Source organism: Prinia subflava, chromosome 4 (assembly GCF_021018805.1).
Source record: "Prinia subflava isolate CZ2003 ecotype Zambia chromosome 4, Cam_Psub_1.2, whole genome shotgun sequence".
Taxonomy (NCBI): Eukaryota; Metazoa; Chordata; class Aves; order Passeriformes; family Cisticolidae; genus Prinia; species Prinia subflava.
In genome coordinates, this window is record NC_086250.1 from 26,336,629 (window position 1) to 26,480,807 (window position 144,179).

The following is a 144,179-nucleotide window of genomic DNA, read 5'->3' on the forward strand; positions in this document are numbered from 1 at the left end:
GGGCAAGGTGCCCTAACCTGACTTGATTCCTTCAGACACTAAACACTCCTATAGCTGAAAAGGCACTGTTCAAAACTTTAACATATATTACCAACTTTTCACAGTGTCATTTCCAAATAAATGACCCTACAGCTAGATACCTCTGGCCACATTTAGATGCTTAGCTGTCTGCACTTCTGATGCCTACATTTTCCAGCATTGTTAGACCAGTTGATCAGACTCATGATCATGCATCTCCTTCTAGATATTACTTCAGTATTGTTGAGTAATGGAAATGGTCCACCTACATGACCTTAACTGGTGGCAAATGCAAACTAACACCTTTGGGTCCACTGTGGAAGAGAGCCAGGCTGCCATGCACGTGCTGCAGGTGCTGGCCAGACGTACGGACAAACACTGCCACATTGCCAAGCTGCAGTCACTGCTTAGGAAGTAGCAGCTTCATGAGAATGACGTAAGATCACCAAGTTCTGTAAAGCACTGTAAATTGGATAACTGCTTTGAAATTCAGGGCCTCGAATTTCAGTCAGGGCCTGGGAGCTTCCTGGCCAGAGTGCAGTATTGGTCCAATGTGCTCATATTGACATCAGCTTTGGAGAATACTAAGTCTTGGAAACGCCTCTAATTTCAAAAAGCTTATGACAAAATCCACCCTGTTGAACAGGGCCACATGTGCTAAGTGCACACAACATTACTGACTATTCCTTTCAGTGCACTTTCTGCTGTAGAAAACCAGGAATTTTTATAAACAGGAGTTCTTATCTTCTTTTAAGCAGTTTCTTCCTCATCTCATCATGGCCACTCATTGTGATAAGATTTTCCATTCTTTTTTCTTTCCTTCCGCTCTTTTTGCAAACGTTCTAGTTCAGCTTCATACATCATTTCCTGAATCAGGTACTTTTCTCTCCTCATTCGATCTCTCAGATCTTTTGGAAGATCTGGAATTAAGTAGGAGATCAGATGCTTTATGCAAAAGACAAGGTGCTGTGAACACAGAAAAAGGAATGAAAAATTTAAAACCTCAGGAAGAAAACAAGTATTTCTCATATCTCCTGAAAACCTTCTCTTCCCAATTTGCAGACAGATGCTGTGTTTAAACTGAATCCATTACTAAATTTTAAGAAAACAAACCATGAAGTTTTTTTCCCCACCAGAACTCCAGAATCAGTGGAGTATGGGTCACAGCATAAATTATGAGCAGGTGGGTTCAAATAAGGCCTCAAAACTGTTCTGTGACCTGTGTGTTCAAAGCCTGGATTTTGCTGAAGTGTTTGGGCTTCTGCTGAGCCATGAAGAATAGAAATAATATTCTAGAAAATTATTCTTCTCCACCTTTGCTCTAAATGCTTCTGCTGTGTTATCCAAAGAGGTGCGTTGAAAGCTCAGTTCAGAATTTACACTGTCCTGTGAGCTGGAATGCAATATGTGCACCTGAACATTATGCCATATGCCAGTATGGTGACTATAGTTTCCATATCTGTGTTGAATGCCCTATTGCTATGATTTCAGAGCAGAGGATTGGGTAAGGTGCTTTCTAAAATCATGTGTTCCTTCTTTTGCTTCTTCACAGTGTAAAAGTCATTTGAAACTTCTTGCGCTGCAGAGATACTGAGCTCCTGGATTCTGGTGGGGATATTCAGACACTTGAAAGTAGGCCTTAAGAGCTGCATTTTCTTTTTTGGTAAACATCTCATTCTATTTTTCTACTATTCCAGCTCTCTTTTTCAAAATCAGCATGGGAATACCAGTCATGTGAAGCTGGTATTATCTCCTTTGGTTTGCCTTAAAGACATCTGAGATACTGACAGTAAATACTAATATTATGAACATAGACAAAGATATTGAATCCTTTTAATTGTCATCATCTCTTTGATGCCAATCATTCTGGAGGAATGAAGGGCATTAAAAAAAAAAAACCAACAAAAAAAGCTAGATGTGTAAATACTGTAACTTTAACTATTATTGGTTTTCACTTGCTCAGTTTTAATATTTTCTTCTCATGTTCCTTCACCCCTATTCTCACACAATATTCAGCATATGGCTTCCCAATCTAGATAAGTTACTCAAAAAGTAAATAAAATCTTCATTTTTTTCCCCCTCTTTGCAACTCACTTTTAGAGTTCTCAGTGTTATATTCCCTTTTCTCTAAGAACTTACATGCCTGTGACTGTTCAGAAGACAAAGCTGAGAGTACAAAGCACAATATGAGCAGAAGAAACTAAGACCAAAAATCTCAACAGCTGCCATCACAGACCAGCCCAATGCAAAGCTTCAGAGGGAAATCTGTTTTCTTTTTGGTTTTGTTCTGCCACTTGGATGGCCACTGACCTCAAACACAATAATGAAAGCCAAGCGCGCTGCTAAGACGTGCCAGAACTGCAGCGTGTAACCGTAGGGCACGGGGGAGTGAGGAGGGTCTCGGTAGTCCCTGTACCTGAAAGACAAACACAGGATGGTAGTTAGCAAGCTCTGCACTGCTGCCTGGGTGAAGGCAAGACCAAAACTCACCTTCTCTTGATCATTACATTTTCTGCACCAAAAATGAGCACAGTTCAAACTGTACAGGTTACGCTAATACAGCTTGCTCCTAAGGCTGGGCCTGTGCTAGTGTTTGATTTCAGGTCAGGTGCCTTCTTTTGAAGCAAGTGTCCTGATAACCTCTGCTTATCACACTTTTCTTCATGCAAATGGATTTATTTCTGCTGAAACCTATCAGTAAGTAGGTAACACTCCAGGAGTACTAATGGAAATTGGGTACAAAGGACCGAAGCCAGTGTCTGTCTGAAGAAAACCCCTGAAGCAAATACACTGGATGGTAGGCGTTTTGACTCGGCAGCATCTCCCTTGGCAGCACAACATGTACCTTTCTAGCATCTCCTCAGAACTTGGAGAGGGGTGGGATGCTCTACTCTTTTAAGGGACAATTTATTCTCACTTCAAGGACATTCTAAACCTTTAAATGTCTCCAGCTTTGTCAGCCTGATAGTTCTCCCAAAATCCATATAAAAATGCCCAGTGGATTCCACCCGGCCCTTGATCAATTTGTTGGCCCTCCCTGGTGCAAAACATGACTCACTCTGACTTCAGCAGAGCCAGCATTGCACCTCTTGGTATATCAACAGCATGAGGACCACGTGAGAAAATGGTCTAGTGTCTTTTCTCACTGAGTGTTTCTTGGAAGACTTTAGGTCTCCAAAATTCAGCTGTAGATACCTGTTGGGAAAGTTGGATCCAGGAATACTTCAAGATTGTATTTACAAACCATGAATCTGTTTAAGTCACACTTTCTGGAGTCCATTTTTACTAGCAGTTTATTAATTCTAAAATAGTACTGTGGAAACCTTATTTAGAAGTAGTGTAAAAATTGTTTGCTTCTTAATCTGTTTCCTAGATGGGAGAGAAAACGCACTGCAAAAAAATGTTGAAAATACCGTAGTAAATAATACAGGTTGATCACTAAGTTAGTTTTAAGAAAGTAATGAAAATGCAGATGAATAAAAGAAATAAACAGTTATTTCATCTCTATGATAATCTGTATTTCTCCATGAAGCTTCATCTTCTTCGATTGCAGAGGGTGTTATACAAACTGAAATAAACTGTTTTGACATCTTAATCAGCATCAAATCTCTCAGAAATTGCAGTATTTCTAGAATAAGTTCTTAAAACTGAGATGATCTTTCCCTGTGCAAGTAGCATTCTGACTTCTTAGTCTGGGATGTTTTACAACATCCTAAGCATCCTGAAAAGAGAAAATAAATCTCTGGACCAAGTCCCAGTAGAGTATACTTTTTTTTTTTTTTAAACTCGCTAGGAATCCATTGTTACACATGAACAAATGGGAACAAATGGGGAAACCTTTTATAAACAACCAGAATAGCACAGCACCATCTGTATTCCTGGCAACCAGACGTTAACTGGGATTTTTTTTTCAGACAAACTGCCTTCCTGGTAAAATGTGTACACTATTACACAGTAGAACATAATATTTCCTTACCTCCCTATCAATATCTGCCTTGAAGTGCAACTAAAATGACTGATGTTTTAGCAGAATGCAGGTGGGTAAGAAGCTGATAAACTCAGCTAAAGAAAGATGTTAATTTTCTTTCAGTGGTAGATATACATAACAATTCAGTGTCTCCCAAAGGAATAGATGTATCTTTTGGAGATTTATCACACCAATTTTAATAGTGTTCTGTTTAGGGGATATTGAGGAGACAATTTTTTTTTTTTAATTGTGGGATTCCCATAATCAGATTTATGGAGCAGCAACTTCATACTAGAAGTTGAGGAAGAAAGGAGTTAAAGGAGGAGAAGAGAATGATCAGAATGACAAAAAACAAAAAAAAGCCATTGCAAACAATATGGAATAGAATATTCTCACTGTCGTTCTGCTCCACAGGTGATTTCAGCACTGGAATACTCTTTCTGCCAAATAAGTTGCAACAGTCTTAAATATCAGTTTGTTAAATGAAAGCATTAATGCCACCTCTCCCCCCATTTATTATGCTATACCGCTCAAAATTCTTCCTAGTCATAAAAACATCACAGTATTGCAAATATTGCTGACTTTTGCTGTATCACAGATCTTTGTTGCATCACAGAGTATCTTGTGTTCTTTAGGCACTCATAAAGGGTATTTTAGTTCTTCATAGTGAAAAATACTGGGACTAAGCATATCTGCTAAAGGGCTTCCAGGTCTCATGCTTGTAGTGTGATATGGCAATTAAAAAATGGTAGCTGTATCTGTTAGGTATTTTTGGGACACCATTTAAGACCTTGAGGTTTCTGGCCATTAAAGTCACTGAGGTGCAAATCTGCCATTACAGACTCTTCTCAGACTGCAGTTTCTCCAATCTGTTGTTGAGGACAAAGACATACAGATAACTAACTGCTCATCTTCTTTTGATTCCGCAAGTATATGATTATTACTAATAATTACACCAGTAAGCAACAACATAAACATACTAACAATTCAACAATTCGGAAATGCTGGGTTTGAGGTTTCGAAAAGCCAGCTTATGACAGAGCCTGTTTATGTCTGTCAGGCCTGTGAAACACCTCAGTGTGGCTGCTCCTGTGCAACCTTGACTTCCCTGTGCATGTCCTGTGATGTAATCTCTTCACAGTTGGATCTCACTGGCACCTAAGTAATCAGGTACCTTTACCAGCCCTTTGATACCATATTTATGCATGATGATTGTGTCTGAGTCAAGATATGACACCATAAAAATCCTGCATTAGGAGCACCCACCAGATACCAGCTTCTTGGCTTCTCTTTTACCTGAGGAAGGAATCATGCAGCTAACAGCCAAGTAGTACCAAGAAGAGCATGACCCCGAACAGCACAGTTAAAACTTCCCATTCTTAACTTATAAAAATTAGTTTCAACTCCAGATTTATTATGATGTGTCTCCATTTCAATGTCCTAAAGCAGAAAAGTATGTTGACCAGAAACTTACCTGCAATATTTTAATGGTGAACCAGAGAATTCACTTCCATTTGATGTTGGCTCTGAACGATTTTCAAAGTCAGACACCAGAAATACTGATAAACTGGCATTAACATAGCCAACCATACACCTAGAGGGGACAAAAGGCTGTCAGCAGGATTTTTCCATTAACTGTTGTACCCAGGAGGATGTCCTTTGAGTTTCATAAAATCCAAAATACAATTTTAGTGCTTATTAATATTTGAAAGGGATGTTGAGGCAATACAAAAGAAATGCTAAAGTAGGTCAGATGAACAATAAAAGTGAAGCAATGGTAGATTTCTGTGGGAGAAGGAATGGTGAAGATTTGGACTGGTTACTTTTGAGAAGTCACTTAAATGGTGGCACAGTAGGGGCAGAGAAAATAATGAGGAAGATAATCAAAATATTCCCACTGTTACACTCATGGTACTAGCACAAAGGGAGACTAAATCAGATGGAAAGCTAATACACTTAAAACAGCTTTTTAAAAAATGTCCAGTTAATCAGAGGAACTCCTTTCTGGAAGATCCCAGGATGACTGAGCATTGTGAGAGTGAGGCAAAATTTAGAGAACAGTGAGTGGGAGAAGTTATGTCTGCTGTTGAAGGGCTTTGGGTGTCAATAGAAGGCTCAAGTTTGGTGTTAGTAAAGCTGAGGAGATCTGTCCAAAATGTGTTGTGCTGCTCATGCTGCACTACCCAAACAGTGAGTGTAGGCACACTACTCAGCTTGGTGCAGAGTACAATGCACCAAAAGGATTAGGGGATTTTGGTTTTTCTAAATATGAACTTTACAGTCTTTGAGAAATTATATTCAAACACCATCTGGCTCGGTCTCCATACTGATTAGATTTGGAACGTAATTTAATTCCAGTATTTTTCTAGTATCATTGTGTGTCATATGGATCTAATACTTACAGATGTTTTTTGAAAGAAAAGGGTACTTCTCTATTTTAAGCTATTCAATAACAGATGATCTTCACACCTTAATTTGAGAAAATTCACTATTCCTGTGGATTTTTGAATACCTTCCTGCTTTTGTAACAGTACTTACTAGTAACATTATTCAGAATGCTGATATAAACAGTTGTAATATAGGTTAGGTCCTTCAAAGTATTACTACCTGATGTTTTCAGCTAGAAATTGCTCAAAAAAGCAGCAGAAGTGTGAAAACATTGCACTAGAGGTTTGTGAATAGAAGATGAGCCAAACTGTGATCCAAACTACTTCCCAAATGCAGAATTAGTTTCAAAGCTGCTGAGTCATATTTGAGTCTTAAGAGAAATATTTCTAAAGGTGTTGTTTTTTCAGGCACAGTGGTCATGGGAAAATCCTTCCTTATGGTTTCCTTAGCAATGAGAGTTGCTTACAGTGCCACAATATCCTGTAGATCTTTATAATGGAACAAGCAGAAGCACATACTCAGAAACAACTGGCACCAGACCACCCCTGAAGGGACTTTAAATCTTCATGAGAATAAACACAACATCTTCCCTAGCCCCAGCTACAATGCCCAACTCCTTGCAGGACAGCAAGTTTCAGATCTGCTAATTGAGAGCTGCCACGCCAGATGCCCTTCTTCCATCAGTATGATTAAGTGTATTAACAGCTAAAAGATGTCAAAAAAGCAGCAACAGATGAACTCATTTTCTGCAGCAGGGAGTAAAAAGAAAAAAAAAATCTGCCATATGTCCAATAGCAGAATACAATCTCTCTGTCACTGTCTACTGTTTAGCCTGGGTTTCTTTGAACAGCAGGTTTGCTTGCTAATGGCACTGCTAGAGTATTTGCAAACTGTGTCTGTGTTTGGCTGGATTCAGTGACCTTCCCGGAGCCCAGCAGCTGGGATTTTGCAAGTGGCCATGCAGCAACTATCTCATACTTGCTGGTAGCGTGCACATGCTAATAAAATCTCAGTGTTTAGCAACACCGAAAGAAAATCCACTTAGGCAGAAGGGATTCAGATCACAAATGTCTCCTGGAAGGTTTAATCTAAGAACTCTAGTTTTAGAAGAAAAACAAATTACTTTTCTCTGTAAGTACATCTTGATGTATTAGTTGGAAATTGCTTCCTCTCACTAGACACAACTTTTTTGAGTAATACACGCTGAATATTACATTGGGAAAAAACCCCAGTGTACACATTTCAAATGCTCAAAATTTTTTTTATTGATTAGTATCAGCATTGCTTCAGGAAAAAAATGAGGATTATATCCATGTACTACCAGCTGGGGAAGCACAGCTTGGGCAGCATCCTGTCACACACACTAGATCTCTGAAATAGCTCTGCCATGTTTGCCTTGAATTCACATCATGAATCAGTCACTCAGCAACCCATTCTGTAAATATGCAGAGCATCAGTACCTGGTATCTGTCACCTAGACACAAACAATACATTTGGTTTAGTGGAATCAGAACATTCACAGACAGTTATACTACATCTACTCAAGTAGCAAGTTTTTGTGTGCATCTGTTTCCCCCCATCCCCAAAAAAGCCTTACTTTTGTCCTGCTTCTCCTTGGCCAGCACAAGGTCCATATTTGTAAGCATAAACAAGGCGAGGGATGAAATCCGATGTCACTGCTATAACAAATGCATTTGTGATAACTGAAAGAATTCCAATGCCTTCCAGGATCCCGTACCAGATGCCTGTTCAATAAGGACAGTATGTTTGCTCCAGGAAAAACAAGAACCAAAGTGCCTGAAATACTTCATGATTTGAAGTAGTTTTCCCCACTGCACAAGGTGTTTTTATGTAGTTTTTATCCAAGAGTCACTGAGTAAAAATAAATTTTCTTATTGAACAGTGAATCACACCAAAGGAGGGTTCCACATACCCATTGATTTAATGATGCATCAAACTGCCCTTGAAAATTTTGCTGAATGCAATTTATTTTGAGAAATCACGTCTGAATCAACGTGAAAAAAAAGTATCTTTCCATGCTTCTGTTAATTACGTTATATAAATGGTGTTTTTAGAAATTATATCTGCAGTGTAGGCCATGGCTGTTGTCCAGGCTTGTGCCAAAACCCACAGATTCACACTGTTTGCATTCAAACTTTAATCAGACACAGTTTAGACACATGGTAGAATGTTCTAAGAGCACAAAGCCTAAGCTTCTGCTGTTTCTTGGTGTGGGCTATGGATTTTGGCAATGCAGCTGGTTAGTGAAGTTTCCTATTTACCCCTCTGAAAACACCAGGGATTCAGCATTGGGCAAAATGACTTTGTTTTAGAGCTCTTCCTAAAGGTGTTCTGCTTTTGCATACTGCAAGGATGGAAGAGATTTATCATCAAAATAAGTTCAGAGATCCTTTGAAATAGTGCGTGGCTGGGATTACCTCAGGGTTGTGTGGACCTTGTCTTTAGCAACGGAGGTGTGACTCATTGAGAGCAAGCTGTCTGCTGGGATCCAGACCCACCCTGTCTAACCCTCCAGGGACCTGGTGGGCATGGCCCCTGAGTCACAGGGGAGCTTGGTCTCAGCCAAATATAAAATTGGTAAATATAAAACCTACAGGTGCCTTACAATATGGTGGCCACTTCGACTTGACTTTCCTGTTTCATCTGATCTGTCTGGTTATTATGTTCAAGTTGAGCAGCAGCATGTGTTTGTACAGTGTGTCTGCCACAACAAAGCACCTGCAGAGAGCACTGATCACTTTACACCTTGGCTGTTAAGTCCCCCAGAAAATCATCAAAAGACATTCTCCAATATAGACTATTGATTGCATAAGTAGATTGGCATCAGATACTTGGAGGTTTTTTGAACAATCAAGGGCTGCATTATTAATTGGGAAGATGACAGAAAATACCCTAATCTGCTCTTACTTGAAGTGCTCAAAGCTTTAACAAATAACACATATATATAACAAGCACCATACAAAGAGCTCACCTATATCTTTGGCTCTTGAAGCTAAAGGTCTTCTCCACTGAGTAACAAATTTGTAAGCATCAAGCCGAATTTCAATAATATTGTTTAGTAAGGCCAGAAGTGGTGCCAGTGGAAAAGCTGCCACAAAAATGGTTGTGAACCCAAACTGAAGAACTGGGGGAAAAAAGGAAATATCACAATATAATTGTTAGGATCTAATCCCGAGGTCCAAGATACCAAACAGTGTATGCAAATGTATGTACAAAGTATAGAGACACTTCTTATTATGTCATACTATATAATGGTCTAGTGGCAGTTGTACAGAAAGTCCTTGCCAAAAATTAGAAGAAAGAATGAAAAGAGCAAATGCACATCTAACCCTGGAACGGACAGCACCATCTAAATTTTGTAATTTGGAATGAAGTTCAGAAGTGGACAAACTGTGCTTTTAGAAAGGAACATTTTTATTCCATCTTCAACTAGGATCTCTCAATACTTGCAAAGATTAGGAATTAATACATTCCTTTTAATAGTTCAGATGGGAAGAAGTTTGAAATTCTGCTTAAGTTTCTAGAGGCAGGTTTTCAGATTATCAGATTTCACATTAATTTGAAAAGAGCTGTGTGAGGGAGAAAAGAAAAAAACAATCCTGACGTATGCAGTTCAGTCACATAGGGCAAAAGTTCATGTTTTTTTAGTATTTTTTTGAGCAGTTATTCTCCTCTCTCCATAGGATAGAGCAAGTGCCTTTTGGAAGTAAGTTACTTTGTAAGTATGAGGCAGTAAATGAGGGAGGATTTTAAATATAAACAAGCATGCAGGTCTGTACCATGCACTTCAAAGTGAAAGCACTAGGCACCTTTCTTTAGAAAATAACAGCAAAGTTCTTCAGAAATATATGCAGATAAAAAGCTGGGCTCTGGCTTGGAAAAACAAACCAGAATGGGAAGTATTACATAGATGGGAGGTTAGCAAACCATCAGCCGTGTGCTTAACTACATTAGTATGATTCTTAAAAACTTACTCCTGTTCCTCACCTGACCTGTGAGAATGAAAACCTTTTTGCACCCTCCTTAGCTTCATATAGTGATAATTAAAAGAATTCACAAGCCCACATCAACAAAAAGGCAACAACATTAAAGTCTAGCAAAAGAGAGAGTGAAGGTTAGAGCCGTACTCATTTCTAGGTATTCATCAAAGAGTCCATAAGCATTCATAGGCTGCAGATTATAGTCCTTTTCCCACTGTGGGAAGCTTGTTTTTCCCTGTGTGCCATACTCTTGCCGTAGTTTTCTTCTGGTCCACCAGTTTTGAATTAGCCTACATTTTAAATTAAATTAAAGAAAAAAAGTAAAGGATATTAATGGCTATATACCACAAAACTGGAAGAGTTAAGTGGGCACAACATATCTTGCAAAATTCATTTCCCAATGTACAAGAAAATAGAGCATTAGTAATACATGTGGCTGATGACATAGCATAATAAGTATGAAAACAGATACAGCTGATGAGCTGTAATCCCAGCCTAGATTTGTTAAAATGGTAAGAGGATTTTGACATATTTTCATTATTTATTTACTTCTTTTTCTCTGCACAGAATGCCAAATCACTTCAGGGCCTGTTTATATGGCAGAATGCAATGCTGTATGGAGATAGCTGAGCTCAGTAAATACGAGTGCTAATGCTGCTTGACTCTTTCCTCTGTGTGTGACCTGGCATCTCTGCATGGCTCTACAGTGTGCAGGGTAGCAGTCTCTGGGCAATCCTGGAAGGGAAAAGGCAAGCCTGAATGGTGTCTGCAGGCAAACATTCAGAGGAGAAAGAGTCAGAAAGAGGTGTCTGAACTACAGAAAATACATAGTGGCTGAGAGATGGATGGCTGACACATGAGCTACCTCCATCTCAAGAAATGGGGGACCTGTACTGGACATCAGGGGAACATACTGTTCCCAAAGAAGTGCATGTGTAAGACCACTGCAAAAGGCAGTGAGCCAAAAGTGAAATGAATTCTCATATCTGAAATAAACACCTTTTCAGGGAGTTGCACTGGTTTGGCCAACAAAGGACACTAGTTAAGAGTTAGTATAGAGAGCAAAAGAAACCCAAGCCACAATGACAGAGATTTTCTCTGAAATTGTGGTTGGCCACTTTGTCTCAGTAAGAAAAAACATTATAGTTCATCCAAATAATACAGTCCTTTTCCTGACAATGTTTCACTTCTTGCTCTCACAGGGCCCTGGTCTGGTCCATGAATGGTGCAAAGTGATAGCAAATAGTAATTGGGTTTGGACAGCTGCTTGTTTTCTTGAATCTTAGAGATTATTTTTTCATTTACATAATTTATCAGAAAGGTTACAGCTTTTCCTGTCTTCCTTAAAGAAGTGTATGTGCAATTGAGTGCAGTTCAGCTGAATTCAGCTACAGATTGCAGGGTTGCCCCCAAGTCCTCTGGCCATTCACATTGTGTTGGCTGCCATCAAGCTCTTAGCAGAAAAGTGTGTTTCATACAAAAAGGAAATGCACCTGCTTGCAGCATTTCAGGGCTAGAAGGTGGACTGAAGGGTCTGGAGACTAAACACCTCTCTCATCAGAATAAGTTAAAGAATTTCACAGTGTTGTGACTGTGTCTTTTATCTTGTGATTTTCCTTGTGACTCTGAAGATTCACTTCACCTGAAGCAGTTTATTCCTATTAAATCACTTGTTCTTAAACAGTCTCCTCCTATCTCTATCAATCACCTTCTTTTATTTCTTTTCTGTGCTCTTTGTTAAGTTTCAAAATCTGTATTAATAGAAAGCAGAGAGTTCTAATGACAATTGACAAAAGAGGTAGGGAATGGAAAGAGAAGGATCAGTACTGCTGCTCCTGTTCCCTCCTGCCCATCCCAACTAATCCTTGCAGCCCTAACATCTGCAAAATACTGGCAAGGAGTGCTGGGCCCAGTAAAGATGGAGAAATAGCAAAGCCCCCTGAACTTTGCAAGGGCAAACTTTCTGACAGTGTCAGCTCTCAGATTTTCACACTTGCTAATTTCCCTTGATGACCATCCACACTGTCTCTAGCATCAACTACACAGATCATATTAAACTTCTGTTAATCATATTAAACATGCTCATTAAATACTAATCAATAAGGAATGAACCAACATGAAATGAATAATTGCAGCTGTTTTAGCTTGGGCACAGGTTCATGTTACCTTGAAGATCACAAGGGAACTTGTCACATACCAGTCAGTACATTTTTCTATCTTTTAGAGTGCATGTCCCAGTAGTGCATTTTTTCCAGCTCATACCTGCTCTTTCAGGCATCTTTCATCACCCAACAAGAAATACAATTTAGAACTTACTAGTATAGCTAAGAAATGATACATATAATATTTTTCATGTAAGCAACGCAGTGATGCCACAGTTATTTTTAAGGACTTTTAGAACACAATACAATTTAACAAAATCAAGTACTTCCCCTGTATTACTTATTTGTTAATATTTGTATTACACTTTCACTTCTGCAAACTGTGTCCAATGTGGAAAAAACCACAAACATCATCTATATATCTGGAGTTCTGTATCCTGGCGGGGAGTGGGGGGCGAGGGTGGATTTTCTGTTGTAATGACTACAGCATCTTGCTTTTATTAGGGTCTTATTAAGGCTATGTGGAAAGCATAAACTTAGTATTCTGTGACCTACAGAAGCATAGGTATTGTATTTACTTACGGATATCCCAACTCCATAAAATTATTCCATGTCTGCTTTAACACCATTATAATACCCATTTGCATACAGAGATCAATAAGACATCCACTAGGGTGGCACTACAGAAAAAAATAAAGAAACAAAAAGTTAAACAGGAATTATACTGAGTTTTAAAGCATTTCTTGAAGGCTATAAATGATACTGAATCATTTAATAAATAGAAATAAAATACATTCTCCTTGCTTTTTAAAGAAGCATAAACTCATGGGAACAGATGACACTATATCATCATACTGTCATAATTTTAAGCTTATCACCTAATTCTCTGCAGAGGTCAGAGTCAGCTGAAACCAATGCAGTTTTCACATTAGTACTTCTAATGTGCTGTGCAATTGTGGGCAGGGCAGAGGCAAAGGCCACCAAGTTTTTCCATTGATTTCCATAGTTTTTGGAGAAGGTGACTGCATCAAGTCAAAGAATAAAGAGAAAATTCTGCCTGGCTCCACATAAATGAAACAGTTTATGCCTAGAAGATAGATCTAGAACTATTAACTGAGTACTGTTTAACATCTGGCATGGGGTTTTTTTGTGGTTGTTGGGGTTTTTTTTTGTGTGTGTGTTTGGTGTTGTGGTTTTTTGTTTGTTTTTGTTTGTTTGTTTGTTACTTCTATGTCATTATTCCTCAATCATCATCCTCCCGTTTTTCAGGAATCGGTCACAGGAGTGAATATAACCTCAGAGAGGCAGGTGCAGTGTTAATGAAATAGCAGCAGTGTTACAACCATAACATCAATAATATGTAAACTGTGGTCTGAGCATGTCCATGTCCATAGTAACACTGGACTAGTGTTACTAATTGTCTCAGACTTGGTTAAATTCAACAGGTAAAGAGAGGGGTATCTGAAGCAGGGTATGGTATTCTAAAGCAGGTTAGTTCTAATAAGACCTAGCACAGATACAGTCAATAAAGTCAAGACTTTTTTTTATTAGATTTTTTTATTATTAGACCCTTTTTTTCTCTGAGAAAAGCAAAACAGGGACTACTAAGAGTAACTTCCACCAGCAACTGACCCAACCTGTAACACCTCATTGTTGCACTTCCCTCTCAAACTTGGTTCTCTTTTCCTTCCATCTCTGCTCCTGCAGGGAGATGTACTTTCCCTGTTCTCTGATCCCTCTGAGGAATGAATCAGCCCACTGAATCATCAGAAGACTAATTCAGCCAGAAAAAGGAAGTTTACTGCTGATACAAGGAGCTGAATAGGCTCCTCACAGGACTGGACAAGTGAGAGCCAATGCTGAAGAAGGAGCAAACCTCAAGGGGAGGACTCAAAGGAAGAGCAGAACTGTTTTCCTTTGACCACAGCAAGATCAGATCAGCCCTAGCCTGATTTTGGAGGGATATTAGGCAAAATTCTGTCTGCCCATTTATCAAGTATTCTTTCCTTGAATTAACAGAATGCTCTACAAAATTAAGATGGTTTTATTAAAATTCAAAATTTTTGTTTGTTTGTTTTTCTAATATTTGAGTGGCCTTTATTAACCAAAATATTTATGTATCCAGAAGTGTTTGAAAATTCAAGTTGGCAGGCATTTTCCACTTACCATTTGTCATTTATCTGCAAAGTTGTTTCAATTATTCATCTGTGAAGCAGGAAAGAAACCATGGGATTTCAGTGTGCACATAGCAGCACTGAAAAGTAAATGACTGGTCCAGAAACTGCTGCTGTTCACCTCCAATAACTGTCAAATGGGCTTTGAATTCCGAATGTATTTATTAAAAAAAGTAAATAAAATGGGATTGGTCCTTGATTAATTTTCAAAACCAAACTCTCATTGCTTTTCATAGTAATTTAATTTTAAATACATGGGGCATTATGCCAGTAGCTTGTTTGGGAAATTTGTTTTGGTCAAATTTCACACACATTTTATGTGTCTGGATTTTTAATTCATTACTTTATTATTTTAGCTCTCTGGTCCACAAGGCTAGAAGAGCTGAGAAGAAAGGATTTTTTTTGGAAGCAAAAAGTTGTCAGATTTGTATTTGACTTTGATTCATTCCAAGGATCAAATATTTCCAATGTAAATATGTGAGTAATCTTTAAACCATCTGATACCACTGTTTGAATGTGATGCGAACACTAGAACTGCTAGCTTTGAAAAGAGAATATATTTATCAATATGTAGATGCTTTTGGTAGCAGATGATAGCGTGGAGTTAGACAGCAACTGAAAACCCAATAACACACTCAAAAACGCCTAGGCAGATTTATGTGTCTGCCTCTGCTTGCATTCATGGCATCTGTGGGCAGCAGATAAATCAGCGTGCAGTTATCAAACACTCACCTCTTCCAGCCTCCACCGGTTTATCAGCCTTAAGTAGGCACCAGGGTGTCCTGTAAATCTTTAACACAGGAATATATATCAACTAGGTTGTGTAAGCAGTCTGTTCACAGTAGTAAAGGAAAGCTCACACTCTTATTTTAATCTGGTGTAATCTTAATGTGGTTGGTATAGCTATAAAAGATGTTATGCTGTAAAAAGTTTTATGGGTATTCCTGGAATAATGCCCATGAAGGACTACGGATATTTTTACTTTCAGTTTTATTTCAATACCAATACTCTGCTGTTGCATATTCAACATATGCAGAGCAGAGAGAAAAATCTGAAACTGCTCATGTCAGTTTGGAAAATGCCTTTCAACTGCCAGTCAATGTCCTTACACGATAAAATGCTCTGTGATGCCTGTGTTCCTTTGAAATCAGTAAAAATTTTAGTTTTCATTAAAACCATAATTTTTTAACTATTCTCCCACATTTTCCCTCAAAATTATTCGTATATGCAAATAATCCATACTAATGGATTCTTCTATTCAAACCTTCTCTACTAAAAAGGTCTTTTTTAGGAGACTAACAGAAAGAGGCATACAAATATATAGATAGATACATAGATACACAAAAATACATGTATATAAAATATACAATAAACATATATATAATAAATATATATGTGGAAACCCCCCCAAATGATAGCTCATAACTCACTCTTAACAGTTCAGATCATGCAATTGGAGCAGATCCCTTCCAACTGAGCTATCCTATCCTATCCTATCCTATCCTATCCTATCCTATCCTATCCTATCCTATCCTATCCTATCCTGTCCTGTCCTGTCCTGTCCTATCCTATGCTATCCATCATCATCTTTTATTTATCTGTACAAATAACACACATAGAGACAGAGGGAAATGACCTGCAACAATAGTACTGGGAGATGCATCTGTTTCCAATAGTGAATTTGTTAAGTTAATATTGAGACCTTGTGGTGACAGGAAATGAAAACTGCATCTGTTTCTGGGCTTTTTAAAGGAGTATAAGACTGCAATCTGTTCTGCTTTGCTAGCATGGAATTTGCATTTTGACATGTGTGATAATATGGCCCATTTTGTTTCATTACAATTTTACTTCTTCTCTCTACTTCATTTTGCACATGCATATGAGTGTGCAGTGTACAGACATCAATCCTACCTTCCAAGGAAGAATGCTATATAAAAGGTAGAGCTGTTCAGATTGACAAACTGAAAAAGAAACATTTTCAGAGTGAAGCTGTTCTCCCACTCCGATTCGGTGCGAGGCTGCTCTGTGAAGAAAATTATCAGAGTTTAAGAGGCTTATTCAGATTATCAATTTCCCTTGGCACAAAGGCTGCACACACCTGTAAGAGCTGGCAATGTATTTGTAAATTAGCCTGCTGTTTTCAAAATATACCCTGGCAGAAGAAATTGTATCCAGAAGCAGCACTCAGCAAATGAGCTTGTAGAGACTTGGAAATCTATTCAGGTGTCTGTGTATGTATGTGCCCATAGGACTGTAAGAAAGTGGTTGAGGTAATGCATATATTAAACATCCCACCTGTATTTAAGTGGTCTTTACAGACTTGGGCTCTTCTCTTATTTCCTTTTCTGTATTCTACCATAATGACATTGCCACTCTGCCAAAGCAATTTAAGTGCCTTTTTCTTAGAGATGCCACATTGAACTGAAGGAAATCCTCCTGGTAATTCTGTTTCATGGATTTGTCCACATGTATCAGTGGAGTGCCACTGCATGACTCCCCTTACTTATCCCAGGGAACTCATCCCAGAAAATCAAGAAAAAATATTTTGCAGTGGATGGGCTAAGGCAAACAGGAAAGGGGATGACATATTCTTGTCTTTGGGTATTGTTCCTGTATTCTCCATCCCAAGAAATATCAAGACAGAAGTTAACAAAACAATGTCAAAATCAATACGCCAGTACCATATTCTGGAATTCCTTTCCAGCTGGCAGGGGCTTGTTGTCAGCTGTGGACACGAGTAACCAGAAAAGTGAAGCTATCAATGGTGATTCTGAGTATCATAATGATAGTACTCATATACTGCTTCTAAAGCAGCCTCCAGTAAAGTACTGTAAGTACAGAAAAAGCAATAAACTTGGTTCACTTAGAGCTGCTCTTTCATTAGGTGCCAGTCTGCAGGAAGAACAAGTTTGACTACAACAAGGCTGCTGCGGCTAAAGCTTTGCTCGCACGCCCGTCAGTGACAATGGTGATGCTTTGGAGGGGCACAGATATGAGTTCTGAAGAAGATAATGTAAAAGCTGAAGAAGGGCATCCTCAATATCCTCAGTGTAGTTTTGCTGCCAATTCTACTTTGAGCTTATTACACCGATAAAGATAATTCAGATCAAATCAGTTCCTTAGGCCATCAGAATAAAAATCACAAAACTGTCTGAATAGGATCAAGAAAACTTGACCCGCTGAATCTTTATACAAGTGTGTTCTGCAAAAAGCAAACCTACCTTGATGACAACCTAACAGAAAATAATCAAGCTTCAAGGTCTCTAGAATATCTTACTTTCCCCAGGCTGTCAGGACATAGCTTACAGAATTCACAAACTTGAAAGTCATATTTCAACTGCAGCTAGCATATACATTCTCCATAGATATAGGATAGCAAAAATATTTTAAAACTACATCATACAAATGAGGATTCTCAGTTTACTAAGAAACAAAAGAACAAAATTCTATTGTACACAGATATGTTTTTAACACATTATCAATGACTTCTGTGATGTAGAAAAGCCCTGAGAGTAGCTAAAATCAGTTGTTTCCTTTGAGCATTAAAACATAAAAATCTATCCATTTGGTCCAAAAAAATTTACTGAACATCATCAATGCATACAGGTTTCCAGAAGCTCAAAATAATCTTCTCAAACCACTTGTATATGTGCAATAATTTAGTTTGCTTATACAGGCCTTCAGCCATAGTCTCATTTCAGGCTTCTTGACACTGAGGAGCCTTAGGCAATTGCCACCAGCTATGGCAATCTTCCAAATATATAAGGATTTCCACAGATCCTGTCTGAGCCATGGATATATGAATGATAGCCTATTGCTACCCCATTGACAGTGGATGCTCTCCTTAGAAAACAGGTTAACTTGCTCTAGCATAAAGACTGCCTTTGTGAGTGAGCTGAAAGGATTCCTGAAATTAAGAACATCATATAGTTCAGGTGTAGGTAGAGTTGATGATTCACCTAGTCATTTTTGCTCCTTACTGCCCTTCTTAAAGACAAATGTTTGATAGTCAATCAGCACCTTAGTTTCAAGCTATGAATTTGTTTTCCAGAAGTGACTCTCGTTTCCATGTTTACAAACCTGGAGGTTGTGAGTGCTAAGTCTATCTGAAAACTCATGCCTTTTCCTCCAAGGTAAAAATTTTATGTTTCTTTATAGTAAACAATTTGTTTACATTCTTAGATGGTAGGGGGTTGAAGCAAGAACAAAGGTGGATTATTGTTGTCATCACTGGTTGAATGGCATAGTATTTTAGTTTATATACTTTCTTATTAGAAATTTAAGAAAAACATTCATTCCTATGGATTGCAAATTAGTTTGAATTTTTCATATTTGTGCAGACATTTTGAATTTTATTATGGTGTATGGACCAATAAATCAGTACAATGTTATTCAATTTTATATTTAATATTACTTACCTAAATTAGTCAGGAAAAGAGCAACCTTTTCATACAGCTGTAACAGAGAAGAAACAGCCTCTTAGTTACATGGCTGGCTCAAAAACATAGAACTGCTTTCTAGGGAGAGAATATGTTAAATCTGACATGCAGATGATTCTGTGATGTTCTGATAATGGCAATAAAACCACATCGTAATATAGCAATGATATAATCAAACAAGGAAAAGTAAAGATTTTATATATCTAATGCTCATCCATAATATATGGAGAAGAAATGCTGTTATTGCCCTTATTTTACATACAAAGTGAAAAAGGGTGAGAGAACTTTTCCAAAAAGAAAAGCAGAAACACTAGCACAACTGAAATTTTTGTTTTAGTTACTTATGGAACATTCACCTCACAAGCAAAAAATCACCCTAGAAGAGCATGCTATGCTATGTTGGATATATTGATTATTTAGGGCTTGTTGGTTTTGTTTGGCCTTTGGTGCTGAAAGGAAAGACACAGGAGGGACAAGAATAATTCAGAGAAAATCTTTAGTAATCCCCACCACAAGAGACATTTCTTATTCTGAGACAGTATCATTTTTCTAAATCCTAAGTGGTACTTTCTGCACTTTCAGGTACCATGCTCTCAAACTCTCCAGGAGAGTCTAAACTTCAAAGATTTCAAAACTAACTTGGAGAGTTTTCACAACCAGTATTTGCAAGGGAGTTTTGAACCTATTAACTACAGGACCAACACCATTAGTATTAGAGTAAATTAATGCAGTGATTTCCATTTGCTTTTAATGAGTCTGAAACCATTCCTACAAATTGCTAAATGTCCTTAACTCTCACTGATGCCTACAGGAATACAAAGCTTCTCATATTTCAGGCTCAAGTATTTACTCACTCCTACAGTGCATATCAGCAATGTTTCTTTTTATTTGCAGTTATCCTTAGAATCTCTTGCTTAAATTGAGTTATGTATTGTTTACAGATCAACTTGCCTGCTTAAGAACTGAAGTCATCCTGAAATCTCTCATCCATGGTAACAACCACTTCATGCTTAGAATAGCTTTCCACTGCCTTTGGAATAAATAGTTTTGTTTCAAGTTATAAAAAAGGTAGTTTCTTCTGGGTTTAAAAGCATCTCTTAAGGGCAACTGTAAATATGCTAAATGTCTGGGTCATTTATATCCTGATCCCAGCAGGAAGTGTGGTTTTTTTACAAATGTTCACTGCTGTACAGAAGGGTTTATCAAAACTTCAATTTAATGCTATTCCATTTGGAACAGTAAGGCTATGTTAGAGATCCTGTTAACAATGTTTGGATCTAATTATCTGCTACTGTAGTTTATCACTACTACCCTCAAGAGGCCCTGTTCAGGATCATATTCTGTTCTCTGTATTTTCCATGGGCAATATTACTGGAATTAACAGTTTTACATACCCTGGGTAAAGCTAGTGATTGTCTTCGGGTCAGGCTGGAAGATTATCTGGGAGACATTATGCTTGAGGGTCATTTTGTTTCGTTGTGATGGATGTGTCAGAATAGGTACTTAATGCTCAGAAAGTCTGGTCTGGAATTGTGGTCTAGACCTTCCCCCTGATGCTTTGAGAGGCTATCAACTTGTATCAGAATCATCGCTGGTTTTCAAGGCTTCTAGCAGTGAATTCTCTACTGCTATGCACATCTTGGTCCCTTCCGATTTTATTACTGTGTCTCTTCTTGCTCTTCTGACACTTTCTTGAGTCACAGTTCATGCAGACTTCAACTACCTGAGTTGCTTCTGGGGATTTTTCTTCTCCCAAAAGAAATTCCACCATTGTCCTTCAGTAAACTACATTAATCCATCATGGGAAGCAAGGGATTCTGTTACTTAAACCTTCCTTTGAAAAACTCCTGCAGTTTCTTATTTTGTGGATCTTTTTCTTCCATGAGCTATATCCAGGTCTAAGGATGTGGTGTTAATTGAGTGGTGAGGAGTATGAGGCTTAAGAATCCATCTTTGCAGTTCTCCACTTATTTGATTATTTTAGGAAATAAAACAAAGTTTCTCAAAAGGCACCTTCAAGCAATCTTACATTATTTAAAAGATAACTCTCCGCACTGTAAAACTCTTTGAGAATGAAAAAATTTCAAGTGTTCAGTGTTTCTTTGTTGCTGCTTCACTGCATATACGACTTACACTGAGAGCTTGAAGATGGATGTTGTACTGGCATAGGTATTATATAGTTTTCATTTTTTTTTTCTTTTATGCTTATTGTGTGCTCTAGGTGGAGTAAAGAAATCCCCGAAAAGCTGGAGGAAAAAAAAACCCAATAAAATAAAAATAACATAAAAGAAGAGAGCCCTCAGTAAAATTGCAGACAGAAAATCAGCTTCTTCCTTTCTGCCCTTTCTCAGCCCATAGTCCCACCTAAGAGAAAACATAGGATAAACAACAGTTCCAGATAGACTGTCTTGGTCACCAATCCAGTCTTGCGTATGTCAAAGGAAGGAGCAAAGTCCTGCAGCAAAGACTTTTGGAATTTCCTGCTATATAAAAAAGGACCCATCAAAAATAATTTTTGGAAATGCTTGGATATTGCATAGGAAAGAAAGAAGTCTCCAAGCCAGCCTTGGAAATGAGCAGACCTGAAATAACATCTCACCTTTTCCTAGGAAGTAAATCAGCATATCTCCTGGAGTGAAGCCTAACAAGCTGCTTGCAGAAGATGCTTGCTATCGAGCAGATAGAGATGCTCTACCCTGGTTCCAGTACCTGGCTGGTTTGTAGGTTGAACCCTCCTTCTCCCTAAAAGGCATTCTTATAATGTCAGTTGACAAAACCTGATAGTGAAAGGCCATACACCTCTTGCCAAGAGCAACAAAGAGCAGATGCATTGCTGTCAGAGCAATATACAGGTGTATCAGCATCTCAATGGAAGGAGGAAACTCATTCCTCATCTAATCTATGCCATGCTCTCTTACTGGGACTGTTGCCACATAGAAATTCCATTTTTGTCCTTGTCTCAAGTCTGGTTCCAAACCAGCTCTCAACAATAACCTGCCACCAGCCAGCCCCACTGCAGTGCACCCAGACCATGGCTCTGGTGCACATTGGCAAAGACTTTGGGCAGCTCTAGAACAAAACATGTCAGCTCAAGCCTTGTGCAATGTTCAGCTCAAGAGAGTTCTGCTTATTGACATTGTGTCTGTATATGCATATCCTCAGTGGAAAACTACCATGAAAACTGAAACAGAAATTACTGAAAATCGTTTAAATAAGAACTTAGCTTTGTCACTATATTGAAAAAATAACATCAAAACACAATGAAAAAAGAAGAATATTAGAGAAGTGGACTGAAAATTGCAAACCTAGAAAAGGGAAAGAAGTGGTGGAGGATAAATCAGAGGTATGAACATGTCTCCCCAGAATATTTTCAGAATATTAAAACATACTTTACATAATATTTTGGGTTTGGAATTGCACTTTATATAAATTGGGAATGATGTCTCTAAACAATAATTCCACGTCTGGCTTAGCAAGACACTCCACTCCTGCTGAAAAAGGAAGTGAAAGCATTTGGTTGTCTACTGACTGAGATATCTACTGCTCTGGTGACTTAGTTATCATTTTGGATATGTTAATTTTACTCACCACATTCAGTAGCATGATGATGCAAAAGTTGATGCACACTGCAGTCCCTGTAGTTGCAACCTGAGAGTTATTCCTAATTAAAGCCCACTTAAAGGCAGCAAAAGTGCTGACAGTCACGACACGGTAAATAACAATGCCAAAAACAGCAGCAATCACCACACAGATCTAAAAGAAGAAAAAAATCAGAGAGAAGAACCTGAAAACTTCCAGTGGAACAGGCATTACCTACTCCCTGAAACTCAGAAAATTAAATGAAATGAAAGACTTTAAAAGTGTATTCCTTTTGATTCCAGAGAAGTTTTCAACATGATGATTTTTCTTCTTGTTAAGTTCCTTATATTTCTCATAATGAAAAATATTGTTGAAATAATATTAAAATAATTTTTAGTTTTACATGTTTTCTTAAAATGTTCCTCTTCCTTAGCATTCTTGTAGGAAACAGTATGGCCAGCTCTGGGAGTTAGAAATTTTCTTTATCTGCACATGATGTACAAAAGCTTGTCTCAAGCTGATGTTGCAGCTTGATGGTATCATACTTGGGATGGATTTTGTGCTTTGATGGACTTCACACTTCACACAAATGTCTCCATTTGTAAGCACTGCCTCAAAAACAGCCCTGCCAAGCTAGCCTAGCTAGCAGTTTCTTCCTACAGTTGTGGGAAGTTTCTATCTAGAGAAGGTAACCAGTTCCATTGCCCTTGTGGTTTCTTCTCTGATGAAACTTTCAGCAAATGTGACAGAATGAGAAAGCCGCAGCTGAGCCTGGCTGCTTAGTCACTTAATGGTTCTTGTGCAACCATTGAGTTGTATTATTTACACTGCGAGAGTATGCTGAGAAAGTTGAGAACTGCTCTAACTTAATGTGTGGTAAGTGTATGTCTTCTGATATAGGTGTAATTTAAAAAATATTCTTATCTAAATGATAAAAAAAGGTGGAGCTTTTCTAACTTGCTGGAAGCAAGTTTCTAACATACTAGACCAACAATAAAAATAACTTCAATGAAAATAATTTTTGCCCTGTTTCAAGGACTGTTATGGGGACAATAATTTGTGGTGTATGCAATTCAGAGCAAGGCTACTCTTTCTGGCACTTTGAGTAAGGTCTATCACTAATCTAAGAAGATTAATGGCTGAGTTTGCATAGGATAAAATACTGCCACCCTTCAAGAAAAAAAAAATGGGGAAAATACTCAAAATATCAGAGTTGTAGTATCAATTCTGAGCCAAGACTGCAGTCCTGAGTATGTGTCCTCAAGGGCTGAGTCAGGGTGTGCATCCACCTGATGTACCAGAGCACAGCTCATCTCAATAATGCTCTTGCCTTTCTTGACCTAGCTTGTTTTGAACAGTTTTGAAGCCATCAGGTTCTTACTGTCCTCTGCCCTGTTGCTGTGTTAGCTCACCTACCTGGCTCTCCACAGCTGCTGAGGCCTGCACACATCTATCATTTTCTTGTCTCCTGGAAAAGTCTTAGTAAATTCCACGGCAGTCTGTTGATTCCAGACCAGCACTGTGTTTTCAAGACCAGCACTACCATGCCTGTTGTCATGTGAATAACAGCCTACATCTGCTTCACTGAAATTAGAGGATGGGGGCATTTCTGCAGAAATGTGTGCAGCTGTTAGAAGAGATTTAGCTGCTCCTTTTAGTTTTGCACTTTGTAAAGGGGATAAATGTGTCATTTTAATCGAGGAACAATGGTTTCTCACTTTCAACTGCACTAATATGAACTCTTTCATCATCTCCTCAATACACTGAGAAACCAGGTTGTATTAACAAGGTATTAACTAGGTAGTATTATCTTGGAGCACTCTAGGCACATTACTTAGGTTCTCTGTGAAGTTTACAGAGAGCAACTTCTTCTCCTATGGCAACTTTCCCCACGGCTCTGCACAGCTGACACAGGGAAGGCTACCAGTGAGCTATTTCAGTCAACTGAAGCTGGGGCCTGAATGTGAGAGTGTCACTATTCTGGCATGTGTCACTACATACAGTGTCACAGGTGTAGCCTTGAAGGAAGGGATTAGCTATCTGTGAGACTCAGTGAAGAGTGAACTAGTATATGACTTGACAGAAACTCAAGTGATTTGCTGTGTAGGTTTTCAACATGCATAGAGCTCATTTCACTTACAACAGTCATATCCAATATTTACCTACTCTAAGAGCAGAGATAATGATATTTTGTTCTTTTTCAACTGGTAAATAAATAAAAGTTCTCAAACCATAAAAAATATCCCAGATGCAGAAACGATGAGTCTGCTGCATTTATCTGCAAATGCTTGATAAGGCTCTGGCTTCCCAGATATGGGGTTCATTCGTTCCTTCTTGGAGTACTTGGCTTCAAACTGTGGACGTATTTCCTCCTAAAGAGCAGACAGATAATGTTCACATACAGAACAACTAGGAAAAACTCTGTAGGAAACTTCAGATCTTTTATCAGACCACTGTTCTGGGGAATTACATCTTTGAATTCAGCAGCTGGCACAGCTACTATAAAAGCTGAGCTGGGAAATCAGGTCTCCTTCATGAGAACTAGAATAAATCACTGTACCCATAAAAGTAGGTACTGAAAGTATTTAGTAAAATCCCTAATTAGCTTTTCCTCTAAATAATGCTCTTTCAAAACTCTGTGGCTGCAAGACAAATCGTTTTAAGGTTGAGACCACAGAATTTTTTCAGTCTGACATTATCCTATTGATATTGCAAATTTACAACTAAGAAAAAAAACCCCAACAAAAACCCAATGACCAAACCTCCTTTTTCCAAACATAATTGCTGTTTGTTAGGCATTTGGTTATGTTTCCATTATCAGCAAAAGCTTCTCAGCATTTGAAGAAGGATCCATGCCATCCAACACTGCTCAATCACTTCTTAACTTCAACAATATTATTAGCAGACATTTCAGCAGAAGAAATGTCAAAGCCTGCTTTGCCATTAACAAATGTCCTGTGAAATGAAACCTGGGGATTACTTGGGGAGAGATTTGGTTACATCTGTTTGCAGCATTGTCGGAAGACAAGGTTCACCCTTGGTGCAGGTGACACCTGCAGCAGTGCTACCCTGCTGCCCTAACATGCAGACATCCACCAAGAGCCGTGTGTCCTGTACCACCTTGTTCCAGTCTGGCATCCAGGACACTGTCAGAGGTGAGATAAAGCACCAGGCTGAGGGGGATGGACCCCCACAAATGCTGGCAGATATTAGGGCACTGTTTGTAGTACTCTACTGTATACCAGAGAGCTGCTCTGTGGTACAGCTGGGAGCAGATAAGAATCAGCTTACACATGTCAGTCATTTCCAGCCCTTCAACTGTGTGTAACTGAACTCTGACTAAAGTTGGAAATGCCCAGACCTTAAATGACTGCGTTGAAATAGGTGAATGTTAACTGCTCACACAAGTCTTCAGAATGTGAATAAAGGTGAGATACCCTGAAAGCCTACATACTTTTAAAAAAATTCCCCTGAAAGGGGGGTGTGGGTGTGGGGAGGGGGAAGAGGTCATGTCTCATTCTCCTTCTTCCAAGTTTTGAAGATGCCTTCTCAACACAGTTAATTTCCAAATTCACGCAGCAACCTGGTAGCAAGATATAAAAATGGATGAAGAGGCATGTATGCCTAGCTGCAACACCTCTGTAACTACGACGTGCTTGCAGGAACCAGCCCTACATCAGCTATACAAAAAGGCTAAGCATGTTTCTGTGGAGGCAGAGCTCTTATTCTATTTTGCCCAAGCTGACCCTGCCATATCAGGGCCGAAGGATGTTGAGCAGACCATAATCTGGCAAAAGGAATAATGTAAGTAGTATTCCTGTGCATCCAGGGGCATGAAAAAGGACAGTATGTGATAGCAGTGAAGTGGAGTTCTTGAGAATTTCACCCTGTAGATTGTGCAAGGGCTCTGCCAGCTGGCTAGTCATAGGCAAGAAACCTGTACTTCTCTGCACCCCTCTCTGAGACAAGATTTTATTGTATTTTACAATCTGCAGTGTAGGGAAGTTCTTATCATATCCTATAATCTCCAGTTGATGCAAATAACGCAAATGCTATTTTTACAGATATTCTCAAAAAAAATTTGCAAATCTGGCATGAGACTTTGTACCTGTTTAATGATACTCTGCAATTCTTGGACAAGTAAACAGTACTGTGTCTGGCTGAGGTTAATGATAAAAGAAGGTGACACTGAAGAAAAAGAAAAAGTATGCTACAAATAGCAACAGAAACCAGATTTCATCTGGGAGTGCCAGGAACTGCATGCAGTTGGTTTCTTGTGGCATGCCCACCCAAGATGCAGTTGCTCTCCATGTCTCCCACCTTGCACCTGGTTTACAAGAACAGGAAATCCAGATATGTGGGGTTGAAAGAGCCAGAACACATTCAGTTCATCTCCCCAGACTGAGAGGCCTGCACATTGCAGGGCTTGCTGTATGCCTTTCTTGGATGAGAATCTAAAGTGGTGAGGAATTCACAAGGTTGCATATCTGAATAAGTTCAATTCTCCTTTCCATCATCTTCACTGTTTCATTTATTTGTCTCTTCATTTAGAACAGGAAGGTGATAACCTTATAAATGGTGGGTTTTCAGTTTATTGTTGCTAGGAATAAATAAATTTCACTCTGTAACAAAACCTTATTTTTCAATTTGACAATGAAAATTATAGCAAGCAAAGGCTTGACACATAATGTTAATAAAAATAACAATCTTCATGATCAAAAGCTTGAGATTTAAAATGGTAATTAGAACTCTTTCATCAATGTCTTTGAAATAACTAATAAAAGCAATCACCTGATTTTGTCTAGTGATAACTGAATGGAAAGCAGAGAGACAATTTAATTAGAGGTGCTTTTGTTAGAAAGCAGCAATTTTAAGACAAAAATTTTCACCTTATGGAGTTGAAATTCTCATTGACTTCTCACTGACATACAACTTCCCAGAGAAACTCCACAGGATGAATCTCTTCCAATCTACATAAAACAGACTGTTCTCCTTCCTTCCCAATTCTCACACACATGGATAATTCCAACTTTTTTTGTAAGAGAAATCATATTGATTTCTAGAGTATGAAATATGGATTAATGTGAATTGCCTTAGACCAGGTGTTTGTGCTCCAGAAAAACTACTCTAAATTTCTTTGTGAAATATCTCCTTTTTTTTTCCCTAAGCATTTTCTAATCCTTCAACAGGTAAATTATTGAAATAGTCTCATTCTTTCTAGTACAAGCATATTGTCCTCTATAGCCCAGATATAGAAAAAGAATTTGGAGGTTGAAATTTTGAATCTTGATCACTGTACAAGTGTAGCATCCCCAGAAGTAAGCCTCCAAGCAAAGCCTGTGGTTTGCAGGTGAAGATAACGGCAGAGTGAAGAGGTGGACTTTGAACCACAGAGCAGGAAAATGATCTCCACACTTCTTCTGGAGCACTTGCTTCCAAACTGTGTCTTTCTCAGGGGGAAAGTGCAGTTCCAAAGGAAAAGTGCATAATTACATACTCAGGCAGAGGAGGCAGTGGCCCATTGGGCTGACCCTGAAGCTGGGACATGCTTAAGCTGTACCATAGGTATGGGCACTGGGGGCTGGAGCATCTTCAGAGAAGATACCTCTGTGAGGCAATCAGCTCCTACTCTTTGGATCCTACTGAATGCTGCACAAAGGAAGAACTGATGCCTCAAAAGCCAATAAGCTACTGATGTTCTAATTACTGGACATATAAATCTTTGAGAAGCAGCCTGCTGAGTTCCTATGAGCATATTTAATTTCTAATTTGAGAAGGTACAGTCTGGCACACTGCTTCTGAAATTGTACCTGCACACAGGTAAAATCACCACTGCTCCTGACAGAGGTCTTGCAGACACAGCTTATTGGAAAAACTCTGCTGTGAGAATAAAAGACCAACTGACATCAACAGGGAGCAGGTATCCTCTGAAAATTACCAACATGGAAATATCATCCTGCAGGCCAAACTGGAATAGTCTGCCAGAGGAATATAAATATATCTTACTAAAAACAAAATAAAACAAACCCCAAAATGTCATTTAAGGACAACCTTATCAGGAAATTCAATATTTGTAAATGAACATAGAAGATTCAGGTGGATGGCTTTATAAATCAGCCTGATCCCAAATCCAGGCAGGTTAAATGGTGAAAGCTGAAGATGTATAACATCCCAAACAATAAACATCTTCAAGATCAGGCTTCCTGGGAAAAATATAAAGAGGGTTTCATACTGTTCTTACTTTTGTATTTTGTTAGTTTAAAGGCTCCTTCTCATTCGAGGGACACAGAGGAAGCTATAATTGTCACTTGGAAATTGCAGTTTGGTACAGCTTCTTCTTAGCTGTCAGCATCAGCAGCAGTGGCTTTTTTTTTTGCAACTAGCCATAAGAAGACATGATCCATGCAGGCCAGGCTTGATCACTATGTGAACCTCAGGCAGGACTATCTCAATCCCTTTGTGACTTGCCAGCATTGGCAAGAGTAGTGTGCTAATCTCAGAAGAACTGAATCACTATTACAGTATTTTCTATATGTATGAAGATGGTCTTGAGGGATCACCCAGAACGGACTGCATATGCACAGAGATAACAATGTTCCTGTTATAAAGAGATCAATTTCCAGTTGTGTAAGTTGTTTCATGTTACATTCTCTTATTTTCTTAGTTATTTTCTTAGTTATTTTCTTAGTAATTAAGCATTTGAAAGAAAATCCTACCAGCAATTCCACTATTTCATGGCCTCATTGAACTACTTTGCCTCATACAGAAAAAAATCCCGTAACTCAGAAGTCTGTTTCTCTGCTGGCAAGATTAATAAAAAAGACAATCTTCCACCAAACAACAATATTCAACTTCACTGCGACCAACTTCACAGCAACCTCTTACCATCACTCCAAGAGCTTCTGTAGAGTTAGGAGAGCAGATTTGTAGACACCTGTATGTTCAAATCCCACTTGAGGAGCACTTTTTCTTCAACACTCACTGAATCTTGCTTTTCTCCTGCATAATAAAACCTTCTAGTTCTATTTCGAATTGAGTTCTCAGTTCCAAGAGCATGTTATTTCTTTCTGGTGACCACCAGAGGAAAAGACTAAGGCTATTTTCTGCAGTTTAGTTTCTTCCCTAAGGGGATTTCCTCTACCAACACAGAATGAATTAAGTCCTCTCTCTCACTCAGAAAACCAGACCTGAATGTTCAGAAGCGTGTACAAGCCTCAAAAGGCTTTCTTTCCATCAATACTTTCAGTGACAAACTAAAAGAATAGATAAAAGCTCATTTGCCAAAGTTCATGGTACTCTGGGCTGTCATGAATTTCCGGCTTTCAAAATAAAAATGCATTTCTCCCATACTGCATTCCTTCTCTGAAATATCTCAAATTAATTTAGATTTATGAAAGTGTGAAAAAAGAAACATTTGAGGAGAAAAACGCTTATTTCATAGTTTATAAAGATTTAAAGAATGAATTGAACATAAATGCAAAATAAAACCATACATTTTCAACCAAATAATTGTGTATTAAAGATTAAGGAGTACATGTTTTTATACAAACCTCTTCTTCTTCCCAGTCTATCAAGTCCCAATCATAAGCAATTACTGCTCGCCTTCTTTTCCAAAACTCCAGAAAAACAGTGGCTAGAGCAAGTAGAAAAAAAAGTTGCAAAATTGTTTTTAAGTCAAGAAAATGTTAATGACTGTCACAGAACTGTTGAATGAAGCTGTTACATTATTTTAATTTCTTTGCATAAATGAGTTCTTTTGAACAGCAAATCATGCTGATGATCCAAACTGCTTTCAAAAAGCATTGCTTTCTAAGGATTAGCTTGCTTGCTTCAAGTATGATTGAGGCTTTAGAGATTTAATTTAGTGCTAAATGAGAATGTTTAATTTCTAGCCCTCAACCAAGGGAGGGCTCTCGAATAAAACTGTTCCTGTGAGTCATCACTGCTAGATAAAGCAGATTTTTGATGAAGCTAAAGGTTTCTTGGGGCCATTGCACATAAAGGAGTAACTTTCTTTCTTTGAAGACCATCTATGTTACACAGAAACCAAAACCCAGAGGAAGAACAGTCCAGTGCATTTGAAAATAGAGTACTATTGGGGAAGTGGGGACTTCTGGTTTACACTTTTTTAATTCAACCCCCTTTTTTTTTACACTACTTGAGTTCTTATATGGAGTGTGGTATTTACATCTGATAATTAAACATTGTGTAGTACAGCCCTTATTGAAAGAGTTCAAGATAGAGTAACAGGCCTGCACGTGACTGCTATAGGAAGATGTCTGGGAGTAAAATTAGAGAAAGCTGGGAGGTTATATTCACATCCTAACAGAAGTTCCAGCAGTAGGGAAATTACAGGGTAAAATACAGTTGCCATTCACCAGATGGAATGTGATTGGCATGCCTGAAACCTATTCCACCATGACTCCCTACATACCCAATCTGCAAATTCAAGCACATGCTAAGGGGAATGGAATGGAGGGTGGAGTAGAATGGGGACATAGAGGTCAGGCTCTGCTGCAATCCTTGCAGGGAGGGGAACTTGATGGTACTTTGCAGCTGATGAACAGCATAGCATCCGTCAGCCAGGGGAGACAGGAGAAGGTGTCTTGTTGCTGAGCCAACAGCTGTGGTGAAATCATTGTCCCTGGATGAACTGGGTTCATTAAAACCTATCTGTAACATTAACACACACCTCTGTCCCAAAGCTACCTGCCTTCAAGGTATGACCTCCCCTCACTGGTCATGCACTCCATATTTCATTGACTATATCTTTAAAAGAGAAGTGAGAGAATTTTACACCTATCAATAACAAAGGTGTGTATCACTAGAGCCACTCAAGCTCCACCTAAATGTAAACAAATAGTATAAAAGTAAGTTAAGAATGGAGAAAAGTTAGAGAAGACTCCAACATGATTTCTGGGATCAGGGAATGGGCTGAACCTGTCTCCTCCTTCAAAGGAATGTCTATTGGGTAATAACTGTATTCTCTTCTCTCTGAATGATCATCTTGAGCTAGGTTTGATTGATGATTAGAGATTGTCTGGATATTGCTTTGAAAACATTTTTGCAGTCAGCTACTGTCACTGTCAATCTTTGAACTTTAACCTGTTACAATTTTCCACCCACAGGGTGTATATTAATCAAGTGTTGTCCCCTGAACTGTTGGTGTGTCTTTCAAGGGCTCTGGCAGTTGCCAGCAGTGGGCAACAAACACACTGGAATAAAAATGTTAGAAGCAGGAGGGAGTCTCTGTTCTGCTGTTGGTGTGTGTCCCTGAACAAGTCAAACTTTGACCCAGCGGGCAGCTCACTGGAGAGTCACCATAGCAGGACACTGACAGAGTGATTAAACACAAAGGTGTTGGCTTTCCTGGAGTGCTGACAGACCAATCGAATATAAAGGATTTGAGGAAATCCCCCCTTTGATGTGACAACTGTGCTTGCATTTTGTGGTGGAAAGAACAATCAAGGAAACAGTAATCATATCATATACTCATAATCCAAAGATTAATACTCAGCCTGCTTAAAGCAACAGGTGTTTTAAACATTTATTTTGTGTAAAATATGTAGAAACTACCTAAAGCTAACACAAATCAATGGGCAGGCTTCCTCTCCCACTGTGAAGTTTGGCTCTCCTTTATTGCTCACTGAGAAGCAGCAGATTGATAAGCAGAGAGCATAAACCTCTTTGTTCATGAGCTAGCACAGTATCAGCTGTAAAAGTGTCACAATAGTCTGGCAATATATTTCATATCCAATCATAAAAGCATCTCCTTAATGGTCTGTTTGCCCTACTGCAGCATATTGACAAAAATGGAACCATACTGGAGTCGGTTTGGCAAAAGTTAATTCTTAGACAGTAGCAATTATATTTTATTGTACTAGCCAGTGCAGTGAAAATATGCTTAGGAAATGAACACTACAAGCAGACAAGGTAAGGTATCAAAAGCATAAATAAGGTAGCAATTATTTGGTTTGAAGGCATTTTCATATTTCATGTAATTATTTTTCTGAAAGCTGGAAGTATGTTAGACCAAGTAACAAACACTTTGATTTTAGTCTAACAGAGAGTCATGAGTCTAATGTTTCTATAAATGTTTCTAATAATTACAGTATGATTGGCTGTGATTAGCAAAACTAGTAAGTGCTTGTGATGTTCCACCACTGCTGAACCACATCATGGTTCATTCCTTGATTTTTTTTCCTGGTAGAACTGCTTCTCTCCTATCAGCTCATATTGAATTATTTTGTTCAGGCTAAACAAGTAGTCCTGCACAATTTGGAAACCTAGGAGAAAGAAGTCTGATTGATTTCTATCACTTTGTTTCCATTCCAAAAAGCGGAACTCCAGTAGGTGTTTGAGTCCCAGCCCTGAACCTCTCAGATATATCTTTGTTGAACAAAAATACTTCTTTTCTTTCTTGTTTTTCCCACACCTGGAGTAAGGAATTTGTGTATATTATGTTTAGCACATTTAGCACCTGTCAGAGTAAGTATGTGAAATTCCTGAAGCTTCTTTAGAAACTTATTTTCTAATCATTAAGTAACAAATATGATGTTCTATACAGTGCTGTTTTAGCTTTCACTGTGTTACACTTTCCTCCCTCTATTCAGGTCAGTATGCAGTTTTCTCTTGCTAGATATTTTAAAATGTGCTATAAATAAAAATCTTTGATTCATTGTGCTACTGAGGTCTTCTAAAAGTACTGCATGTTCACATTTCTCTGTTTATTTTCTAATTGTAATTTTAACTACAAATACCCTATACAAACTTCAGCATTCTTTTCTGACTTTGACATTCAATAGGATAGAGTTGTATTTTCTCATATGTATTTTCCCATTTGTGTAAAATAGATGCTAAGTTTTCTCAAAAATTCCTGCTTGGAATTTTGAAATTCTCATTGGCCTTAGCTCCCAGATCTTTTACTAGCTTTTCCTATATTTCGTTTGTCCTACTTCAGAACTCAAACTTGCAGCTGGGTCCTCACTATACACCTGTACAAACAGCTGTCTTAACATCATTTCCTCAGATGCTTTTGTAACAAGTTGTGATCTTATCTTGTAATGCAAATAGCCTCTTGCAGGAAATAGCTTTATCCTTACCTTCTCTCAGAAATCCTCTCTCTATTGTATTTCAGAGCACCATTTATTATATCCATCCTGATTACTAGAATATATTCTATATACCAGGAGTATTGTTGAAGAACATTCTTAAATTCTATCTCCTCAGAGAGCAGATCAGTCTCAATGTTTTATGCTGGAGGCAAGATTTTTAGGAAAGTAATATCTTTTATTAGACTAACACATGCAGAAAAATTATTTTATGTTGGCATTTCCTATTGCTTGGAAAAAAGTGTTAAGTTCTTCATGTCAGTCCTCTTTTTCCCCTTCCGATTTTGCCTTTTGGTGAGTGTTCTAAAGCTACCTCCTTTATCCAAGGAAATATGCTACATAGGAAGAAATTTCAAATATTATTTTTCTTGCATCCCTTAGACACTCAAAGATGTGCACAGAGAGAGAAACTATCACCACCCTACCCTGTCCTCAGCATGACTTTAGAAATGATGAATTTCTGTACTTTCTTATTGAACAGTTACAGTATTTTGCTGTAGAGTTTCAGGAAACATCTGGGCAGTTACAGCTCTGCAATAGGTTTCCCCAGTACCTCAACTGGAAAAGCAAAATCTACTATTTCATCTGGCTTTACTGAAACATGCTGAAGTCAACCAAGTGTCAAATTTACCTAGATTTTTAAAATGAGAATTACTTTTTCCTTCACTTTAAATGTCAACATTTTTTTGAATTAGTGTCTTTTTCTCATTTTCTGTCTTTGGTAAGAATCTAAGTTAGGCAGTAAAAGAGAGGAACTTTTCCTAGATATGGGAGCTGCTTTATCATCAAGCCAAATATTTCTCAAGGCATACATAAAGAACAAAGTGGAGGTGTTTCTCCCTAGCGTGAAACACAAAATATGATATTGCTTCCCTATTTTTGAAAGCTTTGAAGATCTGGAAAATGTCATCAAGAAAAAATTATTTTCCAGCTTCTGAGATGATCACATCTCAATGAGCATCAATGACATCTGTTCATCAATAAAAAAATTTAAAACATGTTAGTGTTTACAGGGACTTACGTTTTCCTATAAACCACAAAGGTTTATAGCTTCAATTTGTTTGAAAGTGTATTTCCTTCCAACAGAAGCTTCAGTACAGAAAAACTTATACACACTAATAATGAATTCCTTAAGCGCACTGAAGGGAGACTACCTTTTGTCCTTTGATAAAACAGTTAAAAGTGAAAGTTTCCTTAAGTCATATGGCTGTCAGGTATACTTTAGTAAGTATCGTACTTTCTTCTATTTTATCAATTACTTTTACTTCTTTGCTTACACCAGGCAGAAATTAAATAGAGGTGAAGGGTCAATACATTTTTTGAAGAAAAGTGTTCTTCTATTCCAGTATCTCCTGGTACACGTAACAATTCCAACCTTACTTTGATAAGTCTCACTTATGCCACAATGAAGTGTTATAAAAGATGGGTCCCTGAGCTTCAGAGTCCTACAGTCAGGCTCATTGCTGCTACACAAATCAAGCAACCCCTGCTGGTATTTGTCATGGTAATTCCTCTCTGCAGCCTGGCCACAGCAGTTTGCTCATCACTTGGAGATGCATTTTATTTATATTTAAAATGGGAGTAAACCACTTAATTCATCAACTAAAAATGTCTTTAGAGCAAAAGGATGAAAGCACCATACAGATCACCTCTTCATGGCAAGACCAATGGCCACACCTGGTTTTGAAACTCCCAAGCAAATGAGCAGCCTCCTCAGCCTTCTCAAAGGCAGCAACCACAGGCTTCTCTCTCAAGATGGGAGCTTACTAATGGGTCTAAAGACAGTGAAGAAAATACTTTAGATAATAATAAAACAGCCTGTGAACTCTGGCTAAAGAGGTAAAAGAGTTCTAGCTGCCTTTTGTTGTTGTTCTCTTTTTATGAAAACACTGCCATAATTATTTAATATGTCAGTGTCTGTCAAACTGGATCATCTGGAAGGTCGAACTTTTCACAGCCAATATTTTATACGCTTGCCAGTTGTTTCATGCTGACAGAAAAAAAATATTTCCACAATCAAACTGCTATCATTGATTCTTCTCTTCCTCTATGATTTACTGCAATGATGGCAATGCCTGCAGCTGCCAATAGGCTTACTGCAGACCGAAAGCCCATTTAACACAGGCAGTTAGCCAACTAGTAAATACAGTACCATAAAATCCCTGGAAAGTGTGACTTCCCTTATGTGAATGTTGATTTAGCCCTATCTACATGGAAAATACCTCCACAATCTCACTGTTCTTGCTGCAAAATCTTCTTTAAGGAAGTATGGTTTGTGTGGAGCCAGAGGATTGCCCCATTCCACAAACCATACCCTACACCACAGCTGCTGCTGGTGCTGCTCCTCCCTCTCTCTCGGCAGTCAGCTCCCAAGCACAGTGTAAGCCAGCAAAAGCGGTGGGGAAAATTATCACCCCAGCTGCTGTCCTCTAGTCTATTCTCCAGTAGCCAAATCCTCCCGGGGGCAGCTTCTACTGTATTTTTTCTTTTCACCCTGTGGACTTAGGTGCTGTGGATGCATGGGTGGGCAGTGCATTGCCCAGTCCTGGCAGGCTGGTGTGGAGAGGCCCAGAGAGAATCGGGTCTGGGAGTCTGACAGGGACGCTGAAGCAGGGGGAGGAAGGAAAGGCTAACCAGAGATGTGGCTCCTGCCGACTAAAGAGAGGAAAGGGAGAGGGCCTACAACATTTTGTAGGCAGGCATGTTCAGCCTCCTCAGCCTTCTCAAAGGCAGCAACCACAAGGCAGGACTGGGCATGGTTACCTCTGTGAGGGCCTCGCCTTATCTAGAGCTACTTTTCCTACAGCCCTGGATCTGGGCACTGCTCAGGCACGGAAGTCATGCTGTGAGAACAGCTGTTTTCTGAAAGCACTGTTATTTTTAAGTAGGAACAAAAGCACTGTTGCAAAAATTTGCACTCTGAAGATGTGCTCACCAGCAGTTAGGAACACTGCCATAAATGTTCACCAATGTTAACCCATCAATTTTCCTAGCAAGAGATATCCCTGTGTGTACACTGTTTTAGACATTCTCAACTTCAGTGAATATCATTGAGAAAGAGTTTGAAAAAGTTGAGTAAGCATCTAAAAGTAATCTTTAAGGCTTAGAAATTTTAGGTGATCCTTAGCTCTAGGTAGCTCTAGAACAAAGATGAAATATCAAACAGAAACACAAATCTGTAGATCTGTGGATTTTTCTTAAATGTTATTTGTAATATTTTAATATTATCAGTATTATATGAAAACGGCATAAATAGGCTTGATTGGTAGATGACTTAATTGGTTAACTAAGGCAAAGCTGGCGTTTTGGAGAAGGAACTGAGGTATACAGGTAGGGTCATCTATGGTGCCCTGCTTCCTGAATATTTCTTGTGGTTCAGTAAAGAGATCTGCAGTTTAAAATTAAGATTATAAGAATTACTTGGACACCTTTCCAAAGCTGTTGGAGATGTGTGAATAAGAACAGGAGAATGGTGACTAAATCTGGACAGCTCAAGGACTTGGATGCTGTTTTTGAGTCACTTTGTTGAGCCATTTTGCACAATTTTTAACCTTCTCTCAGAATGGCTTGGTAGCAGCTAAGAGCATGGGCATGTTTAGGGGTTGTTTGAAATAATTTTTGTGCTGCCAGAAATTACTGATTCCTCTTGTCTTCAATTCTGCCTACATGACATAGTAGGAAAAATAGTTGAGCCAAAAATAGTACATTTCTATGGACAAAATTCAGCCTCCATGGCAACAGTTAGGCCACACTCAGATCAATTTGCCATTCAATGAAATTTTTTATTTATTTCATCAGAGTTTTGCTTTAACTACAACCAGCTTACGTGGATTTAAGTTTCACTGCCTTTCTGCAAGGTGGGGAAAAACGATGTTACTTCACTTTAATACTAGCACTAAACTGAGCTGCCCTAAGCTAGGAGAAGCCCTGGGCAGTAATAGAGAGAAGGCCTAAGTACCAATGAATTTAAAAATGGTTAGAAATTCCCAGAGAATTATATCTATATAAACTACATAGACACCACATAACTGCATTCATGGTTTTGTTTTAACTAAAATTATTATAAAACAAAAACTTGATTCAACCAATTCCATCATCCTTCTTGCAAGAACAGAAAACTCTTAAGCCTATATTCTTCTTCTTAGTGTCAGGAAAAAAGTGAGCTGGAAAACAAAAGGCCAATGTTGTATCATATTCTTTAAGAAAAAGATGGTGCAATTAAAATATCAAAATGAAAACTTACCCCACACTGCCATGAAAACAGCAAAAAAGACAGTAGCTCCATTGTCAAAAAGGTGGGTTACCTGAGAAATAGATTTCAACTGTGATCTATTCGTGATAATAAGCCTTTATTTTCTATTTTCACCTACTAAAATTAATGTGATCATGAGTTTAGCTGGTCTGATAACTTTGACTATCCTTCCCTTGACATGTGAAATCCACCTGTAAACTGACAGGATTATCTGACAGCCTGGCCTGGGACTGCCCCCTGCCAGCATCAGATGTGAGCATCATTTCAGACCCAAAGCATTAATTTTATGGAGCCATGTATGAGGAGATAAAGGCTGATGTCAAGGACACTGTAACACATAGCTCAAGGACATGACCTCTGAGACTGCTAAATCTCTAAGTGCAAATTACATTCAAATGTTTTACAACCCAAACTATGTATTGGTGAAAGACAGTGTTAATACTGGCTGAACTTGATCTGTACCTTCAAGACTTTATCTACCCAAGATCGCTGAAGATGAATGCAAAAGGCAAAATTCGTGCTTTTACCAGGAAGTATCTGTATTTGCATAGCCTAAAACATACCTTGGCATAGATGCAGCTGTCCGACAACCTCATGAAGGGGCAGTATTTATCACATATAGGACACATTATGATATCTGTGGCTTGGCAGACTTCTTTACTGGAAAAATAGAGAAGACAAAATTAATAGCTTCATAACTACAACAATCTGCCTGGACTGATAGGCTTTGCTAATATGCAGTTACTTATTGAACAAAACTGGTCTCTAACCAAATCCAAGATTCATAATTGCATATGTATAATTAATATTTGTTGACTGTCTAAGACTACAGAGTTTACAGTCATAACTGCAGAGTGCAGTTCTCCAGGGACAACCTAGCAGTATCTCTTTACCATTTCCAGCTTCTCCTTGAGTCAGAGTGGCCTTTGGTAGGAGAAGGGTGAGGATAACTTCAGACAAAGTTATTCTTGTGACTTAAGTGCACAAAAACTTAGAGATGCAGCACCCAGCAGAAGGTCCAGGGATTTCTTCATCTGAGGAATGCTTCTGTGATGGATCTTTAGGAAAGGCCTTATAGAGAGTGAAAATTCCCAACTCTTGCGCTGGCCTCTGAAAGAGTAATGAAGGAGTCTACTTTTTCCCTACTTTGTTCTGAGTTGCCAGCACAATTAGCAACTGGAACTGGGCAAGAAGCATTTCCTTTCATCCTAATTTAGGAACATAAAACATGGGAAGTTTGATACTGGATATCTTATGACGACTAAACAGTCTTTTCTTGACTGTTCATTCAACAGTTTGAAATTAAATAATTAACAGTGGGAAGATCTCTTAAATTAATCATAATAACCCACAGTTGCAATTTCTTTATAAAAGTTCCCACATTACCTGACTTGGCAGTGGTTCAAAGTGGTGACTCCATACAAAAAGACAAACAGTCCAATGAAGGCAGCTGGGAAGAGCATCCCTGTGTACCAGCCTAACCAGGCAAAGTACAGCCCGATTTTTTCACCAAAGTACCGCCTGTTTTAAAACACAACACAGCAAAGTTGTTTGTTAATTAGAATAATCTACTTAATTTTGCTCATTAGTAGAAAAAAAACCATTTCTAGCATATCTGAAGAGTAGATTAAAGAGGAGAAAAAGCCTTCAACTAAGCTTCTAAATGCACACTGAGGGACATAGTAATGAACCTAAAACATTAATTTAAAAATTCAATAACCACAGTTTACAGTTAGATAAGTGGAAACCTCATGAAGGAAACAGTGAGTTACTTTTAGAAAGCTAGTTCTTTGTTTTTGGAAAATTTATGGTCTGCTTTAGTTTTGGTTGTTTAACTTTACTGCCCATATAATTGCATTGAAACAAATTTTATCCTTAAAGCTTGTATAACAGCAAAAATTATTTGAGCTCAAATTAATTCTAAGAAATCAATTAACCAGAGTTCATTCTCCAATACAGTTTCTTTTCATTTGATTATTTATTTTCTTAGCCCAGTTCCTGAAAAAAAAACTAATTTCATGATTCTACTGCAGTGGTGAGTGAAGTTCAAGTAATGTCCATCATCTTGCAATGTTTGAAGAAAGTATTGAATTAATCCTAATTTATTAGATATATTGCTCAAAACCCAGCAGCAAAGTAGCCAGAAAAATCCATTTTGCTCCATATTCATTAGCAATTTTCCTCCTCCCAAACACAGCCAAACCTTATTTATGTGTTAGAGAAAACACCAAGCACACAAAAACCTGCCGAGCTCCTGAGTAGAGGAGCAGGCTCATGTATTGTCCTATGTCTGATTTGAGCACAGTAGGCTGAGATTTTAGGGGAATATTTGCAAGACTGATTTTGAAGAATGAGGCAAGATGATATGCTTGTGTTTCAGAGACATTGCAGAAACTTAAAGTTGCATGTCCACTCAGAAAATAGCTGCTGCTGAAAACCCAGTTTCACCCTAATAATGCAACTTCTGCTCTATCCAGCGAAAAAATACAGTGAGCCAGTGCTGCTGTCTCCTCTATGCTACCAGAAAACATCATTGGCCAAATTTTCTCAGTGAGAATGGAAATTCCTAGGACTATCTCTAGCGCTGGGTGCACTGGAGGACACTTGATCTGGACTGGACAAAATTAGCACTTTTCAAGTTGTTATTAAAATTTTCCAGTGTGAGAAATATGTCTCTGGCCTGACCTCATCCTCAGCTGAAAGATACTGACCTGCAGTCACTATTTTCGTTTGGGTTTACCAGCTCTGTATAAGAAGCCAAGTATTGTAATTTTGTTTTTATTCCTCTGTCATTCAATAGAGACTCAAATTCACAGGCTAAAGAGATGGCAAGCTAACACTAATATGCCCAGTTCTGACAAGGGCAACAGGTCTGACTGTAAAAAAACACACTGCAAATTGCTGTTTAAGACTTGGCTTAAGATGCAAATGAAACCTTTGGCTTGATTATTTTCCTGACACCTAGGATGTCAGTATGTGCCTGCAACTCCAAAAATGCAAACTCACATTTGAGCTTACTTCCACTAAATATGGATGACCTATATTTCTCCATGTACATAGTTCAAAGTAGTGAAGTCCACCTCACCTTCATCAAGCTTTATTTTTTACTTGATTTCGTACACTCAAGGATGAATGCTTCCTCATTCCAACCCTCTAGCTGACAAGCATTAATGGCAAAAATAATCTCCTATCCAATTGAGCCCTTCAATCTAATAGTGCAAATCATAGTATTCTTTTTGATCTAGAAATCAAACATCTTCATCCTAGATGAAGACCCAAGCAAAGTTCATTGTGTGTGCATAAAGAAGACTGTCCATGATGGGAAGCAACCCATCTCTGAAAAGTAAGGAAAAGGCATCTGAGCTGGGTTTTAAAAATAAATGAAGAATGTTGACATTACTTTGATACATATTGGTTTAAATATGGAGAAACAGCCTCAATATTCCATTATGACCCTTTGCAACTCAGCTGGTATTCCACAGGCACAGGCTGTACTACTGTAAATTGCATCAGGATCAACTTAATATATCATGTCTTCTGGCCCCATAGTTTGCACATTTCTTCTTTTAGTCTCTGCTCAGATACCACTCAGTTAAATGCTATGGAAGCAAACTATGCCAGTAAGAAGGTCTTTGGAGGCCTTCCTAAGTATCATATTCAGAGCAGTTCCACATTTATTCTAATATATGATTCAGCTAGTCTGGACCATCATGACCCTCAGAAGATGAAAAACATGTAGAGATACCTTTGTCCCTCCCTTTAATTTGCCCCAAATATTAGTTTGAAGAACAAATTTGTTTCTTCTCTTCTTCTGCAACTATGTGAAGAACAGAAATTTCATATAGCTTGCCTTAGTGATGGCAGTTCTCTCTGAGCCAGTGCTCAGCAATGTACACGAAGAATTCCAGAGTTTTTTTTCCAGAATGCATCACTGTGCGTTACTTATACCTAAATTTCACTTGTTATCATTCTGCTCATTTCAAGGCCTCTTCAAAATTTTCCAGTGTTGATAAAATCTTTGTGCTCTTGTTAACTTTGCTAATTTATTACTATCTAATTTTTCAAAGTATTAATATAGACAGAAAAAAATCATTTGAGTCTAATGGTTCTTCCACAGAAAATTTTCTCTACAACCTAAAAAGCAGAGATATAAAAAAACCCTGCGCACCTTATAGAATAATCCATCTCTCCTATCCTTATATATGCTGTACCATCAAAATAATTTCAGCTTCTCAGTTGTAAGCTAGCCTGGGTACTACCCTTCAATACCAGTTATCTTAATGGTGAGCTACCACTCCAGTGGTAGGCCTATGACTTAACTGGGTCAAGATTTCAATATCAATATTTTCAATAAGGCACATTTTTGAAAAATATTAAGGTACAAAGTCTAATTTCAGACCTATGAAATGTGATATTGGATTATCATACCTTCATTATAGAACATTTTACTTTCAGCATGCCTAGAAGGAAGTCATGTGTGGCAATGTGTGAAATTTGGTTTATTAAGTTTGTTATATCTTCCTTTGTTCCCTCCACACCACGTGTACCCCTGTGGCAAGTTACATAACTGTCAGTTTTCTGTCAGTCATGAAGCCCGCGAGTTTTGTATTTCTCCCCACTCCCCTGGTTGGCAAAAGTTGAATATCGCACCTGTGTAACAGTCCCTAGAATTCCCTCTATTGGTTGTTTTGCCTTTACCCCTCCCTGACACCATCTGTATAAAAGTTTACGCAGAACCGTCCCTCGGGGCAGTTGCGAGAGCAGACGCAGGCGCGGGATATCGCGCTTGCCAGACAATAAACACTGCTACCTCACTGCCACCCATCCTGCCTCTGTTGTCACTTTAAGACCGCTGCCAAGGATCTCTCGAAACAAAGAACCCACAGGAATCAGGATCGTCGCACAGCGCACGAACTGATCCTCGTCCCTTGTCACAGTGACCTGGGCTGGCCGTGCGTGGAGACGCTGAGGTCTCAAAACACAGCACCATGACAGTCATGGATGTAGAATATAGACAGGTCAGGGCTCAAGCCAAGAACGTGTCTATTTTCATTAACTCTTTTGCTGCTAAGAATGAAATTCTGTACAGACCTTTCTACCTCACAGAAACTAGAGCTTTTTAGCAAGTGTTTTGGATATATGAACCTCTCATGTCAGAAGCAATGGGATGGTATGAAGGCTTGACAGGAGACTGAAAGGAAGTAGTCAACTTGTAGTCAAGACATTTAATAGCAACATGGAGCAAAATGCAGGTTACTCAGGCACCAGTTTTTGCTTCCATGATCATTTAGATAGCTTTATAATCACTTAAAAACATAGTTTTCTCCCTGCATTTTTGTCCTGTGAATTATATACACAAGTAGCAGCAGGAGCAATTTGTGCACAATCAAGAGGGAAGCAGCAATGCACAAAAGTGTGAAGGAGGTGATCCAAAGTCCCCAGGAATCACTGCAGCTGTTTCTGTTGATATACATGGTCCCAGGGCATATAAATATAATAAGTCGTGTTTCTTTCCAACTATAATCAATTCTAAGGGTCATAAATTATTCTCGTAAAGTATCTGTGGACACTAAATTCCACAAGATGTATAATTAAAATCATGGTACCACATCTGTTGACTAATAGGAGTGGCTTTGTAAATTATGCCAAGTCTGTGCCATCATACTGCCACATGTTTCAAAGCAGAGTGGAAAGCAGAATCATGCAATTTCCCTCAAATGACTTTTTATCATTTATTTTTAGTGACTAGGATATCCGTAACAGCCAGTTGATGAGATTAAATGATATCTGGGAGTTGCCAAATTGGCAGCACAGAAGATGGAAACCTCATTTTAACATCTAAGGAAAAAATAAGATAGCACAGAAATATGAATATTTTCACTTCCAATGTGGTAGCTTGACTTTAAGATAGAAATAGCACATCTATGTTCTGGTTTGACTCCCAGGTGGAAACACTAATTCATGTGGTAGTTTTATGTTCGCCAATTCTGACCTTTCTTAGTCAACACACTAAATTTGTGATGGGGTTTGTGCTTACTCTCTTTTCTTTTTGTGAGATAGATTTTGGGAGGAAAAAGGAAAAACAGGCCCAACTTAAAGGTTACAAAGATAGTTTTATTAACACACACTAAAGGAAGGAAAAAAGGGGAAAAAATTGAAATAAAAAGTAACTCTTCAGAACCCTTCTCCTTTCTCCACAAACTGTTCACTTTCTCACAACCAACACAGAGAGACAAAACTATGGTTTTCAGTCAGTTTCACCATTTAAAGATAATCTTTCACCACTTTGGGAGAGGAGTCTCTCTTGATATCCCATGGAACTTCCCCACTGGCAACTTAAAACAGTTCTCTGGTAGGTTTTTAACTGCCACAAAAAACCAGCCGCCCAGTAAAAAACCCTGCTTCTGTGACCCCTCCCATTAGCAGTTTCCCAAGCCGCTGATGGGTCATGGGATTTTGCATATTAGGGTGTCACCTTTTAAAGACGCACAACTCAAAGGAACAAAGGATTCTTCTTCTCAGGGAACAGAGATATCTTCTCACTTCTTCACTAGCACAAAAGACTTATCTCTATCTCTGTTCAAGTATCTTACATGATCAGTATCACTTAGTCTATCACACACAATTTTGTTCAAATCCACACACAAATTTGAACAACATCTCCCTAAATGCACAAGTTCCCACGATTTGAAGGGATATGCTAGTCTAGTTTCCATGGTTTACATCCAGAGAAGTCCAGTCAGAAATGTCCACTTCCTCAATCCTGTCTTCCAATAATCTTTATCAGTTCCTTCGCTGACTTTATATCATGCTGTCTCTCTACATGTTCCTTCTTGTCTCTCTCAGAGAAGAGGTTAGAGTTCTGAAAGCTTCAAGTTGCTGAGAAAAGGTTAAATCTGCCCAGGCCTGCGATAGTCATGTGATCTCTGCTGGGCAGCCCTCCTCTGAGCGGCCGCGCTTCCCCCTCCTCCTGCTCTCTGCCCAGGAGACACCTGAGCAGAGGGAGAGGGGGCTCTGCCCGCCCCTCGGTGTCAAACTGGGGTGGGCTCGGCCCAGCTGGGCCCAAAGGTGTTATCAGGGGCCCAGCTCTGCCGGCGCTCTCCCGGCTTGGCTGGCTCCAGGTCTCCAGCCATCTCTCCTGCTTAACAAGAAGAGCAGCAGGGCCCGGCTCTGAGCCGGGGCTCAGAGGCACGGCCAGGCCTGAGCTGACTCCCCCCGAGGGGGGAGGGACTGGCAGAGCCGGCCTGGGCCATTCTAACAGAACAGCCCGGCCAGTGCGACCTGTTCAAGTGGCCAGAAAGAAAAAGCTGACTTAGACTCACCTAGAATTTTATATGAGTCTTCCTCAGAGTTGCATCTAGCTTCCTCAACGGTCCAACAATATGTCAACATTTAAAAATGAACTGTGATAAATGCCTGTCTCAAAACAATTCCAAGGTCCTGACAGGGAACTGTTTCCACTTTAACTAAAAACCAAACTGTGTCAACCTATAACAATCTATTAATGACATAATTGTACTATCTACATCTAATTTACTTCTTAGCTTTTATAAATCATAATGTCAACTAGCAGCATAAGTTCTGGCCAGATGTCTGTGGAAGAATCAACATCCAGACACTCCTTTTATACAGATGAAAACGCAACTTCCTTCAAGCACAATCCCACATAACTCTTGTTTTGGGGGAAAAAAAAGATTTTCCTGCTGTAGAACTGGCACTGAAAAAGCTTCTTTTTAAAGTGTTCCTGCTGAGATACTTCCAAGTAAAATGAACAGCAGGTCTTGCTGGTGTCATCAGTTCTTCAAGGAAAGGTCTCCAGCTCAAGAGCCATGCAAACTGCTGAGAGTGGCAGTAGATGTGGAAGATTCATTCACGGATGCTAGATTACTCACATTTCCTCAGCTCCTCCCAAATCTTCGAATCCTCTGAAAAGTCAGCAGGAGCTGAGGAAATGTGAGTAAGCCAGCATCTGTGAAGTGAGAAGAAAAAGGCATCCCCTTCTTTTTTTTGTCATCCTCCTTCAGTGAATGCATCACAGCTGTGTGTGTGTTCCAGGCAGCAAATGACAGGCTGGGCTGGGGCTGCAGCTTTGGACCTGCTGAGTGTGGTGGCTTGTGATTCAGGCTGCTGCCAATGCTCAGGGAATCTCACAGGTACCCCCACCCCTCTCCTCTTTGGGTAAATGCTTACTCTCATCCACAGCAAGACACTTTTGACCTCATCTAGGGAGTCTATAGCAATTGTCCTTTTTTAAAAATAGATTTTGAAAACTCTTATCTCATGAAAAAATAAAGCTTCTTAAAAAATCTTATACTTTAAACTCAGGCTATGCAAGAAGGATGCTATCAAGGTCTAGAATAATTCTATGTCTAACATTGCCTATTCTGTTACTATTTATTCTCATACTTAAAAAACCTTTCAGATACCTGATCATCAAATTAAGCCAAACACCAGGTATTGCCTCAAGAGCACTTTCACAAACAAGAAGCAATGAAGAACAGTAGTCTTGACCACTATGGACAAATGATTATAAAACTCTATAGAGATAAGTTTGTACTGTGATAATAATATCTTGTTGTGTACTGGAAATTGAAAGCAAAAAACCCCTTCAGTATAACTGTTGGTTCCTCCATAAATCAGCAATTTCTATTGTGTATTTTGACAAAATTTCCATATTTCTATCCAGTGTCTGAAAAAAAAAAGCTTTTGGGATTAAATGATGAGATTTAATAAATTATTTTGTAAAGCATTAAAAATTACATGACTCACCAAAACTTTTAATTGTATGTCTTGGTTAACTTTTTATCCATGGAAATGAAACTCTCTGTTTTATGAAATGGACAGGTTTTATATGGCCTTAATTAGTAACACTGCCTATCTCCAGGGCTACCCTCTACAAATCTTTCATCTGGAAACAATTTTTAGAAGAAATAAGAGCAAAGTTTTCTATTAGTTATAGGACTTATGAAAGTGGAAATTAATAAGCTGGACCAATTGCATGTTGTGGATGACCCTTCCTGATGGCCAATGTATCTTCAGTGCTCCCGATACATCTGAAGACTTTATTAATAGGCTCTTGTAGCTCCATATTCCTCTCTTCAAGTAGAAAAGGCCCATTAATGTCCAATAATAGTTCTGCCAACACAATCAGTAAAGGCTTTAGCTCTCTCTATATGCATAAGAAATATGTAATCCTCTATTAGTCCATGCAAGGCTATTTAAAAACATAATTTAAAAGGATTGTAAGAACTTGGAATCACATCTCAGCTTTCTCAATGTTTTTTCTTTGCAGACTACTTTCAAGATGAATAAAAATCTGGAGAGTGGTGATGTAGCTGGTCTGAGTTAAAGGGCAGTGGTACAGAGGAGACTTCCACCGCTGGTATTGCTGAACACAGTAGCACACTCAGCAACCATAAGCTCTGCTCTGTGCCATTTGTAAGCATCGTGAAACTTCATCCAGAGCTCATTCTGTGGCTGCTTTTTGGAAAAAGAAGATCTAGTTGGTGAGAGCCTAACTTTCACCAAAGCCATGCTTCAAGGAGAAAGAACTCCTCCTTTGGACAGAAGTCTAATCAAGTATATCCAGCCTCCACAGATTTCTTTCTTCCTTTTTTTCTCTCTTAAATAGCCTGTAAACGCTTCACTACAGATTACAGGAAACATCTTTTGCTTTCAGGTACTTCTACAAACTCCACTATAAATATTTCTTTGGATGTAGTGTCACCATGAACTAAAGAGTTTCCCATGACTTCAGTATCAGTTTTTAAAAAATACATTAATTAACTGAGCTTTTCATGGTTTTGTCAGAAGTGAAACAACCTGTGCTCAAAGCATCTATTATGTGACATAGCAAAACCAGGTAAGTCTTACCTTACAAGATCCAGTGGCTGGTATTTATACCACACTCCCCAAGAAGCCCAGCACTCATAGAGAAGGTGTCTGTGGTTTTCTGCTCCATGGGTTTTTATTGAATTCTTACTTTTATAACTTCCCTAAAATGCAAATCTGGACATTAATGAATAGCAGCAGTAAAAAAGAATATTTAAGAAATCTCTCTTATTAGCAGTATGGATAAGACAATTTATGCAAACTCCATACTTGTGCTCCAAAAGCTAAATATGACATTAAAAAGTATCAACTGATGTCACTAAGATTTGAGATTATTTTTCCTAAGAAATTTATAATAAATTATATTCATATCATAGCCTGTAAAGGCCAAGAAAATCTTTGGAGAATATCAAACCCCCCCCCAGAGTGTGGTGGCTTTCCTCTCGGAAAACATTCTGCTATATCAACTGAAACAGTTATTACAGAATAGATCCAGAACAATTCTCTTTACTCATCTCTTTTTGCAAGAAAATACCCCTAATTTTTCCCAAAGGGAAAAAGCATTGCTAAATGGAAGCATGTCAGAGGTAGACATTAATAAGATTGAGGATAAATAATTACACAATTAAGAATTCATTTTGTGAGAAATGGCTGTCCCAAAAGAAAAAAAAATAGCAAAATACCTCATGAAGAGGAAATGCAGCTTCATAGGAGCCATTACTGAGCAATCGATTCAGACCTAAGAATCAAAAGTATTCAATTATTTACCAATAGGAGCAGAAAAATTGCTAAGTGAAAAGCAAAACACATTCTCATAAACTGGCTAAATGAAGATTGAAGCCAACTGACAGTACAGGATACATGTACAAAAATTGATCCTCTATAGATTGTGATAACTAAGATATACAAAGAAAGATTTGTTCAAATATTAATCAGACCTATCATTTATTATGCTAGAGGCTTAAAGATTCATTTGCCAAATCCACCTTTAATGTAACTCTGGTGAAACTGGAGACCTCCTTCCACCAGATTTAAAGTTCGACCTTATAATATATGGTCTAATAGAGGTATTTAGATGAAAGGCTGCATATCTTGGGAGGTAAAAACTTCAGGGAAGGTCTTGACATTTTTGAATTACAGACCAGTAAAACAACAGAAACTCTTAATTTCCATATGATAACAACTTTCTAAAATGTGTTCAGGATATGTCTTATGAAAGTTGCTGGACAGAAAGCAACAAGACAAGCTGCAGCAGTACAAGACCAGAAAATAAACAGGAACCTGAACTAAAATCATTCCTGTGGCACAAAAAAGTAACCATACAACCCACTCACTCAGGCCTTGCCCCTCTTTAATGAGAGCCTTGAGAAATAATGTTTGCTGAGATGTTGGTGCTTTCACTTGGAAAGTCACCAAAGTAGGACTGAACTGTTGCCGGGCAATGCAAAACAAAATGTCCACACTAAGAACCTGAAGGTATTTGAACCCTATTGACCAAGAGGCATAGAGTCTTGATTCCTTTTCTAACTCACAAGGGACAGACAGCAGCAAGAACACAGCAATGAAAAGTATTAAGTGAACATGAATAACAATTTCAGTGGTAGCATCAGTGTCTGTCTGACAGAATATGCTTTCTTCCAGTGTCTCTGTCAGAAAAGTAAAACTTGTAGAGCTGAGATGGGCTTTGCTCTGCCCAGTGATCAATGCAAGGTTGTGTTCTTTATAGGTATAGCACAAGCTGACATGTGAGAAAGATTGGGATCTTGAGGCAGGCAGGGACTGCTGTTGTTTGGGCTAGATGCAACATCAGCTCTGCTCAGGGCTTTTGCTGCCCTGAAAGAAAAAAGTGAAATTCTGGGATATTTCTCTTCCTGTTCAGGAAAGATGAGGTTTAAACAGCAGAGAAATGAAATAGACTGCAGAGTTTTATGGAGATTATCTATACATTTGTCTCTGTGTGACACTTAAGCAATATGTGCTCTGTATGACTTGGCAGAAGGTGGCCACTGTTTCTTATTTTATCCCTCCTCTGTCACTGCCTGCTCTCCTGGACCTGTATATGTGCCACTCTGAATTTTCACTCCACTCATTAATTGAAAACGAAGCCACAGTTACACATAGTATTCTTTGCACTGAGGACATCAATGGTAAACTCCCTTTTGACTTACAGCAACAACAGAAATACAGAGTCTTCCAGCTCCCTTAGGGATGGATATAGGTATCCAGGGAGAAGCCTTGTAGCCTGAGATGTAGACCAGCACAAATCTTGCCATCCTTCCAAGCACATTTTTATGAAAGAATAAAAGTTCCTGCATGAGTCTCTCTGCTTCTACACTGCTCGTAATCTGTTCATATTTCACATTTAAATCAGCCTCTTTCCTTGCAGAGGTGATAAGTCACATGTGGTGGTGACATGTGCCTGTGAAAGCTGACCAGTATTACAGGGGGATGGTCACATCTTCCATGCAAAGCCCCTACAGCAGCAGCAGCAGGTGAGACATAAACAGTCAAAACCAAGGTGATTAAAAAATAAGGAAAGGAGTCTGTTATGAAGCCAGGCAGATTTCTCCTTTCTTTTTTTTAAACACACATTTAGAAGCACATCGCTCAGTACTTACCAATTTTGTTTTTCCCTTCTTCATATTTCACTCTTTGTAAGATATGGTGTACGATTCTACTTCTTGTAGCATTATTGAAGAAAGTATCTTTGTTGTGTATTATGAAGCTACATGAAAATAAAAACCAAGGGCATCTCAGAAATATGTAATAGCATGTTTAAGGCAAATATCTAGTTCCATTGCTTTCTATAGCACTCTGAAAATCTACAGCATGTAGGCAAGGAGTATTAAAGACACTTGATTAAGAGATGATTAGCCAGGTGAGATGCTGTTAGTAACAGTATTCATTCTCTAACAAAGAATTATGTGGAGAAGTCTGGAGAAAGAAGATATTTAAGTATTCATTATAAGAAGCATCACTTTTAGATAATTCACTGAAAACTACAAAATTATTGCACAAAAATTTGCATATCTTTGTAAGTGCACCAGTAGAGTTCTACATCTGTTCCTGGCTTTTTTGTTATGTTTTGCCATTAAGAGTTAGTTGGAAACATCTACTTGGTAGTAGACCATTCTTACTGAAAACTATTAGTGAATACTATGTTAGAAATTGAAAGTATCATATACTCCTACGTTTGGTCCTGGAAGCTAAAATACAGTAGAAATTTAGCTCTCAGAAGCCACTTAGCAAGTTAAGTATGGATACACGTTCTATGTTCAGTAGGTTAGACGGAATTGTAGTGAATTTGAATAAATTTTAAAAACCCCAAGAAAACCTGTGCATAGGAGGCAATATTGATTTCCTCATCTGTGTTTTTGAAGAGCTGCAGAATTGAATAAACTGATAAACAAAATGTTAAGGTCATAGAGGTGTCATAGAGACACGAGTCTGTAGAACACTACACAAGAGAAATACATCCTGAAATGAGATCATCTTAATCAGGAGCTTGACGTGGATTCACATCACCACTTTTGCACAATGTGAGATTCACTGCTCAGTTTTCCCCTCAGGTAATTTTACCCAAATGAAAATTTGTTTTTTCAGATTGAATCTTTACTCATGGGAAATAATATATGGCTTTGCACCTCCACAGTAATTTTGAAAAACAAGTAGTTCAACTTCTGGACTTTGAGAACTTCATCTGCTCCCTCTTTATTATCAAAATTCTCAGTTGGATTTTCAATACAATACAGTGTGTACATAAGTTCCTTATGTTCTGCTTCAAAGGCCAACAGTATAAAAAAATCCTAAAGTAGACTTATGTAAGGCAAGTTGCCCCAAGAACACCAGAAGTAATGAAACCTGGTTTTCTAGAAGTTACTATCTCACATCTCCTTTTCCACTCCACCTGAAATACTCACAGGCCATTTCTATGTCTACAATCTACTCACTACTGTACTCACTGTTTCTGGCTTCCTCTCATTTCCCTGCTCTTTCCAAAGTCCTTCTCATACCCTACAGTACCTACCAAAAGTAATTTGATTTATGCATATTGGCTGACCACCACGTGCATGCTGATTTACCAGTGGGCTGGTACCAAACAGCAAATGCAGTTGGTGTCCACTGGCCACTGCCTTTTCTGTATAGGAACAGTTCTGGGCCACTATTCCATTTCAAGCTGCTATTATTCAAATATGTATGTAAGACTGAGCTTATCTTTCCGATACGGAAAGATATGTGGATATAAAGATGTGTTTTTACCTCTAAGTCTGTATCAAATTCAGTTGAAACAAATCAGTATGTAAAGTAATTACTATTAAAAGTAATTTGAGAAAAAATAAATACTGTCATCATGTAAATCTTAATGCTGATAAAAATTATATTAAAAAATCTAAATTCTGAAGCAGGTTGTTTTCAGCTGAAGCTGGAACTCTGTATTAGGCTGTTTTCATAGCAGCAGAAACAAATTAAAAGGTAGGAGTAAGACAGAAATGAGCAATTAGAGATTTTTGCTCTTTATTTAATTTTCTTTTACTGACTGATTATCTAAGACCTCACCTCCCAGAGAGCAGCACTAAATGTTAAAGAACTGTGAAGATAACTTCACAGGTATCAAAACAGCACAGTAATTTTCATTCTGACTCAGCTATGAGCTCTTGTAGGATTCAACTGTGAGTTGAATCACCTTATCTGGGAAACCTGCAACATGGAATGAGATAACACCTTAATCTATTTTCCTTCTAATACAATTTTATTTTGCCCATCTGTTATCACAGCTGTCTCATACTAAAACTAGAGGTAGCCATTTCAACATATTTTCTGAAGAACTTGTTTAATGGTTTTATTTTTATTTAAGTGTTTCTATTTTCGTAAGTCATGAATGCAAAAAGACAAAAATCAAGGATTATGCAAAAAACCAAGAAATATTCACTTGTTTAAAGAAACACTTTAGTCATTTGCAAACTTAGCAATTGTGTTATTATAGCTTTTGATCTCACATGGGCAAGAAGAAATAACCAGATGTGTCTGTGAAGCAGATGTAAACACCTCAGTATAACATCTGGTGTGAAGAACTCTGCCTATTCCAGAACAGCTGAAGCAGTCCTAAAACACCTGTGAGAATATGAGCTGCAAAGATTTCACCCTGCCCGGTCTTGTGCCAGTAAAAGGCATCTGAGGGCAGGAGGGGGAGAGGAGAGGAAGAACTTACCATGATCAGAGTGGCCAAAAAACATGACCTTTAGTGTTTTCCAAAGTTATTCACGAAGACATGGATGAAGAAGAGATACTAGAGTTCAGCAAAGGTGAAAAAGGAGTGCCAAAAGGAGTCTTCTGGATGTTCTGGACCATCCTGAACAATATCATTATTTGGGGATAGAATTGCACGTGGTAATATTTAAAAAATAATCCTCATTTAGTTTTGAACACAAAAATCATATAGTTTTTAAAATTTACTTAACTCAAATACTTTGGGTTTTTTTCTGTGAAATTGTCTGTAGAGTAGACCCAGAAAGAGCAGCATGACCATAATCAATGGGGCAGGGACCTCTGGCACAGGAAACAAAAAGAGGCAGATGTGAATGGAAGGCCTTGAAGGGTTGAAAATATCTCAAGTAGTTATATCTGTGTTACAACATCTCAGTTAGACATTGACATAAATTAGGACAATGTCAGGGAGGTTTCAATTTATCTCAAAAGTCACAGGAGTTGTTCTTGTCACGTGAGAATGAGGCAGCTCAGTATAGGACTTAGATCTTTCAACCATTACCCTTCTTCCCATGCTTCATGGACATTTCTTCCCCCCAAATTTTTGTGCTTCAGCTTGTCTTATTTCTCAGTGTGGGTGGTAATTCCATATCCACAGAACAGCCATCAAAGCTATTCCATGTTCTACAGCATTCAATGAAGAATTCAGAGAAAAAAGGTTTTCTCAGTCTGGGAAGAATCTCACACTTCAAATTTCAGTTCACAGGGGCCAGAGTTGAAGACAATTTCAAACTAGGTACACATAAACATTTATCAGATATTACTGAGCTATAAACTGTATAAAGCAGAGGCTTTCTAGTGAGTTTTTTAACCCTTGTTGCTTTTAGGTGGAAGAATTTCCTCAGCTGCTCTGTTTCTGCAGCCCTTGTTAGATTTTCAACATGCACAAGGATTTGAATATTCATAAGAGCAATACAGCTTGTTTTCAGGCTCAGTAAGGGTTTAGAATTTATTTATAAGACTCTTCACTGAAGGTTTTGATCATTTTGTCACCTCATTTGTAAGTAAGGATTAATACATTATGCTTTTTATTACCTCTGAAGTTAATGTATAGGTAGATAAAGCCAGTGAATTGTTCCACAACAGCTATAATCATTAACTTGGTCCTGTAAGTCTTATTTGTATGAGCTGTCCTCACTCAAAAGGAAAATCTCAATGAAGATAATGAGAGTAGTTTTGGAAGGAAAGGTTCCAGAGTTGATCCTTAATTAAAGTCCCTTTCAAAAATGTCATCCTGGAAATACTGCTCTTACATTCATGCTGTAAGAGACATGAAGAGTCAGTGAAGGTTAATTGCTTTGAAACTGTATCTGTAGCCTTCTTAACTAAACTGTGAACTGGAAATTTCAGATTATCTTTCTGTGGATAGCAAAGCACTGCAAAGGTAACTGTTGTCTAAAGAAAGGCCTCAAATTAGTGCAAATTCAACCAAGGAAAAATTACCAAATGAATTCCTGTTCATACATTCTCTTCAGTAATTTTGCAGGTTGCACAAACCCTTAAAGGGTAAATGTTGCTGCTGAATCTTTGAATACACATTTGAAAAAACTGTGGGTTTACTTTTCTTGCTTTGCTTTACTTTACATATTTGGGGAAAGTAAAAGGCAGAGAAAAACTATTTTCAGCCTTAGCAGCAAGATAAACAAGCTGCAGTCTGAACACCTGTGATCTAGTGACAAAGGTTTCGAAGGGAGGATGGATGCATGCACAGATTCTTTTGTCTTTGCACTGTGGGATCCACAGACACTGAAACATTTGACACTCACCATATCTAAAATTGCCTTCTGCTGGAAGCAGTACAAACTAAGAGAACAGATGTTGTTGGAAGTAGTGGTCTCTGTGTGAGTAGTGTATTCTTTAGCACCGGGAATATACCCAGGTTTCTGTACTCTCAGGTAAATCACGGAGCCAACAGCCAGCCTGTTGTTGGCTGAGGTAATAGCAGGTTTTTAGCTCATTTAACATAGAGAAAGTAAATCACCAACTGTAGTAGCAGCAACAATGTGAGTCTGCAGTATTCCCCTGAGAATAATACCACACATTTCTTTACTTTATTTGTTTGAAAATGGCTATATTATTAGCACTTGCTTATTTTCACTTTGCTTGACTTCTAAGGCTGTAGCTGCCTGTCTTGTTTATGTAAAACGACATCTTTATTAATGGTTAGCAGGGGGTTTTCATATCATATGCCTAAAACACAGTCACTTCGGGATGAAGACTGTTGTAGTGGCTCTCTCTGTTTCCAGTTTGGCACCACAGCCTCAAAACTGCCGAAGTAAAATAGAAAGTTATGAAAATGAAGAATCTCTCCTCCACCTTCCTCTGCCCTTCCCCCAGATGAGTCTTCCTCACAGATCACTTCTTAATTTAAATTGGTTCACTCAGAAATATTCACCTGAGATAGAAGGAGGTTTTTTTTACTTTTCAGGTATGTCCTGCTTCCTTCTATTTGTCAGGCAATTAAAACTTCCAGAATCAGAAGAAATTACGAAAACCTATTGCAGGGCATGTCCAAGTTTGGTAGCACAAAGCAGGATTTGAGTCCTTGAAAGCAGGATTTACAAGACCATGATTCCCCATTTATGAAAAGCCATTTAAAAATTGTTATTATACTGTAGATGACCATCACCAGAATGACCATCCTGGTTAAAACAACTAAGTGTCCATGCAGCCCCATGCTATGTCTCCAGTTTCAGCAGCTCCCTGACCTCCCTATGATTTTGGGGTGAGGAGGCTCAAGGGAACATGGGCACAGGTCGTTTTGGTAGAGATGGGGTTTGTTAGCATCAATTTGAACATCAGAAAAAGCTTGAAAAGTAGCTCCACTCTGAGAGAAAATAGCCATTTGACCCCTTTAGTGATGTAATTGAAATTCCAGTGAATGAAAAGGAATTTTTCCATTGATTTCCTTAGCTTTGAGCTGGACTTTTAATTAATAGAAATGTAGACTCACTATCTCTCCCTTTTTGTGGAAAAGGACTAATATGAAGGCACTAGTCCTTAAGACATGAACAAAGAAATCAGTTTTTTCCAAGGTGAATCCAGAAGGAAAAGTTTTCACCTTGCAGCTGCGAAATGATAGAATACTCACTGATGGATCCTTTGTTGGCTGAATGGAGCAGTATAGCAGTCATTCTCCTCCAGATCTGGCAGTGTTTCCTTGTCCAGTTTCATTGGCTTTCTGGGTAACCATCCTCGGAACCTGCTTATCTGTTTCTCGATCCTGCAGCACATGATAAGTACGAGCATTTGTGATAATGGGTTTTTTCACTACATTATGAGGCACAGGTTGTCAAACCAGGACACTTAATACTTACAACTAGAAAGCGTGCAATGTCCTTTGACTTTTTTTGAGGCAGACCAAATTACATATGCTGAACTTGATCACCAATAATCAGCTTTCTGCAGAGGAGCATTTATTTTGTCTCAACAGAAATGCAACGCTGATGGTACACGCTGCCATAAATCTTACTAAGCCCAGTGAGTGCTTGGCATGCCTCCAAACCTTTATTTCTCAGATTTTCAGTTAGTTTAAAATTCAGGTTTAACCAACATTAGATTTTGGCCATCTAAACATCAGAACAGTAGAGATTGTGACAAAGATCTTTGGCAGCTAAACCCCAACAAATTACGTCCCATTACTGCTCTCTACATGGATTCTTACCTTGCAATTGATGCTATTAAAAAATAGGCTACTTTGTTAATTTCGTTCAACTGTAGTTTCTTGCAGCACTACAACCTTCATGAAACCATTTCTCTGGGTGTATAGGCTAAGAGGTGACTGCTATGCAGATTCTTACATTTGAAAGGTGAAAATGAACAATGATTTGAGCTGGAGAAAGGGCAGATTTGACCATGGGTGCATTAATGCAAAGATACACAGTGAAATAAAGGGAAGAATCAGAGCTCATTGGAGAAGACAATCTAAGCTGAACTCAAATCCACACTAGAATGTTATAATGAAAAACACCTAAGAAAGTTACGTTTAGCACAGTAAGCCCTACTCCAAGTCCTAACCACTGATCCCTGCAAAAATCACATACTACAAATTGTGAAGTGTGCTCATACTTCAGTCACTGGATGAATTTTGCCATAAGTGGAGCTAAAGGACAAGAATTTACTTCCTTTGAAATTAAAGCTCAATTCTGAAAGAAGCTCAAGGACTGGAAATACATTTGGGGGGGATTGTTATTTGTTTGTTTGTTTGTTTGGTGTGGGTTTTTTTGCTGTTTTGGGTTTTGGGGGTTTTTTTGGCAGAGCCAACATAAGAACTCTAAGACCAGCAAATGCTGGTGCCTCTGCATGGTCAGTTTGAGGGAGGACAACTCATATCCAGGCAGCTGAATATATGGAGAAGTGATGTGAAAATGTTACATATTTTAATTTAAAATTCATATAGTTTTTCCTGGAATATTCAGCCTTCTTTCACCAGGTATTTTTTTATCTTGGATAAGGAAACTAATGCTCATTTTTAGACATGGGCACAGTTGTCAATTGTAAATAAATCAGCTGTACCTGTTCTGGTCCCATTTGTGCACTTCCTATCTGGAATAATATGATGGGGCAAGGGGTGTCGGTTGTTGAATGTGTGTGCAAATTTATCATCAGGACTGTTTGAAAAAACTGGAATATGTGTGTAAGCTTTATATAAGATTTACTCTTAATTAATCATGATCTCTCCAGGGACAGTGTTTGCACTGACCCAGCAATCTGGAGCCCAAGGAAGAGGTCGTCTGTGCTGAATGCAGGTGGGATGTCAGATCCCAGGGCACTAAAGGGCCTGACCAATTGTAACTGTCCAGCTGCAGCAACCAGCCTGACAGCCTTGAGCTAGTCTGTGTAGTCACTGATAAAAATGCCAAGGGAAAGTAAGTTCTCTGCCAGGGAGGGGAAATCCCTGTCTTTTGGCCGCTGGTTTTCCTCTGTAAATTCATGGAGCCCTGTGTTACTGTATATTCAACAGGCTTGGTGTGTCTGGGTATGGAAAATTAAGGAGGAATGAGGAAGAGTGTTTTTCTAAATGTCCTGTACCGTTCGTGTTAATTAAAGTCGTTTGAATTCTCCAAGCTATTAACACCCCTGCCCATCTGCAACCCTTTCCCATTCATGCTGCAAGTCAATGTGCATATGTGCATTTAAGATAATGCCCACTGCAGGTTTATCACACCACACAAGCACAGCACAAAGGGACTGAGTGCTTTCCCCACTTAACAGCAATGCATTATTCATGCTGGCTTCCCACTGAGTGTACCCAGAATTCAAGTGGTTTGCCATTCCCCAGACTCAGATTACTTGGCATGCTCAGTCAGCCTGCTGGCAAACGGGTCTGAGAAGGTTGCAAAACTTTACTGCAAAGCACAGAACATGCAGTACAGCCTTTGCAGGGAAAGCAAGCCCCTCTAGTTTTCTCCTTAGAAAAGAAAAATGACCAGATTTTTAAATTTTCTCCACTCTAACAGTGCTGTCAGTCAGTTGCACACGTTTTGTACTCTACAGGAGCATCACACGAAAGGAAAAAGCTGAAAAAATGGTGTTGGTGCTAACAAACAGACACACAGTGCTAAAAATCTGTTTTTATAAATAATTTCTTCAAGGCTAATCCATGCCTCATTTTCCCCATACTCAGCTGAATCGGGGAAAACACTGTGACCTATCCAGGAACAATGGGTGATGGAGTGATAAAGGTAGCTGCTTCACACAGTGTCTCTAAGATAGAGTCTCTCCCACTTCAATCCTGCCCCTGCTTCCAAGTCTAATCTTTACTCAGCACCCTCTTTCTGAAGATATATATTGTGTTTAACTCACACAAAGAGTTTCTCAAATAATTTAAAAGAAACTGTTTTCTCACCATAAAGTTGGATAGAAATAGAATTGTTTTTCAACGGAAAGTTAGGAAAATAAAAAAAAGTTTTGAATTGAGACAGATTTTTATGAGTGGGTCAGCTTTCATAGAACTTCATGTATATTGTGGTGCCAGCTATTTTATTATTTTAGTTTTTAAACATGATGCAAGTGCTATAAGATGTCTGATACCCCTTCTTTCCTTTAAAGTAGGGAATTTTTGTAATTTGAAGTTTTGAAATCACTAGAATTTTTCAGAGAGAAAATTCAAATCAGGTTCACAAGTTGAAAGAGACCTGCTCTGGGCTTTGCCTCGTGATGAAACTCCTCTCTAAAATAAATTTTGCCCAAATGTCAACGTAATGTTTGTGCTTACTCAAAAAATGGACAAAGGCGATGGCTACTTGTAATCTACACTGAACTAGGGGTAATGGAAATAGATATTTTTGTTGAAGCCATATATCTTAAGTTTCACATAAGTGAAAATAAAGATAGTACATGGTGTCAGGGAGCAGAATGGTTCCCCTGTTATCTAGGAGGAGGCAATCAGAGAACTGCTGAGCTGCTTGGATGTTCATAAATCTGTGGGCCCAGATCTGTGGGATCCATCCCAGGGTGAGGAGGGAGCTGGCAGATGAGCTTGTGAAGTTGCTCTCTATCATTTACCAACAGCCCTGGCTCACTCGTGACATTCCAGGTGACTGGAAGCTGGCCAATGTGACACCCATTCACAAAAAGGGTGGGAAGGAGGATCCTAGTAATTACAGATCAGTCAGCCCAACTTCAGTACCCAGAAAGGTAATGGAACAGATTATATTGAGAATCATTATGCAGCACTTACAGGATGGCCATGGTATCAGACCAAGCCAGCAGGGGTTTAGGAGGGGTAGGTCATGTTTGACAAACCTGGTCTCCTTTTATGACCAGCTGACCCACCTGGTGGATGCACGACAGGCTGTGGATGTTGTCTATTTGGACTTCAGCAAGGCCTTTGCCACTGTCTCCCACAGCACACTCCTGGAAAAACTGGCAGCCTAGACAGGAGCACTCCTTGCTGGGTTAGGAACTGGCTGCATGGCTGGGCCCAGAGTGGTGGTGAATGGTGCTGCATCCAGCTGGGGCCAGTCACCAGTGGTGTTCCTCAGGGGTCTGTGCTGGGGGCAGTTCTGTTTAATATTTTTATTGATGACATGGATAAGGGTATTGAGTATTTCATTAGCAAATTTGCTGGGAGTGTGTGTCAATCTGTTGGAAGGTAGGAGGGCTCTGCAGAGAGACCTGGAATGGTTGGATGGATGGGCAGAGTCCAATAAGATAATGTTTAATAAGTCCTGCATTTTGGCCATAATAACACCCTCCAACATTAGAGGCTGGGGATGGTGTGGCTGGACAGTGCCCAGGCAGAAAGGGACCTGGGGACACTGATGACAGCAGCTGAACATGAGCCAGCAGTGTGCCCTGGTGGCCAAGAAGGCCAAGGGCATCCTGGCCTGGATCATGAATAGTGTGGCCAGCAGGAGCAGGGAGGTCATTCTTCCCCTGTACTTGGCACTGTCCAGTTCTGGGCCTCTCAGTTTAGGAAGGATGCTGAAGACGCTTGAGCATGTCCAGAGGAGGCAACGAGGCTGGAGAGGGGCTTGGAACACAAACCCTGTGAGGAACAAGTGAGAGAGCTGGAGGTGTTCAGCCTGGAGAAAAGGAGACTCAGAGGTGACCTTATCACTCTCTACAGCTTTCTGAAAGGTGGCTGTAGCCAGGTGGGGGTTGGTCTCTTTCTCCGGGCAGCAACTGACAGAATGAGAAGACACAGTCTCAAGCTGAACCAAGGGAAATACAAACTGGATATTAGGAAAAAGTTTTTCATGGAAAGAATAATAAAGGACTGGAGTGGTCTGCCAGGGGAGGTGGTGGAGTCACTATCCCTGGATGTGTTTAAAAAAAGATTGAATGCGGGACTTGGTGCCATGGTTTAATTAAGGTGTTAGGGCAAGAGTTGGACTCAGTGATCTTGAAGGTCTCTTCCAACCTACCGATTCTCTGATTCTGTAAAGCTGAATATTTTTTTCCCCCTCTGGGGCTATCCAGTAACAGCCTTTCTTCCTCAAGTAGCTATTTATAGACCTGAATATAAAAACTGAATTTCACAAAGTGTTCTCATCACTCAGCAACTAAATACCAGAAAAAGATCATACCTCTTTTCATATTGACTTCAAATTACATCCTGACTCATAATAAAATGAACGTGAAGCAAAACTTCATATAACACATAGAAATGATGGAATCTTCACCTTCTCCTTCCTATTGCTTTAGTCAAAGCTGCCATGTTTTCTTTAAAGACCAATTCCAAAGCTAACAGCTGCTATAGTATCTATAGTAAGGTGGGAATGGAAAGTGGGGCAGCATCAACAAGTTTTAGAAGATTTGTGTGCATCTGTTACCCTGTGCCAAAGAGAGACCAAATGGGTCAACTACACAAAGTGTTCATTTGGTGCTTACTAATATGAAAAGGCAAATTCAATAATGTGATATCAATGCTGGTGCTGTCAAGTTACCAGCACAGTGACATAACTTAATATCCAAAATACTTTTTAATATGCTCATACTGCAGAATTATCATCCCATGGATGTAAATGTATTGATATTATGTGCAAAGTGGTATGGCTGTTTACTCCAAAATGCACACTTTTCAAATTTAATTTTTGTCTCTTAAAGGTTCTTGGGAATATTTCCACTGACCTCAGTAAAACAGTAGATAAGGGCTAAACCCCTTTGAAAACTGCATCAACAGTACCGTGGCATTAACTGCCACAAACAGCGAGAGAGATAACAGTAGATATATAAATGATCTGGTTTTTACCAAGCCTGTACTATTTTTAGGCATTTTGGAGATATTTTCGTTTAATTTTCCAAGAAAGAAAATGCAAACTGCTGCAAGAAAAGAGTTTCAAGTCAAGACTTGATGCAAGTCTTTCAAGACTTTCATCAAGTCAGACATAAACTGGGCATCAAGCATAACCTTAAAGCTATTTAATAATTGAGTGAATGCACTTCAAAGATTCTTGGAAAATACACGTCTCTCCAGCTTGGTTCATTGGCTTCCTATCTACCAACAAACTACTAAGCATCCCCACAGAGGATGCAATAAATAACGCCATCACTATTACAAGTTAGCAAGTTTCATTTGTTTCATTCATGGAAATGAAAAACCCCTGTAACTGTGGTACTCTAACCCCAAGAAACTCCCTAATGAGCTACATGGAAGGAAAGAGATACAGCATTTGCACTAACATACTTCTATTTCTTTAAAGACTCCATCATTTGAAAAATATTTTCTTATTCCTAAAAAAGGCAAAACTGATAAAATTAATTGCTTCTTTCACAATGCAGATGCCTTTAAAAGTGCAACTTCTGTTTGGGTTTTTTTGCACATGTCCTAATATGTGACCATTCTCTTCATCATTTCTACAAAGACAACTGATAAACTTTTCCTTCCAGCTTGACTTTAACCATTATTTTTGTTATTGGGTTCAAATGAGCATAAACTGGACTGGCATGAGAACTGTACTCACCTATTCATGAACTTGTATCGGCGATGCAGGTAATAGATTTTTCTCCTGGAAGAACAGCAAAAATGAAGCCAGTCGAGAAGAAAACCCATCGTCAGTTACAGTATGAACTAGCAAGGAAGGAAAGGAGATTGAAGACAGAAGCCTGTAAGAGGTGGAGGAAGAGACTAAAAGAGAGATTAACAGAACTGTCGTAGGAAGCCACACAGACACTGGTGGCTTGAATTGCCAGAAGTTCATAATTTTCCCATTGTCTCCTCCTTTTCTGTTATTTGTCATGTGTGAAAGATGGGGATCCAAAGGCATTTCTATTTCAGAGTTCATAAACCATTGCAGGAACTCTATAGGACTGATATGAATATGGATAAATTATATGATGTCTGCTAGTGAGATATTAAAGCTGCATTTGGTGAAACACGAGGAGAAATCACCTAGAAAAGCCATGAAAGCTGTACCTTGTGCTGCAATATGCTTACACATGCAGTACCAAGCGGGGTCAGTGATTGCTGTTGAGATAACATCCCTTGAAACAGAATATAGGCTACACAAGCAAGTGCACACGTGCTCAGCACCCCACCAAGTGTGCAGCCAGTCCCTTTTCCCCTCGTACAGGCTGGTTTCTGTTGTCAGCGCAACAAGCCATGTGTGAGAGCACATGATGAGCAAGTGAGCAGACAAGGAGACACGAGCAGACACATGCTGAACCCACGCCCAGCCTGCCTCCTGACCAGCCCTGCAGTGCAGAGCAGCCCCTAACCATCATGTGTAGATCCAGAACAGGGAGTCCACCTCCTGGGCCACTCCCCTGCTGGCAGCTCTTTTTCTTCTCATAGATGCCCATCATATCACAGCTGTCAGGATTTGACACACTGCCTTCAGCACAGAGATACCATCTTCATGAGAGTTAAGAAAATCTGAGGGTTCCTGAGTGTGGATTTGGGATTCCTACTCCTTACTGGAAGATTTGGGTGCCTGACCAAACCCTGATTTCCTCCTCCAGAGGCTGACTTTGTCATCTACTGAAGGTCATTCCTAAATCAAAGTGGTTTCTGAGTATTCTGAGAGGTTCCATTGTGTAATTCAGAACAGTGCCACTTCTGGAAAATGAAGGCTTATACCACACATGTTCTAAATATTGTAGGAATGCTGTTAGTGCTTTGGAAGCAAGTCCTCTAGAATAAGACAGCACTAATGCTTATAAATTATAAAATTTGGTTAGTATTCCAGATTAATTTTCAGAACTCTTGGACATTTTTGTTATCAGAGTCCCTATCATGCTGGTGAAGTAAATTATTTTAAACTATTTCATGTTGTCCAACCTTCTTTGGATAGTGTTATTTATCTTGCTCTACTCAATAAGAGCAAAGAAAGGTCAAAGCTAGTGTTTCAGTGTTTCTGAAGATGCCATCCACTTCTAGATTTTGCTTCCAATATTCAGAGATATCCACCACTTTTTCATTCCTGCTTTCAAACAACAAGGATTTCATTTAGTGATGCATGGACCATGCACAATTCCAGCCTGAATAATCAGGAGCAATAAGCAATCAGAAACTCCTAAAACAAGGGCTTAGACAAAGGCATCTGGAAACACCATCTAGACTTGTGGACATTCTGTAAAAATTTTTAAAGAGTAAACTGTACTGCTGTTTTTAAGATAGAATTGAAGACCCTGCCCAGCAGTCACTAGTGAATTACCATGTTTTCCTCTTAATAATGCTGTAGTAATTTTCTCTCTATGGATGTGGAAAGAATGAAGCCATGATCCTGAAGCAGGTCAAGAAAAACTCAGTATTTTCATAACCTTTATAACACCTACTTTGCTATCTTCTGAGTGATCGGGAAGAACAAGCTGCTCCATGACTAAATTCAGAGTTCCTGGTGTATTTCTGAATCATGAGACCTCACTGTATTGCTAGAGAGGGTCCTTCTCAAGGAATGCCATAGAGGTCAAAGAAGGCACAATTTTGGCCTAATCCATTGTTTCTATGGCTAGAATACTTTTAAAAAAGAATATTACTATCCTGCAATGGCTTGTGATTGCTTTTAGAATTTTCTCTTTAGTAAAAAAAGCATAAGGAAGAACAATTGAAGATTTGCTGTGAAAATGAAAACAAAATAAATACAAAATCAACCTGCAATTTTGTCCTTCATACATATCAATTTTTTCTTATGAGTTCTCTGCTGCTACAGGGTGTCTCAAACCAGAGGCATTTTTCATACTTAGGTGAGAAAAACCAGAAGGAATCTTACAAAGGCACCAGCTCACTAGTTGCATATTCTGGGTCTGATTATTTTCTTGTTCAGAAGTAATTACATTAAAATCAATGGAGCTTTATATTGCAAACCCTGCTAATTGAAGAATCAAGGCCTCTCAGTTCATGAGCTGTGGTCAGTTCCAGCGGAAGTCTTCATGCTACTTTAAAAGTTCTGATAACCAGCAGAATAAAAGCAATATTTTACATAGAAAATTTCATAGCCCAACATGCAAATAATATGTAATAAATTATAAAAATAACTTGAATTTCAATGTGGAATTAATCTGGTTATCAGTAGCATTTAATGTAAGTTCTCTATTTTCTCCACAGAAAAAAGCATTTGTAGCTTAAATTGTTTTCCCATTAGATGAGATACTTATTTATACTTATTTATGGGATACTAATCGCATACTATACAAGCAATTTACAGGTGCATACCAGATACGTCAAACAGACATGCCCTTTCTGTGCTGCCTTACGTACCTGGATCTTCTTGACCTCCCACTGATTTCAATGAAATGTCCATTTAAAAAACAGCAGCGCACAAGTATGCAGGGGGCTCCAGCATTGAAGGGGTTAAAGGGCCTAAGGACAGAATACCCCATGAAAACAGCTGCACTGCCACAGCCTAATTTAATCTCAAGTCAGTATTGTACTGAAACTGTAGGCTTTAACAAGAAACAGCAATGCATGTGGTATCTAAGGAACTCCATTTATTATTTTCTAAAGGTGTGTGGTATCTTATAGAAGAGCTTTTCTATAGGCATTTTTGGTGTTATTATCACATTAACTTTACAGTATAGTGTGGTTTTGGAGGTTGAGACAAAATATAACTCTACCTACCTGAAAGGCATTCTTACATTCATTAGTTCAGCATATTTGCCCAGGACCTCCCAAGGGGCATGCAGTTTCACAAAGATGATATCACTGTTTGTTAGGGATGACTGCAAAATAGAAAGAAAACAGCCACCAGAGCTTACTTTTTCAAGTAAAAAGAAAGAAACAATAGTCAGTGATCAATGTGATGTGTTGTTGGAACCCTGAATGCTGAAAATATCAAGCTTTCTGCTTTGACAGGTAGTGACCCTCAGGAGGGTAGTGACCCTCAGGAGGGCACTGACTTTGACCTGAGGCTGTGAGAACACCTTCCAAAACTGAGTGATGGCACTGGGAGCATGTACATGTAGTTTGCATAGAAGTGTGTGATGGCACAGGGTGAAATACTTTGGGGTTTTAGGCATATAGAGTATAGTAATACATATGAAGGACAATATGGAGAGATTTGGGTGTTGCCTGGGTCCTTCTTCTTCACTTTCTTCTTCCTTCTTCTTCTCAGGTTTTAGTGATCTTTTCTAATTGGTTAGTGAAAGCCCACATCACGGACATTAAGTGATCTTTAATTCGGTTATTAAAAAAAAACAACTTAGATGTTGGGTTTTAATTGGTTTTGTTTACTATTTAAAAGTCCTTGAAACAAAGCAGAAGTAGCCATTTTCTTGCCTTCTTAGATAGAACTCACACTTCATGAGAATGTGTCTTAGATAAGAAATAACAAACATCCAAGCCCGAATGAGATACATCGTGTCTAGTGTCTTTGGTCCAGACCTAGCGAGAGCTTCGCAATGTGTCACCCTCCCCATTCCTTATTCTTCTTGATATGTTGTATCAGTATTTTGTCAATTCATTTTTCTTCTGCTGTCCTGAAACCCATGTTGTGATGGGAGAGGCAGTCCCTTCTGTTGTGCATGTGTGCTTCCTTTACGTGGAAAAGAGGACATGGAGGGCAGACAGATACATCTATGGGTTGAGTGTATATAACATGAAGAGAACTTTATGTAGGGCATGCACATCAGCATGGCTGCTACCCAACAGAAAGCTGTCTGGCAAAGATGTGGTGCAAAGAGGAGGATGTGCAGCATCTGGTGGATGTGCAGCAAAGAGGAGAAGAGGAAGAATTTGGCTCTGTTTGCACTCAGGAGGAGACACAGTGTTCTACAAGAAAGCTACAGCAGGTTTGGCTGAAGCTGATATGAGAACACAGAGAGCCACATGATAATAGTGGAAGATAAAATGTTCAAATTCTAATGAATATTAATTAAATTTTCATGAAGTTACATACAATTTTAGGCAATCAAGTGGATGACCTAAGAAATAGGTAAAGGTGTACTTAGCATGAGAAAAGGAATATATGATGACAGAAAACCAGGCAAAAAAATTGTTAGTTAGCTTTGGGGATGATTTCTTGGTTTTTTAGATGTTGTCCTATATTCAATGTTTCTCACATAAATTCTTGGTTAACACAAGTTATTAGGAGTTCTTAAATCTAGTAGTGTTTATCTGGAAACTACTGTGACTATATGGGTGAGAGGCTGACATTTATACTTTTTGCACTGTCCCTCCACTATCCTGATAGATGCTGAAATTGTTGCATTTACATGTCCATGTCCTTAGAGTAGGTAAAAAACTGTTACTAGTTTGTGACATGATAAGAATGAAAATTCCAACATTTAAGAAACATATATATGATTTTCTTTAGCACATCAAAAAACTTCAACAAACAAACAAACAAACAAAACCCCAAAACTAAATCAAAGAAAAAAAACAAACAACCCACCCACCCAAAATCCCAATCCAGTCACTAGAGAGTATAAACAATACAGTGTTGTACCTTAATGGACACAGAGGAATATTTGTACTCAAAATATTACTGGGGTGCAAATATAGATTTAACATATAAAGGAATAAGTGACTTTCTGGTGCTAAAAGCTGAAGAAAAAAAATCTTTCTTCTTTGCTGATGAATTTCTGAAAAATATTTCAATACAAAATGATACAACAGCAACCAAATGCCCCCAAGAGACTTACTTCAGAGACAATGAATTCACTTGCACTCTTTCCTTGACTTTTATGGATTCTAAATCAGGCTTTAATTATGTTTTTCTTTATAGGTACATTTCACAAATTAGCTTTTATTTCCCCATGAGAATTTAGCAAGGAGATACCACAAAATCAAAACTAAATTCTGCCACTCTAAAAATCTCCTGCAAACTGCTCTCTCAAAGGTGAGATTAAGTCTGCAGTGGATTGGTGGTTTTGTCATAAATAGCTTGATTAAAAAGCAAAACAGAACAAAATCCACCAAAACTCAAAAGAACCACCTAAGAAGCCCAACATAAAGAAACTACAGTACTGACACACCAACAAAAACTGAAAAATGGAAGGAATTTATTAAAAACAGCTTCTAAACTTAGTGATGGCTGTTAAACAGGAAGTTTATGGGTATTTTCCAGCATATTGTAGTTCAAGCCATACTAGATATGAAAGCCAAAAATGACTTGTGAAGATGCTGTTTCACAAGTAATCACTATCTAAATTTGGTCCCTTATGTGTTACATGTTTTCGTGTAGAAACATTAAAAACTTCCAAATAGTTATCACAATACAGATGTTTAAAGAATATTATTTTTACTCTATATATTGCAATGCTGGTACATCAAAATCTTTTCAAAATTACAATCAGCTTTGCCAACAGAAGATATAACCAACATCTAATCAAAATATACTTCATATGTTTAGTTATATTCAGAAAAAAAAAAGAAATAATAATGCTAAATTATTAATATAAAAATCCCTTTCTCTTGGATTTGCTTATTTTAAGTGTTCATAAAGGAAAGCACTAAACAAGGCTGAGAAAAGCAAGGCTGGAAAAAAGATTGGAAAGAGAATAACAAATCCAGATGCAGGACACTGTCAGGACACTGACACACAAACCCAGTGTGACAGGACAGTCACACTCACCTAGTCTAAGGAGTAAACAGCTAGCTAAAATATCTGGGAAAACGACAACATGAAGATCATCTTCATTACAAAAATACTTTAGTGAATGGAATCTCCTAAAGTCTATTGGTTAGATTAGTATTTAGACTCAGTATCCTTCATCTTATAAATGTTTCAACTGAGAATAGTTCTATTTTGTTGTAATTGACTTTCAAGGGTTGGCTCATTAAATGATTTCAAGAAGTAAACTCAATTTCACATTATGGGAACATGCAAACAAAAATCAATGTAACATTACTCCCCTTGGAAACTTAAATAAGACAAGTACTGACAGGAGCAATCTGCTCTGAAGTGATGTCCAGATGGTGAAGAAAGAAAAAGAGAGGAATTAAGGGGGCAGACCAATGAGATAAAACACTCAGCAAACACAGAAATGGAATAAATATTTGGAACTGACCTGCTGCACCAGTGGCTATAGTTATCACCATGCAATAATTTTCAGGCCACCAATGTTTAAATAAATTGTTTGTTTTGAGCTGATTTATTGAGGAGGAGTGTCCATAAAAACGTGATTTTCTTCTGGTCACTAACAAACATTCTCAGTGGTCTTCAGAACAGCCTAAAGCCAGGATGACAAGAGACTTACCAGAATCAGACAACTGTAGACTCGTCTAGGACGGAAGGGATCTCCAGGGTTCATCTGGGCTAAGCCTCTGGCTAAAGCAGGGCTAACCTAGATCAGCCTGATAGGACAGGAGTTTGTCCCATTAAGTACTGAATATCTCTACAGGCAGAGATTCACAGCCTTTGGGCAATCCACTGACTGAAACTGGCTAAAGAAAAGAATATTCTCTGTGGAAGAACTGCTCTTCTCCATAGAGAAATGTTGGCTTAAAACGACCACTTTCTAGACTTGTTTTGCTTTAAAAACACCCTTATTTATTACAAGAACTGTATTTAATTGTTATTTTCATTAAGAAGTGGTAGTAAGGTATATTTAATTTAATTGACCTGATCTTGAAAATAGGTTTGTATGGTAAAATTCCGATCACCAGAGTACAGGTTATAGATAGTCAATATACATTTTGGCTTCACTGACAAACATCATTAGTACCGTACCATTGCTGCCAGTCCTAGAATACAGGCAATACTATAGGTTCACATACTATAGACTCGCCCTTCTGGCAAGGTTACCTTTCTATTTTGCCATTAAGTTTATAAAGACATTGCTATTTCCCAAAGAAATCAAAACAACTGCAAACACCTTTAAAAACAAAGCCACATTTTCTTCCCCAGTATCACTATAAGGAGTAAAGAGACTAAAGCATGGGCCGTTTATGTAACTCCAAAAGCAGAAATACCTGCTGTGGTGAGTTACAGTCATCAACTAGTTTGAGGAAGGCTCGTAAAGGTCAGGTTGTGGTTGTCCTTCTAAAGCAGTCACAGAGCAGTGCTAACTGCTGGTTAAGTCCTGGCCACTAACTCCCATCCTGCAAGCATTCTAACATCTTTTGATGGCAGGATTTAAACATATATATGTATATATATATATATATATTTGCTATTGACTTGACTCCGCTTATTCTGAATTTATCATTGCTAGTCTGACTAGAAGCAGAGTTATGCTGACATGGAATGTCTCTTGAAAAGCCCATATTTTGCTGCATTTGCAGGCTGCCTTCCAGCATCAAGGCTAAAGATTAGTATCTTTTGTCAAATATCCTCTTGAACATTCTCCTCCTCTTGCTAATTTTGGTTCATTATCAATAATATCGTCAGCTCATTTTAAGACAAAAGCAGCTGTAGGTACTCACCTTGATATAAGCCTTTCTGGAGTCTAAAAGTTAAGGAAGTTTAGAAAACCTATTTACAACATACAGCCTTGAAGGATAAAATTACAGCATCTCCAATTGAATGGTGCCGTTGTTTATTTGCCTTGAGGCTACTAGGCAGGTTTTCATTCATGTATGCAAAAAATAGGGCGAAAAAAAGTCAAGATGTACCATTAAGGCATTTACCCCATCATTGAAGAGAAAATTTCTCAAGGCTAAGTCTCTCTTCACCTCTAAAAGCCTTCCTCACAAAAGTAAAATAAGTAAGATTTTGAAACAGATTCAACAACCAGAATTAATATCACCTGCTTTAGGAAGATCCTACAAGGCAAGTTAAAAAGCCAGACAAGAAACAGTTCTTTACATTTTGGCGAATCTAGCTAATTTCTGGTAAGACCATAATGCAAGGAAAAACAGAAAAGAAGACAAAATCAACATACTTCCTCTAGTAACTTCCTCTTCTCTCTGTAATCTAGCTGTGTATGGTGTTTGAGTTTAGAGTAGTAAATAGTAACTATTACATGTTCCACTGCTTTTGAGGATTGCTCAACAGAACAGATTGGTTTGTCATGCAGAGTGAATTGAGTGGAAAAACAAAACCCAACAAAATTTAGTTGATTAAACTGTTCTTCCTCTGCAAAACCAAAGTAAGTGTAAATTCATGTGGGTAATTCCATAGAGCTGGAAAAACAGAAGGTATATTCTGCCAATAGTTTTCCAGTGCATACATTACCACTGGGCAATCATTTAGATATTGCTGATATATATCCGATTTCAGGGGAAATATTGCATGCTCACAAACATTAGCCTCCACATTCAAGCTTCTGAGGAACCTAATGAATAACAGTGCCAATATCTTTCCCATGTGTACTTTCAATCAATGCACGGGTTTAATGAAAAAGGGGAATATAGTTTTCATATTTTAATTAGGATATTAAGAAGCCTTGGACTTGCAAGAAACTGTAGGGTAAAAGCAGTAAGGATGAAAATAAGAGTAAAAAACATAGCCCTACATAAAAAATAGGAAGCCATTTATAAAAGTAATTTTGACCTGAGAACACTGGCATGTGAAATGTAGAATAACTTGATGTAAGGAGACAGAGACACATGATTACAGTTTAGAATGATTTTTATGAGAAATCTCATGGCAAAATATGATGATGAAGTGAAGCTGTTTCTTCACTTTGCAAAGTACTTGTGGAGGATCTGCTCCAGTGGAGTTAGTAATGCAGGCAGGTGGCTGCTTCCTGCCAGCATTCAGGCAATGTGTCATCTAATCCAGCTCAGAGCAGGTGTCATTGCCACAGTGCTTAATTTCTGGCAGCATTTGACAGGATGTCAATTCTGGAACAGAACAAGGGGAAATGCTTGCAATGTTCTTCTATGTAGACAAAAATGCGTGAGTGGGAGGACAGCTTCAAGAACAGGGTAGGTTACTTGAGTAGAAGTAAAATGCAAATACTATCTCATTGCTCAAATTTACCATGCAATGATGAGCTCACAATCTGCAGCAGAGAAATACATATTCCTTAAGAATATGTCATTCCATAAGAAATTACATCAGAAGGAAGTCTTTAATTCCAACAAATGTCATCTAAATCTGCAGAATGGATTACAGTAACTTACCTTACAGTAAGGTAACTTAGATGTAGTAAATCAACCATGGAAACAATATCCTCTGACTTGGACTGCACTTCCGAGAGAAAAGAGTTAGAAATACCTGCAAGCATGATCATCTTAATGGAAAATGTTGATATGGTTGTGAGATAATGATAACACATTGCTCGATAAATCCATCAGCAATTCTGAATGAATACAGGTTAGACCCATCTGGGTAAGATTTCTGTGGCAAAATAGCTAATGATATGGTTTTTATCTGACATTAATCTTTTAATTCCTCTGGACTGGAAAATTACTATAAACTTGTGAAATCATTATTTGCAGATTTAAAAATGCAGCTAGCTAAAATCTCTGGGCAGAATAATGCATTTTTACTTATGAAAACAGTATTTGACATTATCTCTTCGCATGAAATTTAAGTTATGAGCTCAAATTTTAGATTAAAAAAGTTAATGCTTTATACAGTGGTAGTTGACATCATCAAATCTTTTTGACTGTTCTATGGGCTGATGAAAGGCCTCCTAACTACATTATTTTACTTTTGACATCACAGGCCATTAAAAATACATCACACAATTGAACTGCATTTTATAAGGCAGTTTCCTTTGTGATTTTTCTCAAGTGTAAAATATGAAGCTGATATTTTTCCAATATGCATTTATTTCTCATTAATAATTTTTGTGAAGTAGAAAATACTTACATTTAATGAATTGTCCATTAAATATTCATGTTTGCTTTTAGAGGCTTATTGGAAAAACATTGCTTTGGTAAAGAAAAAGGCAATTTATTTTTTCTCCAACAGTTAATTTCACAAACATGATGATTAATCAAATACACAAAAAGTGCAGACAGGCTTATGATAGCTTTTTCATACAAATAACCTAGAGAAAGCTGAATAAGCTTCTTATTGCATCATAGATTAATATAGGCTATCTAGTCAAATCTTCTACTCTAAATAGGGACAACTAGAGTGGTTTGAGGGTCTTCAGTATCTCTGTGGCTGGAGACCTTGCAACCTGTCTGGGCACCAGAGTGTCTCTGGAGAGAAAGGTCACAGCTGAACTTCCACGTGGATGTAGAAGTGTTGGCAGCAGCCCAGGTTCTGAACACCTGCCCATGCTCCAACAGTGTGAAGCTCTTTGATTGTTCAACTCCCTCTTCAGAGTCTTGTTTGTCAGCTCATACAATCAAGGAAGACAAGAAATACATATATGACTATCAATCTGGACTCTAAATTCTTTCCAGGATGAAATGAACTGCCTTGCAGCTCTCTGTACACCTCTGTATTTGATGGTGCAACTCAAAATTCTTTCTAAAGGGAGACATACATGAGCTCAACAAGAGCACAGTTGAAGAGGAGACTATGCTTAAGGTCACTGTCAGTTCAGTCCAGTCCATATGACATGAGCCCCAAGTTCTTCAAGCCAGCTACACATCCACCACATGAGTAATTACAGGCAGAGGTATTAGCCCATGCCATAGGGGAAGCAGTGGGGCAATGCAGATGCTCTTTAGCACAGCTTGTTATCTAGGGTGCTGTCCCATGCTGGCATATCTAGAATAACTATCTTGACTGGCAACACCCAAGTGGGTTTCTGCATCATTCCAGGCTGTGCAGGACACACATGTGCCTCTGCTCTGCAGGAAAGTCACAGAAGAGCACTCTGACTGCTCCTTCTCAGACTTAATACAGCTTCTCATCTTCCAGGGAAGAAAAAGCACCAAGGAAAAACCAAGATTCAGTTAAATGAGGGGGAAACATTCATGTGAAGAATGTGAATCACTCAGAACTCTGCCAGTTACAGTTACTCATAAACTCTGCTACTCTGGGCAACTCAAATGATTGTTCACTCAACTAATATCTCAGTTTTCTGTGCCTTACTTATCTTACTGCAAGGATTATTAGAATTGGAAAGAGTTTGAGGAGCCATCTCCTAATAATTCATTTCATATTGTTCAAATCATTGCTGCAAAACTTTCCTTCCTTCCTTATTTAAAGGCAGAGATATGAGCAAGCCATTTGCCTTTTCTTCTTCCCCTTTATGCAAACTGTTATACAGTTGTTATATTTCTTTAATAAGATGGACAAAGTGAATTTCTGAGCAATGACATTCTGTAGTCTTACTGAGGTACTCAAGTGATCTGATACACTAAAAGGATGCAAACAAAATTTTACAAGGAAAGCTGTTTTGTAAATATGCCAGAGCATATGGTAGAGCAGCCATCTCTTCAGATACATCACCATTACTACACAAAAGGGAAGTTCTTTCTAAAGTTCTTCCCAAAATGTGATGGTGCGAATAGGCTTGATTACTACTATTCAGTTCACAATTCATACTAAAATAATTAGATAGATTGACCTTCTTTTAAATCCCAAACCATGCTCAGACTGTATAAGACTTCCCAAAAAAATTAAATACAAAACCCCAAGAGATAAAGAAAAATTCATCATAATGTGTTGTCTTCAGCTAACCACAGTTCCATGTTGATCATAAAAAGAAATCTCACAGTTTAGTGCCAAGTGGAAATTTCTAATAATTGGTGGTGTACCTGATTTTTCTGCACAGCTAAGCTCGCAGTAATTTGACTTCTATATGTAACTAGATCATCTGATGTTATAAACCAGCACACCAGAAAGAGAAGAAAAAAACCCACTTGCTTAAGCAAAGATAGAGTAATGAGAATCTAACTGGAGACAATGTGAGATTGAAATACATAACATCTCTATGAAGGCAAAACTCTGGATCCTTTGTGCATCTGTGTACAAATCCCTTCATTTGTTAGACATGCTTTAAATGAAACAAACAAGGACAAATTATGAATTTGCTTCAGACTGTTTTAATTTATTGTGATAAAGCAATGACCATACATGGCACAATGAATTGTGAAGGCAGACACCTAAGCATGAGCTCTGCTATTGATGAAGTATTGCTGTTCCCAGTGTGCCTACTGACATAAGGTGCTGGATGAAAACACCTCATGTATGACACAGAAGAGCTGAGCAGCACCAGATGAGGCTCAGTTCTTAATAGTTCAGATAAGTGTGATAGAGCACAGAGATGATTTTTCTCTCCTAGTTTAGAGCTCTAACATGCAGATTTAATGAGAGGAGTTGCAGAAAACAAACAAGTCCTTTTTTTCTTGCAAGATAACTATCACTGTCACATGAGGTAACATTAGTTTTCATCTGATTGCATATGTTGCAAAGTGGTGGTACTAATCCTGAAATTGTTTGCAGAAAAATGTTGGGTTTGGGGTTCCCTATGATGCTGTGAAATGAAGGCCACACATACACTGGAAAAGAATTCCCCTTTCCAAATTCCCTTGTACCATGGAAACTGTAATAAGCTGTAATAAGAATTCTTTGCTTGATAGACATAACTGTTCTTTTCTAGAAATAAAAAATATTATTGTCTTTAAGAAGTGCCCAGCTAACAAAAGGCAGTTTGTTCAGCTTAGGAAAGTATAAAGGTCTTTTTTATCTATTGACAGATAAATATTTCTAGATTTTTTTATTTTGCCCGTTTTTATAAGGGCTGTGCCTCTCAGAGTTGCAGCAGAGAGTTCACAGTCCAAAAGTGAAACAGAAGTTATGAAGGACATTTTAGCTCTGTGGTAGTATTCAGATCCTTTTATTCAGTGGAAAATTTTGGAGTAGAATTGAAATTCTCATCTATTTTACCTCTGGAACCAATATGCTTACAGCAATCGGTTTCATTCTCTTCTACAGGGAAGTATAGAAATATAGCACGGAAATAAAATTATGAGCTCACTTCACTTAATAACCCCAGTTTTTCAAGCTCTTTATAGATGCAGTGTTATAGACATTTTCTTCTATTACAAAGATTTCCTGACAGGAAAATTATAATTCCACTAGATAATTTTTTGACATAAAGCAATATAGTTCATACACCAATGGCTCTATAGATAATAATCATTTTGTTGAAAAGAATTTTGTTAAAAACACAGCATTTTTGGCTCAATGAATATTACAAAAGATATTTTAAAACTGGGGGGAAATTCCACTAGTGTTACATCACTATACAATGGGAAAATTTTTGCAAAATGCAGAACACTATCTCAACAAACCACCTCTTATGGTACTGTAATTGCACATACAGTGCAGGCTGTTGTTCCTGACAAACTTTTAAAGTATAACATTCAGCATGTCCAGGAAGTATGGTGTAGAAGTGTACTTTGCATCATTTGATGCAGCTTTATAGAATAACTATAATTACTTGTGTTGTACAAACACACATACGCTGTCATGCATAACCTCTTCTGAATGTCAGTGGTGAATTGACACTTTTCTGAGTGGTGAATTGGTTAGGGAAGAAATGATATGTATGGCATATACCATACCCATACCCAATAAAAATTGTATGGCATATACCTTTCCTAGTTCTTGGTACTAGGGACTGAAAGCTTTGAACTGAATTGTTATCATCACAGTAGAACAGCTGGTGAATTTCTTTTCTAAAAGAATGTTAATGCCCTATTGTCCACAATTGTCATATTGCTCTTCAAAAAAGGAAAGATTACAAAATTACAAAAAACAACTAATATCTGGAGCATAATATTTCAAAGCAATTCCCCCTCCCCCTTTCTGTGTCTTACACACACATATCCAGAAACAAAGCTGACAAATACTTTTCTAAATGGTATATTTGTTTCCTCCTCCAGAATCCCCTCTGCATCTTGCTTGCTTACTTGCTCATCAGCCAAAGTCACACTTCTCTTACCAGTTCCTCTCATCACCACAGAAGGCAGCTAGTCCTGCCCATCTCTCTGGCTGTGTGTGGTGTGTGATGGAGGCAGCTCACACGTCAGATCTCTGCCAACGGCGGCCTCTGGAGCACACAAATTAGAGATCTCTGGTTTTTAAACTTCAGTTTGAAAAAGTGACAGGAAGTAATCTTAACTTTTGAATTGGAGGAACCTTGTATAAAATATACAAAAACTAAATTTCCCAAACTACCAAGGGAACGAGAATGTGGGGACTCTTGCTTTGTCCAGATGGTATTTAAGCACAAAATGGGAAAAAAATTGAAAGCTTTAAAATATTTTTTTCTGGCAGATTTTAAGTGAAGAGCTCATCTAACTCAGATGCCATCTTCCCTTTAAAACATGAAAGGTTAACAGGAAAATATCAAAATACTAATAAGGAAAGAGCTCTGGGTAACAACTGAGCCATCAACACCACTGTACATCGTTGGTGGAAAGTGCAGTGGCAGCGACACTGACAAGGAAATAGAAAGTCTAATGTTGGAAATGTCACCAAGTGCCTAAAGTGATGAACTTAACTAACATTTGAATATTTTTAATGTATAATGAAGAGCAAAGGAAAGTGGGGGAGGGCAAAACCATGCTCTGTGCTTAGGTAAATGGCTTCTTGTATTACACTCCAATGTCTGACAAACACATTCTTGTAGCACAGAAGATAGAGAGGTTAAATGCAGAAAATATGAACACATGAAGTGCCACTGTTAGAATCAATAAGATAAGCCAGTAATAGAAGCTTGACTATAGTAAGATGCAGGAAGATTTTAAAAAAGTGAAAATCAAATTAAGAGCATACAGGACTCAAATTCCCTAGTCCTTTATTTGTATAGCTATTCAGCAGGGGGTAAAGTACAGCCCGAGTAAGAAATAGATGGATTTTAAAGAAAAATCAGAGTAGGACAATAAGAATGATAAAGAATTTCGGGAAACTTGACCTAGGGGAAAAACATTGTTCAAAATACAGATGGAATTCAAAACACCAAAGAAAATGTTAAGCAGAGACCACAGTAACATTTTAAAAATAAGTAACAAATAGTTTTGAATAGGAAGGGAATGAACTGCACTCCATTTTCCTTCTCAATCAGGCAAGAAATAACTGGATTAAATTGTAGCTAAGGAGGTTTAGGTCAGATCCTATCTAACACCAGACAAGAATTGCTAGGACTTGGCATGTAGGACTGTAAAGAATGAGTGGCTGAGAGTGCTTAGCCTGGGATAAAAGGAGAAGCCCTATATTATGCTTTCATGTGGATGTTACTGTAATAAACCCTGTCAAGCAGGCCAAAATGGTTCTTTACTTAAACTCTTTGCCAACATCCACATACACATATTTTGCTTTTACCATAATAAAACCAATAAAGAGCTATTTGATAAAAATCACAGAGGACTCAGGCAAAAGTGGTATTAAAAGCACAAGTTTCTTCAAACACATCAAATATCCTTCAGAGTTTCAACAGTATCTGTGTGCTGTACTTACTGTGGAATGTTATTATTTTACTTGAAATTGCTTTCTGAGATCTTCAGTTTTAACAGGCTCCAAGATCAAAATTTAGCTGTTAAGGACATGAGAAACACGTCTTCCCTTTGTTAGAGGCATACACTTAATCTACAAGAGGCTAGGAACTCAAGAGTAACACAATGAAAGAGATCAGTGCTTTTGGATATTGGTAACAGTTTGTTGACAGTGGTCCAGGGCTTTGGTGAACAGTTAAAATATCTGTCAGGTGTTTCGAGAGGTGCATATGCACAGCTGAGAAAATTCAAATTCTAGGTATTCAAGAAAGCTTGACATATATTCATGTTCCCATTTTAGTTTTAGGAGTTTTAGGAAGTGACTGTGATAATCTCTGAACACAGGATAAGGAATGTAAGTGCAAGTAATCAGTTCATGTCCAGGTACATCCTAATGTGACCTGAACCAAATTGTGGCCCAACACTATGTCCCAGGCTGTTGATCTAATTTTATTTTTCTGTAGTCACATGAAATAAAATGCTGGTCCAGAGACCCCGATTGCAAAGGCTTGTTAGATCATTTCTGCATCAAGAATCTAGTCATGAGTTTAGGAAATGAGGTTTTCTTTTATGTGACATATTTTCTAATGGAAAATATCCTTCGTGCACTACAAGTAACCTATGAAATTAATTAAGACGATAGCATATAAAAGCTTTTGCTAGCAAGTCATGGTTAGTCCTGTATGAACATTCCAGTGATCAGCAGCGATACCATTTAGAGAGGAAAGTATTTTGCTGCAACACCAAGTTGAATGAATTTTATGAAAATGGAGCAAACTGGACAAGGTTTCTAAAAATTTGCCAGGGAACATGTGAAAATTTTCACTTTGATTTATTTAAAAAAAATGCCCATACATAATAGCATGTTTTGGTACTTCACTGTATTATATCTGTCTCTCTTTTGTAAGGATAGCCTTTTAAACAACTAGCACAGCATATTAATATCAGGTATTTAATACTGAATCAATGGAGGAGGTACAACTGACACAGAAGAAGGCTTCATGCATCAGCACTTCATTGTTTCCCTTTTATTCCCTTCATCTTACATGCATTACACCAGTGTGCCCTCTCTACCCCTACTACTACTACTTGTAGTGCATGAAGGATATTTTCCATTAGACAATATGTCACATAAAAGAAAACCTCATTTCCTAAACTCATGACTAGATTCTTGATGCAGAAATGATCTAACAGAAGCCTTTGCAATCGGAGTCTCTGGACCAGCATTTTATTTCATGTGACTACAGAAAAATAAAATTAGATCAACAGCCTGGGACATAATGTTGGGCCACAATTTGGTTCAGGTCACATTAGGATGTACGTGGACATGAATTGATTACTTGCACTTATCCTGTGTTCAGAGATTATCACAGTACAGCTCAGCACTCCATGTGTCATTGCCTTCAATACTGTTCACCTGTCCTACACAGTTGTAGCCCATTAGGGATGAGTCTTGCCCACAGCCCCATTCCCAATCACCACAAACTGTGTGCTTACACTGAATCTATTTGAATGAAATATTTTCACATATTCAAAATGTTTCCCTTTCCTCAGCTAAAACTCTTTGCTAATCTATATTAGTGATTATTAATTCCTTGTCTTTCTCCTTTGCTGCATTCTGTTAAGATATTCTCCATAAATACAGAACAATTGTTTCGGATGTTAAGGGCTTGTGTTGTATTTCCAAAGACATTTTACACTCACATTTTTATAGTGGTAATTATACAATGAGAAGGGAGCTTTTCTTACATATCTACCATGATTTAATGTGGATATGCCTCCACATTTTGATTCTACTGTCCTTTTATGCTTTCTCACCATCATTCTAAATTCCCCCTTTTCCCAAAACTCTAGTGTGCTCACCTTTCCAAAATCATTTTTGTGTTGTACCTTTTGGCTGAAATAATACATTAGTAGGAGACATGAATTGTGTTTCCTTTCATAAGACAGACAAAAAACCAGCCCAAGATGGAAATGTAAATCGGCATGGCAAGCAGTCATCAATTCCCAATCAAAACATCAAAGAACAAAAAATGTCCGATAATGGAAAACTGCAGAAACATTAATCCATTCCATAGCTTGGGGGTTTTAGAATGGAAATTTTCAGTTGTCAAACAATTCCGTTAGTTGTATACTTTGTATTACACCAGTACTGGGGATGATCTTGCAATCCACAGGTCAATTAATATAAATCTATAGGTAACACCTGGACTGAGGGCAAACAAAATGCCTTATCTTGGGTAGTTTATAGATATGGTGTGTGACAGGTATCTGACCCAGTTTCCCTTGCTGGATACTGGCAGGCCACTGTATTTGTATCAAAATACTGGCAGTATCATGTCTCTAAGCCTGTTGATCCTGAGAAGTTCCCTGAAGGCTTACTCCCAAGGAGCAGACACCACAGGTATGATTCAGGGCAACTAAGTTTAGATATCTGCAATGGAGTGGAACAGGCATCTTCAAGGTATAATTAATTTGTTCTATTTTCCTCAGAATGAGATGAACTGATGCATATTAAGGGCTTGTTCCTACCTAGTTGGATTATGTACATTGTCAACAGCTACAGTCAGTAGGTTTAGGTTTTTTTCCTCTTGGGGCTCTGCAGTACAACCACCTTTTTTGCCCTGGACTCCTGTTACCTTCCTCATAACCCACATCAACTTCTGCAGTAGCTGAGAAATGTTACTTCCTACAACTGCACCTTCATGCGTGCCTCTAGTGCACTGCTCAGCTGTCTGGGACACATCACAGTACCAGCATTTGATTCAGAACGTTTTACAAGGCCTTGGCTGCCATCCATTTTCCTCATCCTACCCTATTTATTCTTCCCTCAGAGAAGACATAGGGAGATGCATATCTTTAAATAACAAAGCCTCCCATCAGTGTCCTCTGTACTTTAAAAAGCCTCTTGAATTTGGTCAGTACTTACTGTATTTCATTACTTGAATACTTCTTTCCTGTGAATTTATGAAGCTCATGACAAAATCCACAAATTTGCACAAGAACATTGACCTGGAATGTTCTAGAAATCACAGCGTCTATCCTCTCAGCTGCTGTTTCAGGACATTTGTTTAATCCAATCTTGTCTCAGAAAATCACAGTTTCCAATAGCAATAGCACTCACAGTGCAACTTCAAGAACTCTGGTGATTGAAGGACCAGGCTGCAATTTATAGAAAATCTACAGAATTCTACAGAAAAAAGCCACGACCATCCTGATCTAACATTGCTGATCTCTGCCTCACGAAGTTGGCCTTCAGACATGCCTTCCCCTCAGCACACTGGAGCTTCTCCAGATTCCCCAGAAAATGAAGTCACAGAATAGACTATTAACTTATAAGGCACAAAAAGATTCAGAAGTCTAAATCCTAAAAGACAAATTTCTTGAGGAGGAGAACATGAATTTTGCATATTGCAAGACAAAGTATAGAGTCATGGTTTCCAGATGTACGTCTCCATTTCGTTCTTCTCTTATCTTCATTTTCACTTGGAGGCTTTATTCTTTATGAAAAATTTTGAAGTTTTAAAAGGTGTAAGAGGTGGCCTTTAGACAAAAATGTAAGCACAAACTTCTATATTTTAAGAAAGGGAAGTCGATCTTTTTATAAATAGAAAAGTCTATTTGAGTCCATTAACAAAAGCTGTACCTAAGAGGAGTAGTAAGTAGAGTACCATGAGGACCTCCAAGGGTTTTCACACTGTTTTGTCTAAAATGTACTTTTACAGATTCTTTCAAGAGGTTTCAGATAACAAAATAAACTATAATTTATGCCTAGAAGAGAGTTTTGTAAACCAGATAAGACTTTAAACAGGAAGACTTGACTAACTGGCTGACAGAAGTTTCAGTTAGCATGGCTATCTCAGAAACATTTTTCCTTCAAGTCAGGCTATTTTAAACTTTATTGACAACATCACTTCATTATCACTCAAGCAGCAAGCAACAAATACGTAAATATGCAGTGGATAATTCTGCATTTCATTTGGGCCCTGAGACCCATAAACTGAAAGGCCTTTTTCAAGAAAGTTGAGCCCTGATGTAGTTGACAAGTTCTATTTTTTTCTGTTGTCACTACTGAAATACAGGTTATTCAAGGCACAGGGCACCAATGCTCCACTTGCTCCATCACTGACTTAAACCTGTATAACAAAGAAAATCAGACAATGAGAGGGCCTGGAGTTCTTGTGCCAAGAGCAGTGAGAAAGGGAACTGTCCCTTCCAGGTTCACGCTTCCCTCTTGGCACTATTTTCAGGGGGGGCAGCCCCACACCACCTCAGGCTTTAGGGGAAGATGTAGATACCCCCAAGAAAAATCATTACTATTTGGTTTAGATGCATAATGCTGCAAATACCGTGCTGTCTTCTCAAAACAAGTTCAACCCCAAAATCGTTAACATAAAATGAGTACACAAAGCCTACTGCTGGGTTTGTATATACTCTGTCTTTCTGTTCCCTAGAGACAACTTTAGATTTTTGCTTATTAAGCCGTTACTTTAAGGGAGTGTTGTAGCAAACCAGTCATGTCACCTTTGGGCAATGAAAACTCTCACTGTGCATTAAGTGATTGTAGCCTTGGTGTGCTTATTCCTGATGCTGCTGGCAGGTCAAACAACACCTCAAAAATAATTGCAGTTTAAGACCAGTTATTACAAAGGGAAAGGTGACTTTTGACATATCGGAGACATTTCATATATAACCATGAAATTTTTTTCTTAATCTATTGCCTGTCTGTTTTTTTTTCTTCAAAAGATTTTTGATGTTCTGATTTGTGAATGTTGATGACAGTAAATCCTTTGACAAGAAATTTTGCCTGTTCCTGAAAGAATTATGTCAGAGGCTTTTAAATTCCTATTCAGTTATCTATGTGCTTTTCTGTATTACCTCCCTATTCCTTGAAAAAGCCATATTTTTTCAAAAAAGTGGATCAAGTTTTCAGTAACATTTGTTTAGTCTACTACTTTTATGAAGCCCTGTTAAAGGCTGGCACTTGTCAACTCAGAAACATTCATTTATGGGCTCCCTCAGATAATCAAGAAATTTATCTTCAAGAACTGCATTCTGAAATTTGAATTCTGACTGTATCTATCGAGACTTTAATTTATCTCCTCAAATTTTTCCTATAAATTGCCACTGTGCTGTACAGTGGACATAGCATCTGAAATCTAAAACTTTTCCCTCAGAAATTCAGGCAGCTTGAGACTTCTCCACTGTTTAGTGACCATGTTTTTTTTTTGTACAGAACGTTCCCTAGGAAAGGACATTGTTCTGCTTGTACCAACACGTTTTTCTGTAAAACTGCTGAAAAGAGACTCCTTTTGCTATGTGCATTAGGTAATAAGACCAGTCTGATTTCCACTTGCTCTGGTTGAATTGGGATGAAATTAACAGCCCAATGTTTGATATTAAATAGGTGGAAGCACTTTCATTTATAATGCTTGTGGTAAGGTTTGCATTTCAGTCTGGTTCCCTTTGTGCAGGCATAGTTTATGTCATGTTGATGTCCTTGTCCATGATTTGTGGATGTAACCAGATGCAGTGCTTAAAACATTAAATAACAAACTGTATCTGCTAATCATAATATTATGCTGCTCATAAAAATACAAAGCCTGCAGGCTGCATAATTTGTACTGTAAGTTCATTAGCTGTAGATATTTATATGTTAAATAATAGGATCAGAAAAGTGAGAGACTGAAACAACTTAGTAGAACCCATGAAAGCTACGGAATTTTTAATACTAGTTACAGTAGTGGAGTAACATTGAACTACATCTGTGGTGGGTTGACCCTGGCTGCATGCCAAGTACTCACTGAAGACATCACTCCCTTTTTCAACAAGACAGGGGAGAAAATAGAAGAGGAATAGTGCAGGTCTAGATAAGGACAAAGAGAAATCACCCAGCTGTTACTATCATGGGCCAAATAAACTCGACTTGAAGAAATTAGTTTAATTTATTATCAATCAAATTAAAACAGGATAATGAGAAATAAAACCAAACCTTTAAACACCTTTCCCTAACCCTTCCCTCCTTCCAGGCTCAGCTTCACTCCAACTTTTCTCTACTTCCTCCTATCCAGTGGTATGTAGGGACAGGGAATGGCAGCTGCAGTCAATTCATTACCGGTTGTCTCTGCTACTCCTTTCTCCTCAGGAGGAGGACTCCTCATGCTCTTCAGTGTGGGGTCCCTTCCACAGGAGACAGTGCTCCACCAACTTTTTGAACTTGGGTCCTTCCGACAAGCTGCAGTTCATCACAAATTTCTCCAGCATATGTCCCTTTCATGGGATGCAGTCTGTCAGGAACAGATTGTTCCAGTGCGGCTCTCTTGCACGGGATCACAAGTCCTACCAACAAATCTGCTCCAGCATGGGCTCTTCTCTCCAGGAGGTCACAGGTCCTGACAGAACCCTGCTCTACTGTGGGCTTCCCACAGGCTCACAGCCTCCTTTGGGCATCCACTGCTCCAGCGTGGGGTTCTCCAAAGGCTACAGGTAGATATCTGCTCTCCTGTGGACCTCCATGGGCTGCAGGGGCACAGCTGCCTCACTGTGGTATGCACCATGGGCTGCAGAGGAATCTCAGCTCCAGCATCTAGACCACCTCCTCCCCTTCCTTCCTCACTAACCTTGGTGCCTGCAGAGTTGTTCCTCTCATGTTTTCTCATTCCTCTCTTTTGGCTGCTGTTCTGCAGCAGACTTTTTCCTTTTTCAGTACTTTGTCACAGACATGCTACTAATGTTTTTGACACCTTGGAGCTGTGTGGCACTGGCTCTGATAGATGTGAGGGAAAGGTCTAACAACTTCTCACAGAAGCCATCCCTGTAGCCCCACTTAGCACCAAAACTTTGCCATGCAAACCCAATACAAGGTCTCATCTTCTCCAAAGATCAAGAAAGCCTAGTTTTGTCCAGATACCAGTCTGGCCTAAAGGAAATCTGTTGGCCATAGATGACATCCTGTGTATTGCTTGACCAACCACGCATGCACAGTAGGGATAATCACCACTCTCACTGTTGTCCTGGTGCTTCTTAGTACATGCCTGTGTGAGAACATAGGCATCCACATAGCTATCTTTCTCTCTGTCAAAAAGCTCAGAGGACAGCTGATGTAATTTCAGTGGTGGAAACTTTCCCTAGCCACCCTTTTCTCTAGTGGATGGGTGCTTTTGATATGTGCAGAGTAAGCTCAACATGACAGGGAAAAGGTATGAGCACCAAAAAAGCCTAGCAGCCTGGAAAAGATTTTCCAGCTGACCTGCAGTTTACTCCTGGCTACCACACAAGCTCTCCTAGCAAGTTGCAAAACGTCAGTTGACCATAGACTAAGCACTCTGGTTTTAACTGTATGCCTGGTTGATTAAATTAACATCTATAGGAGCAATAAACTACAGAAAAAGTTCTTGTTCTTTCAATAACTGGATAAACTGAAGTCATAAGTGAAACTTGAAATCAACTATAAAGGCACTGAGATTTTATTGTGCCCTGCTCAGAGAACCAAATTACGTAAGCTACGTTTATAAAACACGTTTTCTAACTCAGATCTGCAAGTGCCACTTGGGGTCTGGAAGTCAGCTTAATTCTTTTCTACCCATGAATCACAATCAGAAAAAATATTTATGTAACAGGAATCTCATGAACAATTGCAGTGATGACGCACAAACCAGAAAAAAGCAGATCAGTCTCTCATAACTGTTTTGGCTCTGTATACTAACAACAAGAACAAAAAGGAGTAGATGTCATTTTTTTCCAGAAAGATGATAGTATTTGATTAAGTTCAGAAGCAATAGCTGTTGATTATAATATCTCTTTCACATCATCACTTTCTGAACACAGTTAGTGCTCAGAAGTTTCAGTCTTTGAAGTTCTTAGCTTTTTCATGTTCTTTATTTTTAAGTTTTACCTTTCTTTGACATGGTCATGAGTCTATTTTCCTTTTACACTCAGGGATGTGCTAAAAGTCACAGAGATACTCTGCGTGCTCTTTCTGTCATCTGCAATTTCTCTCAACATTCATCATTTTGGAAGCAGTCTCAAATTTGCTGCTAAATATAAGTATCTTACTGAATACATGTTTCTGGCCTCCTATGTCCTTCTGCACTGGCACAAAGTTACAGCCTTCAGTTACATTAGAAGAAACTGCTTTACACAACTATTACTAGCTCTTCAGGAACCTATCTACATCTGTTTGCAAACTTGAAAAGTCATTAAATAATAGTGTTCTGTAATTATGTTGCATCAACTACTAAAAAAGATTTCAAAAGATAATTTCCAGGGTCATGTTAACAAAACTTAAGACTCAGAGTATACCCACTAGTAGATATTTGTTCATACAACACAACTAAAGCTTGTACTGTGCCTTTCTTTCTTGTTCTTTTGGATTTTCCCCAGCGAACACATATTATATATTTCTACTGCCTATTGTATACACCAGCTGCATTTTTGCTGCCAAATGTTGCACCAGAAATGTCAGCTGCTGCTTGAGGCAGGGAGCAAATGCAATTAGAGGTGCCCTGGTGACAGCTTGACACTTATGGTGGCAAAGTGTAAATTTTTAATCAGGCATGTAACACAAAAACCCACACAACTTGGATTCTTCCAAAAACCAGCACTACTACAGGACATCTTTTATCAGGGAGATACAAAGATCAGTGTGCCAGCAGAAGTACAAATGGATTGGCTGTTACTTGTAAAATATCTGAAACTAGTTTCTGAAGCACATTCTGCATGCAGTAGCAGTGAGGAGGCCTGCTTTCCAGGGCAGTAAGGAACGCTATTGGTTTAAAGTAGTTAATTGCTTTTATACTGAGATGTGAGTTACAATAAATATACAAAATATATAAAATAAGAGGCCTGAATAATATTTTCACTACTTATGTGATTAGTTCCCATTGACCACATTCCTATCACACTGTCAATTGTTTTTTCAAGTAAACTGCATGAAATCAACTTATAATCTATAAATTAAAAACTTTGAACACAATCATTAAGCATAACGCATCAAGTACCTTTAGCAGTAGAAGTACTCTGTATGACTCAGTTCAGTGTAGGCATGAGAAGCAGAAAAATCAAAAAAATCATGCCAGGTTCAAACTAAATGTACTCTGTTCCTAGGGCTACATGATCAGATCCTAACCCAACATCAGATTCATTTTGGATACACAGTTTTTAGTTAAATGCAGGATGACTTTCTTCTTTTTCTCTTGTACAAATTACACATGCAAGTATGGTCTGTATTTGTTCATCCAGTATAAATTTCTTACCTTCTTCCTGTGTCTATATTACTTTACAGTTGCAGTTTATGAACTTTGCAAGTGAATGAGCAATACAAGTTAGCTGCTGCATGCTGGTTGCCTTCATGCATGATTATCATAGTATAGCTTAAAGTATCCTACTGAAAGATATCTGTAATACTGTATTCGTGTACCGGAATTGTGTAGATACTCTTGACAGCAACTTAGTTCTACCGGGTCATTTAGGAGATGTAAACAGTAATTCATGATACAAGAAAAATTTGGGTAAAGGGTACCTCTCTGATTTTGGCCAAGATGTTAAATTTATAAATATTTATTTCTGCAAAAAATATCATGGCCTCAAAGTAATTCTGACTATTCATTCTCTCTTGAAAAGACAGGTTTTCTAGAAATTGCTGGGCCACAGGGATGAACATTTAATCTGGAATCACAGACACTATCTATATTTTCCTCTTCACATAAAAATGATTACAAGTAATTCTCTTCTGCATGTCAGTGGGTTGATCTAAATCTCAGGTTTATCTTGTATTTAGATGAATTTGAAATGTACCATCAGAATGTGGACTCTGTTAATCTTTTGCCCACCAGCTCTGGAAGGGATGAGTCTCATGTTTACAGAGATATTTACAGATGGTACCAGTGCCTACAAATTTACAGTGTGATTGGTACCCTATCTCCCATAAGAACATGCTCCATTTGAAGACTGTCCTCTCCATTTTCCCTACACATAAGTCGTTTTCAAAGAGTATTGAAAAATGAGAGCAGCAGGGTCATCAAGGGTCCCAGAGCCAGGATTTCACACTTAATTATCTCACTTGTGGGACATTGGAAAAGAGGATAAAGGCAATTTTACACTTGTCTGAAATAAAAATAGGGTCTCTTTTCCAGGAGTGATTTACATTTCTGATTACTTTATCTGAGCACCTCTGGATGTGATCACATGTGTTGGATGTGATCTGGAAGTGTCTGGCTGTGACAGGGTCAACACACTTATCTTACCCAGAACAAATATACACAGAAAAGGAGGGGGAAGCATCGTAAAATGACTCGTGCTGTACCACTCAATCAGCATTCACTCCTAGTGTTTTCAATTTAAAATCTTTACTATTTAATTTTATTTTTGCTATTTTTAGGTTTTTTTCACTCTTTAAAAATGTTTTATCACTATTTTTAATCTATTCTTTCATTGTTTTAAATTTTTGTTTAAATTTTCATTATTTTAATGAAATAATTCCTCGGTCTTGTATCCCTTCATTCTTTACTACTGTATGCACTGAGCACCAAATCTGGCAGAACTTCCAAGGCAGAGTGGTGTGGTACAGTTGAAGACTGTGAGTGTGAATTCATTGGGGAATATCTGCAAAACATTATCAACTTTTCCCAGAGTCAGAAATCTGTTCAGACCTTTCTCAGTTACATGATCTTGACATTGTGCCTGAAGTTATCTCAACTGATGTGAATTAATTTCAGATTCACTTTCTCATTTCATGCTGCTGAGTGAACACTCCGCTCCCTGCATTCACCACTTCCTGGGAATTTCACTGTGCTGTGCTTGTCAGCGAGCCACTGCAGTGCATTTCTTCCTCCCCGCAGTGAGGCAAATGGGTTTGAAATTGCAGTGTGGATAGCTCTGTAAGTTTTCCTCTCTGCCAATGGTTTCACATTAAAAGGACAGGGCTAACATAATCAAATGCCAAGATATGAATAGCCAGTACTCAAAGGAGAATGAACCAACAACCACACAAAATTCACAGAAGGTAAAAAGTTTCTTTCAGTCCAACAGTTACTACCTATCACGTCTGGGTGTGTTCTGTAGCCAAAGCCACAGATAGTTTTCTCATTTCATCTGGGAGCAAACTGTTTCAGTGGAAGCAGTATATTGCATGTGAACAACTTGAAGAAAGCCCTGCAGTTATAATTTTCCAGAATTAGCACTCAAAATGGTGTGTAGTCTCAAAAAAGGAGAAGTAAAAATAATGAGAAATAATCTAGACAATAGGTGATCACTCACCTTAGTTTAAAGCTAAGTGTTATGCAGCACTGTTCTTAATCTCTGGGGATGGGGGAGGGGGTGTACTAAGAATGTACATATTTCCTTCAGGATTATAATTAAATTTAGAAACTAACACAATCATAAAATGTACATGCTAGGGTTTAATTTTAGGTCAGAGTCATATGTTAAAAAAGATTGCTACCCTAAATTTTAAAAACATTAGCCCGATTCATGTAGCACAACCTCATTTTGATCATTCTGAATTTAAAAAATGCACAATTACTGATGCTGGCAAGAAGTCACACCAAGGGCAAATGAGATTAGTAAGAAATAAAACTGTGTGTCACTAGCAAAATAGAAACTGAAATGAATAATCAAATTGGCAGATCATTCATGCAGCCTAGGCAGCAAAGTCTAAATAAATGGTCTTGAAAGCCAAAAACCCCTCTATAATAAGCACTTAAATAATAAATTTGAAAAAATTTTCAGTGCAGAATGTTGCAGTAAGTTCCCTAATACTTAAAATATAAAGTGATTTCATAGCTTTCAGTGCTGACCTTAGCACAGTAATAAATCTGCAAAAACCACAAAGTAGGAAATATTTATTTGAAACCATTGGACATATGTATTAATAGGGAGGATTCATTCCTCATTCATTTTCTACACTGCTCAAATTTCAGAGACTTTGTCAGCATTGCTCCTGCTAGAAGCAGGGCAGAATTCTAGGATGTAAAGGTGAATAGCTGCAGCAGCACTCCCATGTTCTTGGATGTTGGGTTACAACTCCTATAGACAGTAGCATGTATACAGGAGATGTAATAAGGAACAATCTCTGGCATTGAAAACATCTATCAATTACTGCAGCACTGAAGATGATGACTTCCAGCTTATTTGAAAGAACAGTTTGGGGTAACTTTTGGTGTAACCAGTAACTGCTCTTAATACACTTGCATACACCATGTTCAATCAAAAACATTTAAAGAAAAGAAACATTTTCATTTTTCTTTAGAAGCTTCCCTTTTTTCCTCCCCAGTGTTCTCCAAAGAAGTGTGCATCTCAAGCACATAGACATAATATTTGCATGTGTACCAAGAATTCAGTGAAAGAAAGGGAGATAATGTGTAACACCTGCTTAATTGATCAAAGCCTATATCCTGAAAACTCCTCTTCTGTTTCCATCAGTGGCAGCATGACAATGCATATTAGCATGAATGTGAGCCCACCAGGCACAAATAAAAGGAAACACTCAGCAACACCTGTTCTGGATGGAAGTGAGGCTTAAACCCTGCTTAAGCACATTACCAAAGTTTAAGGAAGATCATAGGCTTGGTAAAAGAGATATGGTCTCTTTAAACCTTGCTCTTGCTACTTAACATATCAATACATTTTAGACATTTTGCTAATTTCTACACTCTTGTCTATAAAAGATCCTCTAATTTAGGACATTATGTTGGAAATAGCATAGATATAAATGATTCACAGGTAGCATCCAATTATTTTGATGCTTAGGCTTAAGATAGGAGGAGAAACTCTAAGCTGTTTTCAAACTGCTGAAATGCTTCTCACCTTGCTGTGCCTAAGCTGACAGATAAAGGAAGGCAGAGATCTAGTAAGGTCTCTGGAAAGAGTACCAGGAGCCTCAGTAAACAGTGGAGTATGTAGCTCAAAGAAAATGTAACTGCAGAAATATGGGTTGCACTCAGTAGAATTTAGGTCTTTTAAACCCAGCACTTGTTTTTTTGTTTTGCACAGCACACCGAATGAAATTCTGTGGCCTACTTGTGCATAAGGTTGAAAAGGATGACTGTAATGGCCTGTTTTGGCCTTCAGTCCCTGTGTCTGATTTTCCTTTAGGCTACACTTATGCACTGCTCTGGCCTATATTTAGGCATGCTTAAAAGCATTTTTCTACTGCTATGACAGAGTGAAGGAGTTTCAGAGTAAACATACCCCCAGATTCTATATGGCTTCAACATGAAAGTTATTTTAAGGAAGATCTCTTACTTCTTTTTCCATTTGAAGTCCTTCTGCTCTGATATTTCTCTCAAATACTTCCCTCTTCTCTGTCTGTGGATTAGATTTTCGATACACAAGGATGTAGTCAATCCGACATTTCCCATCTCTAAAATATAGTCCACTGATTTTGTTCTTATCAGGTACTTCCTGTAAAGAGAAAATCAAGCAACTCAGTAATGTTAATTTGCCTTGATAATTGCTGCGTTGCTGTTTGCATCATCAGTTTTCAGTAATACTCAACAGGAAAGATAAGGAAATCGTAACAAGCAGTTCAAGTTTTAGGCTCTTCACATACAGTGCTTCTGACTTCCTCTAAGAGGAGCACAGACTTCCCTACTTAAGGGGATCTTAAGGGGATCTTAAGGGGCATCAGGAGGCCATAGGAAAATGCTTGGACATATGGGGATGGGATAGGATAGAACAGAAAGTACAAGTGAACCTCCCTCCCCCACCACCCTCCATAAGATTAGGAATAATTTCTTGCTCATAAAATAGAGCAGAGGATAGTGTTACTGAAGCGTAAATTTAGAATTAATAACTTAATATGGCTGAACATCTTTGTATATGTGAAAAGAGTAAACATCAACATTATCATTAACATTTATTGTAGTGAGAAACACTAAAACCTGGCATGGCGATTTTCATTAATTTGCCCCATAGGGCACAGACAACAATATGGAGGTTCTGTACTGACTTCACCATACCTCATCTAACTAACTACAGAATATTCCTTGCTTAAGGAATACCTGAGGATGGATTTATTTGTATTTATTTGGAAAGAACTCCGGGTGTTAGGTGTAGCAGCACATAAAAACAATAACAGCAATAAATATTTTCTCTTTCCTTAAAAAACAAACAAACATACAAAAACAAAACAAAAAACAACAAACAAACAAACAAAACCAGGAAAACACAACTTGATTTCACTGTTAATAAGAGGACAAACAGGTCCAAACAAACAGGACAAACTCCTGAAATATAAGAGACCACACTACTGGTCTTTTTCCAGTAAGTCATGAGAAGAAATTCTAATTTAACACTACTTCTACATTATACAAGTCCTGCCCAGGGTTTAAGCTTTTGCTTTCAGACAAGTTGAAATCACATGGCAGTTTGCAACAGTTGGAGTATTTCATGCAGGAAATGTACACTGTGAAGGATACATGGGAACAAACATTACTCCCTCTGAGCAGTATAAAGGGCAAGGACCTTCAGGAACCTCAAGATCAGTTCAGCTCTAAGCTGAAGGGAAGGCTAAGCTAATTTACCTCTGTTTTCTCAAAACTTGCTCTGCTATCCCTGCTAAAAATAGCCTTGGCCTACAATACACAATCAAGCCTCTGAAAAAAAAAATTGTTTTTCACATCTGAGGGAAGGAGGGAACTTTCAAAATACTTTCTCCATAGAAGAACTGCTTCTGAATTTAAATCACAAAGTGAACATTACAACAGGAAAAATTGTTTTTACAGGAAAACCCTCTAAAACAATTTTCCCATTCAAAGAGTTTAGTGTAAGCTATCTTTCTGATTCTCAGCAGGCATTTTGATCAAATGGAAAAAACAATGAAAGCATCCCAAATATCCCATGCCCTTGGTACATCCAGTACACTAAAAGAAGAAGGGAATTTTTCTAACATTCTTTCATTACAATTCCTGACTCCTGACACAACTCAGGGCAAACTGATACAGTGGAACAGTTCTTAGAGCCCAAAAAGAAGGCAAGAAAAAAGATCTAATCTCTAAGGAAAAAACAGTACTGAACTATTTATATCTATACTCCATATCATGCTGATAAATGATATCAAGACATGAGAAGTATTTTTCATAGAACATTAAATGTGAAAACAGCTCAGAAGGCACATTTTATCTTTTTCCATTAAAAATCCCTGTCAAGAAGACATAAAAAAGCCTCAACAGCACAAAGGATATTTAAGGTTATTTAAATAAAGGAAGGGTGCAGCAAGAGTTTTAGAGGCTATGGGTCAGCTTGGTGGTCCTGTTGTGATTTCTAACCCTCCTGGCAAGCCTCCTGTTCAGTAGTCAGAGTCAACATGTATTTTTTGCCGAATAGGAAAGGAGCTGTAGAGCAAAACAATCCATGCTGAGGATCTGCTTTTTAGGCTTAAGGGCCCACTTTGGGCCCACTGTAGTCTGGTCCAAAAGACTCACTGGATTTACATCCATAAGGAATACAGGTTTAAAATCCAACACTGCTCTGGACCACAAAGAAATCATGGGTAGGGGCAATTGAGAGATCCATTTCAAATGTAAACTCCTTATCTGAACTCAGACTCATCCTGAGAGTACCATAAGAAGGGTGTCCTCCTCTCCATGCAGTAGTGACTCCGCTGGAAAAATTGATTTGCCCCTTCCTATGCTTCCGCTTTCTCTGAAGAAAATTGGTTTGCCCTGCACTGACTCATCAATGAACGCAGAACCTTATATGAAAGAGTATCTATGAGATTTAGCCAAAGTATTTGACGTGTCAGACTTCTTCCACTACAAGTATGACTGCCTGGGACAATTACTTCTCTTGGACTTGTGAAACACTACCAACTACAGTATTGTAATTTTTCCCTCAGAAAGGCAGCCTGGACACCCTTATCTGTACTTGAAGGTGCTTTTCATTTTAGGGACACTATGTCAAATCCAGACTGATAAACCCTATTAGACTTTTATGGCCTCTGGGAAGGAATCCTTTCTCTGGCCCTCTGTTGCAGACTCTAAGGCAATTTTATAGACTGAGTCTGGACTTGCAAGAGCTTTTGAGGATATAACATGGTACAGACAGTCAGGGCTGGTTCAGCAGTGCCAGCTGCAGGACTTCTGCATCATCCAAGTATCACAGGCTTATGCTATTCCAGACAGAAGTTTGTCTTACCATCCTCCAGATATTGCATCTCCCTTACCTGTGTTATGACATCAAAATTCGGTTTTCCTAAACTAATAAAAAAATATATAGCACCAAGTCTGACTGTTGTTTTTTGGAGAAAAAGAGGTGTAGTCACATATGTCAAACCTCCATTCTTTCATCCAAAAAAGGATGCTGGAAGAAAGTAGAACAGTGAGGACTTCACTCTAACAAGAAGTTTAGCATTTCCGTTTATCTTTATGACTGTATCGTGATATGTTGTATAATTTGGACATGTTTTCCAAGGAATACAGTAGTTTTTATACTGGGAACCATCAGCATTCAGACATGGCTCATACATGCACAGTCTAGTAGAGCTTTAGGCCAAAGGGCTTGCCCACAATATCCATACAAACCATACAACATGTGAACAGTGTATCTTTTCCTTCTCGATTTTAGCAGGGACCAAGTACTTTGAAACATTTTTTGGCAGGCTGCAGCATCCCTGAAGTCCTATTAAGACTTTCAATTTTCATCTCTTTACCCCCCATCTTATACCTATATGTGAATTACATTGCTGTTTTCCTCAGTTATGGTTACAAAAAGACCCCTTAAATCTGTTCATATTCCTCAAAGGTTTTCCCTTTCCCTTAAAAAACCAAACAAACAGAAGAACACAGAACACATGAAAGAGGGAAAAAATGTTTTGAGGTATCGTTTTTTCAATATTATTACATTATAGCAGGATGTCCTTCTGATAATTTTCTGTTAATTTTTCCTCTTTAACTTAAAAAAATCATGTGCCTTTCACCTGTTCCTTTTTGCTAAAGACCATATGGTACAGGGTCCCAAAATGCAACATGGGAATATAATTTCAGATTAACCTATTATGGTACAAGCATGCAAAGACGGTTCTTTGTATGGGAAGCTAGGGAAGAGCTATGATTAAAGAAGATGAAACTGTGAGCAAGGTCAAACATATTCAGGTGTCCTGAATTTTGTTGCTTTAATTATCTGTCTAAACATTCGAGGAGTGCAGCTCTCTATGGGCTGAATTTCTTGAACAAAGAAAATCTCTCTTTCCTCAGCAGTGTTGCACAACAGAACTTGTACCACAAAACCCTCTAGCTCCTGAAAAAGATAATGTCTAATTGCCTTTTCTAAACTCTATCAAAACTAGTAAACAAAAGAGGGTCAGGGCAGGGCCCTCAGCAATGTTCTGTGCTTTTCCACTCTTTTTAATTACTAGCATGGTCCCTGCCAGTTCTGATCTGTTCCAGTCAGCCCTCTGCCAAAAATTCCTCAGGGAAAACTTACAGGTAACATCAGACCAGTCCAATAAGTAGTCTAGATGTAGCCCCATTCCTGAGGTGGAGGAAAGGAGAGAAGTCCCTGGTCTTTTCACTTGCTGAAGAAACAACTCTAACATCCAGGAGTGGCAGGGCAGTGAGAAGCAAAATTTAAGGGCATATTGTTCCTTTCTTCACAAAAGACACAGGAAGAAATTAAGGCCTAAATTTTCATAATGGGTCCATGACACTTTGCCTGCTTTAAGACAGATTTTAAAAGGCACTATGTGCTGAGTGTTCCCTCCCTGGTATGTTCTCTGAATCACCATTATGCATCATCATCTCATTGGAAAGGACTGTGTCTCATAACTGACACCCAATGCTTCTCATGGGAGTTGTAGGTAAATCACTCTACACATCCCCTTAAAAGATGAATATAGGGGAAAATTTTCCAGCATTTTCAGAAGCACTGAAGCCTTAGATTTGTATAGATGTTTCACTGAGGGTGCATGAAATCAAAACTTTTGAATTTGAGATAGTTTATATTTCAGCATTATAATTTTAGAATGGTAAACTAGTTCTCATGGGAAAGATTAGTCACAATTTTATGGTAGAGAATGAAATTTTAAATCAAATTACATTTATTACATCTTTATAACGGGCATGAATAAATACTGCATTTATAATTCTGCGTCCTTACCTCTCCCACAACTTCCAGCCTGCTGGCATCATCAGAAGTACTGGTCAAGTTACCATGGTGAAGCAGGGAATCATCATCTTTGGATGGGCTGTTCACACCTTCTAACTCATCAAAAAAAATGTTGACATCCTTAGCTACTAAAAAACAAAAATAAAAATATACATTCAAATTGCCACTGGACCATATGAAGTCAGCAAGTATAATCCATCAATAATTTCACTTTTTAGTTCTGGTGTAAATGTACCATGGTAATTTTAAAATCTGATGAGCATTGTTGGAATGCTTTCTTCATCAAAGAGACACATAAAGATTTAAGACACCACAACACATCTCTGATGAAAAATAAACAATCTGCTGTCACAATAAAAAAAAGATATTAGCTATCTTCTCAACTTCTTTTGGGGCAAATGACTTAAATTACTGCCTTTTGGATTAATATTGTCTCTGAAAGTTTCTTATTATAAGGCGGCAGAATTTTAACCTACTATACAAAGTGTGAAGTGTGAAGTCTGAAGTTGTACAGACCTGTGGGGCAGCCAAAGGCAGAAGGCCTTAAATAACTGTTTTTTGAAAGGCATTGAGTAAATGAACCTGGGCAGATATTTCTCTTTTCACAGTTTGGCATATTTTGATGCATATAAATCTGACACTTTCAGATCCACCCACCCACACAGCCCTCAGTCTTGCATGAAGCAATCACTTACATCTACAGATTTAAGCTGTGGTAAACCAACCCCGATAAAAAGTATAGATATTAAGGTCTGGAGTGACTGCCAGAACGGAGGAGCAGGGCAGGCAGGTTCACTCTACATTCCATCCACTACAGGTCTGGTGAAAAACACGATGAAGAGATGTGTACCAGGAGAAGAAAAATGCCTTAGCTGAGGATCACACTTCAGCTCTCCAATTTCATGCCCCACAGGCAAAATCCAAAATTATGAAAGTAGAGTTGTAACTGTTAGAAGGGACCCCCAAAGAGTCCAGCTACTGAGCCTCTTCCACTGACTGCAGTGGGAGCAAATACCTAATAGTTTAGACAGAAATTAGTCTAACTCCCTATCCCTATTCACATTTCCTGCAAGCTTGACTGACTTTTGGAATCATTCCTCTTTTGTGCAATAAACTTCTGTTGCTTTTCCTTGTCCTCAGTTGCCCTAATTCAGTGACATGCGATTGTAATTCCTGTTGGTGAGAATCTGTATTAACATCCAAAACCCTCTAATTGCTGGCAGCAACTTAGTTCCATTTCTAACTACTGGCTGCAGGTGTAAAAATCCATTCCCTCTCTATGGAGAGGCTGGATACCTGCCAGAAATAAACAGCCACTAACTGTTCCCAGCGATTATGAGCATTTTGGGACCTCCTTTTCACCTTTCCCTTCTTCAGGAGTCATAGCCCAGTTTCAGAATCCTTTTAAGAAATCGCTGATGGTACCAACTCCTCAGTCTCTGCAGGTGGCCTATTTTTCATGCTCACAGGCAGGAGAACCTTATCCATAATATTCATCCTTAAAACAGACATATATTGCAATTTAAATATACTACTATATCCTTGCCAGTCATGAGCACAGGGAAAAGATTCCTCCCTTTTTGTACATGTCTTTTACAGCATCTAAACTCTATTATTACATCTGTAAGTAATAAAAAAAGAAAACTCTATCAAAATATTCAAGAAACCTTTATCTTCATTTTCGTGCATAAAATAGGGACAAGGTTAATGAAAGACACTGTATTTTTAATTACAAGAGTTTTGCTTGGAAAACAACTATAAGTCTCAGAAACAACAGAGAAGTCCTCATGTCCAAATTAATCCGCTCTAAATACTAGGCTAATGTGCTAACCTAATCAGTATAGTTTGCAAGAGAGATTCTGAGTTTCTAGTGTTGTTTAGTTATATGTGATGAGAGCCTGCAGCTCCTCAGTGTCATTGTGGCTGCCTCCAACTTGTCCTAGGAGACAAGTCTTCTAGCTTTAGGAGGCTTTAAAGGCAACAAACAGATTCCAATTTGTAGCACATGCAGCAGTAATATTGCAGATTTTTTTCCCACCTTCATTCATTTCAATCCACGAAAATCATACCAGAGATGCTTATAAAACAGAGGGGAATTGCCACAACAAAGCACAGCACAAACTAATCTCATGTCCTTCATTCTTTCAAAAGCCAAGGTTTGAAACATTCCGTCCCATCAGATAATAATTTGGATGTAGATCATGACCAGATTTTGCACGCATGCTCATATGAGAAGAATTAATCTTAATATTCAACAGAAAGAGTTTTGAATTACTTGAACTTCACTGAATAGAAACCCATCAGTGCCTCCATGACAGTGGCACATGAATCTGTATATGTATATAAAACCTCAGTATAATCTGAAAACAACTGTGGAAAAATCCCCAAAAATAACTAAACAGTGAAGATTATTCAAGATACATGTATCTTTTGCAGACAGCATCAATGAAAGCTGTAAAAATGAAAGTTTTGTGTGTTCACTATACTCAAGGGAATTTAAACTATCTTTGTTCTGACATTAATACTGCTTTGGTATAAAAGATGAGGCCTCTGAGATACTAGAATTGCTGCTTCTTGAAGTGCTGGTAATGCTTTGGGTTGCAAAATACATAGTTTTTAAGTGGATGTTTTGAGACACAGAACTTGGTATGTAAGACAGTGAATGTATCTGGATGTTTGAAATACAGAATTACTGGATTATCCTGAGGACTTGTGAGGAGGAAAAAATTCATATTTTATGGTCATTTTAAAATATGGTTCATCTCAGCAGTGAAAAAGTTGTGGAAGCAGCTCTCAGCTGATTAGTGAGATTAGCTCCCAGGACTTGTCCAGATTGTCTGCAGTGGAAAATTGTTTATATCATAAATACACAGATAATTGGCGTGTTGGTCACTACAGAAAATATGGGCCCCCAATGTTTGCTGACATAATTTTTCTACCCCAAGTCTCATTATATACTTAGAAATAAATTAATAAAATATTGTTCTACAAAACCAAAGAGATAATTTATACAGCAATTCCTGTTCGCTTTACATTTGTAATGGTGATGGTACTTCCAAGATAACTCTCCTGCTGCTTGTAGGTAGCTCAGCCCTTCCACTCCAATGGACTGAACACCTACATGGACAAATGTTTCTTAAAGGATAATCAGGGCTACATCTCTCTTGTCCCCTTCAGACCCTGATGTTCACATACCCACAAATGTCCTTAACAGAATGATATATAATGGCTTTATTATATATATAAATGCTATTTGGGAGACAGACCATTGCTATTGGACGATTGTATTTTTAAGCAGTGAAATTTAACAGGGGTAAAGAGCAGCGCATGCATTGCTACAGGAGATATTAAGAATTCTCCCTCTGATTTTTGATCAGCTTAAATACGCAAACTCTTCTCTCCCACTCATGTTCCATTTTGCAAAAAAAATCAAAATTACTTGATAATTCTGAATCCCTTGAAGACTAAAAGAAAAAAAAAGTGGGTATACAAATATTTTAATCTCAAATATAGTAGAATACATATTTTGAAAACTGGATGATAAATTCTGAGCAGGAGTCACACACAATCTCTGTGGGTCCACAAGTCACTTCAAATCAAGATGCTGATATATGGTAGGACTCAAAAACAAGTGAACTCCTTTAACTTTCTGAAGATGGATCCTGAAACTGAAGTGCCTAAAAATAAGAACTTTCATTAAAAATTTGGACCTGACTATGTTATTGTGTGAGAAGATGGAAACATGCTCAGAGGTCATATTTCTGTTGATTGTCATTTTATTAGCAGAAGTCCCACCAAGCCATCAAGTATGCTCTCACTTTGGATAATGCTAGATGAAGATCCATATTCCAAAGCTTATTTTAGCAAAAAAAAAATTATTCCATTTCTAAAAGCATCATTAGCCTGTTTAAATTATCATTCAGTGCTAACAACTAGGAATAAAAGTAACATTGTTCAGAGCAACTACCCTAGAAAGAATATTTAGACATGTTTATCTTAATTAGATGGTATTTGCAACAGACTGCCAGTGACAACACCCCCCCTGGACACATAGCAAGCCTCTGCAAAGTGGGTTGTACAGAATTCCTTTTGTCTTTGATGTAAGAGATGTAGATAAAGAACATAGAGGTTAACTTCCCCACAGCACCCATGTCTGGTCTGGATAAAGGAAAACACTCTCTCCAAGGCTATAAAAGCTGCATCCTTCTCAAATGGCTTGTGAATAATCCATAAATCAAAATGTTAATTACTGAAACACTCCCAGATTACATTGCTTATCCATGTTTAGCAGTCTTGTCTATTCACCTCTGAAAGACTCTACAGTGCCTTTTCAGCTTCTCCAGTCAGCATCCCAACTGTGCCCAGGCCTATATCTGAGCTGTGCTGGTGTGGAGAAAGGAGAAGACAAGACCTCACATTAAGATTTCCTGATGGGGAAAGCTTTTTAAATCAGAAAACTTGGAATTCATCCTAAATCTCTAGCTTAAGTAATAAGGTGATTCAATTTCAAATTATTACCCCCATCATCATACTAACCCAAGCATTTTCCTTCCACCCCCAAGCTAATACCACCATCAAACACTCTGATTCTACTACTGTGTGGTTCCTTATTCACATGTCTTGGATTGCAATACATAACCAAAAGCACGTATTAAAATGCTTTTTAATCAGTTGAAACCAGTTGAAGAGGTGGGGTTTTTTCTTTATCTCATAACTCCAGGGGGAGGGGGCAGGTGCCTTCTGTTAATGGGCCAGCTTTTAAAACCGAGGGGCAATGGAGCACATTGCATTGTGGAGCACATTGCACTGTGGAGTAATGATCCTTATCTCTTCCATGACCCATCCTCCCTCCAGGCGATATCTGCTCTTAGTGGGCCATTAAGGCTCACTGCATGACTGGTAAAATTAAATCATCTCATTGTGAAATGCTCCACCCAGTGGATAAAAGCTGAGACTCAGACCAGCAAGCAACCTGGTTTCCACTGGATTCCCAGAAAAAGGACCGAATCCATCTCACATGACCCTTCTACAGGATCATCTTTACTCCAACAGAACCACATTTGTTACTCTAGGATTTATTTGGACTGCTTCCAATAGGAAGAGTGTCAGGTCATAGTCTGACTTTGTCAGGGTTTCTAGGATTTGTTTGTTTGTTTTGCTACATTTTTATTTTTAATATTTCTAGTAAAGAACTGTTATTCCTATTCCCAAATCTTTGCCTGAAAGCCCCTTAATTGCAAAATTATAATAATTTGGAGGGAGCGGGTTTACATTCTCCATTCCAAGGGAAGCTCCAGCTTTCCCTGGCAGACACCTGTCTTTCCAAACCAGGAAACGTAGCAAAAATCAGGCAGAGTCTGGGTTTTTACACATTCTTATTCATCCTTTATCACACTAAAATGTAAGCTACTGTTTCTCCCTCTAGAAAGTTGCTATACCAAACATCCACTTTAAAATCAAACTGGAAAATAAGGAAGCCAGGAAGCCATGCCTTGCATTTTGATTGTCAGTCTGCATAAGAATTTCAAACTATTATGAAAAATTCTCCTTGAAATCCCATAATCTATTGGATTCTAGAAATCCATCAGTTTTGGGTAGGGGGGTGTCTGCCATTTTTATTAACAAAATTAGCATTACTTCTAGCACAAGTGTTGAAATCATTCCGCAGTTGGATTTAAGAAGGGCGAACCAATTAATTCTTAGTCCACAGCCCATTATATAAAAAAAAGAGATAATTTCGTGCAGCATCTAAGACATGTGGACCTTCACTTGTTGTGACAACCTCATGACTTCTCCCAAAAAATAGCAGCTGCAAAAATGTGAATACAGCCCAACACTTTGGAACAACTGGAACTTCAAATCCAGTCTTCAAACACAGATTGCAGCCTTTTAATGATATTATTAGTTCACATAGCCACTCAGGAGTACAAAGAATTGATTAAACTATCGGGAATCTTACTGTTTCTGATTATGTCTGCATAGAAAATATATACTGCTGGAATCCTTTGGCACACAGCAATTCAGATCTTACTATGACGTCTCTGATAGTAGAAGATTTCTTATCAGCCTTCAGTAATCCACTGAACTTCCTGAGAGATATTAATAATAGATTCTTATCAATCAGTTCATAATTTTGTGTGTGCCTTCAGTTATAATTTCAATGCATCTCAGTTGAATCTTCTACCATAAACATAATTTTGCATCCAAGGAAGAACTTACTTTCTTGTATTGCATTAAGAATTTCTGAAAAGTCCACATCTGTCTTCTGTATGTCTGGGTTTATCCATATTTGCGTTTCCAGCTGGTTAACCAGCAAATCCTCTCTTCCTTCTGAAGAAATTGAAGAGATTGATGGTGTTTGTGACAGTGCAGTAGAAAATCCAGACAAGGGGCTTCAGGTGAGGAAACATACACATTGAATGAAAGTATTTCCATTTTTCCTCCTTAGCAGAACCAAATTTTCTTCAAACCAAGGAGCTTCATATATAATATGGACTGATTTAAAGCCAAATAGAATGAAACAACAACATTCTCTGCTATCAGCAATGATGCAGAGTTGCCACTGGCAAGTCCCTCATTCAGGCAATCATATGCTGCCATGCCATGAGCATCATTTCACCGTATCATCTACAAAACTAACTCCCAAATGTGAAAACAAAAAAGAGACAAATGACACAGGAAAAAACAGACTAAAATGAGACAACCATACAAAGTAAGTTGCAAGACAGAAAACAACCATTAGGACAAAAAGAACATGGACAGCATGTTCCAAACACAGGGCACCGTAAGTTCTCATATGTCAACCTGATGGCATGACATAGTCTAGGAAGAAGTCCTGCACTGGAGTCCATTTCAAATGGATTAATATTGGCATGTGTGAAAAATAGAGTTATTTAATTCATGTTCTATAAATGATTATAAGCTGGAAACTGTAATATATTGTATAAAGGTATGTGTGTATGCTCAACCCGCGTGTTTCACGGACTTCTGTAAAGCGCCTCTCCTGATCTCCCTGGTCCAGAAACAGAAGGTGAGAACACGAGGCACTGATGAGACAATGAACACGGACCAACCTACCCCTGCCTACGTGCAGTGAAAATTGCCTCAAAAGCAAGGATTTACTCTGATCGGTCGCATATGTGCAGGAAAGTCATCACACACTTCTACGGCGGTTAGATTACTCAAAGCAAGGACTTACTCTGGACATTAGCATTTGAATGGACCAAGGGACTTTTTCAGGGCTTAGTGTAAACACTCTTAATTGCCGGTGCTTAGCAGAAACAATGGGAAGAGTGCTGCCGAGGGGGGGAAATAAAGTGTATTTAAGTTGAGCCTCTAGGCGGGCGAAGGTGTGTACCCAGCTAGAGACACAGACTGCCAGGGTCTATGTCTATGGGTCACACTTGGCTCATTTTTCCCGGGAGAAACTCTGTCAAGTAAGTGTCGCTGTTTGTGTGGGGTTTTTTTATTGCTTAAAATTCTGTGATTTGATTCCAAATTTTGTGATTTGAATTTTTAATAAACCAAATTATTGAATTTGGAAATAAATTGTCCTGGCATTTATAACAGTATGTAATGGTTGCTGTCTAAAAGCACTGCAGAATAAAACTTATTCTGGCAGGTCACAGTTTCAAACCTATTTACACACAAAAATAGACACAAAATTTGCCCATTTCAATGCTCTTTCACCATGAGCAAAGAAAGCAGAAAGTTTTGAATACAGACACTTTCCACGCAGAGAAAGGCTACATATCAAGAGTAGACAGAAAACGGGCAAACAGGCACAAGATGCTGGCTACAGGGTATTAGGATACAGACAGAAAGAAAGAGGGAACTGCTGGGAACCTCTGGTTTTTAAAGAGTGGCAGGAAAATCTTTCACAAAGGCATCTGTTAGAGATGTTCTTGAGTACCTAATGCACAGAGCTAGAAGAGACCTTCAGTGGTCAGGGAGACACCTGGGGAAGGATTTCATGAAAAGAAGGCCAAGGTGGAAGAACAAACCTTCAGGTCATTTAGATTACTGTGCTTCACGAGATGCTATCACTCATGCTTTAGAAAGAAGCATTTTCCTTTCATCTTCTATCTATCTATAGCAAGCTGCTCTTATTTTGAATTCTCAGCTAGCCCACTGTATTTTCCCCATCCCTTTGCTGACTATCTCAATACTGCCTTAATGGGAGCGACAAATAATATTCCTAGGCACAAAATTACTCAAAAGTATTTTAAAGGCCCTTCTTCACTTTTTGGAGATACAGATCTCAAAATGGGTAGACTTTGACCAGCTTAATCCTTTTTTATTTTTCAATGTTAAAATATTATAAATTCAAATTGTCTCGTGCTTGCTTCAGCGTACTCTTCTGTTCCACGGCAAAGATTCACTGTTAACATCAGAGACAACTCCCCTTGCAGATTCCTGCAAAGCGATCTGTCATAGCAGCAGCAGGAGTCAGCATTTAATGATGTAGAACAAAGAGAATTTCTTAAGTGAGAGAACTGATTATTCATACAATAGCAGCCTAGGCAAATCTGCAGATGGCCTCAGAGATGAGAGGCTAAGATTTGCCCCAAAAGAGATTTCTAAGGCCCAAGAAGAAATATTCCAGCTGCTGAAAAATACATACAAACAATATGATGGAAGTAGAAAAGTAATCAATGGACAGCAATTCAGTTAAGTAACTTTGCAAGTTTCTTTCAATTAATTCAGTTTCTTCTTAAATACTCAGCTACCACTTTTAATATATACCATTTCATACTTGCATCCTTATATCCAACAGCCTTTGTTCTGTATTTCAACTCCAGTTAGAGCAAATTAATGACAATATGGACAAATATAAAATACTCTTTCTTCCCCCAAATCCTATATCCTTGTTACATTTAAGTCGCTTTTCCTCAGAAGAGATGAAGGTAGCAGGATGTCATGGGTTGGCACTGGCCAGATGTTAATGCACCCATGAATATGTTTTTTTCCCTAACAGCTACTGTGGGATGTGATCAGGAACAGAGCAGAGCAGGCTTAAATCTTGAAAACAAAAAAAAACCCACCAAAACTTTATTACATTACATAAGAACAGGGACAGAAATACTCTTAAACACACACAGAGACAGAAATAAAAACTTCTTAGAACATTTCTTCTCCCATTTTCTACCTCCCCACACATCACTCTTCACAGACCAACCTTTGGGTTTTAGATCAAACAATCACCACTCAAAAACAAACTAATCTTCAATTCAGCAAGGGAGAGAGGAGTCTCTCTCGCACCACAGACTGTTCCTCAGAACAACTCCTTATGTGTTCCCATGTCACCCGTGGCACCGCCCGGAGAGGTCTGCCAGGGTGGCTCTCTCTTTTTCCTATGTCCAGCGCTCTCACCGCTGTCTCATAGGCCAAAACTACATACAGGGCTTTTTAAGGATGCTGCATGCCGAACTCTCCCCCTTTTTACCCAGGGGCCGGGGTTCTAGGAGCAGGTCTCCCCTGAGGGCAGAGGGCGCCACCTCACCCTCCCCCTCTCTTCTCTGCTCGCTCCACTCTTCAAGTGCCAGTCACTGTAGCAAAAGCAGGGCAGCTGTATCCACCCAAAATGCAGTTTATGTTCAAAAGAGACTTAAGTTCAGTCCATGGCTGACATTATGCAAGAGAAGTCCAGCTCAGAAGGCTACTCCTCTCATTCTTCCATCGGGTTCCTTCCAATCATGCTTTATCATCTCGGTCCCAGGCCGCTTCCCTCTCTCCGAAACCACCAGTCATGAGAATCAATGTCTAAGAAAAGTTTCTTTCTGCCAAGCAAGGGTTAACAGTTTTTTCTCGGCAGGGTGCAGGCTCAGGCACTCCCAGGCTCCACAACTCCCACATGGCTGGGCACCTTCTCCCGGAGTTTGGGGGGAAGAGGGGGTGAGCACACACAGAAGGCACTTCCACAGTTTTCCACCCCTCCATCCTGGCTGGGGCAGCTCAGTTCCAGTCCTGTCCACTCTCTTCTGCCCCCCGGGAGCTCCGGCTTACCTGAGCCGACCACGTGTTTCCCCTCCCCCACCCAGCCTCGTGGCCAGGCAGGGGAAGGAGGCCTGACACGTCTCTCTGCTGAAACCAGGATCTGAAAAGAGGCTGAACCCCCTTGGGGTCCTGCTTTTAACTCTTTGTGTCCTCAGAGGCGTGTCCAAACCTCCGAGTGACCAATCCAGGTGCCAGCAGAAAAGCTGATCACTGATTGGACTGCCCACATCCCCCTGGAAAAATTCACCTCCCCCCGCAACCACGATACAGGATCCCTGCAGCATCTCCAGCACATCTCAACTAATTGGGCCATGGAGAAAGGAAGTGGCAGTCAGCTATGGAGGCCCCAGAGTACTGATATCTGATGGAATATCTAACCATAGACCTGTTAATAAAATTAAACTATTGGAGAATGTACATAGCCGACTCAAAGCCCCTCTTTAAAGAACAAAAACCAAAATGCCTAGGAAGTGATCAGAGAATGACCAGCCTAAACCTGACTGTATTTCAGACAGTGAAGTCAAGACAATTTTGCTGCATTCAAATTTCCTCTCCTGTATTTGATTTTCTTGCAGTATAGGGAGCTTCAGCAATCCACAGAAATGACAGTGTTCTATGCTTGTCTGATTCACAGTAGCCTTAATATCTGGCCTCACTGCACAACCATCAGATTAACAGCATCCAGTCTGATTTCAGTCAAAATTGTAGGTGTAATATTTTCCCAATAATTTGTGATAAAACACATAGTTAATTACAAACTTAACTTCACCAACACAAGGGAAACATTGGAAGAATGTTCACACAGAAGCCCCAAGCATAGAATGTCACACATTCCTATGCCTAACATTTCCAATCACTTGGCTCTATTTGGCCCTGGTTCAGATTCTTCAGCAATCAGTAGAGAAAGATGCACAACAAGCCTTTGGAATTACCTCCTAAAAGGACTTCAGTGATTATACAGAGAGACAGGGCACCAAAGTGTCCCTCCTATGGGGGACAAAGCCACCCTCTTCAAGTGTCACAATGCCTGAGATGAGTATTCACAGGAAACACTCTGAAAATGGCACAAAGTCACAGAGTATAACTAAGCAAAGACATTTCTCCACTTGTATATTGCGTACTTCCACTTCTATTGTATTATATACTTCTCTTCTTGTATATTGCAAATAAGGATCTTGAAAGAAGTCTAAGATCTAAACACATCAAATAATTCAGTCCATTTCCTACTACCCTTATTTGTATAAAAATAACAGTAAGAATGATTGTTAGCTTCTCCTGTTTCCTCTTACACTGTGAGCACCCATAAAACCCCACAACTATCAAAGATCACTATCACATGTGTTCAAACATTTGTCTGTGTTTGAAAAATCCAGCTACTTGTGAATGATAAATCCCTTTACCAATATCAGGGGTCATCAGCAAGCAATTCATTAAGGGAGGGAGAGGAAAACCTTTTCTGAACAAACAGTTTACTGCAAAACCCTCACTTAGTTCGCAAGTCAGTAGTTTATTGATGAGAAAAACAGAAAATCTGGCTGCACAGGGAACAACCTGACAGAAAACTTAAGTGCACCAAAGATTTACTCTATTATAATGTGAGACATCAAGACAGCTTTTAAATAATACCAGGTGTCTCTTTCAGTTCTGTTTTAGTGTAACAACCAGTTATACTCACATTATAACACAGCACCGCCTTGACAGTCTAAATATAACCTGATAATTAATTCTGGCAGAAAGTACCAGCAACTAAACCATTTGGGAAAATTCAGCTGTCCTAAGACTGCTGAGGAATGAACATAGCATAGGATTGTGAAAATGGTTATCCTGAAGACAGGATAGCAGAACAGAGGTCTATCCAGGGCAGGATCCTATTTCTGACACCAAATGCTTATCGAAAGGGAAGAAGAACAGTGCAAGTACATCCAGTTCATCCCCAGTCTGTCCCTTCCAGCTTGGAAAGATTTAGAGATTTCTGTAGTGGAAGGTTTCATTCGGATGATAAACCTTCCCAGCTACCAACATCCCTTTTCCACAAATCTGTTTCTTCTATATTCTCTGTCACTTTTGAGCTAACAGGTAGTCATCTAATTCCTCCCTCCCCTTTTTACTTACCCTGCTTCCAGTCTTCATGAACTAGAAGGCCTGCTCCTTAGTTAGCATCACAAACCCTTTCCCAGGCTAGGGCTATGAAGCCCAGAAATCCACTCTCATTGCAGTCTTTCTTACTTTTGTCTCAGACAAGAGCTACCATGCAGACCCCATGAAATATGCCTCCTTGTACAGAAACTAAACACAGATCAATGAATCTCACCCTAGTCTATCACAGAGAGAGGATATGGATCCAACATACCAGCCTGGGTGTGTGGAGACCTAATTAGGGAGAGGTTATGATAATCATTCAGTTGCAAACTTGAGTGGAAGAAAGGGACCAATACTTATATATGATTTTGTAAAAATATTCTTTCTCAAAATTTTAATTTGTCTTTGCGAGAACCTTACAAACAGCAGGAATCATGCTCTTTATACTGGTGCAGCTGACCTTTCTTATATAGCCTTGCAACATACTATAATTACCAAAACTTGCAAAGTACAGCACTTTGACATTAAAATGTATGGAGTAGTATTGGGCTATTCATGTAAGATGCCTACCCAAAAGAGATTATTTTCAGCCACTGGCATTAATCAGAGTCCCCCTCACCAGCAGTAGGAGAGTATCAGAATAGCAAGGGTTATAATTTCCAGGCATTCTGGCAACACAAAAGGTGCAGTTGAAAAAATGTTTTGCAGTTTTGATGACCCTTAAAAACCCTTAAAAATCTTTCATCAGTGTAATAGATCCTGGATTCTTTTTCTATGTTTGATGCATTCCTAAAGCAAGGACTAAATAAAGTACCAAACTGTACTGCCATCTCTCTTTTTCTATTTGAACCACCCTGAATGTTACCAGTAATGAAGAAGACCTCAGAAAGTCATATGCCTTCTGCTCCATTGGATCTCTAAAGCACAAAATAGTACAGAACTGCACTCCTAAGGATGGGAGCAACAAATACTGGGCCTATGTGAAGATCCCAGCATGCAGGGGACAGGTTTGCTTTCCTGCGATATACACGCACGCACAGCACAGGAATAGTCAGTGGTCTGTGACCCAAAGGAAGTTCTCAGAAACAAAGGACAGGTTAGAAGTGACATCACCTTTTTGCTTTGTTGCTGCCCCTATACCTGGTCTAAGTTGTGATGAGTTTTATGCAGCTCTTTAGGTCTTTTGAGCTTTTTTGGCATCACGGTACATTGGCTGGAATTTCTGGTGGGTTCATTTGAACCCTAGAAACATTTACTCGTAACATATCTACTCATCCAAGGAATAAGCCCCCTACTCCTGATTTATTTTGTTTTGGTTTAGGTTGGGTTTTTTGTTGGTTGTTGGTTTGGGGTTGCTTTTGCTTTAGTTTGTTTGTTTAGGATTTTAATGGTTTGGGGTTTTTTTGGTGTGGGTTTTTTGTTTTTTGGGTTTTTTGGGGTTTTTTGTGGGTTTTTTGTTTGTTTGTTTGGTTGGTTGGTTGTTTTTTGTTTTTTTTTTTTTTTTTAATTATAAAGAAGGTCTGGCTTACTTTTGAGACATCAGAATGAACCAGCAGCTTTGGTGTTAGGAAAGAGGTCTTGCTATCTTTTGCAATGATACAAGCCTTTTGTAGAAATTAGTAACACTATGCAGTCCTATTTTAGTCAAATCCCTTTTCTGACTTTAAAAGCATCTCTGCCAAAGTAGAAGCTAGTTTGTTCCATCTTTTGACAGTCTTCCTGCAAAAATCTTTCCTTGGAATATATGTAACATATTTAACATTAGAAATAGAGTCTTACATAACACTAAACCCCTTTAAGCAAGAACTATAGAGCTAAGAAAAAGCCTAATTTTTTAGTCAAGCATTACAAGAACATAGTAACCGAGCATTCAAAGTTTCTCTCACAGTTCCTTGAATTATAATTAACTTTTTAGATTAAAGAGGTCATTACTTTCTCAGAGATTTTGTAAAATTTTATATTTTGTCTATTTTCTTCAGAGTAGAATGGTCAAGTTGTTTAAAGACAGCTATGTTACACTGGTCTCAGGACATTATAACCTTGCTCAGTGAGTTTAGTCTTAAGCCTTTTTCAGTTTTTTGCTTTTTCCTGTTTTGAAAGGAAACTCTCTGATGGTAGAACAATCAGGAACATCCAAAGAGAGTGGAGGAAGCCTCTGTGAGGTGACTACATATTGTAAACTAACAACAGCCAGGACAGCTGAAATCTGTGGGTGAATTGTACTGGTTTTAAAGTAACCATGCATAATTGATTACAGGGCTGTATGAATATTTGTTTATACACTAAACAGGAGAGTGATCAAAGTAGGAAGGAAAAAAAAAATCTTTGAAAAGAGTTAATTTTAAAAACACATAGCTCCCAGAGAAGCAAAACACCCTCAAAGTCACCACTTAAAATTATTAATATTATTTTTGAAGCCCCCTAATTGAGGGCATGCTCAGGTAGATTCAGTACTTGTGTGTGTCACACACACACAAATTGATACAGAGGGATGCAATTTCTGCCTGCATCAAATACATTTAAATTAAGCAAGACAGACAACACTGGAAAACAGTGCATTTTTTTGCTAGCTTTTGTTGTTGTTGTTTTTGTTGTTGTTTTTGGGGTGGCTTTTTTTGGTTTTTTTGTTAGCACACTGTTGCAAAAGTGTTCTCCAAAGTGCTAGAATGAACATTCCAGGAGACTTGGTACCTTAGGACCAGGAATTTTCAAAGTTACTTTTGTTATAGAAAAATAAAGGGCTGAATGAAATAGGCTGAATGACTAAGCAAAGTGATAGAAGATTTCAAGCTCTGCATCATCTGTGAGCCAGTTCAGCTCTTGATTGCAAAGAACTACATAATCACCATGTGGTATCCTGCCACTCAGTTAGGTGAAAAAAGGTCCTCATGGTAATTGAGGCAAACTGTTCTTCTTGCAAGGAGCTCTGCAGAGGCTGCAGAGCACCAACAGCTGGGAGAATGAACTGTCTGTGTTCAGCAGGGGGGGTGTTTACAGACCATGCTTGAAGTACCAACATAGGAGAAATTTTGCTCCATGCGTTGAACTTACATTGCTTTGAACACAGGCTGTAGATAAAGGGAAAAATTAAATATGCAGGCTGGTTTCTTTGACATTAATGTCCCTTCTGCATAGGAATGATTCTTGTAAACATGTGGAGATTTTAACATGAAAATTAGTTTAATGAGTGGAATACTAAACTTATTTGAAATCTGCTTGCATTTCCCATTCTTCATTCCACATAAGTTCTATATACACCAAACAGAATGCATATTGAAAAAGATTGTTGCCCTAATAATGTTAGACAAGTAAGATAACAGCATTACTGTTGATGTGAATTCAAATTTCTAGATGAATTTACATCAGCCATCCCTATGCCATGCATGAACTTGCTGCCAAGAGATACTTGCATGACAGAGCTTCCTGGCAGAATTAATTGCAGGGTTTTAGTCTTTTAATCTAGGAGAGATGCATGCCACATGTCCTGTCAGTCAGCAAAGAAAAGAAAATGTGATTTAACCAGCAAGTCACATCTAACTAACACAGATCTTCTAAAGACCATTTACAATCAAATGTAAATACTAACAAGCATACGCATATTTTGTGATGAGAAATGGACATCTTTTGCACAGTAAATTATCATTGTTGAAGGCTTCTTTATAATTCAAAGTTAATTAATTTGTGACTAAGCTTATTAAACACATTTCCTTTTTTCCTTTAATTGTGGTTGCTAGGTTCGAAAACCATGCCATTTTGCTTGCCTCCCAAGTCAGTTTTTCTGTTAGCCAAGTCCCCTAGTTCTTCTTTCTTATTTAAAAGCTCAGTAAGTATAATCATAAATAAAAATGCTACACTGTCACCGTGGAGGCCTAACCAGAAAAACAGACTGGGGACACAGATCTGGGTGCATCAACAGCAGCAGGGCAGAAGACCCGGTTTATTTACAAAAACCTACTTTTATACTTTTTCTATTAGGCCTGTGGATTGGAGGAAGGAATTCCCACCTCCACATCACATTGGTGAAGGGGACTGTCACACAGTCTTGTTTGTCCCGGCAGGGAATGTAAAAACAATGGCTATGTTTATAGAACATAGCTGATGTTTACATTAAAAGAGCGTGAGAAGGTACGAACTTCTCCTTTAATATGAGCGCTCAGCAAAACCAGGAAAAACTCATGGCAACACTACACATTTATAAAAAGTAAAAAAAGAGGATCCAAATGTAAAGAAAAACCTGTCCAAGGCAACCATACCTTATTTTAAACTTGTAATTTATCAAATACTTGTTATCACAAAAAGCAAGAGAGTGCAAGAAAAGTTTCTCAGTGAATTTCAATTACCCCAGTAGACTTTCACCATAATGCCAGAAACCAGTCCTTTCAGCACAAAAAGTTCTTTCAAATATCATGGATATGCCTATATAATTTCAGGTAGCAAGGAATATCCTTTCCAAAATGTACAGTTCTTCAGCTTTGAATGGGATCTTTTTGAACACTAAATTCTTGAAAGTAGAATTTTCCAGAATATTTTTATCTGTTTCCCAGAGCGAAGCATGTTTATATGTTAACTAAATTTTGGAAGTAAATTATTTCAAAGACAACCCCTCCTTCTGGTTGTATGGATTGCCTGCAGTACTGATTCGTATAAGTGATATAAATTACAATCTACATTACTGTATATACACTAATATATCTAAACCTCAAAATGCACTAAGGTTTTACCAGAAGCACAGAGAGAGAAAATCTTGCCAGAGAACTTCTGAATTCCTGTTATTACAAAATGGGTAACAAGTGTTGGGAAATGTTGCAAGTAGAGAATAACTAAGAAGATTCCAGAGTTTCACACAATGAAAATATTTACTTTACAGATGCTCAAACACATTAAATAAGACATTTTTTCAACAGCCAGCAAATTTAGGGACTCCTAGAAAAATGAGGTTGGACAAGTTCTGCAGAATCTGAAAATAAAGGAATTTGTCACCAAGAGAATGAAGCAATTGTCTTGATTTGGCATAGATTAACAATGGAAAGCAGACAGAAGCCCAGAAACCAAAGTACTGTTTGTTGCACAAAAAAGGCACAATGCCATCAGAAGGAGGTTTTTTGTCCCCAGATTTGCCTAACCCTTACATTGAGGAATGTACTGGGATGACAACCTAACCCCCTCTAGGCTTGTTTCATACTTTATTCTGTTGCTCTTACAGAGAGCCTAAATGCTGAGACCACTGCTTTCAAAATGAGCCTTCTGTGCAGAACACAGACACAACTATTTTACACCGTGGTGCCAATTCACTGCAGCCAGCAGTCTGCCCCAATGGCTTTGAACTCTTGGCTTCAGCAGCCCTGTACCCCACTAGCCACAACACTCCACAACTGCTCATGGAGATGGAAAATTATAACTGGAGGTTTCTTGAAACTAAAAATATGCTGTCCCGGATTTTGGAAAGAAATACATATTTGCCTTGATGCCATTACATCTAAATTTATCATGTGATTGGTTATATTCATGTTTGCTTTTCCTCTTTCTAAGAGAAAGTTCCCTCATATGGGTGCACCTGCAAAGGTGTCAGGAGTCTTCCCCATTAATAGCCTTTTTCTTCCACTTGTTTTTCCATTTTCCTCTGTGTTTTGTTTCAGTTACTTGACACCTTTATATCTGCTTAAAATCCAAGCTCAGAAGCTGTAGTTCTGCTCATAGCTGAGCAGTACCTCTTTGCAAGCTTGCACAAAGCAAGTTTAAAAAATTTATTTATTTTTAAGTAAGGTACAGTACAGACAGCCCACTGGTTCCTAGCCACTCTAATACCCAGATTAATAATAGAAGTCGTGAGCCCTAGGCTCCTTACTAGTTACAAATAAAACTGGCAGGGAAGTAACTGGAAAGGAATGCTGGAACAATGAACAGTATCTATTATTTCTTGTTCTTAGCATACAGCTACCTATGAACTTCATTTAAAGGTAACTGGTGTCAAATAAATAGAATTCATGATAGATAATAAAAGTTGTTGTTCTTGAAAGAAAAAATGGTGCAAAGGGAAAAAAGTTGCTGTGAAGAAAAGAAGTAGTGTGCTATCAAAGAAAAAAATACTCTCAACCTGCACTTTATCAAGGATCTTTTTTTTCCATGGTCCTGGTCTCTTTTACTGACAAGAATTAGAATGCCATTTTGAGTTCCTAAAAATACCTTTTATTATGCTAGACTGCCTTAATGTTTGGAGTATATGCTAACTGGACAAAGAAAATTTCAGAGTGAGTACAGCACACACTACTCCAACAGTGAGAGCTACTTGATTGTGATAACAGCAGTCCAATAGAAGGAAAAACCCAAATTGTATGAACTACTTAAAATTAGATGGAACAAAACCCTACAAACTTATTGCATGCAGTAGCAAGATGATAGCTTAGAAAAGAGTGCTGTAAGATCTGGTACCTGAGTAATTAATATACATAAGAACATTGTCTTTCTAAAATATCAAGCTGCTTATGATATCTTAGATAAGGCACTACCGCTGGACAACTGATGTCTTAAACCAACTATGAAGCTACAGCTGTTAATTTGTGACTGAGTCTGAGTGAAGAACATATGATTTTTTTGTTTAAATTAGAATTCCTCTTAGGAGTGCTAGTCATTGCTGTTGCTGCTGACCATAATCTTTCTTAGATCTACTTACATACAAGTCAAATAGTTGCAGTTTAACCTGGACAGAAACACAAAAAATGAAAAATAAAAGCCTGTCAAGAGAAGATTCCTGTCATACAAAAAACGTTCTCCATAGGTTATAGATGCTCTTGCTGTCCTAAGAGGAGAATGTGACAGATAAAACTAACCTCATATACTGAAAGATAATTATCCAAATGGTCACTAATGAGCTCCATTTTAGGAAACCTCTAGGGCCTGCCTAAAAAGGGATCTTTTTTTCAATCAGAGGCCTGAAATTGCTGCTTGCACATAGTTTAACATTAAAGCACACACCGTACTTATCAACAGATAGCTGTAGAATATGTAGCATCTCAAAATGAATATTGTCATTGTGCATGTTCAAGATACTTTTTTTAAAAACTGTCATGCGGGTCTTTTTGGTCAATCACTTAACATGCTGCATACATTAGTATATATCTTTAGCAACAGCAGCATTTCAGTAGAAGTAATTTCTGAACTTCAATGGAAGAAGCTGACAAAAACAGAAGAACTAAAACAAAGTACACGGTTATGAGTCTCTGTAAATTCTTTAATCTGTGTTGACGAAGATTATGGTGACTAAATACTATGAGTGTATGAAACTCATGGCATAGACCTGTATAGCAACTTACAAAAGATAATCTAAAATTTATAAAAATTAAGCCACTTTCTAGATGTGCAAGTTAAGGGGAGTACACCAAGAGTTTGCAGGCAGAACTGTCTTTCTCATACAAATAGACTCTGCCTCCCAGCACCCAAGTAGCTGTATACATCATATATCATGCTCTTTTCTGAGCATCAACATTAGAAGATTATTGAAACCTTCCAATAAAAATGCTACAAAACTGACTTCATGGGCAGCTTTAATTTGCTCTGCTCAGGAAAGAAATTTGGAATTTAATTTTCATTGTGAAGAATGACTGAGCATGGCCAGTACGAATGTATTCCCCTGCTATAAGAAAAGATATTTCTAAAATAGCACTGGCAATTATCATAACAAGGAATGAACTCATGATGCCAATTAGAATTTGATGGTTCCCTGGAGATTTTGACTTTCTTTTGAAAAGTTTCATTTTGCTACCCAGTTAACCTATGTTGTAAGATCTCGTCAGATCCAAAGGTTTTGTAAGTGTTATAGCAAGAAAGAGTTTGATCTACACCCTGGATTGTGTATTTGGTTAAAACCAATTTTAGTGTTAATTACTGAATTCCATGGAAGATGCCTGTAGAGCAATTAGCTCAAGGCTTATCAAAACTAAATATATATATAAGTATTAAAAAGCAATATCCCAAATGTCTCAGCATTAACATTTTGGACACCACTACACATTGTAGGGGGTTTTATGATTAAACTTACATTTTTATTTCCCACTTTCATCTGTCCCAACTGCTGTTACTCCCTATAATCCATAATTGACAAAAACATCAAATGTAAACAAAACTTCAGTTGGTAATTCTGACAATCAATACATTGACCTGCAAGCAAGCATGATCTTGTTCTGTTAGCACCAGCTTCACCATGTCACGGCACATCACATGGGAAATGGGACTGGAAAAGGTATAAAGGCAAATCTGTTACCTGGCTGATGAGTTTTTGCTTTTCCACCAGTGACCGATGAAATCGTAGATCCAGAAGATGAGGCTTCCATTTTTATTGACCCTCTGGCTTGTGGGATCGAAGGATGCCCATCCACAGGTGGATGCTGTGACACTGGGTAGCTTGCTGCAGTTCTCCTCTGACAGACTTGCACACAATTTTCAGCCCCATGAATAGATAAATTTATACCTGACAAGAATAAGAGTTAGTACTATTAGATACAAGAGATCAACATGGAATTAATAAAATATAAGTTTTCCGGGTTTAAAATGGAGCTGCAACAACCTTCTTAAAGGAAAAAAAAAAAAAAAGAAGAAAAGCAAAAAGATAACTCTAAAAGATTAATTTTCTTGAAAAATTAAAAATGTGAACAATGTGAACGCTTTTTCTGCTGTGTTGTATGCATCAGATTCAGCCACAGTAGTAGATATTTAAATTAATACACGGTCATGGTTTACCACTTTACTGGCCTGCAGGGGGAAATACCTTCCATTCCTTCAAAATATTCACAAAGGACACAGCTCACAAAGGACAATATTAATGAGGTAGCTGCCATAGAGTTTGTTAAATGAGTTTTCAGACTGATGGATTAGAACTTGTCAGAAATTATTTCTTTTCTTCTGAGCCTTTACCAATACTTAGAAGTCTCATCATATGGAAAAGTTGCTACAAGTGAGGTATCAATTATCTTTCAAGGCAAAAATAAAGGATTTGAGGAAAAAAAGCAGTAAGGCTACAAATGACAGTAATAAGACCTTAAGCTTGGAAAAAATTCCACTTTCTCCTCTCTTGTGAAACCTTATCATCAGTATTGGAAATCATCTTTCTCATCAAAATTCTCAAATTTATAATAATTTATAATCATTTTTATACTCAAATTGTGATTAAAGAACAGGGTCTTTTATTTTTCCATAGAGAAAAGCAAAGTTGAAATTTCCTATGTGGCTAATGCGCAGTCTTAGAAAGAAGTGCTATCTTACAGTAAATTGCTGATTCTGACTTCCTCTGCTTCATATTGATGCAATTGCTCCAACTCCACTTGAACTGCTTTCAGCATACTCTGGTTGAAAACCTTTAGACAGTCTCTTTGGGGCAAGAAAGCTGAATTATAGTTCTACACTACTGTTTTACACTCAATTGACTTGGGACTCTCATTACTTCTGTCAGCAAACTCTTTTTGTTTTTTTAAAAAAACAAATTAAAGGTATAATACTACAACTAGATATAAATAAGCAAACTAAAAAGCAGATGGAAAAGCAAACCCTAAAACCTGAATATGTGGATATTGTAAGCACATTGTAAAGTGTAGTCACTCAAAATCATTAGATATTATTGATTAGATTGCTCAGTTTTGTGAACTGACACGTCCAAGAATGCGTTAATGACTTAGCTCTTCCAGCTCCCTTGGAAGCCAATGTATGTGAGCCTCCAGGTTATAGAAGAGGTTTAGAATCTCTGAAATATTAATACACTTTGATCCATAATATACTACTAAGGGGAAGAGAGCTACCACTTTCATATGCAATTTGTGAAAACAGTGGGGTTGCAGACAGGAGCAAAGGCTGTGCAAACTGTGTTCTTTTACAATGGCTTTGTGGATTCATAATTGAAGCTTTGACTCGGTACTTATCTTTGCTTCTTGACTCCAGAGCTGATCTGCTGCAGGAAATGTGAAAGCATGAGGAGATTCCTGCAGCAACTGCTCACCTACTTCCTGGTTTTAGGGCTAAAGTAACTGCCAGCTTCTAAAGACTGTTGAAATCACATCCTTAGCGTACAGAGCAAAATCCAGTCACCTTATTCTTGGGAAAGGCAGCATATCAATCCATGTGAACAGAATGACAATGAGCTTGCCTGGACAATGTTTCTTTGACCATGCTAGCTATAAGGGGCTTCAAAGAGTGAGAAGCTGAGCCCCAGCTGTAAAATGAGCTCTTTACTTCTTTTGCAGTCACTAGAACATTGTGATGCTCAAAATATTGAGCAATTAACCCTAAGGTATTAAAAAATTAGCTACAACCATTTTCTTTAAGCATCACCACAGGTTGTCGCATCATTTAAAACTATCATCCCTCTGAAGCTTACAGTGGAGTCAGCCAACGCTGAGCACTAAACTTGAGCTGTCATCAACACACACTTTCTAGCTGGATCTCAGTAAGGCTGTGCTTTCATTTTGTCATGAAAATAGGGATCTATTTTAGGAAGTGGTTCCAAACATAAACTGACTGCTACATTACTTGTTCAAGTTCAAGTTAAATTGCTTCTTCACATAAACTCTTGTGCAGCTGTGACTGAGATTCCTAAACTATTTCTGCAGCATGGTTTTTTTCAGACTTCAAGATAAAGGATACTGCTGCCAGATTGCTCTTCCTAAGAACTGCAAAATTTGCAGATTGATCACATCCAAAATTAGGTTCCATCAACAACTTGCTGCTGGTTATACACAACCTTTTGCTTCTTCCACTAAAAAAAAAGATAAAAATCATACCTCCAAACTACATGAGGAAGAATGTTCCAGCATCACTGAAAATTTTACATTTACAATTTTCTTTAGACATATTTAAAAGTGCCCCAAACCAACCACACAAAATGTGTCACAAATGGATACAGCATATTTGGAAGTTCTTCAATCTCATTGGTACTGCAGTTATTTTTTGAACAGAAGATATCTTTTTATTAGGAGAATTAATTTCCATTATTGTCCTGAGAGCTGGGTACAGGACAAAGATGCAAATGTCCTTATTTAATTATAATTTCAGGTTTTTCCAGGGAAAGTTCAGGTCTTGCACTTCTATGTGTGTTTCTTTTGTTAAGCTACAAGTCTAAAAAAATGTAAGACAGTAATACTGCAGCAAGCTGCAGCATTACCTTGTTTTCATGTGGGCAAAAGCTCTTTTAAAAGAGATATTGGCAGTTGAAGATACATCCCCAGATAACTTGCAGAAGAGCACAGACAAAGGGAGGGGGAATCAGAAGTAGAAAAGAGATTGAGACCAATGCATGTAGCTTATGGCAGATGAAAACCTGGTGAACTATCGGCACTAAGACTCTAGAGTAAACTCTCCCTATTCTTCCTGCAAATAACCCACACTGCTGCTGAATCCCGGGGTTTGTGGATAAGAGATATGAGACAACAGCAAAGAGGTCTCTGAAGAGTAGATGTTAAAGTTGACATAAATTACTTTTTTGCAGTGTGACCATACCCACACAAGACATAGAAAGAAAGAGAAGTTGCCAGCAGCTCGCTGCAGTCTGGGTCTTCAACTAACTATATTTGGTGGAGATTTTCTCCTGCCTTTAGGCTTGGCCATATAGCTGCTGACACCAAAATCCCCCTACCATTGAATTCCTGGCTGTATGGCCTTTGGTTGTACCTGTCTCTGCAGCATGGTAATTTTTAAGTGAGCTTGGTATTCATACTCAGTAGGTAGGTACAAGCACACTGGCTGCTTTGATAGGTAGTAGAGATGTTAAAAAAAACAGGGGTTTCTCCTGTCTCACTTTCTGGCTTAATGTAATGGCTCACTAGCACAGTGTGAGCCAGGGCTTCAGTGCAAATGCAAGTGAAAGACTTAAACACTGTCCAGCATCCACAGCTGATTTTTCCGTTTGGAAGACTGGCTTCTGGACAGGGCTCAGCCAGCTGCACCTGGCTGGCTGCAGTAAGAGTGGGAAATAATTTAGTGTTTTGAAGCTGGATGATATTTGAGCCTCTAAATATTATACATATTACTCAGCTCTTTTCCTTTCCTGTGTGCATCAAAAAATCCTTCTCTGTATTTTCAAATCTTCACGTGTCTTTCTCTTCCTTACCTGTATTTCTATCTTTTTTTTTTTTTTTTTTTTTTTTTTTTTTTTTTTTTTTTTTTTTTTTTTCTTCATACAAGCTTTTTGTCTCCATGAGAAGCCACTCTTCTTACTGACCTTCTGTTCTTTCATGTCTTGGAGCTTGGAGGTTCATGTAAACACCTTCACTACCTTCCTGCCAATACACTTCAGCTGTGCAGTTTGGCAGCAGAGAGGAGCAGCTTCTATCCTGCTTCTGGATAACTTTTATCACTCCAAGATAAGTCTTTTATTATAGAATGTTTCAAACCATCAATCCTTCTGCATTGAGCATATTTTGTCTCTTATAAAGTGGTAATATGCTTATGACAGGGATTTATAATGCTCCAGATAAAAACTACATATGAGAACATTAAAAGGGAGTCATGAAATACTTCCAAGTTGTTGGGGGTTAGATTTGTCTTTTTTTTCACTTACAGAATTTTTTTCCCATAAGTTTCCAAGAGGCCTTGATGACTACTTAGTCAGAACAAAAGGGAGTACTTGAGAAACATGGCAGCGCAAGGCTACACCTATTGTTTATGAGTCCCTGAGAGTGTCCCTCAGAGGGGAGAGATAACGAACTTTGGGAAAGGCAAAAAAGACAGAGCTGGGGGAAGAGAACTTGCTCTTGCTCTCAGCATCGAAGAGGACAGTCAAGATGCCCCTCGTTGCAGGAGGAGTTCATGGCCATCACTCTGCCTCTGCCTCATCCTGGGAAATCCACCGTCATCTGCTCCTGTACCCGGGAATCCTGAACTCGCTTTCTCCAGCCTCTCCCCCCACCGCCGCTGCTTCTTCGGAGCTTTGAGGCTCTCCTGCTACTCTGTAGCCCTGCACTGCCCAGCCCTGCCGGGACACCCCTGCTGCTCCAGCTGCCAGCGCAGAGCTCCTCATCTCATCCACCAGCCCGGGACTTTCCTCCCTTCCAGCTCGGCCTCTCGGAGTCCTGCAGGGGCACCCAGATCAAACTGCCCTGGGCTTTTTGTGAAAGAAAGACCTCAAGATTCCTAGTTCTGTTTATTATTACTGCTGTAGTTGTTGTTTGTTTGTTGTTTTGTCATATATGCTAGTAAAGAACTGTTATTCCTATCCCCATACCTCTGTCTGAAATCTCCTTTAATTTTTTAAATTAGGATAATTTAGAGAGAGGGGATTCGAATTCTCCATCTCTAGAGAGGTCCTGCCCCCTTCCTAGCAGATATCTGTCTTTCAAACCAAGACACAAGTCATGAAAAAATAAAATCAGATGTAAAGAAGAAAAAGGAGGGAGAAATTATTCAAGTTCAAAACTGCAGTGTGCCTGCATGCAAAGTTTTGTGTGACTGATACTTGTTTTGTTGGCTCATCAGATGCTACAAAGATGAACAACAACATCCTGCACTACTCGGCAATCTCTCTGCCGGTGCATCTGATGGACATCTGCTTTGGTTGTGCACCATGCACCTCTGCTATGTGACTGAGCACAGTGGCATGGCTCTGGTGCTGATGGAGAAGACTCCTGTGCCTGAATCTGCGTCAGAAAGGCCATGTGTCCAGCTTCTACTGTGCAGGGAGTGATCAGGTAGGCATCCCCATAATGACTGTTTTCTTCCATCTTGTACCACTTTGGGTTACCGGCATTTATTTATAGATTCCTTTCTGAAGTGTTTGTCTCTTGACAGAGATTATATGAACATGAATAGGCAATAATAATACAGTGCAGAGTTATAAAGTTGTACAAACAATCCATTAGCTGATTAGCCTCAAGTGTCCTGACCTGCTTTGCAGATCTTCCCTGGGATAACAAAGTAGTTCTGGCAGGTGCAGGAAGTCCTTTCAGTTTTGTATCATTAGCGTCAGAGCTCCTGCTGGAGACCAATTACTCCATCTACTTCTCTTTTCTATGTGTGTCTTTTATTTTGTTTCAGCCCTATGTGGAAGGCCTTTGGAGCAGATTGAGGCAAGCCCTTTTTTCAAGGGCCTTTTCACAGCAGACCAAGTACAGGGGAGTGCAAAGAAAGAGGTGAGGAAGAAAATCTCAGCTGCTATATCATGTAGGGCACAAAAAGTAAAGCAGCTCTGGAAAGTCTGCAGTCATCAAGACACAGATAAGCAATATCATAAGGAAGCACTTTGTAAGCATGAGCAGAGAGCAGAAAATGAGTCTTTAAGGAACGGTATATAAATGGGAAAATTAGGTATTTAGTTCCTTTCAACTTTTACACACAGGGAAGGAGAATGTGAACTAATTTGTCCACCTTGATAAGCTAAGAACTCTTTCCTCACCTTGTGCAAATTGCCATATTTCCCATTAAAGTCAATGATGCTCTGCAGACAGCTTCAGCTTTTTCACATTTTAAAGATAGCCTTGATAGAGGGGATCTCAGAAAAAGAAACAACATAAAAGGTTTTTCATCCAAACCCAGTTTAATTTGAGACTCAGCAGAGAAACAGGTGTGCTTGATGTCATGATGGACTCTTTTGCTTGCTCTGAATCCTAGGTGGAAATGAAGGAACATGAAAGAAAAATTCTCCTGCTGTCTTCTGTACACATATCCGAAAGCATTGTTGCCTTTTTTTTTCTCACCCTATGTATTACTTAGGTAACAGATCCATCCAGAATGCATCTTTAACTTGGTGAAAAATATTACAACATCATTAGGATTCCTATATTAGATGAAATCAGTTCTCAAAAGTTTAAGTATCATCTCTTTAACGCAGCATCAAGTCCCTTGGCACTGATAATATATGATTATAAAATCATATCTAACATCATATCATGCTTCAAGTATTGCTTTGGAAATGTTGTGATTACATTAGATGTAAAAGATACCTCACAACTGCAAGCCTTCAGGTAAGCAAACAGAAAACCTACTACTTATAAAATTTCCCAGGAACTGCACTGGCTGGAGAGAAAGACTAATGCTGTACATCTTGACAAGCTATGTAAGTTCAGTTTTCTGCGATTTTGCATGATTGCCCCTCCCACCCTACTTCCTCCCATATATTGGAGACATTACATGATTTCCAAAATCTGCAGTAGTTTCAGATGATGCTCCTTAAATGTTACCTTTTTCTTATTTTTTATCAACTTTTTTTCCAGTTGGCTTCTGAATTTATATCCATTTTTAGCATATATAATTTTCCATGGAAAGAAACCACAGAGCTTAGAGGTACAGTTGGTAGAGAAATAACTTTTTTTTTTTTTTTTTTTTTTTTTTTTTTTTTTTTTTTTTTTCTGAAACATGTTATCCATGAAAGTATTGCATTGAAAGAGATTGTGAATGACCTCTTCCCTTTCCATCCACTCATGATTCTACAGAGCTCTATCATACCCACTACTCTATTGTTTCTATTCCTGAGCTTAGGAGACCTAGTTTAAACTGTTGCTCCATACTAATAAACTGTTGTGTATCCCCAGTCATCCCTAGTACTCTTCTGTTCCTTGCCTTTTTCAAAGGATGAAGACCTGAAATGCACACTAAGAAAGGTTCAAGAAGCAATGTCAGAAATGCCCATGATATTCAGGCTACGCTTTCACCAAGGATTTACACAGTGACACAGTGAAATTTCTCTTTTTATTCTTGCTTTTGTAATTTCATTTGCCCCAAGATACTTGTGGATGGCCTCCCTGACATATTTGCCAGCTCTTTGGGCAATTTTTCAGTGACTCAGGACTCCCATCTTCTAACCATTTGTTTGAGGTCCCTTATGTTAAGCAAAGACTGCATGAAACAATGCTGCATTATTTTTCTCATTTCTATGTTGCATCTTTTTCCACATCAGTTGCTTTCTAGGACTCATGTTTATCACTTCTCTACAAGCATTGTTGTACAGCCTTTTCCATCAGTGAAACCAATCTTCACAAAGGTGTATTACTTGCCGGTGCATTACCTTTTTTTTCCATTACCTGCCTTTAAGGGGAAGAGTTTAGCATCACCCCAAGCCTGCAAGTCACCAGTGATATTAGGATCTGCACTTGAAGTGGGATCAAAGGCACATCTGAACTATAACCAGGACTCCAGGAAGAAGGGACTTGTGGATGAACTGGGTTTTATTCAGTTTTATCTGCACTGATTTAGAAATTCACTGTTAAAAAGCCACAGATTCCAGGGGAATATAGGTTTACACTTGCTTATGTGCTTTAGACCGGAATGGCTTATTCTTCCCTACAAAAGTGGCTGCATTACCTGTGGTAAAACTGCATCCAGAGCCAGTGTTAACTTAAATCTGTCGAAGTCCTAATGAATAAAAACATCATGCCCACCTTAGGCCTGCCATCAAAGTTGTTTTTACAGTCCTGAAGGTGGTTTATCAAATTACAACAGGCCAACATTCAACAGTGATTAGTTAGCATAACTGCAAACTTCCTGTATAACTCCCTGAGAGGCAAGATAACAACCCAAAGTCATGGAAATATCTTGGAGAGAGTCGTAATAGTCCTACTTTATTGGTCTATGTGACACCCTGAAAAACTACTTGTCTTCCCTTGATATGAAAAGTTTAGATAAGTGAATATAAAGCTCTTTAGAGTTGCTGTTGAACTAATGGTGATTGTTACAGGCATGCTGCAGGGCCATGGTGCTGAACACAAGGTGATGCCCTTGTAAATTGTATGACCCAGGTGAATAAATGGAACTTTTTTCCACCCCCAATGTGCCTAATTTGATTAATTTTTAAGTCTTGTACTTTTATTTCTGTCTGACAATTCATTATTTACTTTCTCTGTATAAAAAACAAACACACTGCAGAGTGCATATACTTATACTTACCAGCTGCTGGAATAAATGCCAAACAATTGTGTGCAAAATAAACCTCACTTCAGTTCACCCAGCAACCTGAAACCAGTGTCATTTGTCACCATTCCAGCTGCCTGAACTCTTCTGTAGATTTGCCTGCATTTTTATTGTTATAGTTTTTACTGTTCTCTTTCTGTTTGTTTAGTACCTATTTTGATTTACTTTATTGTTCCTATTGGACTTCCACTACTGTTAGAACTACATGCATGCTGAAGAGTAACTTGAAAAAAAAAAAAAAAACCACTAAAAAAAGCTCCTTTGCTTGCCCCAGTATGAAAATTGCAGCGAGAAAAAATACTGTGTCTTGAAATCTGATAAACACAATAGAAATTAAAAACTGAGGCTGATAAAACATTTTCACTAAAGTGTTTTTCTCTCAACAAATTGTTATTGTTTTCAGGAAAAGAAAACCCCTAAGTCAAGAATTGCTGTCAAAAATTTTGTTTAGAAAATGATTCTGAACTTATCTGGACTGGAATATACTGCCTTTTTTGTTTGTTTTGTTGTTGTTGTTGTTGTTGTTGAAACAACTTGATGCTTTGGGAGATGTAATCTAACAAATTAAATAGAACACAAATTACAGCATAGAATACCAGTTACCTCGGAGCAAGCCAAAGAAACAATTATCATTTAAATTACAGAAACACTGTCTGTATTGCCAATGATCAATTAATGTTATTTTAATATACAAATAGTAAGAAATAATTAAAACCATAAACATTCAAACCAGAGAGCAGAACAAATCCAAATAATATAAGAAAATACAGAAAATACAAGAAGTCCAACCAAGATGAAATATTTCAACTGTCCAGAAGCAAATTCTGATAGAAATATTTTAAGCACTATGTAGAAACGTGTGTAGAATAAATTCAAAGTGGGGGACGGTAGGTAAGAATAATAGAATTTCTGTGGATGGGGTATTCTGGATTTTGACTCACTGTTTCTATAATCAAATGGAATAGACTTGCATTAGAATGAATGTAGGATCATACAAAAAACAATAGATTTATACTTCAGTTTCTGTCATGACAAATAACATCACGTCAACAGTTCTTTCTTTGAGGTAGTCTTTCCTAAAAAAAAAAATAATTGAAGAGTGAATCTGTCTCCTTAAGTGCCTCTTATTGATTTGGAAACTATAAGAGGCAGTTAATCTTGTCTTATTCATTTTATTATATATGCACAGCATTTACTAGCTGCAAATAGACTAAACACTGATATCATTTAAAACTTACTTTCCCCTGTGGTAAGCATTGCATTTTAAATAATTTTCTTTCTTAACAAGTAGTTATTATCCTGATCTTCAAAATCAATAGCATTCTCATTAAAGCTGTTTGCACTAGTTTTGAGCCTTTTACCCATAGAATAAATGGTAAATGCACACTCAGTAGTAATACATGGTACAGACATTGGGGCAAACCACAGCACTTTGTGAAACAAATCACCAAGTCAAATCTCAGATGCTTTTTACTGGCCAAGGAATGAAACGCAGCACTAACCATGCAGATGTATTCTAAGTGTAGGTAGACTTAAAAGCAGATTTTCTCCCATTTTAATTTGCTGCCTGAATGTCAACTGCTACACTGCAAATACCACAAGTCTCATTTTATCTGATTTAATCAGATATTCTCCATAATGCAGAACAGTGCAATCAATCTGAGATGTCATCTGTGAAACAGGAAAAAAACCTCAGGAGACTTCACAGATGGGAAAAGAAGATATCTCAGGGGACATCTGAATGTGTCTGCTACATGGCACAGATAGTAACAATTTTCAGCACAGCAACTAGGCTTAATTTAACTTTCTCTGTTTGGATCCCATTCCAGGGGACTGGTCTGTCATTAGTGCCCTCTTGCTGTTCCAGTGCCAGGCCCTGGCCATGCTCTCTGGGGCACACTCAAATAACAGATCAAGTTCACTTCCCTGCCTTCACCCAGCCTGTGCTATAGCCCAGAATATGGGGTCTTTTACAGGCTTGGTGTTTAAATCCTCCATGCTCACAGTTAGCTTTATCAACCATCAACTGACTTTTACTTTCAATGATAGATTATCATCAAAATTACACAGCCAATGTCTTCAGGGGCAGGTCTTAAGACAGTGAAATTTACTTCTACTTCTCCCTCTGACAGATAGGAAAATTTGTCTTATAGATAATGTTGCAGCAAAGTGTAACCTTTACTAAAATGTTTTCAAAGTAAACATGCATCTGGATAGAAATTTATCTGAGTAAACACGTCACATGTGTTGGGTCAAGTCCAATGACTGAGAGGGGTTTTGCCCTCTGAAACAACTGTTCATTGTGGGCATTTCCCAGGCTTTAGCATCTCATGTGTGCAGGATTTGATGCTGGATCCCCACTGGGAGGAGGTCCAGAAGACCCCCACTCCTCCTGGGGAAGGTTCTCCACTGGGCTGGAAGGACATGCTGTGGTAGGTTCCATCAGAGCCTGGATGGGCATTGCTCTGCAAGGAAGAACCATAACCTCCACGGCCCTGCTTGCTGCAGCACCTATGTGTGGATCAGGCTCTTCCATGGCAGACATATTAACAAGGGCCAGTTTTACCAGAAATGTTGAGGCATGTATACTACTTGTATACATGTATACATGTATACTACTTCTTTTGTGCATCATTAGTTTTCAGCACGCTCCCTCTTGCGACTAATGATTTTGGTTGTAATAAAGTCTATGGTGCCAAGATTTCTAAATGGCCATAAAGTGAAGGTGATCCCCAGAAGATATGGCAAATGTAGTGTGCAGCAGATGCCAATGAATATCTGTGTTCATCTGCCACCTCATCTTTCTGGCAGTATTTCAGACCATTAACAGTAACAGAATACCATTGAAAAGAATAAGGAAAGCTGCCATGTTTACACATATGTTCCTCATAGGCATCTAGTTGATTGTTCTCAGCTTGTGCTTATCTGGATAGATCAAAACACAGGTTTTGCTTATTCTTCTGAGTTAGACTGTATTTCTGATGGAAGACTAATAAACTATGAAAGACAACAATAGCCACATAATGATTGTCTGAATTTGGAAGATTCCACAGAGATGGAAAAAAGCTCTCTACTCATAAATACCATTTGAATTTCATGAGCTCTTTCTAGCAGAATGAGAAGAAATGGTAGAACACTATAAAAACACAATATCTGCATTGTAGGATGTAAGGTCACTAACAGATTTGTTTCTGTAAAAGACAGTCCATGCTCTAACTCCTTTACTGAATAAATGCCTTGTTCAAGGGCAAGGCCTGCTGTTCCTTCATAAATAATTTTTGGATAGGTTAGCAATTCAGAAAAACATGCAAAGTATGCAAGATAGATTTTCAGGTATGTTTTATGCACTACATAAAACCTGGATATTTATTTGATGTTCCTACTTTCTAAGATGAGGCACAGAAGAGACCAAATTTTCCAAATTCATCTAAAGCAGTTGGATTATAGAAAGAACCTATTATGAAAGAAACCTGTACCTAAATTTGGCTCCTGTAATTGACATCTTCTCAGAGAAAGGGCATTCATGGATATTCTTTCATAAAACTTTTCCTTTCTTCACTCATAATCCTAACACTCAATGTTCCATTACTGTTCATTTATTTTAATAAAAACCACCAAGTGTAAGTATGAAAGAATGTTTTAAAAAACCTCACTGCATGTGCAAAAAATATTATAAATGCCTCTAAGGTACACCTGCAAATATTGCAAGTAAAGAGAAAATTGTATTTTTAGGAACATTCCAGTCTGACAATGATGCTGAATTTGTTCTGAATGTCACGGTGGTTTTGAGGATTCAAACCAACAGAAAGTTCAGTCAGAGAGTCAGTTTCTCTTCACAAGTACCATTTTGTACACAGTTGAGTAGCTTCACTGAAAGATGTGTAGAATGCAATCTTTATGAACAAATCCCAAACTGAAATTTCATCACCAAAACTGAAGCAATTTTGACAAGATCTTAGTATGTCGTAACTGGATCTGTCTTAAAGCAATATGCAGTATCTAAACAATTAGGAGTGGTTGTGTACTCTGCTCTTGTGAGGATACAACATCCACAAAAAGAAAACTCAAATACATGGCCAGCAGTCTATTGAGAAACCAAGAGAATAGTCTACTAGTAGAACAATTAAAGGTAAAGAAACTGATGAGCAGCAGGTCAGTGGCAAAAAAAAAACCCAATAAAACATCAAGCCTTCTACATGGAAAATGCACTTTTGTTAAAAAAAACACCCACCCAAGTCTCAACATAAAAATAACCAAATAATGTACCTGTCTCATTCCTTACCAGAGGAGATGCCTGGTTAGACATAAGTCCGTAAAGCCATTTTATATACTCCCTGAAAGAAAGAGCTAAGAGTACCTCTTCACATTACAGCTGATCTACAGAATCAAAATGGCACTGAAAACCACACGTCCCACTAGATTCATCTCTTCCTCCTAATGCTTTATGAAAACAATTCTAAATCCTGAAAAGTCTGAGTTTATAAACAATATTCTTGTTAAATTTCTATGAGTAGAAACCACCAACCAGAAATATTTTTCTTCATTTACAAAGCAATATGAGCCAGCAAACAAGAGGCCTTTGATGAATCACAGCAGTTGTAATTACAATTACATGAACAGAAATCTGGGAATAAATTTCCATATATGATTTTAATGCTTCAATCAATAAAGCATACTATCTGTTTAGAAGTCAAATATGTAGATGAGTTAGAACTGAAGTGGATGAAAGGGTGAGAAAATTAATATTAGATAAGAATATAATCTGTTAGCATTTTCTCTAATTCCAGATAATGTTCATGATGTTTTCCATCTCCTTAAGTGGCACCTCTCCTTGTTGAAAAATAGGCATGGTCTTCATTTAATGACTTCTGACAATAGCACTTTCAGTGATCAAGCCATGGCAAGGAGCTGATTGTGACACATTCTCTTTTTCAAAAACTGATGGGTTTTGGGTTTGCAACTCAGAAAACATATTCCTCCCAAAACGCATTTTTCCATTATGGGACTTTTAAAAAGTAAATCTAAGCCAGTCAAGATGAAAACAGTTTAATCATTGACAATACTGAGCCTCTTTCATTTTTTCTTTCAAGTCATCCGGTTAACAACCCATTTTATAGATAACCAAAACATGAGGGCAAATACAAAGATGATGCATAAACATTTTTAAGTCCTAAAAACTGCTGTTCAAATATGCTTGAGATATTTGGTGCCCCTGTCATTCCATAACTGTTTTTTCCTTCTTGGAATTTAATGGTATATGTCAAAATGTTTTCTATATTATCTTCAATCAAAAGAAAATATCTCAAAGCAGTTACTTCAATCACAGTCTCTGAATACCTGCAATTTAGAATTCAGTGATAATTTTCACTGACTCTAAATTAACATTCAATGAATACAAAGACCATATATGTTCTTAATTCATGCAAAGGGATAAATGCCTCTCTGCTTTGTTTCTCATTTTTACCACTGCAAGATACCATAAATGTATGAAAATTCTTTTTTTCCTCTCTTATTGTGATAGGGCACAGCTCAATTCATCTCATCTCCTTTATTCTAAAACCGTAATTGTTATTTATGATGTACAAAGTCTACTCTTCATCCTTTCAATAGAAATGAACATGTATTGTCTGTAAATCCAGGACAACATGACTTTCTCAGTAAAAATGATTATGCACTAGGTTTTACTACGTGCTGATGGATGGTATGAGAAAGATTGTGAGCCAGTCATAATCCCATCTATCAGAAGGGTTGGGGAAGGAGAACATTTGCCAACCTGCATGCAGTCAGTCCATCAGCCAATTTTTCAGAAATCTGGCTGCAGTAATTCAAAACAGTCACTTCTTGTCTGAAAGATTCTTTTTGAACTTGCAGTCACTTGGCATCACCTACTACCACTTTCTTACATCCCATGCCTCAATGGTATTTTGCAAATGTACTGCTTGCTGAACTGCTTGCTGACCTAACACCTTGTCAAGCTTCAGCTGACTTTGGAATTGAATATAAAGCTCTCCACAGGACCCCGTACACATAAGAAAAAGCAATCCATCAGATCACATTGATCCTATCCTCCATTAAAAAAGCACAAAAGGCAACTTTTACCTACCCACGTTTCACATGAAACAAAAGTACTGCATGATGGCAGAAATATCTCAAAAGAGCAAGCATTTCAGATAAGTGTTAATAACTTTATTGCTAAGTTTGCTCTAAAAGTTAAACTTTTCTGAAGATATTACATAACATGAGTAATGCAGTAATTGAGCTTATTTTTATCTGCGCTTATTTTTAATTGAGCTACTCAAGGATTGAACTTAAGGCTGTCACCTTTAAATGACTTGCTACATTAATGTAATAAATTTTTAAAAGTCTTTCTAAAACTTAAACCTGCTTAGAGGTGCTTTACAATCTGTTTCTTTCAGATATACCGTGCATGGAGAAGTATTGGAATGTTTACAGCATCAGCCTGCCCTAATCCCAGCAGAAACAGCTTGCTTTTTTCAAGTGGGGAACAAGACCAGTGAAATACAACTTTGGCCATATAGCTGAATAAATAAACCTGGATGGTGAGCTCATGGATAGAACCCACCATGCCCACTCCATATTCCGGTCATGTGGCTCAGACAGCCTCCCATGGGCAGCCCAAGACCTCACAATTACAGATTGCATGAAAGGAGAAAAGAAAGTCCTTTTCTGACCTGCCCTCCTGCTTCCTACATGCAGTGTGGGAACATTCCCACACACCCTGGTACACTTTTGGATCATTATATTCAACCTCGGTAGAACCAATTGGATGAAGGGTGGGTTTTTTTAGTTTTCCATGGTATTTTTGCAATTTGATAAAATATGGCTCTCTCCTGCCAGTCCATCAGCCTCCTACCTGAAAATCTGAAATCTGCCCAGAGACTGAAGTTCTCTGGATGTAAGCTCCTTTTCCCAGTCACACAACTATTTTGGACATAGAAAGTTTAATTCTAAAATGCTCTTATTTTAATTACAACACACCAGAGTCACCATTTCAGGGAAAATGTCAAGATTTCACCTATGTACAGTATGTTCACTGGAGAAATTCCAGTGGAAAAAGAAATTACATATTCCTTGGATCTAATATATACCAAAAATAAGATATAAGATAATCCAGCTGAGTACTAACAGAAATAAGAGATGACTGCTAAAGTTACATTTCATTGAACTCTAATGTGTGAAGGATTTTCTTCTTTTAATGTATAAACAACTTGTTTTCTCCCTCTCTATTCTGTTACCTCACTTTCTTTTCTGATTTGAAAAATATTTCTCACTAAGATTCTGAATATGCATGAAAAGGCAGTCCAGAAGTAAAAAAAAGAAAAATAATATTTTAAATATGAGAGAAATGTTGGCAAATTGTTAACTAAATGTCTACTTAGATGAAATCTAGTGATATCACAAGTATTACCACCACGCTCTATCTAGTTCTCCAGGTCTATTTTAAGCTAGCATTATGATGAGATTAGTTAGCATGCAGCATCCTTATAAAAAAAATTTATATCACCAGGATCATTTAACTTCTTTTGCATATAAAAGTGCCTCTAACTGATTCTTGTGATACCTTATATTCTACGGGAGCATTGCTAGAAGCCGTAAAAAACTCACCTTTCTCTTAGATGAGGATGCTTCTTAAAGGCAACTTCCTATGTTTGGAAACTCACTGTAAAGGTTGCCATGGTGATTAATTTTAAAAGTGAAATTCTCTCTTTTTAAAGTTTTTTCTTTAAAGAAGAAATGTGCCAGAGCTCAGTTCACAGCAAGAGAAATTGGAATGAAAATTCCACCTTAATACTGAAGATTAAAGGACATAACCTCTGTGTAACTGCACTTCAGCAGCAGAGATGTTTTCAGAAAAAAATTGGAAACACCTATTTTTACCTAAAAATGAAAGAAAAAATACATCCATATGCAAAAGAATTGAAGAAAAAAAGCAACATTTTCCAGAAATCAGGCTGCAGCCATCAGGCTAGGTTATACCTGTGATAGGATGGCGGAAAGGCAAGGAAGGGATGGATGGGGTAGCTGAAACTCAATAGAAAAACCAGCAGAGTCAGCTAGAGATAGTGACATTGTGTGTCAAGAGAAAGAAGTGAAATGTATCCCCAAAGAAAAAGCCTAGAAAACAAAGGTCACTACTGAAAAGCTCTTTATCTAAGGCACTGTCCATTTTATTTCCATGGCTCAAGATGTAATTTCACATGGGTGTTTCCATCTATTGACTTCTCTCCCCAGTGATGTGCAGAGCTACATTAAACCTCGGCTATCCACACAGCTGTGTTAGCTGTCTGGGAACAGACAACTGCACAGCTCTGCTCCTGATTTGGGAGATGGAAAAATACTATTTCTTCTCAAAAAAACCATGCTATTTTCAACATTACGTCATCCAACTTGCCCCTGCATAAGCTGTCACTGCAGAAATCACTGGAAAATTAAACTGGGAAGTGCTGTGCCTGTTCAATACCCAGGAAATTTATGGCTTTTTTATTCACATAAAGATCACAGTACTGTGAGACAGCTGCATTATTCATTATGTGTTTAATATTTTATCTCTGTAGGCAAAAGTATCTGTACACACACAATTAAAATGTCTGATGAAGACAGTGTTGATTTTAATACAAAGAATCAAATTTGTTCCAGAGACCTGCTTGACCTTAAAGCTCTATGCTTCAAAATGATAGAAGGAAAACCAGGCTGAGATTTACATGGTGCAGTGCCTGGGCATTACTCATTTTACCTTGAATGACTACCCAAGAAGGGCTCTTTACTTGATCTTACCACATTAGACATGTTAAATGTAAGATATTCTATGTTACATAAAATTATTTTACACTCAACACACATGGTCATGATGATAATGAAAGAAAACACCTTTTTTAAAATGGCAAAAATGTGAATAATTACTATTGCTTCTTTGCTATTATTAGAAAGTTTAGTAAATCCATGAGCTTTGTAACAACCTAATAGGATTTCTAGGGAAAAAAAAAACAACCAACATTATTTGCATGACATCAGAGTTACAGGCATGAACACAGTACAAATAGAGTGGGAAGCAATCTCCATCTCATTCTCCAGATCCCAGAGCAGCAAGGCTACTCCTAAATTAGTGATCCCCATGTCTTTTTCCCTCCTCTTGCAGGGACAGATCACACCTATTGGAAACTGCATGCTCCCTAAAGAAAATCCAGTTTGTTTTTACTGTCCCAGAGACCTGTGTTTTTCAGAGCACAGAGTTTAAGCAATGAAAAATCCATTTTCTGAGCAAGGGGAAAACTGGAGTTCAATGTGCAAACAATTAGACTGGTACTAACATTTCAAGGCTGTCATCCCTGTCATTAGCAGGTACGTTCATTCTTTTACCCACTAATCTTTATAGAGAATGCAGTTACATTAAACTGCAACTACCATACTCTCTCTTGAGTCTTTGTAATAATTATGGAGACTAGCCATACTCCAAGAATTCATTTGTAGGAGTTTCAATCTCCTTATGTACTCGTAGCAGAGAAATTTCTGAAGGTCTCCACAGAGCACCTTATAGCTCAGAACAAAGCTGAGACTGACTACACTTATCACTCCTTAATACGTCTTTGAAGGCTGAGGCTAATTTTGTGTTCAGGAGTAAGTTAAGCTACAAAGAGTAGTGAAGCATCATTCGTGTGCTTTGTATTTTTTTTTTCACCTGTATTTTTCCTTTACATTTCCTGTGTCTTTGTCCTTTCTTGTGACTGGCATTATCTTTAGGCCATGATTTGCTTCTCATTTACTCAACATGAGCAAGTTGCAGAACAGTAAAGTGATCTTAAGTAGAGTGTTTGTGAATTTCTTTGGAGCCTGAAGTTGTGTTTTTCATCTAATAAAACGCTAAACCAAGTAAATGAAAATAAAATGTAGTGGGTTAGCTGAACCTTCTCTTTCGTCATCCTTGCTCAAGCTGATAATGTTTCCCTCATGACATCACCAATATGTTAGTAGCAGCTCCTTGCACTAAAACAAAAAGCAGTTCAAGGAAACCCAGCACATAGAGGAAGAGAGAATAGCACTGGGGGCAGGTAACTGGAGAATCAGCTTGGGAAGTCCCTGGGCCAACACAGGCAGACACATTTGCCAGCTCAGCATCATATTGTGATTTCTCTTCCCTCTTGTCATGGGTTTTCACTGGCCAGATGTTAATGTACCCATGAGTATATGTTTTTCTTAGCAACTACTGTGGGACGTGATCAGGAATAGAGCAGAGCAGGCTCAAAACTTGAAAACAGAAGACAAAAACTTTATTACATTACATAGGAACAGAAATAGAAAGGAAAACTCTAAACACACACACACAAAACAGAAATGGAACCTTCCCAGAACAATTCTTCTCCTCTCCCAATTTCCACCCCCTACACATTACCCTCCATGGACCAAAACCTTGGGTTTTAAATTAAACAATCACCACTCAAAAAAACCCCCACCTAATCTTCAATTCAGCAAGGGAGAGAGGAGTCTTTCTCACATCACAGACTGCTCCTCAGAAAAACACAGGTTTACCCTTTATGTGTGTTTTTGTCACTCATGGCCACTACCTGGCTGCCATGGTGACACTCTCTTCTCCATGTCCAGTGCTCTCACCACTGTCCATGGGCTAAAGCTGCATATAGGGCTCTTTTTGAGGATGCTTGCATGCCAGGCTCTCCCCATTTTTCCCCTGGGGCCGAGGGTTTCTTCTCTGAGGGCAGAGGGCACCACCACACCCTCTTCCTCTCTTCTCTGTTTGCTCCACTGCAGCAAGTCGAGCTAGCCACATCTACCCCAAAATGCAGTTTATGTTCAAAAGAGACTCAAGTTCAGTCTATGGCTAACATTATGCAAGAAAAGTCCAGCCCAAAAAGCCACTCTTCTCATTCTTTGCCCATCCAGGATTCTTTTCATCTTCTGACTTTATCATCTCGGTCCTAAGCTGTTTCTCTCTCTCTTCTGAAGCTACTAGTCATGAGAATCAATGTCTAGAAAAAAGTTTCTTTCTGCCTCAGGAAGGGTTAACAGTTCCTGGCTCCCGGCAGGGGGCTGCAGGCTCAGGCACTCCCAGGCTCGGCAGCTCCCACGTGGCTGGGCATCTTCTCCCGGAGAAGGGGGTGGGGGGGCGGGGAAGCACAGAAGGCACCTCCACATTTTTCCACCCCCCCATTCTGGATGGGGCAGCTCAGCTCTAGTTCTGTCCATTCTCTTCCCCGCCCCGGGGCCCCAGCTCACTTCAGTTCTGCCTCGTGGTTCTCCTCAGCCCGGCCACGTGGCCCCCCCCTCCCCCACCCAGCCTAGTAACTGGGCAGGAGAAAGGAGATGTTTCCCTGCTGAAACTGGAACCCAAAAGAGGCAGACTTTTTAAGAGTCTTTGCTTTTAACTCCTTGTGTCCTCAGAGGCATGTCCAACCCCTCAGTGGCCACTAAAAAATGCCAACATTCAGACCTGACCATTGATTGGTTTGCCCACAACTCCCTGAAAAAATTCACCTCTCCCTCAAACCAAGACACCTCCTTAAGATGTACCTGATGTCTTCCCAGGAGCTTGTCCACTCAGAAGGTAAAAAGAAAGTGAGGACACAGTGGCTGCATACAGGGGCTGAAACATTTGAACACACAGTAAAAGTTCTGGACTTTTTTTTTTTTTCTTGCACAGAATTGGACTAAAAACAGATGCTGGATTGTTTTACCCTACTCTCAAAGGAGCAGGAAAGATTCGGTACAAGAAATAATTACTTACATTATAAACTTGGAAGTTCCATGCTATAGATAATCTTGGAAAAATAAAGGAATCATTTAATCAGAGACCAAACTTTCGTGGATGTTTCCAGCTTACAAGGCAGCACTGCAGAGACACAATCTAAACATACATAAATGCTTCCAGACAGGAAGGCCCCTCTGGCACTAACTCAAAATGAGGTGTGTTAATGGCACAGAATGAGAAGATTAGGCTTAAACTGAGAGACCCAGAAATGAGGAAAGAAGAGTGAATTTGCCTGTCAAGGGAGAAGAAAGATACAGCTTATTCCCTTCTGCCAGTATTTCCTCATTAGCACCGGACAGTGTGACTGGTCAACCTCTTCCTTTCCAATCCAGACCATAGTTGTACCTATCTCAACATTTCCAGATGGGAGTGAGCTGCAGCGTGAATGTAGCAAAGAACAAGGTATTCAGCAGTAGCAGAACAAGCTGCCAGCAATTCAGCTGTTAAATTTGCTTGCTATTAGACCAGTATGACCAATTCATTTTCTAGCTGGATGGGGGAATCACTGAAATGTAATCTCCTGCAGCACTGCTAAGTGGCATGATTAGCCTGAAGAGTGGTGGCCAGCATTATTAATGTATTAATGTCATGGAGGCGATTTGTGCCTGCTACACAAAAATACGGCCCCTAGGATAGCCATGAAAGAGCAGAGTGCCTTTCAGTGTCTGCAGAAGTAGACATGAGGGACATCCCCCACATTACACGGCAGAAGTGCAGGGTAAGCCAAGGTCTGAGAGCAGTTTTGGAAGATGGCAGGAAGATGGTGCCCTCAAGGTGCTGGGTGATTAGAGCTCAAGAAATAAGCCTTCTGCTTTTTCCCTATGCAGCCCAAGCTTCCTGAAACACTTGATTAACCACAGAGGGGTCATTAAGACTGGTGTGATAGTAATGCAATCGCACCTACTGAGAGAGTCCACAGCCTACTTTCAGGGAGGAGACTCTGCGACTGGAAGGCTTCACAGTCCTAAAATTAGGGACCAAAGTTCTGAATATAAATTTCTATTTGGTAGGAATAATTTCTATCTAGAACCTGTCAAAATCACAACACCCTGTTTATCCTAGGACGAAATTATCGCTTCCTGTGGCATTGAGAAGTCCCATCATATTAAGAAAGTCAATGAGGCTCATCAGTATGAGATACTCTCTTTGATAGAGATTTCATACATACTGCTGACTTCCATCTGTTTTAAACACCAGCCAGGGTCCAGAGATGAAGTGTAAACAATCAAGTGTCAAAGCTTCAGCAAGGACACATGAAGGAGAAATAGAGCTGAGGTAGAGACAATCCAGCAACATGTTACATTCAATCCTTTACAAGTATTTGGAGAAGAACAGCAAGGGGGGGTGGGTCTGTCTATCCATCCAACATCAAGTATCTGAGCACATGTGAAAGACTCCAGCCAAGTCATCTGGAAATGCTCAGACCAAAGAGACAAAAGGACTCAAATAACAATCAGTTACAGCTCCATATTCTTCACATAGCTTTGCAGACTCTGAGGATGTTCAAGGCAGCTAGCACATATCAGTGAACAGTGGGGATGGTCCAAGACCTGGCACCGGACACTTGTCTGGGTTAATAGAGGACTAAGGAATCCAGTAATCTGATCATATTACTTTATGATTAATACTAGAGAAGAGCTCACCCATGAACTAACCAGTATTGAACCACTATGCCAGAGAGGCCAACCATAAAAGCCTGAGCCCAGAGGCACTAAGTCAGCACACGTGATAGCAGTCCTGATGAAACAGAAGGCTTTATACAGAAACTGCAACCTCTTGCTCATTGCTGGCAGCAATGTACTTTCTACATTGTCACACTGTTAATCCTTGGAACAGAAGAAAAGGACTTGAGCCTCTGTCGGTAATTTATCATGCCTTGCTGAAGGCTAAAAGTAATCTGGGGAAACAGCAAAAATTAAGTTCTTATAGGCACTCAAAAATTTTCACTCCATGACTGTGCAGATTACAAGGGACAAAATTTACATCCTGTATCTCATTCCATCTGAGAAATGATGTCTCCCCTTAAGACTGGATTTTGTCTGAGGGGACTTGAGCACTGTCCCAGCAGAGTTATGGAATGACATCCTGAGATGAACAGCACCTCATGAGAAAGGACAGGGAAAAGCAAAGGAGTATATCAGTTTATCTGCTCTAGGGTGTGAGATACACTGGCATCATACAGTGCAAATTGAGGAACAGAGCAGAGGGGGGAATTCATCAGTCTGGGAAAAAAAAGAGAGGGTCTGTTCACTTTCAGGGGCAGGAAGCATGCAATACAGCAGATGACTCCTTCACATTCTAAGACCTGGCCTATGCAAATGCATTTTGATCCTTTGGCTAGAACTATCATATGTAAACAGAACCTTTTCCTAATATCCAACTTACACCTCCCCTGACACAACTTCAGGCCATCCCCTCAGGTCCTGTCTCTGATCACCACAGAGACTAGATCAGTGTTTGCTACCCCTCACAAGAAGTCGTAACTGCAATGAGGTCTCTCCTCAGTCTCCTCCAGGCTGAACAGGCCAAGTGACCTCAGCCACTCCTCATACACCTTTCCCTGAAGGCCCTTCACCATCTTTGTTGCTGTCCTTTGCATGTTCTCTAATTCAGCCCCATGGAGGCTAAATGGCAAGTTCCCCAATTCCATGCAACCCAGCAGAGAAACTTTAGGAAGAGAGAAGGAATTTTACTATATCTCCGAAAGATGAACTATAAGTGATAGATTATTGAGAACCTATTTAGAGGAATTTGAGGCCTAGCAGTTTGTCTGGGTTTATCTGTGAAGCATTAGGAACCTCTGGCCTCAGCAAAAGAGTAAACATTAAAAAAAAAAAAAAAATCCATCCAGCAAAGACAAAAACAAAAATAGAAACCTGTAGCAACCTGCACACCAGTTGAAGGGAGAAACAGATCTTATAGAAAAAGTAGGTTGACGACTGATCAGTCTACACATGTCTCAGTGGATGGCATTGCAGCTGTGCATCTGCAAACAACTAATTCAGGAACACACTGTTGCATGACTAACAAAAAATAGTGATTTTCTTTGCTGGGAAAGATGAAAACATTACTTCTACATATGCAATATAAGGAATTTTGAAGTTATCAAAAGAAAAGAGGGCTTAAATTTTCCCCTGCTGTGTTCCACTTCCATTATTAGTCATTCTTAGTTCTCTCTAGTTCTCATTTTTCCTCCTCGGGTTTTTAGTAAAAGAAAAATTCTCCTTTTCCACTTTTATATTTGCTAATGAATTATCAAAGACAATAGAAAGTATGTAACCTCTAAAATTCAGTCATGTATCTACCAGTTTTGGAGTGTCAGAGTAAGAATAAGCATTATCATATTAAATATTAAAGTTATTATTAATATTACTACACACATTGAAGCAAAGGTAAGAACAGATGTACAATCCATGCACCACTGATTCTCCTCACCAGCTTTACCTGGAATCACGACAAATAGAAAACTCACTGCAAGGCAACTTGGGAAACAACAAAAGAAGAAACAGGGAAGGTGATGTTTTGTCTGTCTTACATATTTCCCTATGAAAGTCACCCACCTTTGAAGCTGAGAAGGGCAGACCCCCTCCCCACAGTGGGAAAACACAAAAGAAAAGAAAGAAAAGAAAAGCCTTGGCCAATTATTACATATGTTTAATTAAGAGACTTGTTTGGGAGCTTATTAATAATTTTTCATTCCCCAAGAGTCATTTTTCCGCAGCAGAGTTACACCATAAGCAGTGTCACACAGTAACAGACCATGTAGCACCGCTGACATGCTGTAATTTTCTCTGAATGCAGACATTTATGGTTTCATATTAACGTACCTCGTGCTGATGGTATGATAATCTTGACCTGCAGTTTTTACATAGAAAAAAGAAAGTAGTAAATAACTGACAAGTGAGCATAGTAGCAAATATCCCTGCTTCCCAGAGAGGCTCTGCTCTTGTTGTTGATGACACACATCCTGTTAACCAGCTCAGTTCCAAAGGACACATTTAAAATGTGAAGTTGGCAGTGTCATCCCAGAGGTCTCACTGCCCACTACCCAGAGGAAACATGCCATCACACCCAGCAAAACCTTGCAGGGATCTGCTGACAGGAAGGGGCAGCTCTGATTCAGGCTGATGCCACCAGTGTTGTGACCTTGGGCCAAGACAACAGAGAGCCAAATCAGTCCCAAAATTGGGAGAACTAGAGTCTGCTACTCTGCCCAGGGGATGAAGAGATAGAGTGCAACCTCATTTCTGAGAAGATATCTCAGCTTGAAATGGTGCTGCTTCACATCCACTTGTCTTGCCCACAGGCCACCTTTTCTGGGCTTGGGCAGAAGCACAGAAAATAAAACTGGCTGTTCCCTCCTGCAGTCCTCAGCAACTGTCCAAGGTACCTCTGTCAGGAGCCAACTCCGTCCTCCAGGCACTCTGTCCCTGGCTTTGCTCAATTCTAGCCCATGCTGCATCGCCTCTGGGACTACTCCTGAGCAGCTCTACCTCTTGGGAGTCTGATACCTTTTTGCCACCCAGTCTTATCTATCACTCAAAGATTTTCCTTCTTTCAAAAAAAGTCTTCCATTTCACTTGTTCTCTGTCTCATTTCAGATCCCTTAAAATGTACATTCCTCCATTTCCTCTGTCTTTGATCTTTTAATTAATATGGTTGCCATTGTTCAAGTGTAGTACTACGTCTTTGCAGCACTGTTTTTGTACTGTATATTGCCTTGGTTATTTAATTCTTTAGAGTCTTCTGGAGACAGCTTATTTACAGGACATCATATAATTATAGGAAGGTTTTTAGATTGTGGTGGAAATGAAGTTGTCATTGCAAAACTAGCTCTGAAATATGCTGTGGATTTAATCCACTGTTTCAAGACTTACATCCAGATACAAACAACAGCTAAATGCCAAAATATGAATGTAAATTTCATAGTAACAACAACTTACTCCCCAAAAGAACAAAAGCATCCTTATATAATTGCCCTCACTAAAAGTATCTATTAATTACATTTTAAAATTAGAATTTGGAAAAGGAAAAGGAAAGGTAGTAAACTTTTATTCACAAATATTTCAGTTTGCTGAGTATTATTTAGGTATAGAATTTAATGAAAGCAAATGCCTGCTTCTCCTCCATCAGCTGGGAAATAGCATTGCTGAGACAAGTAAAACACAGAACCAATCTGTTCTGAAGCCTGTGTGACCCACTCCTCTCCTTATTTGCATGGAAATCCTTAGGTACCAAATCTATACACAACATATTTCTACATCAGGCTGCCTGAGAAAACTCACTTTTCTTTAAATGAAAAAAATAAAGAAGCGTGCTAAACAGCCCCCTCCCCCACAACCCAGCCAACAAACAACTCCCCCCAAAACCAAACCAACAACAAAAAACAAACCCAGAGAATAAAAATCAACTATAAGTCTCTGTCCTACCCACAAGAAATTAATCAGAAAACGAAACCAAACTGAAAATGTATAACAAGGATTCTTTCTGCCTCTCTTCTTCTGTGTATAGACTCCTACACACATTTGAAAAGACCACATATATATATATATGTAGATTTTACAAGTCATCAGTCATCATAAGTATTACTACAGTAGCAGTCATACTTGCCATCTTTACAAAGTATAGTCATAATGATATTCTGAACCTAACAACATTAACATTCCTGATTTCCCTGGAAAACACTATGGCAAGAAGGAAGATCTGCCAGGCTGCAGCAAAATGTAGAATCCTGCACAACTACCTCAGGGTAATCTGCTTCAAAAAAAGTTGCAAAAATAATGACAAGGAAGGTAGAGCAACACTTCAAAAAAAAAAACTACAGAGCATCCCAGAGCTGCATGCCAGGTTTCCCATGTAGTTTTTAACTTGCATGGCCCTTGGCAAAGCAACCATTTCTAGTGACATGGGTTCATTCAACGTAGAGCTTTTGAGCAACTGACTGCAACAAAAGTAATTTCAAGGCTCAAGAATATACAGTGTGTAAATAAGCTTGCATAAGCTAATAAAAAAGTATAAACACCAAGAGAAGTCAGTGAGGGGAGTGGGGTTAGGAGACGTGCAGGATGGGTCTCTTGCCAACACTAGGAGCCTTCCTACAAATGTAGGATTTGAAACGATATAAAATGCCACTCATTTTGTACTCAGGAATCTGACAAAAAAGACCATTTTTACATGACATCCTTTCTTGAACACGTATTTTTCTCTAGCAGTACTGTATTTCCTACAAATAGAGTAAAAATTACTATTCCCAAATTATTTCCAACAAAGTTCAAATTTCCTTGTGAAAAATTCTGTTATCTAGAGGCTATGAAACACAATGAACTAATGGAGCTTTCTTCATTCATAAGTTGCCTCACAGAGGAAGATCCATTTTAATTTGAGTAGAGTGATTTTTGACTACATAATTACCACCTAGGATGCCTCTAGAATGATTTTGCTATACAGTTCTTAAAAATGTCGGTGCATTGCTTATCCAATTCTACACGTTATAAAACTTTTCTTCAGATTTACAATAGCAAGACAGAGGTAATAGTAGATACTGGGCCTATACAAAACCTGAAGGCAGATAAAAGATGCCGAGTGAACTAACCCTTTTGTTGTCAACACAGATCTGAATTAAAATGCTGTTAGAAGTTCCTTGCACTAAGTTTTATGTCATTTATCACCTTATATCCTCAGAATCCATCCCTTTTCCTGTTTAAAGCACATAAGCATTGCTAATAATTTTACTTAAACCTATTCCATTTTACTGAGTTGTCACCAGCTCATCCAATAAAGGATGATGATATTTTTTAAATGATCAGTTAAAATGTGACCATTCTATACCATGCAAGTCCCACTGAAACACTGAGTGATATTTGTTCAAATGACAGCAAATTGTGGCACAGTGCTGTAGCCACAGTGTGCAAGTGACTCCAGGTGCAGCCAAACTCTCACAGAGATGTTCCACTGCAATCCTTCAGGAAGACACAAGTTCCAAGGCCACAGCTGTCCTCGGATGTAGCAAGGGATATTTAAAAAGTAAGACATAAG

At 38.5% G+C, this 144,179-nt stretch overlaps 1 protein-coding gene across 1 annotated transcript; it reads right to left on the minus strand.

Annotated features, from left to right (window-relative positions):
* Positions 1–792: 792 nt before the first annotated feature.
* Positions 793–117,529, minus strand: ANO4 (anoctamin 4). Its single transcript, XM_063396232.1, has 27 exons — positions 116,745–117,529; positions 102,632–102,742; positions 96,404–96,540; positions 91,553–91,711; positions 65,633–65,733; positions 65,273–65,374; positions 62,538–62,582; positions 56,219–56,350; positions 50,481–50,587; positions 48,546–48,601; positions 47,905–48,026; positions 39,418–39,552; positions 38,595–38,691; positions 38,023–38,083; positions 30,219–30,301; positions 24,900–25,040; positions 22,678–22,842; positions 19,069–19,105; positions 16,562–16,673; positions 15,383–15,440; positions 13,059–13,156; positions 10,522–10,664; positions 9,366–9,518; positions 7,971–8,118; positions 5,460–5,579; positions 2,329–2,434; positions 793–984 (listed from the first exon to the last, which is right to left on the minus strand). The coding sequence occupies exons 1-27, from the start codon at positions 116,812–116,814 to the stop codon at positions 793–795; spliced, it is 2,991 nt and encodes a 996-aa protein (XP_063252302.1). The 5' UTR covers positions 116,815–117,529.
* Positions 117,530–144,179: the final 26,650 nt, after the last annotated feature.

Excerpts from the sequence above, each read along its gene's own strand:
- ANO4 (XM_063396232.1), bottom strand. The coding sequence starts at position 116,814 with ATGGAAGCCTCATCTTCTGGATCTACGATTTCATCGGTCACTGGTGGA. Across the intron at positions 39,553-47,904 it reads CAGCCACTGGATCTTGTAAG|GCGGTACTTTGGTGAAAAAA; the intron begins GTAAGACTTACC and ends GTTTTAAAACAG. Across the intron at positions 38,692-39,417 it reads TTGAACCACTGCCAAGTCAG|TAAAGAAGTCTGCCAAGCCA; the intron begins GTAATGTGGGAA and ends CTATTTTTCCAG.